The 112,738-nt window shown below is 44.3% G+C and overlaps 2 protein-coding genes across 6 annotated transcripts; both read right to left on the bottom strand.

Annotated features, from left to right (window-relative positions):
- Nucleotides 1-12,159: 12,159 nt before the first annotated feature.
- ERN2 (endoplasmic reticulum to nucleus signaling 2) lies at nt 12,160-86,812 on the bottom strand. 5 transcript variants are annotated; one of them, XM_030211324.1, is made up of 22 exons: nt 86,672-86,812; nt 71,713-71,824; nt 67,689-67,722; nt 64,306-64,378; nt 63,969-64,041; nt 63,328-63,465; nt 60,700-60,801; nt 54,386-54,647; nt 47,414-47,492; nt 44,945-45,095; nt 43,707-43,825; nt 39,678-39,860; nt 35,268-35,532; nt 35,005-35,095; nt 34,740-34,929; nt 32,102-32,201; nt 30,362-30,561; nt 27,489-27,636; nt 19,349-19,476; nt 16,301-16,424; nt 15,411-15,478; nt 12,160-13,291 (listed from the first exon to the last, which is right to left on the bottom strand). In XM_030211324.1, the coding sequence occupies exons 1-22, from the start codon at nt 86,747-86,749 to the stop codon at nt 13,127-13,129; spliced, it is 2,883 nt and encodes a 960-aa protein (XP_030067184.1). In that variant the 5' UTR covers nt 86,750-86,812; the 3' UTR covers nt 12,160-13,126. The 5 variants fall into 5 exon arrangements, with proteins under 5 accessions (XP_030067184.1, XP_030067185.1, XP_030067186.1 ...); XM_030211325.1 differs by having other exon boundaries at nt 63,343-63,465; XM_030211326.1 differs by having other exon boundaries at nt 67,689-67,741; nt 71,756-71,824.
- Nucleotides 86,813-93,516: 6,704 nt separating this feature from the next.
- UBFD1 (ubiquitin family domain containing 1) lies at nt 93,517-112,451 on the bottom strand. The gene is made up of 7 exons (XM_030212128.1): nt 112,279-112,451; nt 111,779-112,042; nt 107,362-107,570; nt 107,111-107,176; nt 105,134-105,239; nt 104,479-104,561; nt 93,517-101,036 (listed from the first exon to the last, which is right to left on the bottom strand). Exons 1-7 carry the CDS (start codon nt 112,292-112,294, stop codon nt 100,926-100,928), a joined length of 855 nt encoding a protein of 284 aa, XP_030067988.1. The 5' UTR covers nt 112,295-112,451; the 3' UTR covers nt 93,517-100,925.
- Between the last annotated feature and the right edge of the window lie 287 nt (nt 112,452-112,738).

Here is a 112,738-nt window from a genome sequence, read left to right as displayed (position 1 = left end):
GGGGGAAAAGATCTCCTGACCGTCCAGCAAGAGAGTCTTATTTCAACTCCCTCCAAATGAAACTACATTGAGAGAAGCTCTCGGCCCTCTTCCTGTGGATTGCAATAGAATCGGGTTGAGGGTTCTATTCCAGAAATTCTTATACCAAAAAAGATGGGAGGAGTACATCCAATTCTCAATCTGCGAGACAAAAAAAATTGCACATACCTATTTCCCTGCACATTGTTATTCTCCACTGTCAATACAAGGTCTTACCCCTTGGTTTTGGCTGCCCAAGTCTTCACAAAGTGTCTGATAGTGGTAGCGGCAACATTTCGCATGCGAGGCATTCACATCTTCCCCTATCTAGACCACTGGTTGATCACAAACCCGAGAAGTTGTAGAAGCCTGATGGCAGACAGAATGGAAGTGCATGCTGACTCCTGGGAGTCTGCCTTGATTAAATGCTCCAAATCACATCTTCAACTGGTTTAGACCTTGGAGTTCATAGGGGCTCTCCTTGTACTGCTCAGGGCTGAGCCTTCCTCAGCCAAGAGCAAACATGCTGACTAACCACTCAAGTGTTCAAATCCACCCAAGTATCTGCTTGTCAGATGCTCCGCCTACTCAGTCACATGGCTTCAATAGTTCATGTAACACTGGCTTGACTCCACTTCCAAATTTCTCAGTGGATGCTCTCCTTTCAGTGGTCCCAAGCCACAGGCTTAATCTCAGCTCAAGTTTGAATCACCTCACAGTTATGTCACACTCGACAGTGGTGGATGGTGTCAGAATCTTACCTGGGGGTCTTAATGTTTCAGCCCCTTCCACATCATGAAGTCTTCACCACAGATGCTTTCATTGTAGAGTGGAGTGTTCATTTGACGATCTCAACACACAAGGTTCTTGAGCCCCATGGGAGAAACAGCAACATATCTATTTCCTAGAATTGCGAGCATTCTCAGAGGACAAGCAGGCTGCTTGTTCTCACATGTGGGTCGACGTCCGTGTCGGTCCAGGAATCTGCATTTTGCAAGCAAATTATTTAAAAAGTTTTGCCAGAGTTTTCTGGCGCGCATGCACGTACTGATTTCCCACCCATCGCGTGAGCACTTCTCTTCAGTTTTTCTTTCTCCGTGTTGAGGTGCAGCAGCGTTCATTTCTGCTCCTCTTCAGGCCCAGGAAGAGTCTTCACTGATTTGCGAGTTCAGTCGCTTCTATTTCTTTAATTTTTTTCTTTTAAGATTAAAAAAAAAAGGTTCCCATAGTTTCCTTTTAGTTTTTTCACCTATTTTAAGTTTTCTTTTTTTTGTGGTGGCCGGCCTTCAGGCCGCGTGGTCAGGTTCTTCCCATTTCTCTTTTGTGCCTTTTTCTGTTTTTAGGCACAATCACGTCTTTTGATTTCTCCGAAGCCATTTTTCCTCCCATGTCATCGAAGACCCAGCGGCTTCAAACGTTGTACTCAGTGCAACCGGACTATCTCAGGTACCGATATCCACGCCTGGTGTATTCAGTGCCTTGGGCCCGATCATAGCCCAGCTGCTTGTAGTCTTTGTCTTCATATGAAGAAACGGACCCAAACATCTCGAGAGGCCCAATGAGAAAAACCTTTTGGGGCCCAGTCCGGTCCTTTGACGTCGACATTGGTACCGAGGTCGGCGGCGTCAACATCGAAGGGAGCATCGACGTCGGGGAGAGAGGTAATGGCTGCTAGGAGACCAACTCGTGCTGGAAGCAGTGAGGCGTCGAGTGGGTATCCACTTGCCTCGAGGCCTCACTCAGATCAATCACAAGGTCCCTCAGTTCTGTTCCAGGCTTCAGGCCCACGACAGATGTCTTTCTCCTACATTGGGGACAGGCCTTCTGTATGCGTATCCTCCCTTACCTCTAGTAGGGAAGACTTTGCTGAAACTCAAGCAAGACTGCGGAACCATGATCCTGATTGCACCCTTCTGGCCGCATCAGATTTGGTTCCCTCTTCTACTGCAGTTGTCCTCCGAGGAACTGTGGAGATTGAAATGTTTTCCAACCCTCATCACCCAGAACGAGGGGTCGCTTCTACAGCCCAACCTCAAGTCTCTGGCTTTCACGGCTTGAATGTTGAGAGCTTAGAATTCGCCTCCTTGGGTCTTTCAGAGGGTGTCTCCCGAGTCTTGCTTGCTTCCAGGAAAGATTCCACGAAGAGGTGTTACTCTTTCAAATGGAGGAAGTTTGCCGTCTGGTGTGACAGCAAGGCCCTAGATCCTCTTTCTTGTCCTACACAGACCCTGCTTGAATACCTTCTACACTTGTCAGAGTCTGGTCTCAAGACCAACTCCGTAAGGGTTCATCTTAGTGTGATTAGTGCTTATCATCGCCGTGTAGAGGGTAAGCCTGTCTCTGGACAGCCTTTAGTTGTTCGCTTCATCAGAGGTTTGCTTTTGTCAAAGCCCCCGGTCAAGTCTCCACCAGTGTCATGGGATCTCAACGTCGTTCTCACCCAGCTGATGAAAGCTCCTTTTGAGCTACTGACTTCCTGCCATCTGAAGTACTTGACCTGGAAGGTCGTTTTCTTGGTGGCTGTTACTTCAGCTCGTAGAGTCAGTGAGCTTCAGGCCTTGGTAGTGCATGCACCTTATATCAAGTTCCATCACAACAGAGTAGTCCTCCGCACGCACCCTAAGTTCTTGCCGAAGGTGGTGCAGAATCTGTTCGGGGTTTAGGATCCAACTCCACCCCCCTAGACGCATTTTTATTCTGTTCCAGGCTGCACTCTGTTAGTTGTTTATAGTTTCAGGTCAATCTATGTTATGTCCTCACGAGGCCCACTTTACCAATGTTCATTGTTTTTTGAGTGAGCCTGGGTGCTCCCACATGTGAGAACAAGCAGCCTGCTTGTCCTCGGAGAAAGCGAAGATACTTACCTGTAGCAGGTATTCTCCGAGGACAGCAGGCTGATTGTTCTCACAAACCCGCCCACCTCCCCTTTGGAGTTATTTATTTCTCTATATGCTCTTTGATTTAACTGAAGAGAAGTGCTCACGCCATGGGCGGGAAATCAGTCTGCGCATCCACGTTGTGTGCTGCACAAGTGCCAGAAGACTCTGGCAAAACCTTTTTAATATTTTGCTTGCAAAATGCCAATTCCTGAGCCGACGTGGATGTCGACCCACATGTGAGAACAATCAGCCTGCTGTCCTTGGAGAATACCTGCTACAGGTAAGTATCTTCGCTTTTGTGCAGACAACCAGGTTGTAATGTATTGTCTGAATAAACATGTGGGAATAGATTCATATCACCTGTCACCATGCTATACAGATATGGACTTGGGAAGCTTCATGAAACATCTACTTAGCCAGCAAACAGATTGCTGTGTCAGACAAATTGAGCAGAGTCCTGCAACCTCATGAATGGTCACTCTGTCGTTTGTAGAATATTCTAAAAGTGGGGAACCCCAGTAAAAATTTCTCTGATATTGTTTGCAATAATCTCCCCCTCACTCTTCGATGTGGTCTATCTTTTAAAACTAACCTAAAACGATGGCTTTTTACGTAAGCCTTTGGGCAGACAGTTTGATTGAACTTTCCAGCTAGACCTATTTCCTAGTTCTCCTTTTCCCTCTTTTTGTGGGATTGTATTGCTTTCCTATCTTCAACTGTAGTGCCTCCTGCTGTTATTTTAGCCTTTACACAGCTCTGTTCCACTGCAGTGGCTAGAGCAGTCTAGCAAGCAAATAAATAAATAAATAAATATAGGGCAAGCTTGAGCATATGAGAGGCCAAATCCACTCCGTTTTGTCCATTAATTTTTTTTTTCTCACTGCTCCAGGCTCCACCTCTTCACTGACATGGCCAGAACAGCCAGTAGGTGGAAAGAAGCACCAAGCCTGGCGTGCTGAACCCAATACAAAATTACCCCTCCCTAGACATCATTTTGAAATGTTGGCACCTATGGCTATTGTCTACCCAACCTCACTAATCCACTCTACCTATGTAAATGTAGACCTAAAAATCAGAGCCAGTTTATTGAGAGGAGAGTGTGTGTATGCAATAGTGCATATTGGAGAAGGTCCAGCTGCATCTACCCAAACAGATCCATTCAGCATCCTTTCTCTACACTAACAGCCTGAAGAGCCATCAGCAGTCTTCAGACCTCTGCAGCGGAGCTATACAGGGAAGGGGAGGGGCTTGAGAAAATGATGGGTGGAGCTTATGTAAAGGGGCAGAATTAGGGAGTGAAAACAGGTGCAGGGAAAGTAGGGTAACAAGGCTGATGGAGGAGGAGTTGGAGAGTGCATAGGTGGGTAGCAAGAAATAGGGTGATTGGTGAAGGGTAAGAAGAGGGAAGAGGGCAGGGGCACAGGTGAAATGCAAGTATCTGGAAAACCTCCCTCCACACAGCTCCATGACTGGACAGAAGGCAAGAAAGAAAAGGAAAGGAATGAGGAGAGTGGAAGGGTGGGGAATGCAAGATGGAGGTACAGCAGGAGGGAAGAACAGGGGAAAGAAACCTTCATGGCCTATTTCTCCCCCTTCCCCCCCCCCCCCAAACAACATACTCATCTCTCTCATGCATACACACACATTCTCCGAGGACAAGCAGGCTGCTTGTTCTCACGACTGGGTGACGTCCGCGGCAGCCCCCACCAACCGGAAAAAAGCTTCGCGGGACGGTCGGCACGCAGGGCACGCCCACCGCGCATGCGCGGCCGTCTTCCCGCCCGTGCGCGACCGCTCCCGCCAGTTCCTTTTTTTCCGCGCCTGGAGAGAGTCGTGCCTGTGCCGCTCTCTCTGTTTCAGCCCCGGAGAAACCGTCGCGTTTACGCGAACCTCTTTATTTTCTTTTATATTTAATTAATCGCCACGCGCTCCACTTTTCTTTTCTAAAAAAAAAAAAAAAAGGAGCACGCGCTCCCATTTTCCCTCGCTTCCAGCGGGGACGTTGCGTTGCGGCCTGGTGGCCGCACGGTCGTTTTTCATTTTCGAGGTGTGATTTCTGCCACCATCGACGACTTTAATTTCGCCGACGCGATTTTTCCGTCGATGTCCTCGAAGGTCCCGAGTGGATTTAAAAAGTGTGGTCGGTGCGGCCGGCCCATCTCGCAGACCGACACCCACGCTTGGTGCCTCCAGTGCCTCGGGCCGGAGCACAATTTCAAGTCGTGTCCCCTGTGTCTCGGTCTCCGGAAACGGACTCAGGTTGCGAGGCAAGTTCAACGAGACCGTATTTTTGGAACTTGCGCCGGCCCCTCGACGTCGACCTCGACGGCATCGGTATCGACGCCCGGTCCTTCGGTACCGGTATCGATGCCCGAGACATCGGCACCGATGGCATCGACCCCAGGAGAACAGGTCCCGTCGGCCCGCCGGTCCTCCGGTGAGGGTAGAGGTGAGAGGCCGCGTGGGCAGTCGGCCCCGGTCACTCCCTCAGCCCGTGGCCCACGGGACCGAACCCTGTCGGACCCGGTTCCTCGAGACCGAGGGGGATCGTCATCCTCCTCCTCCATGCCTCCCGGCGCCGGTGACGGGCATCGGAAGAAGGATAAGAAGCGCCGTCACCGGTCGCCCTCGGTGCACATCGGAGAGGAGTCGACGCCGAAGCGTCTCCATCGAGAGGAGAGATCCCCGTCGGTGATAGAGGTGCTGACGCAACAGGGTCCCGGCACCTCGGTGCAGTCTCCTGGCTCCCACCAGATTCGGGCACCGACACCCCTACCGGCCCCACCGCCTTTCTCGGCAGCGGGCCTGGACAAGTGCCTCAGAGCCATCCATCCGGGGATCCTGGAAGGGCTGATGCGCCAGGCTGTGCCGGCACCGGGGGTGCTTGCGCCCTCGGCGCCGATGACTGTGGCGCCGGCGAGCTCTAGCCCGGCGCGGGGGCCGTCGACACCGCCGCCGCTTGCGGTGCCGGTCTCGACTGCCACGCAGGTGGAGTCGACGTCGATGGAGGGAGCTCCGTCCCCGCCGGCGCGGGAGTCCACCACTCGACGACACCGAGACCCTGGTGCCTCGACGTCGAGCCGGGCCCGGTTCAGGACTCGGCTACATGAGCTTATGTCCGACACCGAGGATGAGGACTCTTGGGGGGAAGGGGAGGACCCTAGATATTTCTCCTCAGAGGAGTCTACGGGCCTTCCCTCGGACCCCACGCCTTCACCGGAGAGGAAACTCTCACCTCCCGAGAGTCTCTCCTTTGCCTCCTTTGTGCGGGATATGTCTATTAGCATTCCCTTCCCCGTGGTCTCTGTGGAAGAGCCGAGGGCCGAGATGCTCGAGGTCCTCGACTATCCATCACCACCTAGAGAGTCCTCCACGGTGCCGCTGCACAATGTCCTTAAGGAGACGCTGCTTCGGAACTGGGTGCGACCATTAACTAACCCCACCATTCCCAAGAAAGCAGAGTCCCAGTACAGGATCCACTCTGACCCAGAGCTAATGTGGCCACAATTGCCCCATGACTCAGCGGTCGTGGATTCTGCTCTCAAGAGGGCACGGAGTTCGAGGGATACCGCCTCGGCGCCCCCGGGGCGGGAGTCTCGCACTCTGGACTCGTTTGGGAGGAAGGCCTACCAATCCTCCATGCTCGTGACCCGCATCCAATCATACCTGCTCTATATGAGCATCCACATGCGGACCTATGTGCAACAACTGGCGGACCTGGTCGAGAAGCTCCCGCCGGAGCAGTCCAGGCCTTATCAGGAGGTGGTCAGGCAGCTGAAGGCGTGCAGAAAGTTCCTGTCCAGGGGTATCTATGACACCTGTGACGTGGCATCTCGTGCTGCGGCCCAAGGTATAGTGATGCGCAGGCTCTCATGGCTGCGTGCCTCTGACCTGGACAACCGCACCCAGCAGAGACTGGCCGACGTCCCTTGCCGGGGGGATAACATTTTTGGCGAGAAGGTCGAGCAGATGGTGGACCAACTGCATCAGCGGGAAACCGCTCTCGACAAGCTCTCCCACCGGGCGCCTTCAGCATCCACCTCCACAGGTGGACGTTTTTCCCGGGCCCGGCAGGCTGCACCCTATTCTTTTGCGAAGCGTAGGTACAACCAGCCGGCCCGAAGGCCTTGTCAGGCACAGGGACAGCCCCAGCGCGCTCGTTCTCGTCAACAGCGTGCGCCTAAGCAGCCCCCTGCGCCTCCACAGCAAAAGCCGGGGACGGGCTTTTGACTGGATCCACGGGAACATAGCCGCCCTACAAGTGTCCGTACCGGACGATCTGCCGGTCGGAGGGAGGTTAAAATTTTTTCACTAAAGGTGGCCTCTCATAACCTCCGACCAGTGGGTTCTCCAAATAGTGCGGTGCGGATACGCCCTGAATTTGGCCTCCCTGCCTCCAAATTGTCCTCCGGGAACTCAGTCTTTCAGCTCCCATCACAAGCAGGTACTTGCAGAGGAACTCTCCGCCCTTCTCAGCGCCAATGCGGTCGAGCCCGTACCACCCGGGCAGGAAGGGCAGGGATTCTATTCCAGGTACTTCCTTGTGGAAAAGAAAACAGGGGGGATGCGTCCCATCCTAGACCTGAGAGGCCTGAACAAATTCCTGGTCAAAGAAAAGTTCAGGATGCTTTCCTTGGGCACCCTTCTGCCAATGATTTAGAAAAACGATTGGCTATGTTCCCTGGATTTAAAGGACGCATATACTCACATCCCGATACTGCCAGCTCACAGATAGTATCTCAGATTCCGCCTGGGCGCACGGCACTTTCAGTATTGTGTGCTGCCCTTTGGGCTCGCCTCTGCCCCACGAGTGTTTACAAAGTGCCTCGTGGTGGTGGCGGCGGCGTATCTACGCAAGCTGGGAGTGCACGTGTTCCCATATCTCGACGATTGGCTGGTCAAGGGCACCTCGGAGGCAGGAGCCCTCCGGTCCATGCAGTGCACTATTCAACTTCTGGAGCTGCTGGGGTTTGTGATAAATTACCCAAAGTCCCATCTCCGGCCAACTCAGTCTCTGGAATTCATAGGAGCGCTGCTGAATACCCAGACGGCTCAGGCCTACCTTCCCGAAGCGAGGGCCACCAATCTCTTGGCCCTGGCTTCGCAGACCAGAGCGTCTCAGCAGATCACAGCTCGGCAGATGTTGAGACTTCTGGGTCATATGGCCTCCACAGTTCATGTGACTCCCATGGCTCGTCTTCACATAAGATCTGCTCAATGGACCCTAGCTTCCCAGTGGTTTCAAGCCACCGGGAATCTAGAAGATGTCATCCGCCTCTCCACCAGTTGCCGCACTTCACTGCTCTGGTGGACCATCCGGACCAATTTGACCCTGGGACGTCCATTCCAAATTCCGCAGCCCACGAAAGTGCTGACGACGGATGCATCTCGCCTGGGGTGGGGAGCCCATGTCGATGGGCTTCACACCCAGGGTCTGTGGTCCCTCCAGGAAAAGGATCTGCAGATCAACCTCCTGGAGCTCCGAGCGATCTGGAACGCACTGAAGGCTTTCAGAGATCGGCTGTCCTGCCAAATTATCCAAATTCGGACAGACAATCAGGTTGCAATGTATTACGTCAACAAGCAGGGGGGCACCGGATCTCGCCCCCTGTGTCAGGAGGCCGTCGGGATGTGGCGTTGGGCGTGTCGGTTCGGCATGCTCCTCCAAGCCACGTACCTGGCAGGCGTAAACAACAGTCTGGCCGACAGACTGAGCAGAGTATTGCAACCGCACGAGTGGTCGCTCCATGCCAGAGTGGTACGCAAGATCTTCCGAGCGTGGGGCACCCCCTCGGTGGACCTTTTCGCCTCTCAGACCAACCACAAGCTGCCTCTGTTCTGTTCCAGACTTCAGGCACACGGCAGGCTAGCGTCGGACGCCTTTCTCCTTCATTGGGGGACCGGCCTCCTGTATGCTTATCCTCCCATACCTTTGGTGGGGAAGACCTTACTGAAGCTCAAGCAAGACCGCGGCACCATGATTCTGATAGCGCCCTTTTGGCCCCGTCAGATCTGGTTCCCTCTTCTTCTGGAGTTGTCCTCCGAAGAACCGTGGAGATTGGAGTGTTTGCCGACTCTCATTTCGCAGAACGACGGAGCGTTGCTGCATCCCAACCTTCAGTCCCTGGCTCTCACGGCCTGGATGTTGAGGTCTGTCTGAGGGTGTCTCCCGTGTCTTGCTTGCCTCTAGGAAGGATTCCACTAAAAAGAGTTACTTTTTCAAGTGGAGGAGGTTTGTCGTTTGGTGTGAGAGCAAGGCCCTAGAACCTCGTTCTTGCCCTGCACAGAACCTGCTTGAATACCTTCTGCACTTATCAGAGTCTGGCCTCAAGACCAACTCAGTAAGGAATCACCTTAGTGCGATTAGTGCTTACCATTATCGTGTGGAAGGTAAAGCCATCTCTGGAGAGCCTTTAGTCGTTCGATTCATGAGAGGCTTGCTTTTGTCAAAGCCCCCTATCAAGCCTCCTACAGTGTCATGGGATCTCAACGTCGTCCTCACCCAGCTGATGAAACCTCCTTTTGAGCCACTGAATACCTGCCATCTGAAGTACTTGACCTGGAAGGTCATTTTCTTGGTGGCAGTTACTTCAGCTCGTAAGGTCAGTGAGCTTCAAGCCCTGGTAGCTCATGCTCCGTATACCAAATTTCATCACAACAGAGTAGTGCTCCGCACCCACCCAAAGTTCCTGCCGAAGGTGGTGTCGGAGTTCCATCTTAACCAGTCAGTTGTCTTGCCAACATTCTTCCCCAGGCCGCATACCCGCCCTGCTGAACGTCAGTTGCACACATTGGACTGCAAGAGAGCATTGGCCTTCTACTTGGAGCGGACACAGCCCCACAGACAGTCCGCCCAATTGTTTGTTTCTTTCGACCCTAACAGGCTAGGGGTCGCTGTCGGGAAACGCACCATCTCCAATTGGCTAGCGGATTGCATTTCCTTCACTTACGCCCAGGCTGGGCTGACTCTTGAGGGTCATGTCACGGCTCATAGTGTCAGAGCCATGGCAGCGTCGGTGGCCCACTTGAAGTCAGCCACTATTGAAGAGATCTGCAAGGCTGCGACGTGGTCATCTGTCCACACATTCACATCACATTACTGCCTCCAGCAGGATACCCGACGTGACAGTCGGTTCGGGCAGTCGGTGCTGCAGAATCTGTTTGGGGTGTAAATCCAACTCCACCCTCCAGGACCCGAATTTATTCTGGTCAGGCTGCACTCTCAGTTAGTTGTTCTTCGTAGGTCAATTTCTGTTGTACACTCGCCGTTGCGAGGTTCAATTGACCTGGGTTCTTGTTTTGAGTGAGCCTGAAAGCTAGGGATACCCCAGTCGTGAGAACAAGCAGCCTGCTTGTCCTCGGAGAAAGTGAATGATACATACCTGTAGCAGGTGTTCTCCGAGGACAGCAGGCTGATTGTTCTCACCTACCCTCCCTCCTCCCCTTTGGAGTTGTGTGTTTCATCTTTTGCTAGTCATTCAACTGGCGGGAGCGGTCGCGCACGGGCGGGAAGACGGCCGCGCATGCGCGGTGGGCGTGCCCTGCGTGCCGACCGTCCCGCAAAGCTTTTTTCCGGTTGGTGGGGGCTGCCGCGGACGTCACCCAGTCGTGAGAACAATCAGCCTGCTGTCCTCGGAGAACACCTGCTACAGGTATGTATCATTCACTGTGTCACCCCATGCCTTAACATCCCACTTTAAACTCAGTACTTGTAGATAACTCTATACATCCTACCACGAAAACACATGACCACATATCTACTCTCCCTACCAACCCACACCTCTGCTATCTTGTGATGCTTTACTATGGCTGTTTCACCTGAGTCCCCCACACAGATCGAAGAGAAAAGAAAGAAGCCATTATATCACCAAATGTACACTTTCAACTTGTTCTGCTTTGTCCAAAGTAGTAAGAACTATTGCGTTGTGTACCTTTTCCCTTCCTTAGCCTAAGAGAGCAGAGATGCCCCCCTTCCCTACTATGTGGGGCAGTGCCACCAACGTTTTTGTCTTTTCTGTGCTGTCCATGTGGTAGAAAAGCAAAAAGGGTAGTGGCTTTTGTGCAGGTTGCTCTTCTTTCAATATAGCTTTGCGAGAGCCACAGGCTGCCACCCCCTGAACCAAGTCTTGTCAGAGGTCAGCACAAGGTCTGTGTTTTGGGTAGCACGAAAAATGTGTACAATTGCCAAGAAATGACTTCATAGGCAACAGCATCAACCAGTAACTAATGGCTCAATATTCATCCACCAGAGTCTGGGTTGTAGCAGCAGGTTAAAAAAAGTCCAGGCATTCAGCACTGCAATCTGGCCAGAACAACTGCATAACTTAGGATCATGTATCACCGCTACCCAACTCATTTCTGCCTAAGTTCCACCCTGTGTAAAAATCGGTAGAAGCGTAACTATAAAGACAATGCAATCATTCTGAGTACAAACTTCCTGCTGGTTTGGTTATTATTATTATTACTTGCACAATTTAATAGAATTTGTGTACTTATTTTATTAAGTTGGGAAATTTTTAAAATTATTTTTGTGAATTTTTCCTTAATCTACTGGATATTACTAGTTCTCCACTACAGTGACATCAAGCAGACAAAAAGAAACATGAAGAAACGAAAATACCTCAGAAACTATACCGTCTGTAACGGGTCAGTCCAGGAATGTCTGATATAATCATAGGTCGATGAAAAACCCCTTCAAGCTTATTTAAATTCAAACAGGACCTGCCTTTGTTTCAAAAGAAAGGGTTACTGGAATATTTGACATCAGAGGCTGCTGCGTGATGATGTTTTGAATTCTCACTGGACTGGTCTTTGTGAACGGGAAAAGATTGAAGCCTAGCGGGGAAGAGGAGCACGATTCTTCTGGACGATGTGGAAATTGACTTATACTAGACAGTCCTTGATTGACAATATGCCATAGTATGCATTACACCAACGGTCTCCAATGTTTCTCATACCTCACACTAACGCTATCTGCTTGTCTCACCTAGAATGTAAACCGCACTGAACCTTGGAAAGGGGATATTAGCGGTATACAAAAATGGAATTGATCTGAATACTGTGGTGTTACTATCTGGATAGTCAGGACAGGACAGTCAGCAGTTTCCAAGTAGTACGGCTGGAAAAGAACTGGATAGACCCAGCAAAGGCAGTTCTTAGGACAGAACACTGTCATCCGGATACGTGCCTTTAAATATTGGGTCTATAAGCATTTAAAGGTATAAACTCAGTACTTTAAAGAAGGAAGGCAGATATCACAGCATACTTTAAAGCTTTTTATTTGCCTCCCAAATTGCTGTAGGATTTTCTGTTTTACATTGGCGTGGCCAAGCTCCATAATGCAGAAGTTCAAAACAAACCCTGAGAAAGTCCTAACCACCCACCCAATATCCTTACACAAAAGGTTCTGTTTTCAAGTTCAGTATAAAAAGCAGTAACAGGCTAAGTACAATCAAGTCATCATGATGTAAAAATATTAAAAACTTCAAAGCAATATAAATAGCTATAGTCACAGATTCAAAGTAAAGTATCATTTCACCTAGCTTGCAGTATGGCTCAGGGTCTTGTAATGTGGCCCTGACCTACAGAAATGAGGCTGACCAGCCGACATGGCGGTTTCTTGCAGCCCCAGTTCAGAAGCATGCGTGGTACTTGCTCCTGACTCTGTGCAGGTGGTACGCATGGAAAAGTCACTCTTGGGACCCCGGGTAGGTGGTACTCATGGAACATCATTTCTCGGCCCCGGGTAGGTAGTATTCATAAAACGGACCCTGGGTCAGTGGTATGCATGGAGGACTCGCTCTTGGGACCCGGGTCAGTAGTACACATGGAAGAGTTGCTCCTGAGCCCCAGGTCAGTAGTACACATGGAAGAGTTGCTCCTGGGCCCCAGGTCAGTAGTACACATGGAAGAGTTGCTCCTGGGCTCCAGGTCAGTAGTACGCATGGAAGAGTTGCTCCTGAGCCCCAGGTCAGTAGTACACATGGAAGAGTTGCTCCTGAGCCCCAGGTCAGTAGTACACATGGAAGAGTTGCTTCTGAGCCCCAGGTCAGTAGTACCACATGGAAGAGTTGCTCCTCAGCCCTGAAGAGTTGCTCCTGGGTCCCAGGTCAGTAGTACACATGGAAGAGTTGCTCCTGGGCCCCAGGTCAGTAGTACACATGGAAGAGTTGCTCCTCAGCCCTGAAGAGTTGCTCCTCAGCCCTGAAGAGTTGCTCCTGGGCCCCAGGTCAGTAGTACGCATGAAAGAGTCGCTCTTCTGCACAAAGACTCATCACTTTATATGTGTGAAGGAGTAAATGAGGGAAGCGGGAGGTAAAATACTGGACAAAGTCATCAGGCAGTTCTCCGAGGGTCTCCTGGACATCAACAGGAAGCTCATGGTAATGGTGTTTCTTTAGAAAAGATGAATAGAGAGTAAGTAAACACATTTGCCCCTCTCTCACTTGGTTGCTTTTGCTTCTGTTAAATGCATTAAGCTGTAGAATCAGTTTTATTTATTATTACAAACTACCAGGCCTGGAGGTGGCAGTTCTTGTCAGATCTGGTACTCACTGTTTTTTTAGGAAACCACCCAAAACATGCAAAATAAATACAAATTCAACAAAGGAACACCATTGTGTAATACCCTCCTTAATCAAAATATTTTCCTAAATGTACATGAAATTCTATTTTAGCATAACAACTTGGCTGATGCAGGAGAGGCTTTGGCCTGCTTTACAGTGCTTTGAGGTGCCCAACCGGGCAGTACCAGTGAATATTGTCTCTGACTGCCCATGTTTAAAGTGGCCAGGTCAGGGGCTGTACAAGGAGGGGGGGGGGGGCACTGGGGAGGAACAGGCAGTATTCAGTGTCTGCTCAAAAGCTGTCCTAACTTGACCGGGCTACCTATGCGGATACTGGAACAGAAAATCAGCTGGGAACCACATCACTTTTTTTTTTTTTTTTAATCTTGTCCTCCTCCCTCCTTCCATACAACACATTGCTCTCCATGGGTCTTTGGAGCTCTATCGGCACTTAGAGGGCACCATTCACCCTTGACAGAGGTCATCAGGACTAATCATCTGATTCCCACCTGAAGAAGAGGAAGGATTAGTGCTTAAATTTGGAACCAAGGACCTGTGATGCTAAATGCCAAACGGAGTCCAGAGTGCATCAAAATTGTACCTCAGTGTCAAGAGCAAAGAGGTCACTAGCACCACAAGTTAGAAGACTTTATTATATAAAGAACATTACAACCACTAAAAGAGAAACCCCTACAAATCAGGGGGCAAAATACAATTGTTCTTATTGCGCTAAACATCCCCAAATACAGAACAAGGTAACAATCTGAAGATATAAGAAGCAAGTTAGAATGACTCATCTTCCTTGGTATCAGAGGGGGTTTAACACTTGTCCACCTGCTCTTGGAGTTGAATTCTATAAGTCTTCTAATTTCCTAAGGTCTTCCTACACTTTTTCACATGCGTACTGTGAAAAATTGCTGGAAGACCTTAGAAAATTAGAAGACTAGGTATCCAAATGGCAGATCTAATGTAATGTAGACAAATGCAAAGTGATGCACATTGGGAAGAATAAACCACATCATAGTTAATGTTAGGGTCCACCTTAGGAGTCGGCACTCAAGAAAAACATCTAGGTGTCATTGTAGACAATATGCTGAAATCTTCTGCCCAGTGTGCAGCAATGGCCAAAAAGATGTTAGAAATTATTTGGGAAAGGATGTCTCTGTATTGCTGCAGCGTGTGACCTCACCTTAAGTATTGTGTTCAATTCAGGGTGCCGTATCTCAATTACAAAAAGGTTCAAAAAAGAGTTACCAAAATGATAAAGGGGATGGAATTCCTCTAATTTGAGGAGAGGCTAAAGAGGGTAGCTATGATTGAGGTCTACAAAATCCTGAGTTGTGTAGAACGAGTAGAAGTAAATCGATTTTTACCCTTTCAAAATGTACAACGACTAGGGTACACTCAAGGAAGTTACATAGAAATACTTTTAAAACAAATAGAAGGAAATTTTTTTTCACTCAGCAAATAGTTAAGCTCTGGAACTCTTTGCTGGAGGATGTGGTAACAGTGGTTAGCATATCTGGGTTTGGATGAATTCTTGGAGGAAAAGTCCATAGTCTGCTATTGAGACAAACATGGGGAAGCCGCTGCTTACCCTGGGATTGGTAGCACGGAATGCTGCTACTATTTGGGTTTCTGCCAGGTACTTGTGACCTGGATTGGTGGAAGCTACTTTAGCAACACATGCAAACATTAGCTGAATCTTATGCCAGTGAGTGGCCAAGAGAGAGAGAGAATCGTGGGTCAGTAACCTGAGTCCTTCCCGGACACCAAATTCATTGCAGAAAATTTAGAACAAAACATCACCAAAACGTGAACCCTCAACCCCCACCCCCCAGTTCAAATAATACAGACACAAATCTTAGTCATTAGTTGCTGACCCTTTTCTGTTAATAAGTTGCTTTCAGTAGAAATGTTGACCTAGAAGAAGGTAGCAAGTACTCACCTTATTCCTCATTGCCCTCAGGAGGTCCCGCACTGAATTCCCTTTGTATGAACGGAACTTTCTCAGGTCTAGGACAGAGAACAAATTTTCTGGTAGCCGTGTTAGTCCACTTTTAAAGGTAATCAATAGAAATAAGGGAACTTTAAAACAATACAGGAACGTAAGACCTTTGAAGTCAGAATGATTAAATATTTTGACACCCACCAGACAGGACTTAACAAAGATCTGGGTTTTCTAGCTCATTATAAACCATAACATTGTACTGCTTTGTCACTCTCCTATCTCCATGCATATCTCCCTGTCCCTCATCCACCCGACTCTTCCTGTCTCTCACCTATCCACCCCCATCCTGTTACTGTCACTGGAATGCTTTGATGTTTCACTTCTATATACTGTCATCTACCAACATTTGCTTATTTCCGATCTGACGAAGAAGGGCAACCTTCGAAAGCTAATCAAGAAATGTATTAAGTTATGTCCTATAAAAAAAGGTATCATCTTATTTTCTTTTCCATGTTTTATTTCTATTGAGTACAGTACTATAACCTCAAGCGGGACCCAGGTAGCTGTGTTGATCTTGGGATAAGGCCAGCCTCCAGCCGGAGCATCAAGGGCACCGTGAGGTAAAGCCGGCCTCCAGTTGAAGCACCGTGGGTAACCCTGGGGTAAGACCGGCCTCCATCAGAAGCAACGTAGGCTAGTCTAGCTCCACAAGAAATGCTCTGAACACAGAAGCTTTCTGGGTACATGTTGCATTTCAATCAATCACCAGTGCAAAGACACAAAAGGCAGATAACTTTCAACTTTCAGGGTTGTAATATAAGGAGGTTCTGATAACCGTCTCTCTGAATCTCATTTACCCATCCTCTACGTGCCCAGTCTGGGGTTACCTGTTTGCAGAGGGACGGATATGTGCAGCCTCCAGTTAACTCTCACAATGCTGCGGCCTTCAAATTCCAGGGCAGTCACAAGGGGGCTCGAAAGGGGCTCCTTCTCGATTCGGTCACTGACATCCTGAAAGGAAAAAAAAAATCTTCCACTTTGCTCCTTGCTTTCAAAGCTTGTATTCCAGTCTGCAGCCAAGCGGATCAGACCCACAGGCAGCTGCTGCTTGCAACAGATTACAGCAGGCACTGGAGTGTCTCCAGAATGGTTCTGGTCCTGCAGCAGCAGCAGCAGTATCTTTTAAAAAGAAAATGTATTCTTTGCAGGGCTTCCCGTTGCCCAGCAGGACCCCAGTCCTCACAAAGGTTTCTAGGGTACCTCAGTGCTACGGGCTAGCAGGCCTCTGGTGAATTTACTTATTGAAATCGCTGCTGTACGGCTGGCGCTGCAAATAGCTTTGAGGGTGAAGGTGAGGAGAGACTGCGGGGGAGAGAGGAGAATCAAGGGGTGAAGGGATGTGGGGTGGAGAACCCTTCCTCTCCCCTCATGCTATTAGCACCTCTTTAAGGGTCTTTTTTTGAAGCTGCATTAGACACTAATCTAATATAATAAAACGCACCCTCAACGTTCTGAGGACAACGTTCTGTGAAGCTTGAAGCCATGAAGCCATCTGACGTCACTCCCAGGCTGAAGGGTTCGCGCCGGATTCGTGGTGTGAAGCCTTCAAGCCAGCCAGCCGTCTTTGCCCCGCCCTCGCCTCAAACCAAACAAATCCGGAAGCGAAGCGTCAGGGAAGGAGGCGGCGCTCCTGACGTCTAGCCTTCCCTTCGCTGTGTTCCGCCTTCAAAAGAAGGCGGGAGACAGCGAAGGGAAAGCAAGACGTCGGGAGCGCCGCCTCCTTCCCTGACGTTTCGCTGCACGAACCGCCACGGAGGTAAAGTTAAAACGAAGAAGAAAAAAAAAAGGGATGCATGGATGCGAAGGGGGGGGGGCATGGATGCGAAGGGGGGGGATGCATGGATCGAAGGGGGGGACATGGATGCGAAGGGGGGGGGAGAAGAGGGCGGGCCAGGCTGGGGACATGGGAGAGAGAGGAGCATGGATGCGAGGGGGGGGGTCATGGAAGGGAGAGAGGGGACTTGCTGGAAAAGGATGAATGGAGGCGGCAGGGGACAGAGGAGCATGGATGGGCATGGATTGGGAGGGCAGGACTAAGGGAGAGAGGGAAATTGCTGGATAGGGATGAATAGAGGGGACAGATGGGCATGGATGGATATGGATTGCAGGGCAGGCCTCAGGTAGAGAGGGCAATTGCTGGATAGGGAAAAATGGAGGGGCCAGGTGACAGATGAGCATGGATTGGAAGGGCAGGACTCAGGGAGAGGGAAATTGCTGGATAGGGATGAATGGAGGGGACAGATGGCCATGGATGGATATGGATTGCAGGGCAGGCCTCAGGCAGAGAGGGAAAATGCTGGATAGAGAAAAATGGAGGGGCCAGGTGACAGAGGAGCATGGATGGGCATGGATTGGAAGGGCAGGACTCAGGGAGAGGGGAATTGCTGGATAGGGATGAATGGAGGGGACAGATGGGCATGGATGGATATGGATTGCAGGGCAGGCCTCAGGCAGAGAGGGGAAATGCTGGATAGGGAAAAATGGAGGGGCCAGGTGACAGAGGAGCATGGATGGGCATGGATTGGAAGAGCAGGACTCAGGGAGAGGGGAATTGCTGGATAGGGATGAATGGAGGGGACAGATGGGCATGGATGGATATGGATTGCAGGGCAGGCCTCAGGCAGAGAGGGGAAATGCTGGATAGGGATGAATGGAGGGGCCAGGTGACAGAGGAGCATGGATGGGCATGGATTGGAAGGGCAGGACTCAGGGAGAGGGGAATTGCTGGATAGGGATGAATGGAGGGGACAGATGGGCATGGATGGATATGGATTGCAGGGCAGGCCTCAGGCAGAGAGGGGAAATGCTGGATAGGGAAAAATGGAGGGGCCAGGTGACAGAGGAGCATGGATGGGCATGGATTGGAAGAGCAGGACTCAGGGAGAGGGGAATTGCTGGATAGGGATGAATGGAGGGGTCAGATGGGCATGGATGGATATGGATTGCAGGGCAGGCCTCAGGCAGAGAGGGGAAATGCTGGATAGGGATGAATGGAGGGGGCAGGTGACAGAGAAACATGGATGGCCATGGATTGGGAGGGCAGGGCTCAGGGAGAGAGGGGAATTGCTGGAAAAGGATGAATGGAGGGGGCAGGGGACAGATGGCCATGGATTGGGAGGGCACGGCTCACACTCTCTCTCTCATATACAATGTCTTTCTGACTCTCACTCTCACACACTCTGTCTCACACTGTATCACATTCACTCTCTATGTGCCACACAGTCACTCACACACTCGCTTGGTCTCATACACACACTCTCTCTCACACTGTGTCTCACATACACACTTGCACACACTCTCATTCTCACACACACACTCTCTCACAAACACACTCACACCCAGACTCACTCTCTCTCTCACACACTCACACTTTCACTCTGACTCTCAAACAGTCACTCTCACATACACTCTCCCAAACATACACACTCTCCAAGGAAAACCTTGCTAGCGCCCGTTTCATTTGTGTCAGAAACGGGCCTTTTTTACTAGTGCGTGAATAATGCAGCAATGGACTATAGCAGGACACATAGCGAAATATATGTGGCGTTAAATGTGCACTAACATTTTTTTTTGAGGGGGCAGAGAGGGGGTGTTCTTGTGCTAACCGATTAGTGCATCAACATTACTGCAGACTGACTGGATAGCGCACGGATAATGCAGGAGCCCTGTCTACAAAACTAGGAGATGGTACGTGCTCCTGCGGTAATTTTTAAAATGGTCACATGATGGCCAACTAACGCACAAAATACAAAAGGCTGTGGTAAAAATGGCCTTAGTGCATGGGAAAGCCCAGCTTAAGGGCTCACTGAGGCCTGTTTTTACCACTGCTTTGTAGAAGTCCTAAATCCGGCCCCAATAATGAGAACATTTCAAACCTGAAAAAACTGCAGCTGCTTTGGCTGCCTCCAGAAGAAAGGATGCTTGAGTATGGTTTGTGCCGTTGGGCGCTGCAGGGGTGCATTGGTGATCATCGCCTCTAGCACATCTCTGGCCACCACATTTCCTAGGTAAAGAAAGACCCAGTGTTACTGACGGCCCTGCCATCCTGGCCCTCCCTCTCTCCCATGCCCCATTCTCCAGGTCACAAGACAGGCTATTGGGGGGGGGGGGGGGGGAGAAAGAGACGACTGAAGCAAGTGAATCTAGCTCAGGTCCTTTGTCCTAGGTCAAGGCAGGCTACTTTCTGTACCTAAATGTATTTAAATTTGTACCTGAGGCAAAGGACAGTTAAGTGATTTGCCTAGCGGTGGATTTGAACCTGGCTTTCCTGTGGCTCTAAACACTAGGCTTCGTCTCCATTCCTGTGACGGACTGAAAGGGGAGATGATGAGTTGGCTGTGAACAAGAGTGGGAGCCTGAAAACTGGGACTGACATCAGGAGGGATAAGATGAGGTGGAAGGGTGTGAAATAAAAAGAGCAGGAAGAGGGGAAGAACTGACACTGCACAGAAGAGATGAAGAAAAGTGACATGAAAGAAAGAACTGATGGAGAGGAGAAGAAGGAAGAGACGAATGAGAATAAGACAACATATTTTTAGATTTAATTTCATGAATACCATCTGCAAGCCCAAAAGCTATTGCAGCAGTGTACAATCAGGTGAAAGCTGAGGACGCCAATTTAGCAAAGGGACGTCATCTTGCAAATCTATTACAATATTTTGAAGGTATAAACATGACAGGTGACCCAGACAATGTAGCATATCTGGATTTTCAGAAGCCATTTAATAAAATCCCTCATGACAGACTCTTCAGGAAATTAAAAAGTGAAGTGACAGGAGGTAATGTCCCACTATGGATTGGTAACTGGTTAAAAAAAAATAATTGGAAATGGAGATTAGGACTCAATGGAAGAGGAATCTCTACTGGGACCAGTGGTGTTTAATGTTTACTTAAAGGACCTTGAAAATGGAGCAGGTGACACAAAAATAGGAGTTAAACGAGTATATTTTAAGTAATTGCAGCAACTCCTTGTGAGACTGGGGGATTGAGCATCTAAATGGCAAACTGAGTTTAATCTGGTTAAGTGCAAAATCGTGCAGAAAGGGAAAATAATCAACTATAGGTACACATTGTGGGAAATTATAGGCCAGTAATGGAGATGCTACTGAAGAAAAGGATAAATCAACTTTCTACAATCCAGAGGAAGATTATGCCCAAATGAATCTGATTCATGTATTTGAACCAGGTCAAGGGAATGACCTGGACGTGGTCTGTTTGGATTTCAGCAAAGCCGTTGTTATGGATCCTCATCAGAGGCTCATGAATAAACGCAGAAGCCTGGTAGTGGGTCCAAGATGGTGAACTGGATTAGAAATGGGTTTATATATTTATTTGGCAACCCACCCCACCCCATGACCTGAGTGGGGTGGGTTGCCAATACCGTCCAAAGCTACGGAGGGTTAAGTGTCTTGCCCAAAGCCAAAGGAGCTGCTGTAGGATTTGAACCTGAGCCTTCCCAGCCTGCTCCTCAAAGCATTAAGCTATTCTGCACCTATCTATTTGTTTATATAAGAACAGCCAATGGTCCGTCTAGCCCAGTATTCTGCTTCCAACAGTGGCCAACCCAGGTCACAAGTACCTGACAGAAACCTTATTAGTAGCAACATTCTATGCTACCAATCCCGGGGCAGGCAGTGGCTTCCCCCATGTCCATCTCAATACTATGGACTTTTCCTCCAGGAACTTGTCCAAACCTTTTGTAAACTCAGATACGCTAACCACTGTTACCACATTCTCCTGCAGCAAGTTCCAGAGCTTAACTATTCTTTGACTGAAAAAATATTTTCCCCTCTTTGTTTTAAAAGTATTTCCATGTAAATTTCATTGAGTGTCTCCTGGTCTTTGTACTTCTTAAAAGAGTGAAAAAAATGGATTCACTTTTATCCCTTCTACACCATTCTGGATTTTATAGACCTCAATCATATCCCCCTCCCCCCCTCAGCTGTTTCTTTTCCAAGCTGGAGAGGGAAAGGGGAAATGGGACTTGATATACAGCCTTTCTGAGGTTTTTGCAACTACATTCAAAGCTATTTACATATATTCAGGTACTTATTTTGTACCAGGGGCAATGGAGGGTTAAGTGACTTGCCCAGAGTCACAAGGAGCTGCAGTGGGAATTGAACCCAGTTCCCCAGGATCAAAGTCCACTGCACTAACCACTAGGCTACTTCTCCACTCCCAACCTCTTTAGCCTTCCCTCATATGGGAGGAGTTCCAGCCCCTTTATTATTTTGGTCTCTCCTTTTTTTAACCTTTTCTAATTCCGCTATGAGGCATATTTTCAAAGCACTTAGCCTTCCAAAGTTCCATAGAAACCTATGGAACTTTGGAAGGCTAAGTGCTTTGAAAATATATCTCTTTTGAGATACAGTGAACAGAATTGAATGCAATACTCAAAGTTAGGTTGAACCATAGAGAGATACAGAGGCATTATAATATTCTTGGTCTTACTTTGCACCCCTTTCCTAATAATTCCTAGCATCCTGTTAGCTTTTTTGGCCGCCGCCTCACACTGGGCAGAAGATTTCAGTGTATTATCTACAATGACACCTAGATCTTTTTCTTGAGTGCTGACTTCTAAAGTGGACCCTAGCACCAGGTAACTATGATTCGGATTACTCTTCACAATGTGCATCATTTTGCATTTATCCACATTAAATTTCATCTGCCACTTGGATGCCCAGTCTTCCAGTTTCCTAAGGTCTTCCTGCAATTTTTCACAATCCACATGCGTTTTGACAACTTTGAATAGTTTTGTGTCATCTGCAAATTTAATCACCTCACTCATCATTCCATAAGTACATAAGTATTGCCACACTGGAACAAACCAAAGGTCCATCAAGCCCAGCATCCTGTTTCCAACAGTGGTCAATCCAGGTCACAAATACCTGGCAAGATCCTGAAAAAGTTCAATATATTTTATGCTCTTATCCCAGAAATAAGCAATGGATTTTCCGCAAGACAATTTAATAATGGTCTATGGACTTTTTCTTTAGGAAGCCGCCCAGACCTTTCTTAAACCCCACTAAGCTAACTGCCTTCACCACATTCTCTGGCAACAAATTCCAGAGTGAAGAAAAGATTTCTCCGATTCGTATTAAATTTACGACTTCCAGATCATTTATAATATATATATATATATATATATATATATATATAAATAATGAGGTTTAAGTTCAACAGGCCTGCTGGCTGTAATCAGCTGAATCTAATGATCAATTAAATTTACTTAATTAGTTGATTGAGTCAGTTACTTTTTCACTTGGGTGATACGGATGTTGGATAACTGTTCCTTCAAAAAAATGAAGTAATAATGTTTAAAGATGAGAAACCTGCTGAGGCAGGAAATCCTTCCCCGTCTGGGTACTGAAACACAGTCCCAGAAACTTCAGGGTCTGGGTGGGGGTGAGATGACTCTTGCTGTAATTTACCACCTAACCCAGCGCAGAAATGTCAGGACTGTCTGTGCACTGCGAAGTCTCTCTTGATCAGAAGACGCCTGAATTAGCCAATTGTCCAGGTAAGGATGTACCTGGATCCCTTGCTGTCCAAGAAAGGCTGTCACCACCACCATAACTTTTGAAAATGTGCAAGTTGTAGTGGCCTTGAATTGAAAATGATCTCCCAGGATTGCAAACTGGAGAAATTTCCTGTGAGGAGGCCATATGAGGTGAGAAACTCGCCTGGCTGGACTGAGGCTATGATAGAACGAACAGTCTCTAGGCGGAGTGCAGCACTCAGACTTGTTCACCCCTCTGAGATCTAGAGCCAGGTGAAAAGAGTCTTCTTTCTTTGGGACGACATATAGATGCAATGTTGACCCATGTCACTCTCTGCCGGAGGAACAGGCTGAATGATCCCCAGTCGCCTTAAAGAGACTAAGGTCGTTAGCACTGCCCAACTCTTTGCAGAGCTGCCTCAAGGGCACAGCATGAAAAGATCTGCAAGTAGATTTGAAAATTCTACTTTGTAGCCATGGAGAATGAAATTGAGGACTCACTGATCTGCAGTAATGGTGGTCTACTCCTTGTAAAAGCGGGAGACGCCAACCTATGTCTACGTACAAGGAATGAACCTCAACCCCGTCACTGTGAGAGCTGCAAAGAGGTAGAGGTTCTTAAGGAAGCAGAAAAGGGCTTCTTGCCTCCTCAAAAGGAAGACTAAGTCTTAGGAAAGCGAGGTTCCATAAGCCTTCCCTGGTTTATACCGCCGCGCTTCTCAAAACTGAGACTTAGCCACCTGGAGATGAGACTTAGGGTTATCCTCAGGTAGCCGTTGGACCTTGAAATCTCCCAGGTCTTTAACAATCTTCTCCAAATCCACACCAAAGAGTAGTTTCCCCCAACGAGATTTGGATGCCACATCAGTGGCCCAATGTCTCAACTATATCAAGAATTGTGCCGAAATGGCCAAGGCCCTACCCTTAGCTGATGCTAGGAGAATATCATAAAGAGTGTCTGAAAAATAGGACAACCCTGCCTCTGGGGTAGGAAATCTGGAGGAGAGTCCAACGTGGAGAATTGTTGAATCCGTGATAAAGAAGCCCTGGCTACAAAAGAAAAAGAAATTGCTGTCTGAGAATTTAATGCATCTAGTTGAAAGGAAAGCTTCAAGGAAGCCTCAAGCTTGCAGTTACGCATATCCTGTAATGCAGTGCTGCCTTCAATAGTGGCACGTTTAGAGGGGCATTTTCGAAAGAAACGTCCAAGTTGGGATTTGGACATCTTAGTAAAACGTCGAACTCCATGGGCGGGGAAAACCGTATTTTAGAAAAAAGATGGACATCCATCTTTCGTTTTGAAAATACCAAGGACATCCTTGGATTTGGACGTCCTTAGAGATGGACGTTTTTGACTTTCGGCGATTTTCGAAACCAAAGACATCCATGTCAAAAATGTCCAAATGCAAGCCATTTGGACGTGGGAGGAGCCAGCATTTGTAGTGCACTGGTCCCCCAACTGGGCACCCTAGGGGGCACTGCAGTTGGCGTCATAAATTACTCCCAGGTACATAGCTCTCTTACAGTGTGTGCTGAGCCCCCCAACCCCCCCCCCCCCAAACCCACTACCCCCAACTGTACACCACTACCATAGCCCTTACGGGTGAAGGGGGAGCTCTTAGATGTGGGTACAGTGGGTTTGTGGTGGGTTTTGGAGGGCTTGCTGTTTCCTCCACAAACGTTACAGGTAGGGAGGTATGGGCCTGGGTCCGCCTGTCTGAAGTGCACTGCACCCACTAAAACTGCTCCAGGGACTTGAATGCGCTGTCATGGACCTGAGTATGACATCTGAGGCTGGGAGGGGGTTAGTGACCACTGGGGGAGTAACGGGAGGTCATCGCCGATTCCCTCCAGTGGTCATCTGGTCATTTTGGGCAACTTTTTGTGCCTTCTTCATAAAAAGAACATGTCCAAGTTTTACTTTAGGACGTCCCTGCTTTTTTTGATTATGGCTCAAAGATGTCCAAGTGTTAGGCATGCCCAACTCCCGCCTTCACCACACCTCCAACACGCCCCCTTGAAATTTGGACGTCCTTGCGATGGACTGCAGTTGGAGACGTCCAAAATCGGGTTTCGATTATACCGATTTGGACGTCTCTGGGAGATGGACGTCCATGTTCCGATTTATGTCAAAAGATGGACGTCCATCTCTTTCGAAAATGAGCCTGTCTAGGGCATCCACCTTAGGCAGAGCAAACTGCTATAAATCAAACAGCAGAAAGAGATATAATATGGACATAACGCGAGCCACCCAGAGGTTAGAATCAGGGGTCTCCCACTGAGCTGCAATAAACTCCTGCATAGCCTCATGAATATGGAAAGATACAGGAGGTCTCTTAGTACCTGACGTAACAGATGGAGCAGGACCAGAAATGTTAAGCCTCCTTAGATTTTGTGATCAACAGAGGCAACTCCGCTCTGAAAAACAGCCTAGCTACAGTAGGATCACACCCCCATAATGTCTAAGTCAGGGCTTATCAGCAGAACTAGGATAGTCAGAATACACATATAAAACCTCCTCTGATTCCTGAGGAGAAACGTTCTCCAAATCCTGTGAAATGGAACGTTTTCGTTTCTTAGGAAGCTGTTCATCAAAAGCAACATGAGGGGAAGAAGGAGAGACAGCTTGATCCAACTTTAATAAAAAGGCCTGATGTAATAAAAGAACAAATTCAGGCAAAAACAGCAGGGCAGACACTTCTAGCCCTGCAAAACCACATCCTGGCACACGGTAGCAGGCGAGGAACCCACTGACAAAATGGCCGCCGAAGCCTCGCATAGCGCAGAAGTTATTGGCGCTGAGCCCGCCCAAACCAGAGATGGAGTACTGATGGCTAAAGTAGGCCAAAGCAACTGAAAAAAAGAAGGGGAGACAGATAGAGAAGTAGAAAGTGGTAACAGGGAAGTAGGGAGGGACCTAGACAACTAGGTTTATACCTGAGGTATGGGAAATTCTCAACCCCAAACTCAACTGAACCTGCAAGCAGGATAGGAGACCACACAGAAGTCACCACAGCACAGAGGAGCTGCTATCCTGCCTGCTGGAGATAGAGAATACTGGCTTGGTTGCTAAGCGCAGGAGCTTATGAGGCACAACTCATTAGAGTTCTCTATCTCCACTTGCTGGCGAATGGACACAACCCATTTGTCTGGACTGATCCTTGGAACGTAATGGAAATAATTATTGAAAAAAAGTTTTGTTTTATTTGTTTTTTTAACTTATCTTCATTAAATATAACTCCAAAAGCAACTCCATCAAATAAAGCTTCACCAACACAATCATGTTTCGAGCCTAAGCTCTGCATCAGGGTTTACAATCTTCAATTATTTTTGTTTATACATCAAAGTTTGCTGGGATAAATTTGAGAAAAATAGAAGAATGCAAACTTAGATGCATGAATAAGCTCACATTAGAACGTTCAAACGTAGATATGATGCTCATAATGTCAGAATAATACAATGAAACGTTTTAATAGGCAGCTGATTAGGGTGGTTTGTTGGTGTTTATCGGCTAAAATGTAAATTCAGAAATCTCTATATCAAACGCTTGACCTTCAACCTCCACCCACTCAAAATTAGCAAAGGTGGAATAATTAGTCCACTCATTTCTTCATTCGTTTTTTTCCCCACTTACAACCTAAGTGAAGTACAGTATCACATTGATAAAATCCTAAAACAAACTTTAAAACGAAATATAAAATCCAAATAACATCAGAAAAAATACTAGCTGTCTCCAAATTAACCATTTGAATATTCATTCAATAAAAGCTTGTTTAAAAAGGTCTCTTCAAATGTTTTCTAAAAATGGTGAGATCTTGAGAAAATCTCAAAGCAGACAGTAAACTTATTCATAAGAACGTAAGAGTAGCCATACTGGGTCAGACCAATGGTCCATCTAGCCCACAGCAGGGAACTTGCAGTCGAAGGTCATGTCCCTTGTGTCTGCATAATGTATTGTACCCAAAGGAGGCACAGTAAGTAATTTTGTTCCATCTGACCTCAATGCACTTGCAGAATTAATCTGTAGGGCTTAAATAAAAAGGCAATTATTTCCCATTAAAAAAAGAAAAACTCCTTATATAAAATCCGAAATTGTACAGGTAACCAGAAGAGCTTTTCCTGTGATACGTCCTGTCCGCTGGAATAACTTACCAAGGGAAATTAGGCAACGGGAATTATTTAGATTAGTGTCAACTGGAAAGTCATGACTTTCTGATCAAGCATTGATTATATCTTAACTGATTTATGTCACATAGTTGGAGCTTACTGACGGGGGCTGACAGAGTGAATTTTGTTTTTATTGATGGCTTTAGTCTGGTGGCTACTATTCATATTTCACTATGTTGCTTTTATTACAAGGAATTTGATGGTAGGATATGTTGGGGTATGTGCTTATCTAAACTGGTCAATAAATGTAAGTTGCAGTAATTTTTGTGGAAAATGTTGAGTATGCTATTGCACTGCATTACTGAAAACATCAACCGATACCCAGTGACCATCGAGACAGGGTAACGCACCGTGACCGTCTTCTAGCAGATACTGCAAACTGTAGGTCCCTGCTAAGATGTTGACTTGTCTTCTTAAGCTGTCACCGAAAGGATGTTGCCCTTTGGATAGAACATAATAAAACACACACCCCGCAGAAAAAATATCCATAGGGTAGCTCTGAAAGAAACCACAGAGATTAGTTACACTTCCGTATCAGACAACGGATTCCTCAAATTAAGATAAATCGTACAACACACAGCTTCTTGTACAAAAAGTCCTTTTTGTCGAGTAAGCAAAGCGCCAACGAGCTGGAAGTTACAGATGGCTATACACAGCTCTGCTTGTACACCCAGCTCTGGGACAATGAAAAAGGCTGGAGAAACAGAGTGATCATATAGCTGCAACTCAAAGAGACCTGGTTGCATCCTACTGCATGCACAGAGCAGATGTGCTTCTGATTTCCCAACTGATCTCTCCTAGAAAGAGCTCTCTCTCTCCTCAAGCTACAGTCTGCATGTGCATCATCCCACAAGCAACAGGACACACCCAGGACTAAATCGGGACAGGAAGCTTTATGGTCACCCCAGAGATTGAAGAAGAAATAATTCTTTACAAAATTCTTTGGACAATTCATGAAAACAAGGGCTGAGTAATCCCTTACAGGAACTCATCACCGCTGTCTCTTATTACTTGCCAGAAACTGTACATACACAGTGATCAAATAGCATCTTCGCATGTCTGCAACACATCTGTGCTCTTCCTGTGTATGCTTATGTCACTTCCTGTTCACCTAAACACATGCTTGAGGTATAAAAGACTGAAAAAGCATTTATGCAATCGACACAGTGTCTAGAAGTGAACAGAAAGACGTCTGTTTAGCAGAGGTTACATTGGACTCCCCAGTCAAAGGCTGAGCATTGGTCTAGGAATCCTGCTCTAAGGTCCAAAGAACAAAGATCCCTGAGGACAGACAAGTTCAGTGCTGGGTCAACAATTTCTGCTCATAAGCACAGGACTTGTATGAGGAGCAAACTTTTACTAAACATGACTTCTTTCATAGATTCCTGCTTAGGGGTTACCATACGTACGGTTTTAACCGGACATGTCCTCTTTTTGAGGACACAGCTGGGCAAGCGGGCGGATTTTGCCAGCCTGCCTGTTTGTCCGGATTTGCGGACGAACAGGCAGGCTGCTGGGCAGACGGGCATCCTGTCCTCCCCTCCTTCCTTTACCTTAGTGTGGTACCCTGGTGGTCTTGCAAGGTCACTGCTTGAACTCTTGGCAGCCATTTTGAATTGGCGCAAAGAGAAAGACAGTCTGCAGACTCGCCAGGCAGGAAAGAGGGGGCTCTTTCCTGCCCCAAAGAGGTCACTAGACCACCAGGGCACCACACTAAGATAAAGGAGGGGAGGGATAGTGAATGGTCATTTGGGTGGAGGGAGGCTGGAAAATTGGGGAGGGGATCTACATGGGGGGGGGGGGGGGGGAGAGAGGGAATCTGGCTTTCTTTTTTTTTGGGGGGGGGGGGGTCAAAGTGACAGGGGGCAACAGAGTGCGGGGCATGTGTCTCCTTTTTTCTTAGGACAAATATGGTAACCCTATTCCTGCGTAACATGGCTGGTCCACGACAAGCCCTGGCAAGAGTGTGAGTATGGGTCAGATTGTTCTTTGGGGAGGGGGAGTGCAAAATCAAAATTCTCTGCTTAGGCCACAGAAGGAAAAAAGACAGAGCAAACTAAAATTTTCATTTTCTTTGTGTTTAGAGAAATTCTTCCACTTCTAATTCTAAACACATAATTCATAATGAATTAAGTAACCCCCCCCCCCCTAAAAGAGGTAATGTCAGATTGCTTACATGTAACGGGGGCTCTTTGTAGACTTCAGACTAACAGACACTGAAGGTGACACCACAGCATCTATTACGTTACTATGTAACTTAGAACGAAAGACGCTTAGCTCGATGATAGACTGAGGATGGGAGAACAGTGCGGGAAAACTGACACATGCCTAGCGTGCTCACTTTGGTCTACCCTTACTTTATGCATATTATTTTCCCAATCAAGATTTTAAGTTAGCTCCTAAAACCTCCTTATTTAGGCAGGTTTTTGAGACCCCGATTGAATTTTCTCCCCACCTCTCCAGCCTTGGAGGCTCATGTTGGAGCATTGTTTCCCTTTTCTCTTAAACGCCTCCCTTGTGGCGTGCTGCAACTCTCTCGGTCTCCTTTCCTATTTGATATGAAACTCTTTTCCTTGCTGCATTCTCTCCTGCTATTAATATTTTGTAAATTGCTAAGATGGTATGTTCCCTGTAGCGGTATAGCAAATAAAGATGAACTTGGGAAGGGGCTGCTAAATCAACTCAGTACTGTAGGTTTATTGACTGATGTGTTTGTCCCTCCTCAACCCCCTCCAGACCTTTCCATTTTTAACTATGCCACAGTGTGTTGGTGGTGAACAGATTCCTAGTGGGCAACAGGAGAAAGATCAAAAGTACTTTTTACGCCTGGGCTGTGAATCAATTTTCATAGCTAAAGTACTGGCATGCTCTCTTTGAAACTCTCTGCAGGTATAAGGGATCTGGGCATCTCTGCAACTGGTTTTTGTCCAGGTAAAAGTTTACATGTACATAAACACACCTGGGAATGTTTCCTTTCAATGTAGCTAGAAGAACACATGATATTCCACAATCGCAGACTTCATGTTATTCAAAGTGGGAAATTCTCAGTCTATTTATACAGAGAAAACTCTTTTTAACCACAAAAAATCGACATCTTATTCTCTTATTTACTAAATGATTCCCCCATAGACAGAAAACGGGAGAAACTTTTAGTAAAGAGCATCTGTCGAGTGAACAGGAAAGTGGTTGTACGGGTTTGCAGGAGGAAGGGTTCAAAGCTCACCGGGTTGTTCTTGGGGTCTCCAAGTAGCACTTCAGGGGCAATCCAGCCCTCCGTGCCAGGAATCCCAGATCGCATACTGAAACTGTGCCGTCCATCTTGCAGTTTCTTGCACAGTCCGAAGTCAGAGATAACTGCTCTTACTGTTCCACAAGAGTTTGGTAATGAGATCAAAATGTTGCATGGTTTTATATCCCGATGCACTGAAAAGGAAATGTGTAGGATAATCAAGACCAGACTGAGAACACTCCCTGTATATAAGAACTCTGTTATGGAATGCCTAGAACCCACCTGGGGTTAACCCTGCGGCCACCTGGAGGGGTCTGTCCCCAGCACTGTGCACGTGCTCTCTACGGACACCCTCCTCCCACCGACTGGGTCCCGCTTGCCTCTGGGCTAGTCTCCCACTCTCAAGTTATTCCCAGGTGTTTTCTAGGACACTGGGGCCACACTCCCAGGGGTCCCACAGTTCCTAGAAAGCACCTACAGACCTAAACCACAAACCACCAGGTTTCTTAGTCCAGTCCAGGTTTATTAACAAAGTGGAACAGTGAACAAGGAAAAAAAAATAAAGGTGAAATCAGCAAGCAATATCATAACTGAATAAGGAATCAATATTAAACCTATCTAAACACTTTGTCACTACCTGGGTAGCACCTGGGGAGTTTCAGGAAAATAACTGCTCACAGGTATGAACAGGGTCTCAGGACAGAGATGTTCACCTTCTGCAGTCCCTAGCTGAGAATGGGGAAAATCCAGACCAGTACCTCCTGGCTAGATTTTGAACTCCAGGGCCAATCAGAGCCCAGAGCATTAACTTTTGAAAGAATTTGGCCAATAGCAAGGCAGGATACTTTTTCCTCAGGGCTTAAGCTAAAAAGAAAAGAGTATTCTCTGCAACAGCCTTAAAACAGAAAAATACCACCTGCTGGCCAAACAATAATAAACTGCATGAAAAAAAATAATACAGTTCACAGGCTTCAAAACCCCGTTTCCCCACAAGTTCATTTAGTCCTGAACTACACAGGGATGTCAGCTTCTCTCATACAATTTAATGCTGGAGATAAACATGATACAACCCTGAACAGAAGGAAATCTTGCGGGTAATTATTCACTTGGGTTGGCAGCTGGGATGCTTCCTTAGCAGGGTGGCCAGAACAAAGAATATATAAATTGAAAATCAATTGAATTCAATAACTGGACAAATTCTATGGACCAAATAGAGAGAGACAGAGAGACCCTGCAGAAACTTCAGTGTCGCCTTCACCTGACCAGGAAATACGAATGAAACACTGACTCTGTGTGACCCTGGGTAACTGCTTTGATGTCCAAATGCTTGAGTTTACCCAGCTGAAATCTAGTAATACTACTTATTCAGGAAGTTTTACTGGCCATGAGAACTTGTACATGTGATGTCTTTCACCCCTTAAATACGTTTCAGCTACCAGTAACATGCTGCCAAACTCAACAACCTCAAACTGGCTGCATGTATTTTTCTAATCTATGCACATTGAATTGTGTTTGAATACCGGGTCCTGTCAGTGGCATGTGGCACAGTGCTGAGCAGATGGCATGTAGGCAAAACTCTGGTCGGATTCAATCTTTCAGTGTTTATACTGCCCCCGGCGATTACTATAAGCCCTTTTCTTTCTTAGGATTTCTGCACAGTAGGATTTCAGCCTCTTGTATCCGAAGCTGCTCTACAAATGACAACAGAGCGAGAACAAACTGCTTCTTCCTTACCGATATTCAATGAGTGCAGGTGTGCAAGACCAGACATGGTCTGATAAAGCAGGGAGATGGCATCTAATCTAGGACCATCTTCAGGCGGCTTCTCAACATACTGATAATGTGATAAAGAGAGAGAAAAGTAGAATTACAATGAGAAAATACATTTATCTACTTTCATGAAAATATAAACAGAAACTGAGAAAATGACAGCAGATAAAGACCACATGGCCTATCCATCTACTATCCTTTCTTCTCCCTTAGAGATCCTATGTACTCGTTCCAAGCTTGCTTGAATGCAGATACAATCTTCACCTCCACCTCCTCCACCAGGAGGCCATTCAATGCATCTACCACCTTTTCTGTAACATTAGTCCCGAGTCTGTCCTCTTTCACTTTCATCTTAAGCCCTCTCATTCCAGTTTCCTTTCACTTGTTAAAGGAGATTTACCTCTTCAGAATTTATGATATGGAGGTATTTAAATGTCTCTATCATATCTCCCCTCTACTGCCTTTCTTCCAAAGTATACACACACTTTATAACGAAGACCACTGACCATTCTAGTAGCCGCCCTGTGGACTGATTCCATCCTGTTTATATCTTTTTGAAGGTTCAGTCTCCAAGATTGTACACAATATTCCAAATGAGGTCTCACCAGAGTCTTATACAGGGGCATCATTACCTTCGTTTTCCTACTGGCCATTCCTCTCCCTATGCACCCAACCATCCTTCTAGCTTTCACCATTGCCTTTTCTACCTGTTAATATCATCACAAACGATCACACCCAAATCCTGCTCATCTTTCATGCATAAAAGTTCTTCACCCCCTAAACTGTACCGTTTCCTCGGGTTGTTGCAGTCCATATGCATGATCCTGAATTTTTTAGCATTAAATCTTAGCTTTCAAATTCTGGACCACTCCTCAAGCTTCGATAGGTCCTTCCTCATGTACCATCAAGAGATGTCTACCCTATTGCAGAGTTTGGTCTCATGCAGAAAGACACAAACTTTGTCATGCAGCCCTTCAGCAATATCGCTTACAAGGACGTTAAAAAGAACAGGCACAAGAACTGACCCTTCTGGCACATCACTGGTGTTCAGAGAAAACCAGCACTTTCACAAAAGAAAGTACCAAAAACAAAAGGGGTGGAAGTAAAAATGAATAAAATGTATTTGCACAAAAGCTAAAATTAGAGTGTCCAGAAGTCCTTGGAAAATCCACAAAACCCACAGTCTCAACTTATGGAATCATATGTGCTATATCGATGGACCCTACACTGGCTGTGCTTTGGCAAAACAAGCCCTAGAAATAGATCAAAACATAAAAATAAGAATAAATAAATAAACCAACATAAGAATAACACAAAACATGATAGCAGACCGGAACAGAGAAAAGACACAAAGAGTCCATCAAAATGTGAATTTGTATCATACAATGGTGAACTATAACAGTGCAGTGCAATACATGAAACTAAACCAAAACCTCCATATTTAATTTTAAACCACCGGTCCTGCTTCCAACAGTGGCCAATCCAGATCACAAGTACCTGGCACTCTAATGTTATCTTTTGTGCAACTGTACGACTGGTGAATACATTTTATTCATTTTTACATCCTGGGATGTTTTTCGTGGTCATTTCTATCCCTTTTTGTTTTTGGCACACCACTGGTAACATCCTTTTCCTCAGAATGAGCTCCATTTACCAAGACCCTCTGTCGTCTTCCACTCAGCCAGTTCCTAACCCAGTCAGTCACTTTAGGGCCCAAACCAAGGGCATATTACTCATCTATGGAGAACCGTGTCAAAGACTTTGCTAAAATCTAAATACACCACATCTAGCACTCTCCCTTGATCCAACTCTCTGGTCACCCAGTCAAAGACATTAACCAGATTTGTCTGACAAGACCTGCGTCTAATGAAACCACGCGGCTTTGAGTCGTACAATCCATTGCATCACTAGTCTCTGTTTTAGAAGTGTTTCCTGAGGTCAGACTAACCAGACTGCAGTTCCCAACTTCTTCAGTTTCTGTATTAAAAAAAAGTTGCCAATTTTACACACTCACAGCATACACACCTCTTTCTCTCTCTGTTACACAGCCATGTGTCACTAACCTCCTGCAGTGACGGTGCATCTTTTCCTGCTACAGATCCAATCTCTAACCTCCTGCAGTGAGACGGTGCACACACCTCTCCTCTCCTGCTACAGATCCAATCTCTAATCTCCTGCAGTGATGGTGCACACACCTCTCTCCTCTCCTGCTACAGATCCAATCTCTAACCTCCTGCAGTGACAGTGCACACACCTCTCTCCTGCTACAGATCCAATCTCTAATCTCCTGCAGTGATGGTGCACACACCTCTCTCTTCTCCTGCTACAGATCCAATCTCTAACCTCCTGCAGTGACGGTGCACATACCTCTCTCCTCTCCTGCTACAGATCCAATCTCTAATCTCCTGCAGTGATGGTGCACACACCTCTCTCTTCTCCTGCTACAGATCCAATCTCTAATCTCCTGCAGTGATGGTGCACACACCTCTCTCTTTTCCTGCTACAGATCCAATCTCTAATCTCCTGCAGTGATGGTGCACACACCTCTCTCCTCTCCTGCTACAGATCCAATCTCTAATCTCCTCCTACATAGGTCACTTACCTCCTGCAGGGTTGCTGCACAGAGCTCAGTGGCTATATAATAAAACTGTTTGTCCTTCTCAGTGCAGAAATAGCGAATGACGTTAGAGTGTTCATCAGACTCCCGAAGCAGCTCCACCTCCCGATCAACAAAGCTGTAACATTCTGGCAAGATCCTCTTGACTGCAACAGTTCGATCATCAAACCTTCCCCTAGGAGCAGAAAGAGAAAGTGTTATGAAAGTAAACAGTCTTGCAATGTGATAAACCCTAAAGGACCAGTCGCACCTGAAGACAAAGGTGCCTCCGGCTCCGTGACCCAATATATCCCTCGGGTTAAATGAAATCTTCCCCACTACGTGCAACGCTCCATCTGTTTCTGGAAAAAGAGGAAATGCAGAGAAACAGAAGTGTAAGCTTAATAAAATGACCTTTGCACCTACTCCAACCTGGAGGACACTCCAGAGAGTTAATGTATCACACCGCTGCCACTGGCCTTCTCGGACAGGTAGGGGAGGGTCCAGCCTGAGTGAGACGCGGCGGTCACTCACCTCCTGAGCTGGCTGTACAATCCCTATGCTGTATTCCCTGCGACGTCGACCAGCTGTTGCTCTCATTGTGCTGTCGGTCTGAGCTCACAGCATCTTTGCAGGATGTCTGGATTGATTCTTCCATACAATCTATGGGATCTGGTCTGGTATCGTTTAAGGGAGATTGTGGGGGTGAAGCTGAGGTCTGCTGTTGCAAGCGCTGAAGCTTCTCCTCCAGCTGCTCTTCCAGCTGCTGCTGCTGCCTTTGCTGCTGCTCTTGAATTTTCTGGGATAAAACATGAAAGTAATCAGAACATCACGTCGTAGGGTTAGCTATATTATTCAGTTTCACAACAGTTTGCTTATAAGAACAAACTGGGTCAAAGCAAAGGCCCATCATGCTGTTTCTAATGCAGGTCATAAGTACCTAAGCAGGGGTAGAGGATGATACAATGACAACCCACCAGGGAGATAAAGTTCAAAGCAAAATTATTAGAACAGCAAAACGAAAAGACCTGACATGGGCTGTGTTTCGGCAGATGCAGCCACCTGTGAATTGTCCACAGTGTCCTTCTGTTTAAAACCACAGTGCTGTGGAGACTGCTGCTGCTTCACTGGCTTTTGCTTCTGCTCCAGGCATTACTCTGAGTTCTGTATAGTGACTTTGAGGCGGGGGGAACACAGCCCGTGTTGGGTCTTCTCGTCTTGGTGCTCTGATAAAGCTGCTTTGAACTTTATCTTCCTGGTGGATTGTCATTGTGTAATCCTTCACTCCTGCTTTGATTCCTTTCCATATCCACTGTACCTTATATTCTTAATTGTTTCTTCCTTTATCTGTCTGCCTAATTCTATTATATCATCCATGTTCTCTATGTAAAACCAATTGTTATCTTTCACTCTGGAATGGCGAATGCCATAACGGAACACTGTAAGCCACATTGAGCCTGCAAATAGGTGGGAAAATGTGGGATACAAATGCAACAAATAAATAAATAAATATTCGCAGAGGGTGTCTTCCTGCTTCTGCTGTGGTCATACGTACCTGCCAGGATCCCAAGGACAGATCGATTCCTTACTGCTCATACTGAGAGATACACTGTCAATACCATCCCAGGAACTACATATTTTGATTGAGTACAAAATTATCACTAAACATTCAACATATTCTTCTATCATTTTATGATTTTTTTTTTAGGGAGGGATCATCAGAATGTCCTGCAACAAACACTGCTACAAAACATTCATAAAGCAGTTTAGTGCAAAGCATCATCAATCCACAAGATTTTCTCTTTTTTTCCTTTCCTGCACACGATGCAGTTTAAGCCATTCTTTTCAAAGTTCTACAGTGCAGAAGTAGAATATAGCATCAGTTGTATATGACTTAAGAGGCAGCAACTTTCAGGGAAGAGAGAGAACCTCCGCCGACTTGGCCAGGTTTCCAGTTCTTCGTCAGGGAAGAGGTTCAAACATAGTTGAGCACACGATTCTCTCATTTTCTTTTCACATGGAACGAGGGGGCATAGGATGAAGGTGAAAAGGGGATGTTTCAGAAGTAACCTGAGAAAATACTTCTTCACGGAAAGGGTGGTGAATTTGTGGAATGGACTCCTGGTGGAGGCGAGGATTGCATCTAAATTCAAGAATGCACGGGACAAGAACAGAAAATCTCTAAGGGAGAAAGGAGACATTGTAGAGCTTATTAGGTGATGTGGCTCGGCAAACTGGCCTCTATTTGCTGTGATTTTCTATGTTCAGGGCTGGTCTTAGGGCGAGACGACCGAGGCGACTGCATAAGGCCTCGTGCTCAAGGGGGCCCCACGCGGCGCGCCTCCACCCCGACTGCCCGAGTTCCAGTCCCCCTCCCTCTGAATTTTAAAAGGTACCTCTTCAGGTTACAGGTAGCAGCAGGCGGCAGCAGTGAAAAGCGTGCGAGCTGCTCGGCGCTTCAGGAGCCTTCCCTTCCCTCTCTCTGCTCTGGTCCTGCCCTCGTGGAAACAGGAAATGAGGGAGAGATGAGAGTGGAGAGGTACTGAGGAGCTGCAGAGTGAATGAACTTATAAGTCAATAAGAGGAGTTTGAACTGTATGCGGAAACGGATAGGAAGCCAGTGAAGTGACTTGAGGAGAGGGCTAATATGAGCATAACGACACTGGCGGAATATTAGTCGTGCAGCAGAATTTTGAACAGACTGAAGAGGAGAGAGATGGCTAAGTGGGAGACCTGTGAGAAGCAAGTTGCAATAGTCTAAGCAAGAGGTGATAAGAGTGCGGATGAGGGTTCTGGTAGTGTAATCAAAAAAGGAAAGGATGAATTTTGGTGATGATATAGAGAAAGAAACGACAGGTTTTAGCAGTCTGCTCAATATGTGCAGAGAAGGAGAGGGAGGAGTCAAAGATGACCCCAAGGTTACGAGCTGATGAGACAGGAAGGATGAGTGTGTTATCCACAGAAATAGAGAATGGGGAAAGAGGAGAGGTTGGTTAAGGGGGAAAAATAAGAAGCTCGGACATGCTTAGTTTCAGATGGCGCCGACAAATCCAGGCAGGATGATACTTTGGCTTGGATTCCTGCTGAGATTTCTGGTGTGGAGAGGTATATCTGGGAGTCGTCAGCATAAAGATGATACTGAAAACCATGGGATGAGATCAGAGTACCAAGGGAAGAAGTATAGATGGAGAAAAGAAAAGGTCCCAGGACAGATCCCTGAGGTACACCAACTGACAGTGGGATAGAAGTAGAAGAGGATCCACTAGAGTATACGCTAAAGGTACGCTGAGAGAGATAAGAAGAAAACCAGGAAAGAACAGAGCCCTGAAATCCAAGTGAGGACAGTGTATCAAGGAGTAGGCTGTGATCAACAGTGTCAAAAGCAGCAGATAGATCGAGAAGGATGAGGATAGAATAGAGACCTTTGGATCTGGCCAGGAACAGATCATTGGAGACTTTAGCAAGCGCTGTTTCAGTTGAATGAAGGGGGTGAAAGCCAGATTGAAGTGGATCAAGAATAGCTTGAGATGAAAGAAAGTCAAGGCAACGGCGGTGAACAGCACGTTCAAGTATCTTGGATAGGAAAGGGAGGAGGGAGATGGGGCGATAGTTGGAAGGACAGGTAGGGTCCAATGAAGGTTTTTTAAGGAGTGATGTGTCTATGGCATGTTTGAAGGCATCAGGAACAGTTGCAGTGGAAAGTGAAAGATTGAGGATATGACAGATAAAAGGAGAGATAGTGTTAAGTAGATGGGTGGGAATAGGATCAGAGGAACAGGTAGTTAGTTTTGAGGAGGAAAGAAGATGTGTAGTTTCCTCTTCAGTGATTTCAGAAAATGAAGAAAAGGAGGCAGGGGTTGGAGGGTTGAGAGAATGGACTAAGGTGGAGGTGACCTGGTTGAGAATTCAAGTTTAATCTTGTGAACCTTATCATGAAAGTACTCAGCCAGAGTCTGGAGGGAAAGTGAAGGAGGGAGTTGGAGCTGAAGGCACTTTGAGGAGAGAGTTCAGTGTGGCAAAGAGACGTTGAGGGTTTGAGCCAAGAGAATTTGTCAACTGGATGTAATAGTCCTGTTTGGCAAGTAAAAGAGCAGACTGGAAGGAGGTCATCAAGAATTTGAAGTGTATGAAGTCAGCATGGGCACGGGATTTCAGCCAAAGGCGTTTGGCAGAGCGGGCACAGGAACGTAGGTAGCAGATTCTAGAGGTCAGCCAAGGCTGGGGTTTGGTACATTTTACGGAATGGGGAATGGGAGGAGCGAGAGTATCCAGAGCAGAGGAGAGAATAGTATTATAGGAAGAGACAACCTCACTGACAGACTTGGATAACATAGTGGTAGAGAAGAGATTTGAAACATTGGAGGACAGAGTAGAAGGGTCAATAGCCTGAAGATTCCTAAATGTGTTGGTTAAGATTGGTCGGGACTGGGGAGGAGGGTCTTTAAGTGTGAAAGTTATCAGATGATGGTCAGAGAGGGGAAGAGCTGAGGCACAGAAACTGGAGAGTGAGCAGTTTGAGAAGAGGATAAGATCAAGACAGTGGCCATTCTGGTGAGTGGGGGCAGTGGAGCACAGTTGAAGATTTAAAGAGGCTGTTAAAGCAAGAAACTGAGAAGCAGAAAAGTCAGAGGGATCATTAAGGAAAAAGGATAATACTTTTGTCAATAGTGGATGGATGTAGCACCAGTGTTAAACATGCAGGTGCCCATGACAGAAATTTAAGTGGGGGATCCAAAGACCAGTAGCAAGCTATTCCTACTTTGGGTCCCTTATGGCAAGAGGGTCCAGGCCGTGCCCCTCTATTGTGGGTTGGGCTAGAAAAGGATAACTCTTGCCCCTATGATGGTAAATTTCGGGAGGTTTTCTCTCTGTACAGCCATATGTTGGGGTTGAGGAACTGTTTCTGCTCTCTCGTTTCAGGGGTTGAGGGAGGCACATTCTTACCTTTAGATATGTTATGGCAAACAGGACCCAGGCTCCTACAAGCACTGTAATGAGGCCTGTGGTGATTATGTCCCATCGTGCTGGCTCTGGGGGATCAGCACTGCTCTCTGGACCCTTAGGATCAAATCCACTCAAGTGGTCCCTTTGCTGAGGCTGATCTTCCAATCCATTAGGTGTAAAATACTTTAAAGAAAAACAAAAAAAGCTTATTACACTAGCGGAGGAAAACTCATTAGCATATGTATATGACTGGAAACTGCCGAACCCACAGGCTAAAAGGTGTTCCTTTCCTGGGAGAATAAAGAAAGAAAATAAGGAGATACTTTTTTATTGGACTAACTTAATACGATTCTTGGCTAGCCTTCAGAGGCCAAAACCTCTTTTCTCTGGTCAAGACAAGTATGAGCAAAAAATGACAATATCAGAATATAAAAGTGAAGCACAAAGCATTCCAATGACAGTCTCAAAGGGAAAGGAAGAGGTAGGGAGGGGGTAGAAAACAGGAAGAGATGGAATGGTGATTAGAAGATAAAATAACATCAGAACTGTATGACAATGACAAATCAACGCAAACCTAACCCTTAGCTTACCCTACTCACTTCCACCATACTAATCATAAATATAGCCCAGGCCATACCTGTTTGCTTGTAATAAGTGATACTCTTAAACCAATCTGAATTACTGTAATCGTCTGCCTTGTTGTAACCATACTCTTCAATCAAACTGAAACACTGTAATTGTATGCTGTAGGAGTATTTGCTGTGATCTCGCCTACCCTGTGTGCATATGAGAGCACCTTTACAGACAAAATGGACGCTGCAACCTTTCACCTATATGTCTGACTACCAACTGTGCAGAAGTCAGCATTCCAGCTTGTAATAGATTTACTGAAGCCTGCACCACCTCCAAGGTCACTCTGCATCGGGGGAGAATGCATGTCCTTGAGGGAGAGAGAGAGAGAGCTTACGAGATAAGACGGACAAAGGAAGCTTCATACAGATGCTGGGAGTACATGGTGGGATTATTTCTGATTGGCTCCCAGAAAACTGATTGATCTGAGAAGCGGGAACGGAAAGAGACTAGTTCCTGAGAGAAGAAGAAGAGAGAAGAACAGAAGAACAGAAGAGGAGAACACTTGCATTTCTGCAAGCACCTGATTTACCTGAGAGACTTACTGATAATACCTGGCAAAGCTTCTCCCCAGGTTACAGCTGTCTACAGGATCTATACTGAGTCTGTATCATCTGTGGCTGATCAAGACAAGTGCATCACCTGAGCTTGTGGGACCTCGCTGAGACCTTCGGCTGAGGCATTGGAAGGAATCTGATCTGGAAACCGGGACGGTGAGATCATAGTTTACTTCCTTCAGGCTGGGTTAGATAATTAGTCTGTGCTCGGACCCATCAGATGTGTGACGTCAGGATTTATGATCTCTAGTTGCTGTTAGCCTAGTATAAGATTTGTGTGGTAATCATTAGGATCTTGGTATTGTGTTTATCTGTCATTACAGATTAGCCAATAGGATAATCATAGTTATTCTCTATATTTTTGGGTATCATTGTGTGTGCAATCAGGAATTGCTGATGCTATAAGCTGATAAGAGTTTTCTATATTTTTGTATATAACGCTGTATAAATAAACTAATATATTCCATTGGTCTGTCCGTTATTTTCCATGCAGCTAATGTTGGGCAGAGGCCACGCCCCCTAGACATAAGCGAGTACATAGGTAGGAATTGGCCTCTTACAAAAACATATATATAATCCCCTACAATGCCCTGTTGTATGTAAGCCACATTGGACCTACCATTAGGCGGGAAAATGTGGGATAAAAATGCAATAAATAAATACATTTATAGTGCGGTAGAAAACCCAGATCCATTTTAGATCCTTTCCGAGCATGGTCTCCAAACAGATTCATTCTGCACACACAAAGATAGTAAGCCCTGGTACATGAAGTATGATCTCAGTCTCCCAAATTTACTGTTAATTCTCAACAAAGAACTTGCATCGTGCCAAAGAAACGTCCTTCTGGAACTCATGAAGATTTAATATACAGGAAACTTATCAAGGTGAACTTGAAAATTCCTTTTAATCAAGCCTGTACCACCCAGTATGATGGAGAATATTTCTGTATCTTCCTGGCACATTTTCTTGGTTTCTGACTGCAGTGCTTGGTACTTGAGGAACTTCTCTCTCTCGCCATACAATCCACAGAATAGTCACATGGCAATCGCACCTCCATTATCAATGCGTTTTTGTGTTTTCTCCCTTACCACAAGGTCCAGTTTTCTCACATCAAACCTTTTATCAGTTGGAATTGGAATGTCCCAGGTGATCAGCATCTCTTAAGAGTCACGAGCTCAATGTTTGTCTGGTACAGCAATGTTGCAATATTTCAAAGTTTCCAAAGGATGAGACATGCTACCTTTTGTGTCTTTCCATAAATAAACCTCTCATCAGAACTCTATAGCCATCTACAAGATATATAACCATTTCTAGCTCTTCCTTACAGAATCCACATATGTTTTTTTTTTTTTTTCACATTTGTACCCCACGCTTTCCCGCTCATGGCAGGCTCAATGCGGCAGGCAATGGAGGGTTAAGTGACTTGCCCAGAGTCACAAGGAGCTGCCTGTGCCAGGAATTGAACTCAGTTCCTCAGTTCCCCAGGACCAAAGTCTACCACCCTAACCACTAGGTCACTCCTCCTCTTACAAGTTTTTTCTGTACTCGCTGTGAATCATTTTGTCTGTAATCCTTTGTCCTGTAACTATCAATCTCATCCCTTGGTGTCAGTTTATTGCTGTGCAACCATTCACATTTCTAGGTTTCATTGACATATGGTTCTTGGAGTAACACTTTCTATTTCCACTTGTTGGGAAGAAAGGCCAGTGCAGGGCAGAATTCTATGGTCTGTTCCAAAAATGGAAAAGACTTGTCAGGATCAAGTATGCATTTTTTATAGAGAAATTAGGAATTTGAAGCTGAATCTGTCCAGCCACGATCAAGGCACACACCATAGATGTCTTCCCAATTCTTATAAATTACCTTGTGGGTATGGAGGAGTTTTCTTGTTTACACAAAGCTGTACTAAACTATGGGAATTGAGAGCTGATTAATGGCTTTTATCTTATTCTGTGATCAGTATTGAATTTAACCTCATTAAACACTCTTTGCTGGTCTTTTAGTGATTTGTGCTGCATTGTTGCTCCTTTCTCCACTCCTACGTATTTAAATACACATTCCTGTTCAAGATCCTTCGTTACAGAGAGATGCTTTTAGTTTTGTTCAATTTTTTTCTGAGGAACATTGCCTTAGCACATTTGTCCAAGTAAAAAGTCATCTGGAAAGCTTGTTACTACATAGAGTTGTTCCTCCAGGTGTTGGCTGATGAAACTATAGACCTTCAGATTATGTATAAACAGTATGATGTTATTTCTGGATCTTTATACAACAAAAATGGGGAGAAATGTTAAGGTATAGCAAAACTATCTATATTGATACCAAAGCAAGTACAAAAAAAACAAAAATCTTTAAAATATGTTGCGACTCTCTAAGTATGAATCTGTGTGTTTAATTTCAGTTTCTTTTTGTTTTATCTTTTACCATTAATATATATGTTAGTATTGAGAGAGCATCAGAGGCAAATCTTCTTAATTATGTTCACAGGACACAGTCTCATTACAATTCCAGACCTTCACGTGACACTCAATCACTTGCTCTCATAAACCATAAAACACCAATGTCCAAAAACAAGGTGTAAAAAAAAACAAAATTATTTCTGTGCCAATTCACTATGTTAAAAACTCAATCAAAATCACATCCAGCAAAATCAGAAAGCAGAGCCATTTTACTGAACACCCACATCAAGAAAATCGAAATTCACTTCTACAGCATGTGACTGGATGGCTACTTGCAGTATACAAGAATCTATATTGTACTGTACTTCTGCATCTTCTCCCTGTCCAGTCCTTTCTCTTGTTGCCCGTTACCGTGTGCTACATCAGCCACATCTCTTCTTACTTACATCAAAGAGTGTCCTACTGGTAGTTCTCCTGGGGATGATCACTTCTGTATCCTTCCTCAGGCTCTCGGGAAATGTCCTCAGCATGGTTGTGTGAACCACAGGAGGTACTTCATGGTGACCTGGGAGCATTCAACAGGAGGCTTTGGTTACAAGATCTGCTCTCAACGGCACAACAACTTTTAAACCTATTTGGCAGGAGATTTGGGGACACTGGGCCATGGAGGACTGGCTGATTCTTATGCAGAACACACAAACTGGTAAGTCTGAACAAAACTGAGGAACATCACTGCAAGGATAGCTGAATTCAGCAGGGAAGGAGACTCCTGTTTGCAAAGGTTCCTAACCCCAGTCCTTGTTTGATGGCAAACCAGACTATGTAAAATAAGCTCCTCCCTAAATATAAAAAAAAGAGTCAATCCCAAAATAAGAAAGACATATCAGATACCTAGAGAACTACACAATCCTGTAAAACTTTATTTAAAAGGGGAAAAAAAAGAAAAATTCAGTATAGGCTGTAACCACAGCAGAGCTTAATTTCAGTGAGTTTAGCCGAAAATGGCTCACTTGAAAGCTCTATACCTCATTAATACTCCCATGCCTAAATATGTGAATTCGGTACATTATGAACATCCTGAAAATTAGACCAGTACCTGCTGGATATGGCTCGAGGCCTTCTGCCTGCATTTAGGAACTGCTACAGCAAACTTGAGAAAGGTGACCTTCCAGCCCCCTCTGCTCCTCATACTGGAGTGTGGGGTCTCTCCTGCTGTTCTAACTACACTGCACCTCCAGTTCAACCTAAAAGTGTCCATGAACTGGGGCCACAGCAAGGAAGAGAGGTGGGCATAGGAGAGCTATATTTTATTTAAGAATGTTGTCTCCAAGGAGGCTCTAAGCAGCTTTATATAATTAACGGAGAGAAGCTGTAATTGAAACATAGAAACACGAAGGCAGATAAAGACCATATGGGCCTGTCCAGTCTGCCTATCCATGCCAAAACAGAAACATTAAGAGGAGACCAAAACTTAACAAGTAAACATCCAAAATAAAATCACATTGATTTATTAATATTCTCTTGCATAATCAGCCTAGTAAAACAACCATCCATACAAAGAAAATCACACCTTCCAAAATCTAATCTAAAGCTCCACTTCTTTTTAAGAGACTCCCCGATAATTAGACAGAGTATGAAAGTATCTTCTCTCTGTAAGACACTGAAAATATAAGGAAAGACTAACCTACGAGCAGCCACTGGTTCTGAAAGGAGATGATGCTCCCCTGGGGGTACCTGACGTCAGTGCTGGGTGTTACCTCACACTCACTGCTCTCTTTCAGCGTCACATCCTCTGTCGTAGGGCCTTCTGTACGAGTCAGCATGAGGCCCTGGGGCTGGGGAAAGGACGTGGCTTTGTATGAGTTACAAGACAACCTGGAGACATACCGTATTTTTCGGACTATAAGACGCACCGGACCATAAGACACACCTAGGTTTTAGAGGAGGGAAATAGGAAAAAATTTTTTTTTTCCTTTTTCCCTCCTCTAAAACCTAGGTGCTCCGGTGCGTCTTGTCCGAGTTCGGGATCGCCCTCCCCTACTCACGTCACGCGATGTTCCCTGGTGGTCTAGTGACGTCGGGGCAGGAAAGAGCCCCCTCTTTCCTGCCCAGAGCGCTGCTCTCCGTCCTCCTGTATGCTGCCTGACGGTCTCGGCGAGATTCAAAATGGCCGCCGAGACATTTTGAATCTCGCCGAGACCGTCAGGCAGCATACAGGAGGACGGAGAGCAGCGCGCTGGGCAGGAAAGAGGGGGCTCTTTCCTGCCCCGACGTCACTAGACCACCAGGGAACATCGCGTGACGTGAGTAGGGGAGGGCGATCCCGAACTCGGAACTCGCTACCTTCGGACTATAAGACGCACCCCCCATTTTCCTCCCAAATTTGGGAGGAAAAAAGTGCGTCTTACAGTCCGAAAAATACGGTAATTTAGCTTAGGTTTTATATACTGTACAATAGGAAAGTGAATGGGGGGGGGGGGGGGGGGGGGCGGTTATTCATGGACAGCAGGATAAGGCAGCCACACACTCGTGATACGATCCAATGGTGCCACAGACAGATTAGGTTTCCCAGAGCACAGACAAGCCAGGAAAAGGCTTTTCTGAGCAGGTTCTGTTAACTGTCCACTACAGTGCCCGCTTGATTCTGCTCCAGTACGTTCCAGGGCCATAAGAAAGTTCATCCTAGAGGGGAAGGCAGGTGGGTTTGTGTGGCTAACTTACCCTGCTCTCCACAGAGAACTGCTGTTATAGGTAAGTAACCTCACTTTCTTCATGGATAAGCAGGATGAGGCAGCCACACACTGGTGACTTCCTAGCAATGGGCTGTGACGGCATGTTATGTGTGTTCACTCTTTATAGCCCAGACGGAGTACTGTAGCGAGACAAAGCTGTAAAGTCCAAGGTTAGGTATGGACAGCTCTGTAAGTTTCAAAGAGAAGATAATGGAAGGTAGTGGCAATGTACGATATGCCTGGTCCTGGACCACGTAAGCAAGATCCTGGGTAGTGTGTCATGGCAATTGTGAACAAGGGGTAAATAACCTTGAAAAGTGGTATTCAGAAGACAGCCTAAGTCAGGTATAAATGATCCTAAATTCAAAAGGACTCAGGCTAGTGTGCAAAAGCAGGTAGAGGAGCTAGAATGGCACACCCAGAGCAGAGTCGCTGCTGTTCTTGTGACAAAAGTCAGTAAGCAAGGCCATGTTAGCCAAAGAACATAACTATTGCTATACTGGGATAGACCGAAGGTCTACCAAACTCAGCATCCTGTTTCCAACAGTGGCCAATCCAGGTCACAAATACCTTGCAAGACCTCAAAACAGTACAATATATTTTATGCTGCTTATCCTACAAATAAGCAGTGGATTTTCCCCAAGTCATTTTAATAATGGCTTATGGACTTTTCTTGTAGGAAGCTAGTCAAACCTTTTTTTAAACCCTGCTAAGTTAACTGCTTTTACTACATTCTCTGGCAACAAATTCCAGAGTTTAATTACACATTGAGTGAAGAAATATTTTCACTGATTTGTTTTAAATTTACTACTTTGTAGCTTCATTGCGTGCCCCCTAGTCCTACTATTTTTGGTAAGAGTAAACAAATGATTCACATCTACCTGTTCCACTCCACTCATTATTTTATAGACCTCTATCATATCTCCTCTCTGCTGTCTCTTCTCCAAGCTGAAGAGCCCTAACCGCTTTAGCCTTTCCTCATAGGGAAGTCGTCCCATCCCCTTTATCATTTTCGCTGCCCTTCTCTGTACCTTTTCTAATTCCGCTATATCTTTTTTGAGATGTGGTGACCAGAATTGTGCACAATATTTGAGTTCCTGTCGCCAGTATAGCTATTCTTATGAGTTTATTTTTAGCAATTAAAAAAAATGAAAACGATTAAGTATTAGAGAACAGTTAAAAAAAAAAAAAAAAAGCACGAGGATCTGTTTATCAGGCAGGGCGGATAGAACGGACTGGAGCAGAAACGGCCAGACAGACACTGTGGTGGAGGGTCAACTGCACATGCTCTGAACGGCTTTTCTGAGCTCTGGAAGACCTAATCCATCCATGGCACCATCAGATGACACCATGACTCACCCTGCTTGTCCATGGAGAACCACCATATTCAGTTGATAATACCGTGGGAGGTAAAAACTTACCACAACTGCCACACCCTGGTGGACGAGAGATTTGGAGGCATAGAAGCTTGATGCATGCTTCCCCACATATAGTGCTGGCCTGCGAGACAAACAGAAATAGTTGGAGTAAGGGTAATGGGATTTGATATACTACCTTTCTGTGATACAATCAAAGTGGTTTTACATTTTTATTATATCCAGGTACTAAGTGTGTACAGGAAATAGTGTGTTTCAAAAAGAAATGACACTATAAGTCTGTTACTAATTGTTTGGCTACAGCTAGAACAAAATCTCATCAGCACCCTTCCTCCTCCTCATCCCGCCGCCACCCATCCTCTCCCTCCTCATCCCACCAACACCCTTCCTCCCCCTCCTCATCCCATCTGCATCCTTCCTTCCGCCTCCTCATCCCACCAGCCTTGACAGTTCTGGAAGAGGCCATTAACTACCTGCTCTAGTTATCACTGAGAATTAGAAAAGATTCAGCTATGCGGTTCACCATCTCAAATCTCAGGTAGCACAGAGCAGAGTCCAGGGGATCTGTAGAATATGTCCAATCCTGTCTTATAGCTACGTCATGCAAGGTTCCACGTTAGGAGTTACGGACCAAGAAAGGGATCTGGGTGTCGTTGTCGATAACACACTGAAACCTTCTGCTCAGTGTGCTGCTGCGGCTAGGAAAGCAAATAGAATGTTGGGTATTATTAGGAAAGGTATGGAAAACAGGTGTGAGGATGTTATAATGCCGTTGTATCGCTCCATCTCAAATCTCAGGTAGCACAAAGCAGAGTCCAGGGGATCTGTAGAAAATGTCCAATCCTGTCTTATAGCTACGTCATGCAAGGTTCCACGTTAGGAGTTACGGACCAAGAAAGGGATCTGGGTGTCGTCGTCGATAACACACTGAAACCTTCTGCTCAGTGTGCTGCTGCGGCTAGGAAAGCAAATAGAATGTTGGGTATTATTAGGAAAGGTATGGAAAACAGGTGTGAGGATGTTATAATGCCGTTGTATCGCTCCATGGTGCGACTGCACCTTGAGTATTGTGTTCAATTCTGGTCGCCGCATCTCAAGAAAGATATAGTAGAATTGGAAAAGGTTCAGCGAAGGGCGACTAAAATGATAGCGGGGATGGGACGACTTCCCTATAAAGAAAGACTAAGGAGGCTAGGGCTATTCAGCATGGAGAAGAGACGGCTGAGGGGAGACATGATAGAGGTATATAAAATAATGAGTGGAGTGGAACAGGTGGATGTGAAGCGTCTGTTCACGCTTTCCAAAAATACTAGGACTAGGGGGCATGCGATTAAACTACAGTGTAGTAAATTTAAAACAAATCGGAGAAAATTTTTCTTCACCCAACGTGTAAGTAAACTCTGGAATTCATTGCCGGAAAATGTGAAGGCGGTTAGCTTAGCAGAGTTTAAAAAGGGGTTGGACGGTTTCCTAAAGGACAAGTCCATAAACCGCTACTAAACGGACTTGGAAAAATCCAAAATCCCAGGAATAACATGTATAGAATGTTTGTACGTTTGGGAAGCTTGCCAGGTGCCCTTGGCCTGGATTGGCCGCTGTCGTGGACAAGATGCTGGGCTCGATGGACCCTTGGTCTTTTCCCAGTATGGCATTACTTATGTTATGTACTTATGTCTAAGATGGCAACAGACTTAGAAGGGTATAATGGTACTCAACAAAAGTTTAAGGAAATTCTGCAAAAGAATTTTGTTTGGACAACACCATGAACTGGTTATAACTACAGTGCAAGAAGGAAACAAATCTGAACTTCTTGCTGGAAGTCACCTTCTGGGAATTTGTGTGAAAGTTACACTCCATTCACCAGGTCAAAATAACATGAGCACATAAAGAAGGATGTCACTTATTTACACTAATTACATTTTTAACCCAGAGTCCAATATTCAAAAAAAGCTCAGCCCTATTTTCAGCCAAACTTCGGGCTATAAGTTTTCAGCTGAAAATTCAACTTTAGGAGCTTAAAACTTATGCTTATAAATTCAGGCCTGCCATTCATTTGTCTAGATCTATGAGCTTAGTGCTGAAAATTGGGGCTAAGTTCCTATTTTCCCCACCCTCAATCTGCTCCTCATGCTACCCACTTTTCATTGCCCTAAATTTAGGATTTTACTGAAATTGTAGTATAAATTTATGCACTCAACCCTAGTAAATTTTCAGAGGCCAATTTATGACTCAAAGTTAGGAACATAAATCCTTTTAATATCAGGCCCACGTTTCATAGATAAACATCAAATCACAAAGTAAAAATACAAATTAAATGTGAAGCGGTCCCTAGGGCTCTACAAACCATTTACTGATGTAAATATGTCAATTGGTGCCGAAACCCCCGCGCCAAGTGCTATTCTATATACAGCGCTGTTTAGAGAATAAGCTTATTACCGGGATCGGCCCCTAACTTTAGACGTGAAGACACCTTTACTCTATAACAGTGTGTATACGTTGCACGAATGCCCCTTATCCACCCATGATCTTCCCATGGCTGCAGATAAAATTTACACACGGATCCCTGCGACTTTAAAAATATGCGTGTAAATTTCAATTAATGGCAATTAGTGCCAATAATTGATTATTGGTGCTAATTGGCTCATTATCTAACTATATAAATGAGAGGTGACCGACTCACCCGCAAATGCGCAGTAGAGACTTCCCTCTCTGTCCCGCCCCCGCGTCAAGATGTGATGATGTCAGAGGATGGAACAGAGAAGGAAAGGAACAGCTGACGAGAGGACTCACAGGAGGTAACGAAAGCAGAGTTGATGGACACGGGGGCAGGGGAGGGGGGAGAAGAGGGTTGCTGGTCATGGGTGGATGGCGGGGAGGGAAGGGGAGAGAGAACGGTTGCGGATGCAGCGATGGGAGGCGAACTGACCACAGGACTCATGGGAGGTAACGAAAGCAGCTGAAGGCAAGGCTTAGGTAAGTAAGTTAGTAGGACACGGTGATGGCGGAAAGAGGGGGGGGGGGGGTTAAATGACGGCGGAGGGGACGGCAGGGCAGAGGAGGTCACAATCGAGGTACACTTAGGGGATGGGTGGACATGCATGGCAGCCGGAGGATGGAGGGCAGGAGAGAAAGGACAGTTGATGGACATGAGTGGATGAAGCGGATGGGAGGGGGGAGAGGAGGGTTGCTGGACATAGGCGAATGGAAGAGAGGGCAGGGGACACAGGACAGTTGCTGGACATGGGGGGAGGGCAGGGGACAGAGGAGGGTTTCTGGACATGCGTGGATGGAGGGGAGGGCAGGGGACAGAGGAGGTTTGCTGGACATGGGTGGATGGAGGGGAGGCCAGGGGAGAGAAGAGGGTTGCTGGATATGGATGGATGGAGGGGAGGGGAGGTCAGGGGAGAGAAGAGGGTTGCTAGACATTGATGGATGGAGGGGAGGGGAGGGAAGGGAGAGAGAATTGTTGAGCATGGATGGAGGGGAGAGAAGGGAAGGCAGGAAGGAGAGACAGAAGACATTCTGGACATGGATGGAGGGGAGGGAACACAGAGGAAGGAGATGCACATGGATGGATGGGAAGGGAGAGAGAAGAAATGCTGGACATACAGCTGTTCCACTACATTTTTAAAAAACAAAAATCTCGCCCGTTTTAACGGGCTTAACTGCTAGTTCAATTATATTGCACTAACATAAGAACTGACACACTGGGTCAGACCAGGGTCCTTCTAGCCCAGTATCCTGCTTCCACAGTGGCCAATCCAGGTCAGAAGTACCTGCTAGAATCCCAAACAGTAACAACATTCCATGCTACCAATCTCAGAAACAAGCAGTGGCTTCCCAGAGTATCTCAATAGCAGCCTATGGACTTTGCCTCCAGGAACTTGTCCAAACCTTTTTTAAATCCAGATATGCTAACCACTGTTAATACAATATCTGGCAGCGAGTTCCAGAACTTGATGCTTTGGGTGAAAAAAATTTCCTCCTATTTGTTTGAAGAGTATTTCCATATAATTTAATTGTTCCCAAATTTGTGCCTGCAATTTATAGAATTTCGGGGATAGCGCCACACCACCTCCCTCTCTTCCTACCCTCAATAGATTATAGCCCAGCTTAACTAGATCCTAGTTATGACTCCATGACTGCCACTAATCCAAGTCAGCATCTGGATCCAGAACTTTTTCATACCATGGCTACTAGTATACACAGCTTTCCAAATGTTGTCCTTTTGCCCCCATTTCTATAGAGAGTGTTAAATATATTACTTACCTAAGGCTATTTTCAACCATCCCCAATGACCCTTGTTTAAAATCTCTTCACTTAGGTTAGCTAGTCTGTTGCAGAAGACACGTCACCCTTCTTTCAGAAGTGGATACCATGTGTGCTCAGCAGCCTTCGGAAAATCATCCCATGGTCCAGGAAAGCCAAATACTCTCAGTTACACTATCTGCAAAGCCAAGTTTTCATCTCCAGGATACAAACCTTTCTTTTTTGGCCTTTGCCTTCAAAAGGGAGGATCCACAGGACCACCACCTCTGCTTCTATATGTTTGACCCTCCGTCAACATCACCAATGTTTTTTGGATAAAATTCAAAATTCTGCTAATTGTTCAGGCTGCCCCGGACGAGCCCCCATATTGTTACTATTTTAGTCACCCCTTACTTGGCCTCACTTCTAACCCCTTGTTCTTCTTGTTGCTCTTTTAGCCCATCTGCAACTTTAAGGCTCTACATCCTACCTCTTCCCTGGGGGGTCTCAAGACATTCTGCTTTCTACTCTTTAACACCAGTGCTATGGAATCTTCTCCCATCATCTATCATCACTCTCTAGTTTCAAAATGGCATTGAACACCTCTTTAACAAAGCTTTTGATGGAGGAGGGGCATTTGAAGGACACTTTCTGCTTTCTCTCTACACTTTCCTATTTAATAAAACGTCTTTCCTTTCTAGACTATGTAATTTTAATTTGTAAACCGCTTTGATTTTATTCTAAGAAAGGTGATGCATCAAAACTAATAAACATGACGTAACAAAGATGTGTAGGGACAAAGCATGTAGTACTACAGTGAAGCACTACTCTACATTGTGAACTTGACTTTTTACAGACTTAGGCCACGTCAGTTTCCATGCAGAGGCTTGTTCTTGTAATAGGCCTCAAGCACACTGCTGACATATCAAGGCCAACAGAGTCAAAACAACTCTGGAAGATACTTTTGTTTACTGTGCTGGGGACCTTCATGGACAAGAAGAAAACATCTATGGCGCCAAGAGCCGGCTCCTTGTGCCCCCAAAGACACAACATTGGCTGATGCAGCCTTTGGTCATCATGACTCTTCCATTTCTGAGGAAAAGGTATAAAAAGGATACAAAATAAACAGCAGGGGGTAATCTGGCTGTTATCTGAAAGCTCCAGCCAGCCGAGCCGGCCACAGGACAAGGACTTGTTAAAGATGTGGCTTCCCTCTGTCTGCACACTCACCTGCCTGGGTAGAGTGACCATCTAGTGACCAGGCAGATGAGTTCTCTGCTGCTGCCTTGCCTAATCGTGAGGTGAAACCCACTTGCCAGCCTCTGTCTTCAGTCCCTGACTTCCTACGGGTCCAGTGTTGAACTGCTTTCTCCTTAGTCTTTGGGGTGTCAGGTGTCCTATAAATTCCAGGACCATGGGCTAGTGTGCATTATCTTTGCCTTGACAGGGTACATGAAGTCATTGATCTACCATCCTTGTGGGTAATTCTGTATAAGTACAGCATTGTCTCCGATTACATTTGCTATTTTTTGCCATTATCTCTAATAAAACAGCTTTTCTATTTTTAAAATACCTAAGCCTTATGTCCTTCCCTCTCAGTGTTTATAATTTGGACTGTATGAGTGGGAAGTTTGTGATCTAATCCCAGAGTGCTAAACTTACCCTTGTCATATTTGTACTTTCCTCTCTTTACCTGCTCTTTCACGAGGCACGGTTAATTGTGATTAGTCCCCACAGATATTCCCGCCTGAATTCAGGGTAAAGTTAAACTGGACTAAGCTATTATTTAGCAGATCTCAGCTTCATGACAACTTTGTTTGGCCAGTAGTGAATTACCAGCATTGATGAAGCAAAATGCAACTGCAGGCCAGGACACCCACAGCAACCTCTCTTTTTTGGCTACATAATTTAATTTGGTCAGTTGGTGGAAATTTCAGCCATCACAGTCTGTCTGGCTAACTCCAAAGTTTGAATATGAACCTGCATGTTTTTACAATTGAAATGCTAAATGAACTCCATTTCCTTTAAACAAATGACATTTTATTTACAGTGACCAGTTGAATTGCTTGTTTGGGGCTATCTGATCATTTTTAACCAGTTATTGCCACAGAAAATCAGCAGTTACTGCCTAAGTGAAGGCTGGCTATTTGGGGGCCTTCTGAGACAGACAGCAGTTGGCCAATTAAATGTGGATATTTAGCACTTAACCAGCCAGGGTAACCGCATAAAACACAGGAACCCACAGCGGCTTAAGTTCTGAATATCGACTTAACCTGCTTCGCATAAACCAGATTATTCAGTGCCAAAGCCTGGACATGACCCGGTGAACTGCCAAATGCCCTCAGCCACTGGCTATCTACCCCTATGAGCCTTAAAAACGTTGCCATTATAAAATAGATTCTCTCTTCAATAGTAAATGCGTTTGTGATTCTACAACCAGACTGCTCTGAAAACTCATTTACTCCTAACCATCCAAGAACAGGGAAATCCTAGTGTACCTAAATGTAGCTAATCATGAGCTAGTACTGAGAAAGAGCTGATCTAAAGCCCAAATCCCTCCTCTTCCCCTTAACATTCTCAGACTACTTTCAAAGCATCAGCCCTTGTCGCCTGGAGCCACATTCTCCCCTTATTACAGGAACCTGTTTAGGGAGAGGTTCTGTGGGCTGTCTCTACCCAGTACCTTTCTTCCTTCTCCTCATTCCCTAGTCTACCAGCACAGAAAGACGGTCAAGACAGTTGGGGGTTGGCCATCTTGAGCAGACTCACAAGAGCTGTGCTTTCATGCTGGAGAGATCCTTCACAGATTGATAATTCCACTTCATCATCCGAATATCTTGTGAGTTGAAGGTCAGGTATCGCAGGGTTTCCATGGCCATATTTAGGTGGGGAATCCTGCGTAGACTGTCCTGATGCCACATGAAAATATCCACCACAGGTGAGCCATAGTTCTGCATCCAAAGAACCTCGCCACTCCCTCTGTCTGCTGTTACAACCAGCCCATCACCGTTCGAAGCAAAGTGCACCATTTCTACATAAAACATAAAATTACAATGTCTTTGCCAATCCAGAAAAAAAGAGAAACAGCAACCCCACTGCCTCCTGCCAATCCAAGCACCAGAGGAGAAACAGAGCAACACTAACGCAGACAGAGAAAACTGATATTGTGTCAGTGTCTCACTTCATTAAGATGATTTAGAGAAATACATAAAGCAAACAACACCAGTTATGCTGCACTGAAAAGCATATTTTACTATTCGGCCAAATACAAATAATGAAAAATATTATTTGACCGAATACGAACAATGGACATTGAGCTTTAACATAACAAATAATAAAAGAAGCAATTGTTTATTTCAGTAGCCCCGGATTTTTCATAATCAAATTTCAATCACTGTTTGGCTGAATCGAATACAAAAATTCGGTACAGACCTAGTTATTTCTGCATTTCTATATTACCCTAAATCAGGCTGCTTCAAAATAAAAGCACATGTCCCTGACCAAAGTAGCCTACAAACTAATTAGACACCTGAGGCAATGGGGGGAAAGTGAGCCTTGCCCAAAGACAGAAGCAGAATGTGAACCCATTAGTTTGGTAATGCTGTATGAATGATACATAACAAGTGAAAAATCTTAACAAAAGGGAAAGGAGGGTTCATAAGCCTAGAATAAGATCAGAGAAACAGAGTTTTAATCAGCAGTGGTATGAAGTCAATTTGCTTCCGGAATGAATCAGCAGCCATAGGTACAGCTGTGGGATGCTTGGGAAATTGAGCTGAATGGGAAAAAAGAGACAGTGGCTTACCTGTAACAGAAGTTCTCCTAGGACAGCAGAATAGCAGGTCCACGTAACTGGGCAATAGCATTTAATGTAGCTCAGGCCAGACATATGTAAAACAAGCTCTGAGAGCTTTCTAGGGATCACACCGTGCTTGTACGAGATTTTCTACATTCATGTCATTGTGCAGCGCAATCTCAGTTCCACACTAAGGAAAGCCAACACCTGTTACAGGTAAGAAATATTGCTTTCTCGTAAGTGGTAATCCCTTACAGGGCTGACTAACAAAACAAGGGAAAAACACAACACAGCAAGTCTTTGAGAAAACGGGTTTTTGCTAGCAACCTGCTTCTTCGGAATTTAATTTAAAATGATTTTAGGGTGAGAATACTAAAAGGAAACTTTAAGACAATCCAGGAATGTAAGAATTTTGAAGTCAAAATGATTAAACATTTTGACACCCACCAGACAGCCCATTATAAACCATAAAATTCTACTGCTTTGTCACTCTCTTATTACAATGCATATCTCCCTGTCTGTCTCTCATCCACCCAGCTCCTTGTTTCTCACCTTACCCAACCCACCCTCTTCCTGTGAGACCATCATTGAAATGCCTTCGTGTTTCACTTATATATACTGATGTTTGCCAACATTTGCTTATTTCTGATCTGAAGATGAAGGGTTACCTTTGAAAGCTAATCGAAAAATATATTTAGTCCAATAAAAAGGTATCTTATTTTCTTTTCTATGTTTTGTTTCATTTCTATTGATTACCACATCACTCTACTCAAGATGGAAGATACCGCATACAGCCGCATGAAAAAGCAAATGAACAAACTACTGAAAAAGAAAGATCAATCTTTATTTTCTGATAATCTAAAGAAGAACGGCATCATTCCCAAAGGACTAAAGATCAAAAATCTTTTGGTTACAGCTTACAATTCTGACTATGCAGACAAACTCTGCAAACGCACAAGTCAGAAACTAAGAAATGAACTTATACATCAACTCCACAAGAAGAGATGAAATCATAAGGAAAATGGAGGAACTACATCCCTACCCTATGAGCCAACTAAAGGAAGACCTGCAGAATATCAAAAAAAAATATGCAAAAAAAAAAAAAAAAAAAAAAGATGTCTTCTCTCCTGCAGAACCACAGAGAGAAAAACAACTCATCTTGGAGCAGAGAAAGTGCTGCAAAACCAGCAACTTGGATACAGTTTTCAATCCAACTGAGGTAAGTGAGAATCGAGAATCAGAATCCAAAACAAACTAGGAGATCAGGAAAGTCATCAGATGCCCTGCAGGCAACCCCCCCACTGACCACACTATTGGAAATGCAATTCATATTGGGATAGTAAACCTCTGGTACTATCAATTATCACAATCTCTGTACTCTCCAAAGAACTTTCATTTTGTCCGTCCAGCAAGATAGATGAAATTCAACTATACTCAGACCTGGAACAATTCTTTAGAAAACTCCACTTGAAGGTACATTTCCACAAAAAAGAAACTCCCACAGATTAGAATACAACTTTAAACAAAAGAACACATATTTCACCCAACATGATGGACAAAACAATAAATCAGACAACTACATAGAGGTATATAAAATAATGAGTGGAGTGGAACAGGTGGATGTGAAGTGTCTGTTCATGCTTTCCAAAAATACTAGGACTAGGGGTTATGCGATGAAACTACAGTGTAGTAAATTTAAAACAAATAGGAGAAAATGTTTCTTCACCCAACGCGTAATTAAACTCTGGAATTTGTTGCCTGAGAACGTAGTGAAGGCGGTTAGCTTGGCAGAGTTTAAAAAGGGGTTGGACGGTTTCTTAAAAGGACAAGTCCATAGACTGCTACTAAATGGACTTGGGAAAAATCCACAATTTCGGGAATAACTTGTATAAAATGTTTGTACGTTTGGGTAGCTTGCCAGGTGCCCTTGACCTGGATTGGCCGCTGTCAGGGACAGGATGCTGGGCTCGATGGACCTTTGGTCTTTTCCCAGTATGGCATTACTTATGTACATAGAAAGTTTCAAGAATAGGGTAAAATCACAACTTTCCAGCAAACAAAAGAAAATTCGGTACAACCTTTCTCTACTAGAAAGAGCGGCCATAAAAACCCTACAAAACAACCAAAGCATTGTCATCAAACTTGCAGACAAAGAAGGCTCTGTAGTGATTATGGACACACAAAAATACATCGAAGACAGACACAGACAGCTCTGAGACAACACATACTAGAGGAAGCTAACTGAGGAACCCACGCAAGATTATACAAAACAGTTGAAAAGTCTTATCAAAACACTTTAAAACAAATACAGCCACATTAAAAAAAACTCATACCAAACCATCTTTCTGTGGGCACAATCTACATGCTACCCAAAATCTATAAACCTAGAAACCCTGGCAGATCAATCATATCTGGTATTGGCACACTTACATAGGAAATAGTTGGACTTATAGAGGGGATTGTTAAACCTTTCGTGCACAAGACAAACAGCTTCATACACCACAGACATGGCATTCATTCCAGAGTACTGACAGAACTGAAAAATGAACTTACAGAACTATTGTTAGTAATATGTAATTTATCTTTTTAAAATCAAACATGGTACAGAAGATTGGAGGGTGGCCAATGTAACGCAGATATTTTTAAAAGGTTCCAGAGGTGATCCAGGAAATTATAGACTGGTGAGTCTGACGTCAGTACCGAGCAAAATGGTAGAGACTATTATAAAGAACAAAATTACAGAACATATTCAAAAGCATGGATTAATGAGACAAAGTCAACATGGATTTAGTGAAGGGAAATCTTACCTCACCAATCTACTACGTTTCTTTGAAACGGTGAACAAACATGTGGATAAAAGTGAGCCGGTTGATATTGTGTATCTGGATTTTCAAAAGGCGTTTGACAAAGCACCTCATGAAAGACTCCAGAGGAAATTAGAGAGTCATGTTAAAACTGTGATTATAAAACAAACACGAAACATTATGATCAATTAAATAAAAGGAATATAAAAATGTAAAACATAAAAAAAAACATATAAATGTGGAAATTAACATAAGAAATTATGGCCATACAAGGAACATATTAAGGGACATATCTGATATATTTGTTTTATAATCAGTTTTAACTTAATCATAATTGTTTCTGTGCATATGTTTTATAATTAAAGATTTATTGTTTATATTTTATCACTACATATCCACATTTTGTATATGAACTTTGCTTTTATGTACTCAAGCTGTGAATCTCATTTCAATTTTAAAGACTCCTGAGGCAGGCGTTGTTTGCTGAACACGGTGCTGTGCTGAGTCCATCTACTATTAAAGAACCTTTGCTTATTTTTTTTGTTTTGTTACATTTGTACCCCGCGCTTTCCCACTCATGGCAGGCTCAATGCGGCTTACATGGGGCAATGGAGGGTTAAGCGACTTGCCCAGAGTCACAAGGAGCTGCCTGAAGTGGGAATCAAATTCAGTTCCCCAGGATCAAAGTCCACCACCCTAACCACTAGGCCACTCTTAGCTTATTAATCTTCTTGGCTCTTTTGGAAGTGTCCTGTTGATCACGCTACTTCTTGGTTTCTACATTTTCCCGCGTAGCAGATCCAGTTTCTCCACTTCGGTGGCTACTTCTTGGTTTGCTCCAGGATGAGAGATCACATCTGCAGAAATGCTCGGGAAGTAGGATGGTAGCTGCCTCAATCTCCTTGCTCCCACCACCATGTGCTTATGAGGACAGAAGCCAATGTTACTCAACATCAAAGTCCCTCAGTGCTGGTACATGTGCAGAAGAATCTTTTGCATATATCAAACATGACTTTGACAATGGTCTGTCCCGATGGCCTCTACTGATGCTCAGCCTCGAAGGGGACCAATGTTTCCTCAATGTCAATGTATCCCCAGCATGCAATGCTGCTCCAAGGTCCTTGCAAGGAATCAATACCAGTGATATCAACACACTTGATTGGACTCGGATGAAACAGATTCTTTCCTTCCACTTTCCTGGCCACGGGGACCTCTAGGTTTCATCTTTGGACAGGCGGCACAAAATGTCTGTCTTTTGGCGTGATTTAATAATCTATGCTTACTGTTAACCTTTTTTTTTTACTTTAAAATTTTTGTTATTGACAAACTTAACAATGTAACAGAATTGTTCATGTACAAATTATTTTATCTCCCCTTTCCTACCCCCTACCCCCTCTCCCCCACCCACTTCCCTCAGCTCCATTACAACTACCTCATTTGGGTGAAGTCCTGGTACTGTTAACCTTTTATTGTTAGTCAATTTTGTTTACTGCTTTTAAGCCACAGTTAATCCGAGCCAGTTTGGGATAATGTGGGGGATAAATATCATAAATAAATAAATACGGATACTGTATTAGGGTTCAAGAGACTCCAGGTACAAGTTATGTTTCCAACACTATACTGGTACAGTTCCTGCACTTCTTGAAGTTACTGGGGTTCTTTGTATCCTGGATATTGGGAGAAAAATAGCCAACATAAAATAAGTTCCGTGTAATAAACTTCATCTTATGTTGTGCAATGTATCAATTTTGGTGCAGGTCACAGCATGCCAAAAATTAAAGAAACTTTATGTTTTAACGGTTTTTATTTGATGACAAATCAAGATATACAAATCAATCTCAATACACTGATTGCAGTACAATATTACAGCACATAAGATAGTAACACCACAAATATAGAACACCACTTACAGTCAACAAACTTTTAACATTTTTACCCCCTCTCCCTCCTATTTTGAGTGAAAATTAAAGAAACTTTAAAAAGAGTCAAAAAGGGACGACTAAAGAGAAGGAAACTTGAAACTGAGATGACCCATCATAAAAACAAGAGCTTCAAAAAAGGTACTCATGATCCTAAAACAATCATGGAGATAAAAATTCAAGCCTGGTGAGCTTTGTGGAAAAATGTTTGACGTGGGAAGTCCCTTACATATAAGATGAGCTGCTTTAGAAAGCTCTGAGAATTTTGTTTACATACGTCTGGTCTAGGATCCATCAGATGATGTCACCCACTCGTGTGAGCTGTACATCTTGCTTGTCCTCAGAGAAAGAAAAGATACTACAGTGTGGAAGAAGATGAAAGACAGAGGTGGAAAATGCAGCTGTATCCAGTAAAGTAATACAATAACATGCAGCACACAAAATTACAGAGGGAGGACGGCAAGAAGGGACAGGATCACTGAGACAGACGGTGCTTCTGGCTACCAGAGCAGAAGGTGCAGAGTCACCAGCCTGACAAAGAGACCAGAAAGGGCAGGTACTCACGGTAACCGTGTGTTTCATCATACAGTGGAGCAGAATAATCATGATATGTGGCGTTCCAGCGTAGCTCACGAGACTTGGTGTCAAACATCATGATCATGTACTCTGCAAACAGAGGGAAAGCACGTGAGATCTGCGACTGTTTCATGACACTGCTCATTGACAGCTGCGTGGATATGCTGATTTCTTCCGAAGCCATATGCATCCTTCTGTGTCTTCCCCATAAAAGCACATGTGTGCATGTCTACACTTCAGTCAGCATCTCTTCTTCACTAAGGAAAGGAAGATTTACCAAAAACTCAAACACATTAACAGCACCTTAACCCCTATACAGTGGCGCTCCCTCAGGGTTCTTCACCCTTTTCATACCTCCCTTCCCCAGTCCCAGTGCTGCAAACTGTTCCGGTGCAGTACACACCCGTGTTGCACTTACGTGTCCGCGCAATACACACCCGTGTTGCACTTACGTGTCCACGCAATACACACCCGTGTTGCACTTACGTGTCCGTGCAATACACACCCGTGTTGCACTTACGTGTCCGCGCAATACACACCCGTGTTGCACTTACGTGTCCGCACAATACACATCCGTGTTGCACTTACGTGTCCGCACAACACACACCCGTGTTGCACTTACGTGTCCGCACAATACACACCCGTGTTGCACTTGTGTCCGCACAATACACACCCGTGTTGCACTTACGTGTCCGCACAATACACACCCGTGTTGCACTTACGTGTCTGCACAATACACACCCGTGTTGCACTTACGTGTCCGCACAATACACACCCGTGTTGCACTTACGTGTCCGCGCAATACACACCCGTGTTGCACTTACGTGTCCGCACCATACACACCCGTGTTGCACTTACGTGTCCGCACAATACACACCCGTGTTGCACTTACGTGTCCGCACAATACACACCCGTGTTGCACTTACGTGTCCGCACAATACACACCCGTGTTGCACTTACGTGTCCGCACAACACACACCCGTGTTGCACTTACGTGTCCGCGCAATACACACCCGTGTTGCACTTACGTGTCCGCACAATACACACCCGTGTTGCACTTACGTGTCCGCACAATACACACCCGTGTTGCACTTACGTGTCCGCGCAATACACACCCGTGTTGCACTTACGTGTCCGCGCAATACACACCCGTGTTGCACTTACGTGTCCGCGCAATACACACCCGTGTTGCACTTACGTGTCCGCGCAATACACACCCGTGTTGCACTTACTTGTCCGCACAATACACATCCGTGTTGCACTTACGTGTCCGCACAACACACACCCGTGTTGCACTTACGTGTCCGCACAATACACACCCGTGTTGCACTTGTGTCCGCACAATTCACACCCGTGTTGCACTTACGTGTCCGCGCAATACACACCCGTGTTGCACTTACGTGTCTGCACAATACACACCCGTGTTGCACTTACGTGTCCGCACCATACACACCCGTGTTGCACTTACGTGTCCGCGCAATACACACCCGTGTTGCACTTACGTGTCCGCACAATACACACCCGTGTTGCACTTACTGTGTCCGCACAATACACACCCGTGTTGCACTTACGTGTCCGCGCAATACACACCCGTGTTGCACTTACTTGTCCGCACAATACACATCCGTGTTGCACTTATTGTCCGCACACACACACCCGTGTTGCACTTACGTGTCCGCACATACACACCCGTGTTGCACTTGTGTCCGCACAATACACACCCGTGTTGCACTTACGTGTCCGCACAATACACACCCGTGTTGCACTTGTGTCCGCACAATACACACCCGTGTTGCACTTGTGTCCGCACAATACACACCCGTGTTGCACTTACGTGTCCGCACAATACACACCCCTGTTGCACTTACTGTCCGCACAATACACACCCGTGTTGCACTTGTGTCCGCACAATACACACCCGTGTTGCACTTGTGTCCGCAACAACACCCGTTTGCACTTACGTGTCCGCACAATACACACCCGTGTTGCACTTGTGTCCGCACAATACACACCCGTGTTGCACTTACGTGTCCGCACAATACACACCCGTGTTGCACTTACGTGTCCGCACAATACACACCCGCGTTGCACTTACGTGTCCGCACAATACACACCCGTGTTGCACTTGTGTCCGCACAATACACACCCGCGTTGCACTTACGTGTCCGCACAATACACACCCGTGTTGCACTTACGTGTCCGCACAATACACACCCGTGTTGCACTTACGTGTCCGCACAATACACACCCGTGTTGCACTTACGTGTCCGCACAATACACACCCGTGTTGCACTTACGTGTCTGCACAATACACACCCGTGTTGCACTTACGTGTCCGCACAATACACACCCGTGTTGCACTTGTGTCCGCACAATACACACCCGTGTTGCACTTACGTGTCCGCACAATACACACCCGTGTTGCACTTACGTGTCTGCACAATACACACCCGTGTTGCACTTACGTGTCCGCACAATACACACCCGTGTTGCACTTGTGTCCGCACAATACACACCCGTGTTGCACTTACGTGTCCGCACAATACACACCCGTGTTGCACTTGTGTCCGCACAATACACACCCGTGTTGCACTTACGTGTCCGCACAATACACACCCGTGTTGCACTTACGTGTCCGCGCAATATAGAGGAGTGGAGCTGAAGGGCACAGACTATTCCTGGATTCGGTAGACAGAGTTGTTTGTTTCTCTCCAGATTCTGGATCCACAACAAACCAGGTATCTTGTTTCTTTCCTGAAAGAATATCTCTGCTTACATAAACACACAGGGGCATCCATGGTATCCCATAAATATACACATCACATCCCATACTACATCTGTCACACACATAACCCACACCACATATACAGTGCAAGACTAACCACAGACACCTCAAAACATCCTCTGGTAATCAGATATACTCAGGGGCATCCACAACATCCCATAAATATACACATCATATCCTATCCTATACTACACCTGTCACACACATAACCCTCTACTTCCACACCACATATGCAGTGCAAAACTAACCACAGTCACCTGGTAACCAGATTTCTAGTGCCAGAGAACTTCAAGCCACCTTTAGCACATGCAACGTTACTGGGACAGGATTCAACTTTCAAATACTAGAACTATACTATTATTCTCTACAGAGAGATGTGTGATGCGAGACACCTTGATGTAAGTGATTACACTGTCCTATGCTGACAGGATAACATACACTGTTCACATGCAAACTCATACAGGATTCATACCTGTGTACAGGATTCCATCGGAACTGCGGCACGGAGAGGACTGAACTAATTCTGGGATGGTGAACGGAAGTTTCTACAGAACAATAGGAAGACAGCATTTCAAAGGCTATTTTTCTTAGAAAGTTCAAGGCAGGTCAATCGGGCCCCCAGGCTACTGGTCCTGACCCACATCCTACCAAGCTCTTAGAGTTGCCCAAGTTGAGGGGTCCTTTGCGAGAGACCCAGAGCTCACCAAGAAGGAAACAGGAGGAGCTCTGTACCAGACAGATGAGAAACAAAAGTTTCACTGGAAACACCTTGCCTGCCAGATAAATCTACTTCATTTCCTGTTACTCACCATTAATCCTTCTTTGTTCTTCCCACCCAATATATACAGGCTGCCATCAGTGGGATCAGGGAGGAAAGATGGCCTAGAAAGATAAGACATCAAATTCACAGCAAGAAAAGCTGTGTAACATCCAGAGTAGTAGCAGCATTACTTGAAAATACTAGGATTTTATCCTGGGGGTTAAAACAACAGGTGCAGATAAAGAAGGAATGATTGTTTGAAGGGTAAACGATACTACAAAGAAAAGCTACAAGAATGGTATGGGATTTGCGTTACAAGACGTATGAGGAGAAACAGGGGTGATATGATACAGACGGTCAAATATTTGAAAGGTATTAATCTGCAAACGAACCTTTTCCGGAGATGGGAAGGCTGTAGAACTAGAGGGCATGAAATGAGAAATGTCAGGAAGTATTTTTTCACGGGGAGAGTGGTGGATACTTGGAATGCCCTTCCGCGGGAGGTGGTGGAGATGAAAACGGTAACGGAATTCAAATATGCGTGGGATAAACATAAAGGAATCCTGTTCAGAAGGAATGGATCCTCAGAAGTTTAGCGGAGATTGGGTGGCAGAGCCGGTGGTTGGGAGGCGGGGCTAGTGGTTGGGAGGTGGGGCTACTGCTGGGCAGGCTTCTACGGTCTGTGCCCTGAAATGGCAGATACAAATCAAGGTCAGGTATACACATAAAGTAGCACATATGAGTTTATCTTGTTGAGCAGACTGGATGGACCGTGCAGGTCTTTCTCTGCTGTCATCTACTACTCTAAGGAATTAATAGGCAGCACATTTCAAACTACCTGGAGGAAGTAATTTTTCAACATACAACTAGGCTGTGGAATTTGTTGCCAGAAGATCCAAAATGGTTCATTTTTGGGATTCTGCTGCTCGGAGGTCACTGGTGCTTCTTTTCTGGATGTACGTGGACAATGTGGAATTGCTTATACCTTGGGAGGGAGTGGATGACATTTCTGAGGCTCTGACCCATTGTTTAGATGTAGTGTCTGGGCTTCCTGCCAGTTTGTTGGCCTTTAGCTTACAGTATTCAGACAGTACTGTGTAAGAGGGAACTATTAGGGGTTAAGTAGCAGGGAATGTGGTGACGTTTTGGGACTCTGCCAGGTACTTGTGTCCTGGACTGGCCACTGTTGGAAACAGGATGCTGGGCTGACCCACAATGGCAAGCTTATGTTCTTTCATACGGATCAGCAGCATGCCTAAATGAGGCAAGGGCATGCATGACTTGCAGTTCTGTGTAACACAGAAGTATTATGGGTTGGTAGGGTGTCTCTTTCTGATATGGGACTGTTGAAAGGTCTAGTCATTAAATATCCATGCAGCAAACGTCTAGGATTTTCACACAAAGGATGGCTGAACACAAAAGCAATTTACTACATCAGCAAGTTAAATTTCTCCCGATTCGTTATTAGGTTAATTTGTCTTATTCTTTTAACTCGTTACAGTCCTGGGTTATTGGTCAAATTTCCATTCTGGACAGAGGTGCTAACAGGGATCTGCTGTTATGTCGCACAGAACAAGGATGGATATATGTAAATAAAACACAATAAAACCCACAGCCCTTAATGCCCAGATTGATTGGCATTATTTTTTTTCTGTGGAATAAGGTGCATTGTTTTTATTGGATTGATATTTTACAACTAAACAGAAGAAAAAGTCAGTGTTTTGCAGTAAGTAATTTGAAGATCAAGAGCCAAGTAATTATTCTTAACACTGCACATCAATGTTAAATTTGGGTTCTGATGGCATAAAAAGCAAAGCTGGTATCTTAATTTAGATTCAAAACATGACCAATAGGATTTATAGTCTATTTTGAAAAACATTTTTTCAACCATGTTGATTGATTTGTATTTTTGAATCTAATTGCTCCTGAATATTCACCTGGCAGTGGTGGACATTTCGCTGACTGCTGCTGGCTTTATTCCTGGATATTCAATGCCGAACCTTGTCTGGGCTTCAGCATCAATATTCAGAACCTAAGCGGCCACGGGTTGCCGTATGAAGATAGGACTGTGTTTTATGTGATTACCCTGACCAAGTGCTGAATATCAACCCTTAACTAGCCAAGTGCCTAACTCCGTCCCCAGAATGCCCCCAAAATAGCTGGTTTTCACTTAAGCACTATTCACTAATTTCCAGTGACGATAACCAATTACCTACCACTGAAAATTTGCAGATATTCCCAAATCAGTCAAATTGTTTTGAATAATCAACTAGCACAGAACCAGTGCTCGATACCTTAGAAATATCAGTACAATTTTTTCAATACTTCAAATGAATGAAGAAGCAGATGCTGTGATGTAAATGGGAGCACATTAAGTCTTGCGGGATTTGTTTTGGTTTGGATACAAAATATTTTTGATTTCTTAGATTCTGCCTGTAAGCTATCAAAGCAGTGTACATTCAGGTACAGAAGGCATTTTTGTGTCCCTGGAGGACTACAATTAAGTTTGTACCTAAGGCAACGGAGGGAGGGTTAAGTGACTTGCCCAAGGAGCCGCAGTGGAATTTGAACTGGGTTCCTCTGGTTCTCAGTGGGTTGCTTTAACCATTAGGCTGCTCCATTCCATTAGAATTAGTGCAGAATTTGAAGAATGAAACCAACCACGGCTTGTTTTGAGTGACACTGTACACTAATGCAGTCAAACATCAGTGAAGCAGTGGTCATTTTCAGGTACATTGGTTAATTTTGGACACTATCCTCACAAATGAACAGACTTAGAAGATAACAAGAAAACGTTTCCAAATAAATTTCATTTTTTATTTACATGTATACACTTTCATTAACTGGTATCTACTTTGGATCACATTTTAAATGGAGATTTATGACCAGCTGATTTTTCAAACTGAATTGTCCAGCAAATGCCGAGGTCTTTTTCCTCCAGTTTCATAGTTTTGATTATTGGTTGTACTGGTATCTTTTTTCTGTACTTTCACTCACTACAGTTAACATAGAATTCCGCTACATTACTCTTGTCTGGCTGTGGGATAAAGGATCACATCACATCAGTGCTGTTTTCACAGTTCTCTGGCTGCCTGTGCTTCCACCCTGACTAGAGCATCCAAGAGCGTCTCCATCACCCAAGCATCTCCTCAGCTGTCTCGACTATGTTCCAAGCCCTCTCCACTTTAAGGATCCTTGCCGTACCAATATGGATTATCCATTGGGGGGGGGGGGGTGACAAGATAACATCCATGGTCCTTACCAGATCCTCAAACTTCAGGCAAAAGTACACAGATGCTGCTATTGCTGAGGATTTTGAGAGTCAGAATCCCATCCCTGTCCCTGTCCCCCCCCCCCCCCCCCCCCCGTAAAGACCCACTACTGCATGTTGCAGTCTAAAAAAGAGAGAAAGGAGCAGAGAATCCAACTTACTCAGCCAAATACACAGGAACCTGGATAACAGGATCTGAAAGAGGGAGAGAAGTCTGTAATAATACACAGAAATAAAGGCTGGTTACTGTAACCAAGTTACACACACAAGGTTTGCCATAGTACTATTTTAGTAATTAATTTAATTAGCTTGTAATCCAGTGTTAGTCCTACAGCTGCCCTCTGAGGTTTACATACTGTATGAAGGAAAACCATCATTATCACCCCTCTGTGTAACAGTCCCACAAACTGACATGAAATCCTCTGCATGGGGGGGGGGAATCAAGGAAGAAGGGAGCCCCTCCCAGATCGTCTGAGAGAGACCCATAACCACCAGGGTCTTTGGGAGCCCTGTCTTGAACCTCTTGCACTGCATATAAATAAGTCAAAGAATATATTATTTATTTATGCATTTGTACCCTACATTTTCTAATACATCTTTGTTTCAATGTGGCTTAAACTTAGATTTTGTGTTGCTTTCTTGATAGGAAGACTAACAGAAGGTTCTATCTGTGTATAGCAGACCGAGGTAATGATCGGAGTGCTATATTTATTTATTTATTGCATTTGTAGCCCACATTTTCCCACCTATTTGCAGGCTCAATGTGGCTTACATAGTACCGTGATGGCGATCGCCAATTCCGGTATGACAAATACAGAGTGATATTGTGGTAAAGTTCAAGTGTGACAGACAGATTATTAAAAAACTAATTGCCCTTGTACATTCCTCTGCTGAAGCAGCTCTGAGCGAATGCCTGTCCCCTGCAGGGAGAACAATCAGACATTACCAAGAAGGCGGCAGAGACCCAATGGACCTCATTATCCACTTGGCTGCCTGAGAACCTGGGTTCGATTCCCACTGCAGCTCCTTGTGACTCTGGTTAAGTCACTTACATAAGTACATAAGTACATAAGTAATGCCACACTGGGAAAAGACCAAGGGTCCATCGAGCCCAGCATCCTGTCCACGACAGCAGCCAATCCAGGCCAAGAGTACCTGGCGAGCTTCCCAAATGTACAAACATTCTATACATGTTATTCCTGGAATTGTGGATTTTTCCTAAGTCCATTTAGTAGTGATTTATGGACTTGTCCTTTAGGAAACCGTCTAACCCCTTTTTAAACTCTGCTAAGCTAACCGCCTTCACCACGTTTTCCGGCAACGAATTCCAGAGTTTAATTATGCGTTGGGTGAAGAAAATTTTTCTCCGATTTGTTTTAAATGTACTACACTGTAGTTTCATCGCATGCCCCCTAGTCCTAGTATTTTTGGAAAGCGTGAACAGATGCTTCACATTCACCTGTTCCACTCCACTCATTATTTTATATACCTCTATCATGTCTCCCCTCAGCCGTCTCTTCTCCAAGCTGAAAAGCCCTAGCCTCCTTAGTCTTTCTTCATAGGGAAGTCGTCCCATCCCCGCTATCATTTTAGTCGCCCTTCGCTGCACCTTTTCCAATTCCACTATATCTTTCTTGTGATGTGGCGACCAGAATTGAACACAATACTCAAGGTGCGGTCGCACCATGGATAACAACGGCATTATAACATCCTCACACCTGTTATCCATACCTTTCCTAATAATACCCAACATTCTATTCGCTTTCCGAGTCGCAGCAGCACACTGAGCAGAAGGTTTCAGTGTATTATCGACGACGACACCCAGATCCCTTTCTTGGTCCGTAACTCCTAATATGGAACCTTGCATGACGTAGCTATAATTTGGGTTCTTTTTTCCCACATGCATCACCTTGCACTTGCTCACATTAAACGTCATCTGCCATTTAGCCGCCCAGTCTCCCAGTCTCGTAAGGTCGTTCTGTAATTTTTCACAATCCTGTCGCGAGTTAACGACTTTGAATAACTTTGTGTCATCAGCAAATTTAATTACCTCGCTAGTTACTCTCATCTCTAAATCATTTATAAATATATTAAAAAGCAGCGGTCCTAGCACATGTGGCAGTTAAATGAGTGTCCTCATATGATTTAATGCAGATAAATGAGTGAGCTTGTATTATTCAGTGCAGTAAGTTTGTAATTTATAGGTGTTTTTTATGGCTTATATTAGTAAAAAAGGCCCGTTTCTGACACAAATGAAACGGGCGCTAGCAAGGTTTTCCTCGGACTGTGTATGTTTCAGAGAGTGTGTGTGAGAGTGACTGTGAGAGAGAGAGAGAGAGAGTGTGTGAATGTGCGAGTGTGTGTGTGTGACAGAGAGAGAGAGTGAGTCTGGGTGCATGTGTGTCTGTGAGAGAGAGTGTGTGTGTGAGAATGAGAGTGTGTGCAAGTGCGTATGTGAGACACAGTGTGAGACAGAGAGAGAGAGTGTGTTTCACACAGATACAGTGTGTGCGAGAGAGAGAGTGTGTGTGAGACACAGACTCTCTGTGAGACTGAGTGTATGAGACCAAGAGAGTGTGTGAGTGACTGTGACACATAGAGAGCGAATGTGATACAGTGTGAGACAGAGTGTGTGAGAGACAGTGTGTAAGAGTGAGAGAGAGAAAGAAAGACATTGACTGTGAGAGAGAGAGAGAGAGTGTGTGTGACAGATACCTCCTCCCCCTCTCTGGTGTCAGGCCCCCCTCCCTCCCTCTCTCTGGTGTCAACCCCCCCCCCCCCTCCCTCTCTCTCTGGTGTCTGAGCGTTACTGTGCAGGACACTGAGCTCTGGCTGTGCTTCAAGGAACTGACCAATCCTATTTAATAGAATGCACCTCCAACATTCTGAAGCCGAGAAACCTCGTGTGGTTGGTCACTTCTGCTTGTGACGAACCCGGAAGTACGTGATGTCAATTCAGGAGATGGATACAGAGAGCAGGAATGCCTCAGCCATGCAGTCAGCTTCAGAATGTTGGAGGTGTGTTTTATTATACAGGATATGTTTTCCTTTGTAACCCGCTTAGATCTAGTGACTAGTGTGGGATATAAGCTTGATAAATAAATAAGTGCTTCTACCAATCAAACTGCCAAATGGCACTGCACAAGGATCCCCTTTTACTTTGCTTCCTCATGCCAATTCTTTTTTATTTTTTAACGTGTCTGTCGCTGGGATCCCTTAAATGGGTACTCAAAGGCCACCTTCCAGAACCAGTGCAAGGGACCAAGGCACAGGCAGCCAAAGCCCCCCTTGAATGAAAGGGGGGAAGGGACAGGGACACACACCCATGAGCAGCACCCCCAGGCTAATGGAGCGGCACACCGGTCCTAACGTCTTCCTCAACTGGAGCTATCGAAAGCAATATATTAAAAAAGATACTCTTAACTCCATCCCCCACAAAAGAAGGGATCCCACAATACTACCTGACCAGAACCAAGTTGCACAGGATCTCTCATCTACCACCTGCTAGAAACTGAGAAAATACTGGCTGGCAGAGGACTGCACAGGATACTTAGGGTGATAAGCCTGTAGTTCTCAGTCTCCACCTGCTGGCAGGACATAATATATGCAGGTATCTGGACTGATCAGGAGGAATGATGAAGAATCCATGTTTAACAGTTTTATGAACTCTGGAGTGTGTAAGAACCATAATCTTCCAGGGAAGGGTCTTATGTGGGTAATTAGGGTTTCAATGGAAAGGGAAGAGTAAGGCTTGAGGGCTTGAGCCAGATAGTAGGGTAATAAAAAGGAAACTTTACTATGTACTAAATAGTTTTGGATAGGTGAATTACAATTATTGTTGATTTTATATTGAGATGGAAAAAAAATTAATGTTTCTTGACAGAAATGTTGTTATAGTTTTGCCTTCTGGGGTAATAAATTGAACCAAAAAGTGTGAAATATCTACCCCACCCAATGCATCAAAAAACCTTCTGCCCATCCTTGCAGTCATATATGCAACCCACACCTCAGACTTCTACCTTCTGGGACCCTGTCCTCACATGACCCATGCATTGCACAGTTCTCCTGCCCTTTACGTCCCTGCCCTCACAGACTATTTCTGCCCACCTACTCTCATGTTGCGAGGTTTTCTCCGCAGTATTCCTATAGCAACCTACTAAAAGAAGGAAAAGAGTTCTTGCATACCATCCTTTAATGTCCATCTGATATCTCCTGTTCTTTTACTCACTGCATGAAGGTTCCCATCTAGTGTAGAGATGAAGAGCAGAGTCTCCGTCACTGTGTGCTCAGCACCACACTGAAAAACAGCATGTGAATCTTTACTGCTCAATGCCAACTGGGACAGGCAGCTAGCCACAGAACCACAAACAATCCTCAGTTCATAACAGCCACAGAAACAAGAATAGCTCAGCCTACGTTAACAAAAGAGCCATAAGCTAGCTTAGCTCATGGAATAGGGTCATGAATAGAAAACTCCTAGGACAGCCATCAATGGTGAAACCCAAGAACCAAAGCAGTACGCACAAATAACCCTTGCTCGGAGAGTCACGCTTGTCAGCAGTTCTTCTGGACTTATTCCTCCCCCACCCCCACCCCAATAGAGGAATATCTCCAGCTGGGGTAGTTTTGTGCACACCATGACAGTAATTAACCTTACTCCTACCCAGAATATATGGTATGCGACCTCAGCCTTTCAATTTTACTGCTGGTGCACATCTTGATACGTGTCATGCCTCAAAGAGTGCTTCCTTCTAGAGGTCAACCAAATTTCAGTTTTGGTTGGTTTTGGCACCGAAGCTGGACCACAATCCAGGTTCAGGTTTCGGCCAATAATGCCTGTGAATTTTCAGCTGAAACCAGAAACTCACTCCTCCCTCCCCATCCCACCCCCCTACCCTCCACCCCTTGGCCTAACCTAGGAGGCCTGGTGGTCTATTGGCATCTTCGACGGCAAGAGTGAACCCCACTTGTCCCTGCCCCCGGTCGCTGCTCCATTGTAATGGCTGCCATGGGCAGTCCCGGCAGCCATTTTGCAATGCTGATTCTAATTGCAAAATGGATGCTGGGACTTCCCACATAAGTCTCACGAGGCTGCCATGGGAAGTCTCAACAGCCATTGCGATGGAGCAGCGGCAAAGGGCAGGAATGTGTGGGGTTTGCTCCTGTCCCCAATAACGTTACTAAACCATCAGGTCTTCCCTAAGGTAGGCCTGGGGAGGAGTTTCATGGTTTTGGTTTCTGCCGAAACCGAGCACCAATTTCAGTCACAGATTCGGTTTTAGAAGAAACCTAAGACACTGGGTTTGGTTGGCCTCTACTTCCTTCTGCAATTCATAAGTTATCATCTGTATAGGCAGCTTATCAATATGTGCTTGGAAGTTCTTTTATCAGGCCAGTGTCATCCAAAACAATGGTCTCCTTCTATATCTTTCTGTCACATGTTCTTGGTCTTTGATTGCAATTCTTGGTACATGAAGATCTTCTGTCTCTTCACAAGGTAAAATAATCACTCAGCACTGACACTTCCATTATTAATGTTATTCTTGCGTTTCTCTCCCTTACCATTATGTCCAGTTTTCTTCACAATTTTCTAACCGTCACCATGCATGAGACATATTACCTTATTTACCTTCATACTTCAACACTTCCCCCCGTCTACTAAGCCACGTGGCAATGCCGACACAGTCCAATGGTCGGCATTAGCATGTGGCTTAGTAACCAAGGGGGTTTGTGTGTGTTTTGTTCTGTTGATGCTGTTAAGCAGGTCTGGCGCCTTTGATACTCTCTCTCTCTATAGAATCTATTTTTATGAGCTCCAGTCCTCCTCCAGCTCTCAGGATATATAATCTCAGCATAAATTGATTCTTATACAGTTAATGTGGATGTGGAGAAGTTTTCTTGTTTGTTCATCTGGTTTTTCGGGATATTTAAAAGCCCAGTCTACAAGTCCAAAGCTGTACAAGAGTACAGGAATTGTAAGCCGATTGATAGCTTATACAGTATTGTGTGATACATCAATTTTAATCTCCTATAATATTTCTCACTGATCTTTTTTCTCAGTAATTTATGGTGGACTGTTGCTTCTTCCTCTATTCATACATGTTTATATACACTTCCCTGTTTTATTGGGGGGGGGGGGGGGGGGGGGGATTAATAGCACAGTTATAGAGAATTTCAGCTTCCTCAATTTTTATCTCAATTAAGATTGTTTTAGCACATTTGTCCAAACCAAAAATTAAATAAATATAAAATCTATTCATTGCACACCGCAATAGCGCACTCAAAATTGCACTTATCTTAAACAGGAGTACATCTCCACTGCAAAATCAGTGTCCAAATCAACACGATGCAGTATCCCAACAGGTGGTTGTATCTTTAGTGCCAAAACGTATCTATTACCCACAGACCTGAAAACAATTGAGGAAATAACTAACTTTCGCAAATCTCTGAAGACATATTTCTTCAACAAGGCCTTCAAAGAGAACCCATAACCCTAACAAGCCACCTCACCGATCCTTCCAGCTATGACAATCCACCCTCTAAACTTACCTACCCTATCACTTCCTTCTTCTTCCCCTTACTTAATCTTTACACATCACTAATTGTATCCGATATCCTGGAATGACAGCATCATAACCAAACTATGTAAGTCACATTGAGCCTGCAAATAGGTGGGAAAATGTGGGATACAAATGCAATAAATAAATAAATAAACAGATCATAACTCTGCCAGCTTTCATGGTGTTCTCATTTTCAGTTGTAACACTATCAGCCACAACCCTACTCTCTGCAAACATCCGGCTAGATCTCTCTGCCCTATTCTCAGGAGCTCTGCTCTCACCTGGGCAGTGTCCTCTTTCAGACTTCTCATAAATCTGATAAACGTACAGTCTCTTAAAAGTAAATAAACATTAATTCACAATCTGCCTTCCTTTCATCAGCTTGATCTGCTACCAAGGATTAAATCATAGATGAACGAGAGGGAGTCTTGCTACCAACACCAGCCTGTCCTAATAAATTCTCTTATTTCATTGCCAATCATGATGTTAGGTTTCATATTAGGAGTCACCACCGGGGAAAAAGTCCTAGGGGCCCTGTTTACTAAGACGCACTGGCGTTTTTAGTTGCACGCTAATGCTAAGAGACACACATATATATTCCTATGGGTGTCCATAGTGTCAGCTCATGCTAAAAACGTTAGTGCGCCTACAGCCCAGCTTAGTAAAAAGGGTCCTAGGTGTCATCATGGACAATATGATTTACTCCAGCAGCCAAGAAAACAGAGAATATTAGCAATTATTAGAAAAGGAAAGGAGAATAAAACTGAGAATGTTATAATGCCTTTGTATCGCTCCACAGTGTGACCACACTTCAAATATTGTGTGTAATTCTGGTCACTACATCTAAAAAAAAGTAAATAAATAACAATATGGAATTAGAAAAGGTACAGAGAAGGGTGACCAAAATGTTCAAGGGGATGAAATGACTCGTATGAGGGAAGGCTAAAGAAGTTCTGGAGAAGAGGCAGCTAAGGGGAAAATATAGCAGACATGTCCTGAGTGGAGTAGAAAGGGTAATCGTAAGTCAACTATTTAGTCTTTCAAAAAGTAAAAAGACTAAGGGACACGTCATTAAGTTATATCTGGTAAAATATAAATAGGAGCACTACTACTACTACTACTACTACTATTTAACATTTCTAAAGCGCTACTAGGGTTACGCAGCGCTGTACAGTTATCAAAGAAGGACAGTCCCTGCTCAAAGGAGCTTACAATCTAATGGACAGTATGTGCGGACAGACAAATTGGGAGAAGATACTTTTTTTCTCTCAATGCCAGGATGAGATAGAAGCAGTTAGTGTAGCTGGGTTTTAAATAAGGTTTGGATAGATTCCACCCTACACTGCCTTGGGTGAATCTCTTCATAAAAGTGGTTAATAAATCCCAATAAACAAATACATCGTTATTACGGTAGACATGGGAAAAGTCACTGCTTATCTCTGGGATTGGTAGCATGAAATCTCACTTAGAGAATGACACGGTGACAATGTTTGTCCCCATCCCTGCCACGTCCCCGTGGGTTCTGTCTCTGTCCCTGCCATCTCTGCTCCATCCACATGGGCTTTGTCCTCATTTGCAGAAGCTTCAAACAGTTATGATTTTATATTTAAATCATTTTATTCAAGTATAAAAAGGAACAATATGCTGTGCAACTATTGTGTATAAATTACAAATAGAAAACAATAATAACAGTGAGCAGCTGTAATAACCCTCCTCACCACTACCCTCTACCCTTCCAACCCCAACAACAGATGATTTCTACTACCCCAAGGAATCCTAATCCGTCCCTGTTAAATGTCCAGGGGTACAAAATACAACCCGTTCTGTATGCCCTAGAGGGGAGAAATATGCCCTATGTAACACTTATGATTTTTTTAATCTGTGGCTGAATAAGAAGTCATCAACAGTCTCAGGATTCAGTCTAGCTCTCCTATCTTCCACAGACTTTCCTGCAGTAGAAGATGTGCTGGTAGCAGGATGTACAGGATCCCCCATGCAAATTTTGCTAGTTGTGGCCAGCATGTTTGCTTGTTTTTCCAAAAAATCTATATAATGTCTGCATCAATCAAACATAAATAGATAACAGTCCAGTTCATTAACAGGCATCAAAGTAGAAAGTGACATGGGGACAAAGTTTGTCCCCGTCCTCGTAGGCTCTGTCCCTGTCCCCATGGGATCTGTCCCTGCAAGCTCTGCGGTTACTGTGGGTCCCCTTCCCCATGTCATTCTCTTATCTCACTACTTTTTGGGATTCTGTCAGGTACTTGTGAACTGGATTGGCCACTATTAAAAGAGGATACAGGGCTGGATGGATCATTGGTCTCACCCAGTATGGCTAGTCTTACGATCTTTTGTCTAAAGACCCTAATCCATGTGCTAGTAAGCTCCTGCAGTGAGACCTCTTTATAATGCAAACACTTTAACAACATTTCTCTCCTCTTCAGTACTGGTTACCAGTTTCCAAGAGAAGAGAGGAAAGGAGGAACCAAACAAGGTCAAGTCTACAAAGGAAGAATCACATGCAAAGACTTGAGAGAGAGGAGAAGGAAGTACCACACATGATCTGCTTCCCCTCACCTTTTCCTTGTTGTAAGATGGAACATTAACTAGTGCAGGCTGGGAAATCAGAAACGAAATGTTTGGTCTTCATGAGCAGAGTGACCTGTAAAGTGAGAAAGGAACTTTCTTTGTGTTCTGACCTGTACAATAAGGGGGAGGGGTATTGCCTGCCAAGCAGGATTAAACCCTCTAAAATCACGTTTCACACTTGCATTACCACTTTTGCTGCCAAACTGCTGCTAATGTTGGAAACATTTACTTGTTTTCTGGTTGTTGGCGGCACAAGAGAATAAATGCAGCAATTTGTTATCGTACTTCCTGAACACATTATGCCAACACCTCTCCGCCACTGTTTAAACAAGACTTGGAAGGCACCACCTATGCAAATATTTCTTTAGCAAGCAGCAGTGCCACACCCGAGGCACATCAGGTTGTTCTGCAAGGGAGGGGGGCCGTAATAAGTGCCAAAAGAAAACCTGAGGCTGCTCCTTTCTTACTGGAAGACTGGAATGAACTATCTGGGCATCAGCGTTTCAGTTCCCTGGTGAGCCAGCAAACAGGAAATCCCAGAAGCTGCCTGGCACTAGTGGAAAGGACGCCATGTACATAAGTACATAAGTAGTGCCATACTGGGAAAGACCAAAGGTCCATCTAGCCCAGCATCCTGTCACCGACAGTGGCCAATCCAGGTCAAGGGCACCTGGCACGCTCCCCAAACGTAAAAACATTCCAGACAAGTTATACCTAAAAATGCGGAATTTTTCCAAGTCCATTTAATAGCGGTCTATGGACTTGTCCTTTAGGAATCTATCTAACCCCAATGTGGCCGCGCAGGCTTCTGCTTCTGTGAGTCTGACGTCCTGCACGTACGTGCAGGACGTCAGACTCACAGAAACAGAAGCCTACGCAGCCTTCTACATGGAATGTTGCTAGTGGAATAGCAACATTCCATGTAGAATCTCCAATAGTAGCAACATTAGTACATAAGTACATAAGTACATAAGTAGTGCCATACTGGGAAAGACCAAAGGTCCATCTAGCCCAGCATCCTGTCACCGACAGTGGCCAATCCAGGTCAAGGGCACCTGGCACGCTCCCCAAACGTAAAAACATTCCAGACAAGTTATACCTAAAAATGCGGAATTTTTCCAAGTCCATTTAATAGCGGTCTATGGACTTGTCCTTTAGGAATCTATCTAACCCCTTTTTAAACTCCGTCAAGCTAACCGCCCGTACCACGTTCTCCGGCAACGAATTCCAGAGTCTAATTACACGTTGGGTGAAGAAAAATTTTCTCCGATTCGTTTTAAATTTACCACACTGTAGCTTCAACTCATGCCCTCTAGTCCTAGTATTTTTGGATAGCGTGAACAGTCGCTTCACATCCACCCGATCCATTCCACTCATTATTTTATACACTTCTATCATATCTCCCCTCAGCCGTCTCTTCTCCAAGCTGAAAAGCCCTAGCCTTCTCAGCCTCTCTTCATAGGAAAGTCGTCCCATCCCCACTATCATTTTCGTCGCCCTTCGCTGTACCTTTTCCAATTCTGTGCCTCCAGGGGAAAGAAATCATCCCATGAAAGCAAAGTCTACAGGAAAACCGACAGAGGTCCTAAGACACCTCCATTCCTTTCAAGGAAAGTATAGCAAACTCGATTTGTTTTCATTTCTTCGGGACCATACCCTGGCTCCCATTTCTATTCAAACAGAATACAGTGCAATCCGCTTAAGAGCAAGGGTCTGGGACCAAAGAAATACATGCAGTTAACCGGAGCGTGCACTTAACCGTTGTGACCCAAAGAAGCTTGACATCTGATAAACATATGTACAGAACTGTTTATTATTATGCGTACAGTATACAGTCTCCGTTAACTGACATTAGGCTTACTTGAAGTAATCAGTTATAGTCCTCTGTACACTCTTGGGTCTGTGAGTTCCATAGACTACGTCTGCCAGACGGTAAAAACTGTCATAGCACTGACATCCAATGGCCTCCAGATAGGCCCGCACAGTGTTGAGACTCTCCAGCGCTCTTGCAAAAGTGACAGGAGGAGGTTGTTGAATTTCGTCAGCATGTGCCTTGCTGCTCATTTCATCATCTGTTTCATCATCAGCCGTTGTTGCCTGCGTGTAGGTGCATATCTCCACATCAGTAATGTTATCAGCTGTTTGTAGATCGTAATCAACAGCTATGTAGCGATGAAACTCCTCTTCAGTAACACCGGCTGGGATGTCAATAACCTGTTCATCTGACACGTTTGCAACAGCTGCATCTGTTTCGTCCCTCTCCACATCCTTAACAAAGCTTGCCTGCTTGTAGCAGTTCACAATGGTTGCCTGTGTAACGTGATTCCAGGCTTCTTTCTGCATATGTAGGGAATCAAACAGCACGTTTATCCTTGCCAGTCTGGTCATCCATAACACTCATCAGATGACGTAGCACAAGAACCCAATAATGCTTGAAATTGGCTATTATGCCCTGATCCATAGGCTGGATCAGAGAGGTAGTGTTTGGTGGCAGGAAGACCACCTTGACGTTAGACAGCCTGCCATCATCCCTGTGTGCAGCACAATTATCACAAAGCAACAAAATCTGACGCTTTTGTGCCCGCATTCTAGTGTCTATTTCTTTAGCCACTGCTTCCAAATTTCCCCAGTCATCTATGAATTTGCATTAGCCTCGTATGACACAGGAAGTCGCTTAACTTTCTTGAAGCAATGGGGCTGTTTGTTCTTTCCAATGACGAGGGGTTCCAACTTCTCACTCCCATCCATATTGCAGCAAAGGAGGATCATCAGTCGGTCCTTCGACGTTTTACCTCCAGTAGTTTCGGCATGTTTGAATGCAAGCATTCCATCAGGAATCGCTCGCCAGTAGAGAAAGTTTTCGTCAGCATTGAAAATGTCACGAGGTGCAAACTCGTTCAAGATGGTAGGAAGAACTGAAACAACCCAATTTTCAGCACCAAAGTCATCAGCGTCTTGTTTCTCACCATGCTGTTTCTTGAATTTTATGTTGTTCTTCTCCTTCCATCTTTCCAACCATCCAACAGTGGCTTTGAATTCAGTTAGTCCAAGACATTCACTAGCTGGTTAGCTTTCTCCATAAGCAGTGGACTGCTCCTGACTCGAGAAAACCACCGAAGAAGAGCATCTTCTACCTCCTCAGCTTTTCCCGCCCATTTTCATTTCTGTTGTGGATTTGTATTGTTTTGCCAGTCTTCCAGAAGCTGGTCTTTCTGCTTCAAGACATGTGAAATTTGACTGGGATTGACACCATATTCTTTAGCAATAGATGCTTGACTGTTTGTTTTCTAACTTTTTTAAGAACTTCTATTCGTTCAGCCAGTGTTAAAGTCTTACATTTCCGCTGCGACGACGACCCCAGTGTACATTCTAACAACATTCTTTCACTTATTCTGCCTGTGGCAGCTAAAGGGGTGGTACATTTGAAATCTCGTTGGTTGTCACAGGCCAATCAGCTTCCATATTCCGTGTGCGCACTTATGCGGAGTCTTCCCTGCAAAGAAGCTGTCTTAAATCATGCATATAAGCGAATCTTGCACTTATCAGTGGTGTGCTAAACCGAAGTTTGTCCCCATAGTAACTGATGGCAGCAAAAACGGGACCGAAGTACGGCATGAAGTTAAACAGAGCATGCGCTTATCTGACATGCATTTAAATGGAGTGCACTGTATTAGGCATCACTCCATGGTCACCACAACTCAAAGATATGGCAGAATTAGAAAAGGTACAGCCAACATGATTAAGGGGATAGAACAAATGTCATACAAGGACAATCTAAAGAGGTTAAGCTGTCTCTTGGTAAAGAGACAGCTGAGGCAGTAGCATAGCCAGACTTCTAATTCCGGGTGGGCCTGAGCCCAAATGTTTCTCTACACCCCCGTCCCCTCAGTGCCCCCCAATTCAAAATTTAACTATCTTAGCTGGCAGACATCCCAAAGCCCCGCCAGCTGAAGTCCTCCTCTGATGGCCAAAACGCGTACCATGCAAAAGCCACGCATGCGCAAAAACAGAGTATATCAAATTCACAAACCGTAATCCCCCCCCCCCCCCAATAAGCATGTGCAATGTAAGGCGTGTGGCATGCCAGCAGCAGCCCAAGGACATTGCTGCCGACTGCTGAGCTTGGTAGGAATTCTGGCTGCCAGAAGAAGAGGTCTTCAGATAGCAGGGCTTGGGGATCCCTGGACAACCACAGCAAAGGTGGCCAGAGCCCAAAGTGTGTCCCCCTGTGGCTATACCACTGGACCAAGAGGAGAAGGGACAGAGGTCTATAAAAACACGAGCGCAGACTGCAATGCTGCATCCAGCAAGAAGTTGGATCCTTGATTACTGAGTTTACTCAGTAATACTTTGTCATGCCTATTTTGAAGGTATTTTTGCAACCAGATTGCTGTTGTTTAACATAGGGGTTTGGTTGGCAGGGGGGGGAGGATTTATTACCCACACAATCTAAAAGTACTTGGCAGTGAACAAGCTGACATACATAATAAAATCCCGAAAACAAAAATATACATCACATATGTTCAACGTCTGAGTACAGAAAATATATTCATCAAACTAGACCTGTGCAATTCTCCATTCCAACGACCTCACTGCCCTTAATCGTTCCGATTACTCTCAAGCTAACCTCCAAAGGCCTGTTGAAATAGGTACGTTTTCAAATCTCGTTTGAAGTCTGCACAGTTTTGTAATGCTCTTATTACTGGTGGCAATTCATTAGGACCCACGATTTCTATATTCAAGTTTAATAATTTTAAAAGATGGAATTTGCAGCAAATTGGAATTAGCTGTTTCAATATTCGCAATAATGTAGCAATGATGGGGGAAACCAAGTTATTTACCACTTTGAACACGAAGAACAACATTTTCAATCTAATTCTCTGTTCTTTTGGAAGACAGTGCAATTCTTTTAATATTGGCGTGATATGACAAAACCGTGAAAAACCTAGGACACTACTTGCAGCTGCATTTTGAACAATTTATAAGGCTTTTAATGATTTCTTATTCAGTCCTATCAATAAACCATTACAATAATCAAAGCACTGCATCACTAAACTTTGATCAATCAATCTAGAATTGGAAGGACTAAGGAGATCCCAATAGTCTCTTCTCACCATTTTCTGTTAGAACAAATACCTACCTAATAATTGTGGCTTCATAGATAAAGAATCAAAGCGAAACCTTAGGTTCAAATTTAAATTAATAATAGGGACTGTTAGATCTGCAATCACAAAATCTCTAGGTACATCCTCATACGAATAATTAGTCAGCAAAAGTATTTGTATTTAAATGATTACCAGGTAACCACTAACTCACTGCATTTAAACAAAGTCTTAACACTGAAAACGCAATCCCCCATGGATTTATCAACATCAATCAGAAATGAAATATCATCAGCAAACGATCTAAATTTCACACCTAGACAATTCAACAATCTACAAAGGGTTTGTAGGAATATGTTGAACGTCATCGCTGATAAGGAGGACCCTTGGGGAACTTCTGAAATGCAATTCAACTACAGAGAATTTAACCTGATCTCTTAAAACAATAAAATTTTCCCTGATAGGAATGATGAAAACCATATTAACACCAACTCACTCAAACCTATGGATTTTATTGGGTCAAATGCTGTAGAAATATTCAAATTCACTAACAAAAATGGTTTACCTTTATCAAAACCCTCCTTAACTCTATCAACAACTGAAATCTGCATTGTCTCTGTACCACAGAGTGAATGGAAACCAAATTGACGTCTGTTATAAAATGTAGACCAATACACAAATATAAAAACAAAGAAATAATTTATTCAAACCAAGATAAAAGCAGTACCCGACGTGGCCACGTTTCGCCCTCAGGCTGCGTCAGGGGTAAAACTACAAATAAAAACATAAAAATAGTGATAACATCATCTCAAGTTATGTACACACACACACACACATATATATATATATATATAAAGTCATAACAGCAAATGATAAAATAAAATACAATAAATGCATTACACATTCAAAAGTAAAATGGAGGAGGAGATAAGACAAGATACTTTCCAAATATATAAAAGTGCACATGTAGCAAGTAGACTGTTGCCTTTTTTGTTTTTCTTCTTTTGAAAACCAAATTGATACATATCTAAAATATTCTGATGTTCCAGAAAATCTAATAATTGCTCATAAACTAGCTTTTCAACAAGTGTTGCAAGAAAAGACAATGACGATATTAGCCTATAGTTAGCCACCATGTTTGGATCTAAAGAAGAATTCTTCAACAATAGCAACAACTGCAATTTTTAACGAATTGGATGAACAACCCAATTGAAACAAAAGAGTAATATTAGTAAACACTTTATCAACCATTTGTATATTTGTATACTTTGTTGTTAATTTGCCTCTGGATGATCATTTGTTTTTTTTTTCATCTGTGCAGTTTATAAAATAATTAAAAAATGCTATATATATATATATATATATATATATATATATATATATATGTGAAGAGCACAGTGGAGTACTTAAGTGTTACCATAATGTGACAGATCGAAGGTCCATCAAGCCCAGCATCCTGTTTCCAACTAGCTAAACCCAGCCTGCACATGACAGAGGGCTGTTGCTAACAACCAAAAAGCTCTCAGTTTTATAAAGTAGTGGAAACTCAAAAGAAAAAAACCTTTCTTCCCGAGGGAAATATTTTGAAACCTAATACAATCAGTGGTCCTAAGCCATACAGACTACTGCAACGGAATCTATGCGGGATGTAAAGAACAACTCGCAAAAAAACTCCAGACTGCCCAAAACACAGCTGCCAGGCTGATATTTGGTAAAACACGCTTCAAAAGTGCCAAACCTCTCCGAGAAAAGCTACACTGGCTCCCAATCAAAGAACGAATCATCTTCAAAATCTGCACCTTGGTCCACAAAATTATCTATGGTGTAGTCCCAGGATACATGACCGACCTCATAGATCTACCAACCAGAAACAGAATTGGATCATCACGATCATACCTAAACCTACATTACCCAAATTGCAAAGGACTGAAACACAAAACAACTTATGCATCCAGCTTCTCCTACCTAAGCGCACAACTATGGAATGGACTCCCAAAAGCTGTGAAAACAATCCATGACCATCTAAACTTCAGGAAATCACTAAAAACCACCCTCTTCAAAACGGCTTACCTCACCGATGCAACGTAATTCCCCACACCCAGCAACAAAACATAACCGATGATCGTACTGGATAATATACAGTCTTCATCCCTTCCATCATCACAGTGCCTCATACACACCTACCTCACTTTGACCACAATATAACCTGTGTTTGTTATCAACCGACTGGCGAATGCCTTTACGGTACTATGTAAGCCACATTGAGCCTGCAAATAGGTGGGAAAATGTGAGGTACAAATGTAACAAATAAATAAATCCTTGAGGTAGATCATACAAGCAAACAGCCTGGACCTGGAAACACCGAGGTGTTTCTGATAGTTCTGGCTGTATACAAGGAAAGTAAAACTAGAAGTCCCGGGATCCAGCATGTTCCAAGTCATACTGCAGTCTGTGCTCTCCATTGTAAATGAAAATCTCTGTCCTACACAGGTCACAGTCTTTGAACAATGAACTAATTCCAGGTCTAGAGACCCCTGGCTGCTTCTAATACAATAGAAGCTTTTGCAAAATGTGCTTTGTTTGCATGGACAGAAAATAATTACAATTTTATTTATGCTTTTATCCCACAATTTTCGAAAAACGAGTTTTGGTTCAATGTGGCTTATATTTAACAGTTGTTAGAGATTACATCAATTCAATTACATTTACAAAGTTGTAGGATGCTGTGTTTTATAGAGGATGGCAAGATAACTATTAGTGAACTTCTTGAGAAGATATGTCTTAGTTCTTTTCTTAAATGAAAAGATGTTACAGTGTTGTGTATTGTTGTATATAAACAAAAATTCAGACTCATGGTAAGTAAGTCATTACGGAGATTTTTCTAGTAGGCAGAAGTCAGCATCCAAGAAAAAGTTCTAGGTGCCATTGTAGTCAATACACTGAAATCTTCTGCCTAGTGTGTGGCAGCAGCCAAAAAAGCAAACAGGATGCAAGGAACTATTAGGAATGGGATGGTAAGTGAAACGAAGAATATTATAATGCCTCTGTATCGCTCCATGGTACGACATTCAGTTCTGGTTGCCGTATCTCATAAAAGAAATAGCAGAATTAGAAAAGGTTCAAAGAAGAATGACCAAAATGATAAAGGGGATGAAATTTCTCTCATATGAAGAAAGGCTAAAGAGGTTAGGGCTTTTCAGCTTGGAAAAGAGACGGCTAAGGGGGGATATGATTGATGTCCACAAAATCCTGAGTGGTGTAGAACGAATAGAAGTGAATCGATTTTTTACTCTTTCAAAAAGTATAAAGACCAGGGGACACTCAATGAAGTTACATGGAAATGCTTTTAGAATAAATAGGCCATATATTAATTCACTCAAGAATAGTTAAGCTACGGAACTTGTTCTTGTTGCTGGAGGATGTGATAACAGTGGTTAGCGTATCTGGGTTTAAAAAAGGTTTGGAGAAGCTCCTGGAGGAAAAGTCCATAGTCTGCAATTGAGACAGACATGGGGAAGCCACTGCTTTCCCCGGGATCGGTAGCATGGAATGTTTCTACTATTTGTGTTTCAGCCAGTACTTGTGACTTGGATTGACCACTGTTGTATGCAGGATACTGGGCAAGATGGACCATTGGTCTGAGCCAGTATGGCTATTCTTATGTTCCTATGTACATTCTAATCCTTAGTACTTACATCCACCTTTTGGCTGTATTTATTGTATCACAAACACGGCAAGCATTAGAAATTAGGGATGCTAATTGTGTTTGCAGGATACACAGTCACTTTTCCTGGCAACTGCTAAAAGGATTCTGTATATTTATGTTTAATGCTAACTTGTTATACTGCTTTTCCTATACAGAAGAGTTTACATAAAAATCAACAAGTCATCAGAAAAGAACAATATATAACTTCAAAGTTAAGTAGGGAAGTAGATAGGAAATGAAGAGAACCAAGAGGAGTGGAGGGGGGAGGGGGATAGTAACATAGGTAATTTACAAAGCATCTCCCTTATGCATGTGGGGGTAACAGGGTGAGCCTCATACCCACATGGGGGGGGGGAAGCATTTATCTTACTGATGGAGGGGTTAACTAGGCATATCCCTAACTCAAAGTGGAGAGTGAAAGAATGGGGTGTATCTTTTGCATTGAGGGGTGTAATAGGGGGCATCTCCTAGCTGGAAGGATGGGGCAGGGAGAAAACAGAGGACATGTATGACTCATGATGGGGGTAAAGGGACGCAGGTAACAGGATCCATCTCTCATCCTGAATGGTGTGACAGGGTAGGGGGCCAGGGGGGCACGCATCTTGTTTTGTGGTAGGGGGGTTATCAATAGAAATCAACCAAAATAAAACATGGAAAAGAAAATAAGATGATACCTTTTTTATTGGACATAACTTAATACATTTCTTGATTAGCTTTCGAAGGTTGCCCTTCTTCCTCAGATCGGAAATAAGCAAATGTGCTGGCTGACAGTGTTTATAAGTGAAAACATTCAAGCATTACTATGACAGTCTGACAGGGTGGGAGGAGGGGGGTGGGTAGGAAGTATGCATGGGGACATCAAAGCATATCATTGATATTCTAACAGGATGGGTGTGATAGGGGGGGAAATTAACAGAATGCCTGTCTTGTTTTGGGAGGGTGTGGGTGGGGGGGGGGGGGGGAGGGTGGAAGACACAGGTCTTGCTGGGGGGGGGGGGGGAATTAATGTGATGCATCTCTTGTCCTGAGAAGATATAACAGGGTGGGTGGGGTTGAGACGGGTCTTGCTGGGGGGGGGGGGTTAATTGGATGCATCTCTTGTCCTGACAAGATATAAGGGGGGGGGGGATTAGTGAAATGCATCTGTTGTCTGGGGAGGGGGTAGCAATGACCAGTTCGCCCCTTACCTGCAGCAGCAGCAGGAAGCCGATGTGCAACACAGTCGCTCTCCCCAGAACTGGCAGCGCTGCCGCCTCGGGCCACATCCTGATTCCGGCCTCAGCTCCGACTTCTCGGCTGCTGTCACCATCGCTACCTGCACACTTCCGCCTCAGCCGGATCTGCTGCTGCGCCTGCGCCGTCCGTGCCAATCAGAGACCAGGTGCTGTGCAATTGGCCAATGGCAGCGAGCCCGGAAATGCGCGCGTGTTGTGAGACGCCACGTGGAAGATCCCTGCTGTTCGCTCCGAGCAGGCGCAGGCTGTGGCTCCCTCTGGACTGTCCAGGAGGAGGAGGCGCGTGAGTCGCTTTAGACTCCCTCGCGCTCTTCGTTAGCAGGACGGTAACTGTGAAAGTCCTGCAAACCTGCTCTGTCCTAATGCGGGCCGGGGGAGGGTAGAGCTGATGGAGACTAAGCTGAGCAGGACTTTCAAAAGGAGAGGTCCAAACACCTAGATAGAGAAACCAATGGGGGGGAGGAGGGAGGGAGGAAACACCCTGGTGAAGAGGAGTAGAACAGTTAGGAATCTTTTAATAGACCCGACACAGGGCCGTGTTTCGGCGTTTCTATGCCTGCGACGGGGGTCCATTGTACTGGAGTCCTCTTGCACAAAACAACAAATGTGTAGTAGTTCTTAAAGCAATACTGCAAAAATGCAATCACAGAATTTAACCGTGGTTTTGCTGAAAATCACCGTGTTTGAAACCACGCTTACATTTTCTGATTGTGTTTTTCTGCTGTTTAGTTATTGGGAATTTATTTATCACCTTTATGAAGAGATTCACCCAAGGCGGTGTACAGCAGGTACAGTTTAACGTAAGACTTACAATTTTGTTAACTGCATCACAATAGTAAAATAACCAAGAAATAAACATAAACACAATAAATGAGGTAAACTTTGAAAACAAAGTACATTGAAACCTAATAATAAGTGAAACAGTATAAAAAATACACACAATAACAGTACTAGAATTCAAACACCAGAGATATAATACAATGTTAGCATATTAGGCATACATATAATAGGCATGCATTAGAAATGCTAAATAGTAGTAGTAGTAATATTAAACTAACAGAGATATGATGCTAAAGACTTTATATAATACGGCTTACCGTATAGCTATTCTTTTAAGAATAGTGACACTTTTGTGTTTTCCGCAAGAGAAATCTTGACTGCCCCAACTTGACATATCGTCCTTTAGATTGTAAGCTCCTTCGAGCAGGGACTGTCCTTCTTTGTTAAACTGGTCAGCGCTGGGTAAACCTAGTAGCGCTCTAGAAATGTTAAGTAGTAGTAGAACTCACTACAATTGAACCCTGATGCAGGTGTAAAAACGCTGAAACATAGCCCATGTTGGGTCTATGTAATAAACAGTGACATAGCTACGGGGACTGGGGCCCCTAGTTAGGCTGGTGGGGGTCCCCAACCCCAGCCAGCTGAAGCGTTTGTCCCGCGCTGGTCTTGCTGTATTGCCTACACTGCTCGTCAGGCACGCTGTGCACACTCGTTTTAGTGAAACTGAGCATGCGCGACTGAGGTTAGGGCTCTTCAGCTTGGAAAAGGGACAGATGAGGGGGAGATATGATTGATGTCTACAAAATCCTGAATGGTGTAGAACGAGAAGTGAATCAATTTTTACTCGTTACAAAAGTACAAAGACTAGGGGACACTCGAGAAAGTTACATGGAAATACTTTTAAAACAAGTAGGGGAAATATTTTTTTTCATTCAACGAATAGTTAAGCTCTGGAACTCTTTTCCGAAGGATGTGGTAACAGCGGTTAGTGTATCTGGGTTTAAAAAGGGTTTGGACAAATTCCTGGAGGAAAAGTCAATAGTGTGCTATTGAGACAGACATGGGAAGCAACTGCTTGCCCTGGGATTTGTAAAGCTTTCTGAAATACACACCACCAACTGGCTCACCTTTTATTGACATGTTTATTCACACCTTTAAAGAAATAAAGCAAACCGGTGAGCAAGACTTCCCTTGGCTTAATCCATATTTGTCTGCGTTCCATTCTTTTGCCTGGCGTTGACATCAAGCTTACTTATCTGTAAGTAAACCATTTCTGGTACAGGTAGATCTTCTTGCGGAAAAACCGAAGCACCAATTATCCCTGTTTATACTTTCCTTTTCTCCCCTCTCCAGTAGCTGTCTAAGGTTTTCTCTCCTCATCCTTTTCCTCTGCTTAATTTTATTTATTAGGATTTATTTACTGCCCTTTTGAAGGAATTCACTCAAGGCGGTGTACAGTATGTTCTCTTTTCCTTCGCACTCACACAAAACTGGCTCCCTCCACATTTCCCACATCTCTTTATTCAGTTACCCTTCCTTGCCCTTGGCCGTGGTTCTTTTACACATATCCTCCATCATCTCTTTGCCATTCTGCAAAGCTCCCTACACATCACCAAGTGTGGCTTTCTTTCTGTGGCTCCTTACTATCTTGTTTCCCCTCCCATCCCCACCTCTCTCTTACCTGGTTCTTATTTAACACAAGAACAACAGAATCTCTCTGGAGACGGTGCCTTCAAAAGGATATAAACAAGATAGAGATGATACTGAGGGTGGCTATAAAACTGGTGACCACAAAGCATATGGGGGATAGAATTTGTAAAATTTGCTCTTCGTCATAACCTATGTGGGCTGTACTAATTCTTTAGTAAAGAAATTACAGACTGTTCAAAATCTAGCTATAAGGGTGATATATTTATTGAAAGTGGATGATTCAGTCAAACCATATTTCTACTGAATTCATTGGTTACCTGTTATGGCAAGGGTCCATTTTAAGCTATGTCCTTTACTTTTTCAATCTCTGTACAACATTGCACCCTCTTCTTTGGCTAGTTTTGTCCTACTTTTGGAAAGGTAACAAATCAGGGTCCATCTGTAAATAAGTTCTTCAGACAGTTATCTTTGTCTTATCAGGCTCCTTCTGTTTGGAATACTCTTCCTTCTTTAGTGCTCTTAAGGACAGAATTGGAGCTTTTGAAAGTAACTGAGCTTGTTTTATGATATGTAAATTTGTTGTCCACACCAGTACATTGTTCTGGTATTCTTTGGCTGTAAGCCACAGTGAACTGTAAAGGGGTTTTTGTGGAATAGAAGACTGACTTGTAATGTTAATATACATTAAGAGTGCTTGAGACTGAAGAAAATTGGATCTAGAAAATATTCCTAACGAACTATACGAATGGTCACACAATGGCCTAACCACTGTAATACAGAATCAAAGTGGAAGAGTGATGGAGTGCGGAACAACACTACCACAGAGCAATACTAGAACCTATCTCCACTAGCTGTAGAAGATGAAGCACCCCTCCCCCATCAAACCAGTGCTAGGAAACTAAAGCTAAAACACACATTATATACAGTACTGTATGTTCTATATAACAAAACATATGGAATTATAATACATGGCCATAGGCGCCCGGTATAAGAGGCTTGGACAGGCTAAGCCTCCCCTGAGTGCTCTGAGAGGTTTAAATTGTTGATTTGCCTCCATGCTCACAGCAGGAGCTGCAGTGAAAGCCCTCTAGCCTTGTGTAACCAATTGTAGAAATTGGTTTATGGTTTGTTTACCTTACTGCTGGGAGGGGAGAGGGTTGGCTGGGTTGCCAGGGAGATATTTAAGGAGGATGACTTCCTGACCTGCACTGAGAACAGATAGCAGCAGAATCAGACAACAAAGGTAGAAAAGATCATTTTATTTTAATTATAGTGTTTGGAATATGTCCACTGAGAATCATGTGCTCAACATTAAAAGTTTATATTTATTTACTTATTTATGGCATTTTATCCCACATTAAACATGAATTAGGGTGTTTTGTGGCTCTACATGAGAATTGTGATGATATGATCCCTTGTTTCATATTGTTGACAGTCTGCATTTTCCGTATGGGTGGTATATTGGTGTATTAGGGTCTGCCCAGTGTAATATTTATGGTACAGTAAGGTTCTGAGTGTGTTTTTGCACAAAGTTGTGCATAGTGTTTTGCAGTTGAGCAACCACTTTATTCTTTGACATATGATACATATCTAATATCTAAATTTAATAAAATGTATTGTGTCTTTTATTTTTATTTTTCTGTGTTAGACAATTATGGATTTAAGCTCCACCCCTAACCACACCCCCTCAAACAGTTGGACCACCGACTGCCTATGTACATGGCATTATCCAGCATAAACAACTTGAGTTTTAAAGTGCAGATTTATTTCATCCTTCATTACTAAAGCCTGTTTGTTTAATAAGTCTCAGCCTTGCATCCAGACAAAAGAATGTTGACAAGAATGGCCAATGTACCAGAATAACAATAACAGAGATCATGGCCAGACTAGCTGAGGACTCTTAGGTCTCCCATGCAGCTGGAGACACACTGTGGCTGGCAAAATTGCACATGGTCTCACTAGCACAATACTGAAGGTGTCACCTTGACAAAGAACCAGGGTTTCATAAACAATCTTGTGGCCCTTGAAGCCAAAACATTTGGGGGTAAACAAAGTTGTATGTGCATCATCCCCAAGGCCAGAATTCATGTCATTAGCTCTACTGCAGCTCCTGATTACTGTAATTAAAAGAGGGCTCAGATGACACAAAGGGCTGCTATGTTGACATTCCATCCAAGGTTTGCATCTGAATGACGATCTGAGGAACATTTTAGCACCTGCTGGACCTCTGCATCAGGTTGTACATTTACCATGTATTCTGGTGTAGTGCTGTGGGTCTAGATTAGTTGACAGAATTAGAACTCCGTCTAGGGTAATGTGCGTTTACTCTGAGCTGTTTTTACGCTGACTTCTTGCATCCTTGCTACTACTGTAAATAAAGCACTCTAACAATACTCAGTTGTGGAGTTCTGTTATTTGGGCATTGTGAGCTCATATTTAGAGATACGAGGGAACATTTCCTTCTGACACTGCATTGCCTAATGGTGGAACGTGGCAAGAGTCCAGTTCCTTTAGTAGTTTATATTAAGTGTCAGGTTCCCCAATAAAGGTCCCTATCAACAAATGTTTTTGTACAAGTCTACACAAGACTGCAGAAATACCCATAAAAAGCAGTCAGAGTCGGGGGGGGGGGGGGGAGGGAAGACAGGAAACGTGGAGGCGTATTTTCAAAGCACTTAAGACTTACAAAGGAATTTTGTAAGTCTAAGTGCTTTGAAAATGAGGCTTAAAGGGTACCACTGCATCAGCTCTTTAAAAATGTCTCCTGAACAGGCTTTTCCTTCAACCCAGACACCTATAGTGTCTACAAACAGTTGGTCTATTCCTCTGCATCCTTTCACTTTTTCCAAAGGAAAAAAAGATTGTTAATGGACGAATTTCTTTCACTACATAATTTCCATCCAATATTTTTTTTAATGTATCCAGTGGGGACGTTGAGAGAATTACACGAAGTTAAGCATAAATTCAACACTGGATTTGTTCTGTACCTAAATATTATTTGCCTTGAATTACTGAGAAAAGGCATGAACTAAACCCAAATCCCCTTTAGATTTTGCATAGATCCAGGACCACCATCACCACCAGGCAGTTGCACGCAAAACAGTCCTGCATACTCGTACCCACAGCGAGGGCAAGCAGTTTTCAAACTGTCCATTTATTTAGGTACATGACATCTGGAATTTGTCAGTGGATTATGAACCTTCTCACCTTGGAGAGAGATTCAATCCTCCAAGCTCTACGATATTTCTCCAGTCGTGAGGCAGCTCCCCCCATCTTCCCCCACAATAGACACTAGCATCAAATGCTGAGCTGGGGAGGCACTAAAGAAGCCACTCTGATTATCCCCTTGTGCTTCCCCAGCAGAGTTCACGGTAAAATCAGTGACCATGAGAACTGGAAAAGCAGGACATTTCAGCATCAAGTGTCCATCCTCACAACCACTATATTGAATTAGGCTCTGGTCCTTCAAGGCCAGGCTTAAAGATCTAAACACATATACCTGAAGGAATGACATGACAGAATAGGAGAGAGACATTTAAACACCTCCACGGTATAAATGCAAAGGAGGTAGGTCTCTTAATTTGAAAGGAAATTCTGGAACAAAGGATTAGGATGAAAGTGACAAGAGGGTAACTTCAGGAGTAAACCTAAGGAAATCTTTCCTTACAGAAAGGTGGTGGACATATGGACCAACCTTGCAGTCGAGGTGATAGAGACCAGGGCAGTCCCTGAGGCACTACATAGAGATGAGCAATGTGGTTCCTTCTCTCATGCTGTGTTTCTGTGATGATCAGGGTGATAGGAAGCAACATCTGTGCCCCAACTGCCTGGGCTTGAAGGCTATTGCTGTGACCCAAATGCATTTATTACATTAAAAGGACAATTCAAAAACTGTCAATATCAATAACTTTAGCAATAAATTGAGTCAAAATGCAAGAAAAGAATAGTAAGTAGTGTAAGGAGATAGGCATGACAAACTGCTTTTAATAAATAAAATCAAGGTTTTTGAGTACCAGCGGAATTATCAAATACACTTTTTGCAAGGGCAAACATCACTTTTTGAGAGAAACATCTTAATTCCCCGAGAGAAACATCTTAATTCCCCTTTTTACTAGATTTAGCCTGTGCAGAGGAAGGCAATGATTTTAAATATGCTTTTGGTTTTTGGAAGGACAATAAACTGCTTACCAAAGGGGTCCTTTTACTAAGGTGCACTAATCAATTAGTCTGCATTAAGTGCTATGTAGCCCATCGGTACACAGTGGCCTGTGCCACATTTAATGCACGCTAAATCCATTCGTGCAACTTAGCAAAAGGACGCTCAAGTAATTAAGTCTGTATTTCACCAAAAACACCCACACGAGATCTTAAATATCAAAACTTTAATTGGTAAAGTCTAGTCATACAGAATAAACACTGGATAACCAGTGACAGTCACACTAAAAAAATATCCAGCAGTGAAAATCTAGAACTAAAAATGTTTCACTTTTTCTCCCAAACAGGCAACAGGTACAAAAAGCATATCCTATGGATACAGAGATTCACATTCCATTTGTATATAATGTTCAGTGGCAATTAATATACCATAGTATAGAGCTAAGCTTTAAAAACTGAAGTATGGAGGAAGAGAGCCAGCAGGAGCGATCGAGTTAACCGACTCCCAGACGTCCTCTGTGGATAACTGTCATTTTTGAGTCAGTCAGCAGCTTCTGCCACTCCAAGCAAAGACGAAAGGAAGAAACTCAGGGTTGATCACTAAGCAGTTCTCAAGGAAAGAACATTAAAACCACACACTCAAGATTACTCAGGCCTCGCACTTCAGGCAGACATAAGGAATCCTGGTCAGAGAAAAGTGTATATGAGGAATTCTCAGTTCCTTCACACGATATTGCCTAGTCACTATAGTATCAGTAAAATTGGCATCTTGGAGTCAGAGCCTTACAGCCCTCTGAAAATAACTTGGAATAGAGTGGACCATACATAATATCAAATACCTCAAACTTACACCTTCTTTACAGCTGACTTACAAAATTGCTTCTACCTCTTTGGCCTCAAATTATTTTTAGTGCTTGCTTCCAACACAAATGAGATCAGAGCAACCAGCATTAGCCCTGTAAACCAAACAGGATGTGTGTGTAACAATGTTAATGGCTAGACAGTTTTCCTTTTTCTTTCCTCAACCATCCCAAAACTTCCATGAGAGCCCCTTGTGAATTGGATGAAGCAGCGCAAATAGTGAAAGGGATCTGCAATGAAACAGTTCTCATTCTGAATGCTTAGCATAATTTAAGATTTTTTTTAGCATTTATATGGCCTTCAAACCTGGGCGCTTTAGAAGAAATACCCAGACAGCTTACAATCTGAGGCAGTATGAGGAAAGTGAATGTCCCAAGCTCACTACCAGTGTCAGATGAAGAATTGAAGCCAGGTGCCATTTCTAAATCCACCTGTTTAAACTCCTTTCCTTGTCAGCAATTATGTTAAACTGGTTCCTCTAATCCACTCTGCTTTTAAGCAGGCAACATCTGAGAAATTAGAGAGGAAAGGACATGTTACAGTACTTGGTTAGTTAAAAAAGTGCTGCTCACAGTTTCATTTGCAATCAGACCCAAGATATGTGGAAAAGGTTAAATCCTGTCCCTCTGTATCCACTGCAGCCACTTATGCTCTGTTTCTTTTCTTTTTGATTTGGGGGGGGGGGGGGGGGGGGGGAGTTACGACCAGCTATTTCTTGTGTAAAGAGAATAGCATTTATACAAAAGTTGCACAAACCTTTTTTCCTTCAGTGCAAAGATGTGCATGTACCATGAGTAAGCAACAGCAGGGCAGCTTTCAAAATGCCGACTGATATGATGCCTATGCTCTAATCTTTCTGAAATGTCAGCTGAATGGGTCTGAACCCCAGCAAGAGAAAGAAGCACAGCTAAACCGTCAGGGGCTGAAGGACATGAAAAATGGGAGCTGCAAGGAGACAACCACTAGGGCTGTTCTGTATCTGGGACAGGGAGTGGGGGTGGATGCCCAGCTCTGTCAGAACACCAGGAATGTTTTAGGAAATCAGTTTACCTTTTGTGTGCTGGGGTTACAGAATTTTGTTATATTTAAAAGAAATGAAGCACTACCACATTGGATCCCAGCCAGTCAGGTTTTCATACTAACCCAAAGGAATATACATTAGATAGATCTGCATGAAAGAGAGGCATATTCATCATACATCCTAAAAACCTCTGGCACAGATTTGGCAAGCATTACATTAGTGTCAGCCGTTGAGAGCAAAGGATTGTGCCTTATGCTTTAACACAGGTGTAACCACAAGCCAGTTAGTAGTATATCAAGATTAAAGAACCTATCAACCAATTCTCAGATCAAATCAATAAGGAACAGGAAAGAATGACTGTGCCAGTAGGGTTTCAGGAGAGCCGGATACATTTGCTACAGTGGAGACAGAACATGCAAACGCATCTCAAAAGCACGGCTGGCTTGCGGCACTTGAGGACTGGCGTTGCCTATGCTGCTCTCGTAAGTCTCTAAAGATCATCGGGCCTGCATGGCACCCAAGACAGGGAAAAAGGAAATGGCATGCTAGCTAAAAGCCAGGCTACCTTTAAGCACCTCAGCAGCTCACTGGCTGCCAGTTCCTCACTACTGCTGCTCTGGTGAACAAGTGTGAGGCCAGAGCTCTGCACAAAGAGTAGTTCACACTGGTAGAAGTTGTGAAAGGAAGAGTGCAACTAACCGCCAATAGCCTCCTACAACTTGCACAGCTGGGGGGAGGGTTAACAAGATTTGGCGCTTATCCTGTCTGTGATGCAGTATAGGCACCAACATTTCAAAATGATTGGGAGGTGCAAACACAGTAACGATTAGCCCTCCCTGGACACAGCAAAGCAGCTTGCTCAACACCCAGAAAAATGGGTCCTATGCTTACAAATTCCTCAAACACTAAACAGACAAATCTAGGGCCTCAACAACTGTCAGCAGCCAACTCAGACAAGACAAAGAGGAAAGGAATCTAGCAGCCAGGTGCAGCTTTCAAGTTTATTTTTAAAATCTCACAAGTTTGCTTTTAGTACCTCTTGAAAGCAACCCTTAATATCATTTTCTTTTTACTAAAAGTTATCCAGAAATGTAGTGCGACCTGTGTGCAGTTCCTGTGAAGTGACATTACCTGCCTGTTCCACACGTGGATGTTAGCAGGGCTGTAGAGGCCAGGGCTAGACAAGAAACACTGAAAAGTTGTTCTGCAGCTTCCTGAAGCTTTGTGCAGACGTCTGCTTGCTCCAGCATGAAACTGGTGAGCACATGCTGTAATGGCACCGAACAGATACATTGGGGGGGGGGGGGGGGGGGGGAGCAAGGGCAAAAGGGCCCTAATTTCACCACTGCACATCTGAAAGCTGGAGTATTTAAGAAAAGATACTTCAAATAGCAGAGGTGACAAGTTTGATTTCTCTCTTCCGGTTTTTATTTCATTCTTGAGACGTGGTTATGCCCATCACTGTGACTCTAAATCACGGACAATAGCACCAATACCCGAAGGGCATGAGAAGAGGGGAAGCACAGGAGGAGGTATTCAGATAGCTAACAGCATCACACCCACTGCACCACCACCCCCAATCAGACAAAAGTCCCAAACTGAGTAAGGAGGAAGCACCGGGCAGGCTGGTCTCTAGATCTGAGCATCTCTTAGGGCCTCATTTACCAAGACTCTTCTCCCAGTCTCTCTCTACTGGGAAAAAAAGGGTTTTACATAGAAAAGCAATATTGATCTGGGAAACCTGAAACGGGTTTAATTCTGAAATAAAGGACTCAATATTCTGAAACATTTATCGCACTGGCACCTAATGCTATCAGGGCAAGTACTTTGGTTTAAAAATTTGGGCCGTCAAAATGCAAACTTTTAGTCAACCCTTCAATGTCTGGCCAAATGTTTTTTGTCTCTAGGACAAGGAGAAGCCGGGCAGTCCCGGGGTGGGACCAACCTCACACACAATCTGTTTCGGGGTGATTGCATAAACCACAGTCAGTCAATGTTAAATTAACAATTATCCATCTTAAAAAGTGGTCCTAAACAAACAGACTTAGAGATGAGCAGAGAAGTCATCTGCTTTCCTTTTTATGGCAGCCGTACCCCTGAATATCAACCCCACTAGATATGGGGGTAGACTGACATTTCATAACCCTGTAATTATAATACCAAGTACTAAATCAAACATTAACATGTGTGAAGGGTGTCGCTCGTGACTAATTTGATTTTAAAAGTTGTGCCTTATATACCTTCAGATGTATCAGAACAGTAGCAACGACAACCTGCCACTTTGACAGTGGAATTGTAGTGAAGCACATTTTTCAATAACTGCAGATTATATGGCTCCTCTGAAGTGCACAAGACAAATATGAACCTTGTTTTGCTATAAATTAACAGAAGTAACATGGGGGTATTCTGACTTGGCAGCAGCAGAGCCCAGCAGATCTCTTGCCCTCTGCCCCCTCCCTCCCCAAAACATCAGATTCTTGATTTTGTATAGCTAAGACCCCTTTAACACGACTTCATTAAAGAGGTTTTCTACTATGTCATCAATATTTTATGATGTACATTTTATGTATTTGAGTGTTTTTATGGAAACTGTTTACATGTATACTGATTTGCGGTACACAAGTTCATTCAATGAAACAAATCGAATATGATCCAGATAGAGTAATGAAGAAAACATCCCATCTGTGCAGCCCAGTGAAAAGTGATGCCTCTAAGAAGAGCAGGTCCCACACCACTAACAGCTGAGGGAAGATAAGCACCAGAGTAATCAGGCATTACTGCAAAGGCTGTTGATATTCAGAAGACTTTGGATTAGAATGGGAGGAGATGGATCTTAGCCCTAATTTGATCCAGGGGAAGAAAGAGGACTGATGGGAAGCTGATGTGGTGTTGAAATGGCTGGTAAAAGGCACTTTCCCTTTGATTATGGTTAGGGTGGATTTTGGAAGGACTTCTTCATGAAATGTTGACGGCTTTCATATAAGTAACGAGCAAGTGCTTTGCCCAAATTTATTAACCCAGAGCATGGATGTGAGGAGTTCTTTGGATACCAAGCTATGTTCAAACCATATCAACTCTCTGTGCCCTGGTGAAAGCAACTAAAATCAAAAAAAAGTTATGGCTCAGTTGAAGGCTCTCTCTGGATTAAGGCCAACTGAGCTTTCTAATGGGGCTCAAACTGGAGTTGGCACCATTGTCCTTTACAGCTGATGAATCACAGAGCAACAGAATTCCTAGTTCTGTCAGCTGCTTTTGACAGTGGGGATGGGGATGGAGAGAACACAATACTGCTTTTTTTTTTTTTTGCTGGGTAGTTGCAGAGGGTTTGATAGAAAAGATTGTTAATTTAACTTCATGGATGTGGTGAGTCCCATTTTATTTAAAGTCTATCTTCATGACCGAGTCCAGAATAATGTAAACATGAGCTCCACTCAGACTGACTTGGAGGAAGCCACGATAGTTCTCACAACCGAACCCCTCTGTACAGTCGGTAGGGCTTGAGGCACGAAGGTATACATTTATACCAATGATATCCAGATTCTGATCCTGCAGGGTAGCACATGTCAAGAGACCATGAAGATTATGGGTAGATGTACAAAAATGGTCAAAGTGGGTTGCCATGTACAGGATGAAACCGAATAAGGAAGACAAGAGAGATACGAGTAGGTTGCAATTCATAACAAGAGTCTTGCGTTAAATTCAGGATACAAGAATAGATTCTGAATTGGTACCAGAGATTAGAAGTTTGGTGTTCCCTTGTACTTGAACGATTGGCTAATATGCTGAAGAAGGTATCCGAGCCCCTCCCTCAGTCCTTTAGCAACAGTGACACAAGTGATGAGGCAGCTCTGCCTAGATTATAGAAATTCTATTCACATAGGATTTCTTAAAGATCTGGGTAAACTCCAGCTTATGCAAAACACAGTTGCCAAAACATATGACCCCCTCATCCCCTGACAGCTATGCAGTTAGGCCCAGTTTGCCAAAAATTTAAATTGTGTTAATGTAGCTGGGGAGCCAAGGTAAAACATGATGTACCATCTTGAGCTCTCCAATCAAGCCAAGAGAATAAACTTGTCCTCAGGCTGAAGGTCATTTTTAGTTTAGAAACAAACTACAGAGCTTTCTTGGATTCTCCTTCCAATCAGCCTTTTAAAATGTCTTTCTGAACAGCTAAGTCCCCCCTCCACCTCTCCTAGAGCATCTGGGAGAGGTGCAGGGGGAGTGAGCAGGATAGATATAAAATTTTATTTCTGTAGAGCTTAATGGAGTTTTTTTTGTTGTTTGTTTTATAACCATTTGAAAAGTGCCTTACAAAATGTGTACATTTTTAAAACACTCATTTTTCCCAGTTTATTGCTGGCCATGATTAAGCAGAACTTTCACAGCCATTCCTGGGCTATGCACCCTAATTGCAGCATAGCTAGACTGTAGCATCAAATTCAGTCTGTGTCTGCCGATTACTGTGTAGTGAAGTTTTCAGAAAAAAAATAATTTCCATAAATTTTTTCCACAACTAAGACGGTCAACAGGAAGTTTGGAAACTCGCTACCAAAGGGGAGAACCTTGTTTGATTCCTCAGCCCAGGATCTGTTTTTAATGGCTCGCAGGGACGACATGCTCATGACCTGGGGGTGGAAGGAGAAGCAGCATCATCTCTGCCATAGATCAATATTTATGTCTAGCAGCCAGCTCCTGGGTGTCTGATTATCCGCTTCTGGAAAGAACCTCTCTTTAGCCCCTGGTCTATACTGGGTCTGGTATGAGAAAGTTATAAAGGTAGCTGTGAATGAAATTCACCACAACACAGTAGAGGCAAATTGATAGAGGTGGAAGCCTAAAAAGAAAGTGGGGGGAGGGATGATTAGAGCATAGATTTGCATTTTTAAACTGGACTTGTCAGTTTTACTCTAATACACATTTCCCCTTCCCTATAAATACGGCATCAGATTCCTATTATGGGACTGAATGTTCCTTTCGGACAAGCAGAGAAAGACCAGATCACAGCTACAGTAAGAGCGGAAGAAAGGAATTCATAGAGGAGCTGAAGCGCCTGAACCTATCCAAAGGAAACAAGGGCCATTCCAAGCAGAGTCTTATTCACTCGTTTAACTATTCTGCTCCTGCTGCACTAACGAAGGAGAAATACTGTTATTGTGCTCTGCAGATACAGAAAGCGTTTCCATCCATCGGATGAGACAAACTGAAGGCCCAGAGCAGGTTCAAAGAAAGACATAATATTCATTGCTGGACAAGAGTACTGACCAGAGGCCATCCAGACCCAGCAGAGAGGGTCTCTAGTCTACAAGTCTGCATATGATTTTACATTTATTAAAAAGGATAAAAGACCTTCAGAACATTGTCACAAGCTGAATGACATTTTACTGTTTGCAATTAAAGAACTATGAAAATATTTGTACTTTATTCAAATTAATTTAAAAAAATTATAGTTTTATGTTCTTTTGAAAAAAAAAATGGAAGCTGATGTTTTTGGCAGGCTCTGAGTTGTGGAAATCTTTCCTGTATTGGGTTTTAAGTATTTCCATTGCATTCACTTTTAAGTATGGCTGAAGCAAGCTGCAGACAAGGGGATCCTGCAATGTAAAGTTAGAGAGTAAATGAGCAATGCTGTCACCTCTGGCTGCCCTCCAACAGTCTCCGTCCAGAAGTCCCTGGGCTCCCCCCCATCCGTGTCCTATTGTTTGGCATCTGTCTCCTGTGCCAGAGGTGACGACGACTTCAAAAATATTGCCATTTCCCCAAAACTGTATCCTTGATTGCATCCACGTATTGTGTCGGCACCCAGTATACCCAGTAATAAGAAGCTTCGGTCGGACCCAACTGAAAGGCCTGTGGATAAGAAGCAGAAAATAAAAGACTATGAACCATCTGAGTCCAACAATATCAGAATGACAAGTACTAGAGAACTATCACAGACCTCACATTTCCATGCATCTCGGGAAGAGCAGAACAGAGCAAAGCTTTCTTTTATAGTGCGTTCCTGTTTTTCTAAACAATTCCACAATTGGTTTTGTTAAAATGTCTGAGCAGGAGACACACTCTACACCACTCAGCTGTCCCCTAAAGCAGGGGTTCTCACTCCAGTCCATGAACATGCATAAGATAGTTCTACATACAAAGGAGACAGAGCATGTAAATCTCATACACATTCATTGTGGGTATTCTGAAAACCTGACTGGTTGGGTGTACGCCGAGAACCCCTGGTCTACAGGAAACAAAGCGAGTCCAGAGCCCCTGGAGCCCAGAGAAGTGCAGGAGAAATTTCAACTTGAATGAATTCCAAAAGTTTGCAGAAGTTGAAGGACACATTTAGCTAATGCTTTTCCAGTGCTAGCTCAAAGGCAAGTTGCCCTACTCACTGTTGGCAGCTGCTTCTCAGTTCTCCATCTTGCTTTCTTTTTATTCTGTACATTTTTTTCTATCCTTCCCCTTTTTCCACATCATCTCTTCATTTCACACTGCTTCTCCCCTCATTTTTGTCTTCTCTATCCTACCTCTCATTCTTTCATTTACCTCTCATCCCCCCCATTTCTGTTCTGCAGCCCTCTATCCCCCACTCACCCTTCAGTTTTCCTACTTCTGCATACTCTACTGGGCTTCCAAATTAATTCTCCTCTACTTTAATCCTGCTCTATTCTCATTCCTGATATCCATTTCTTGACCTCTGCCCCCTTACTGTCTTTCCTATTCTCTTCTCCCTCCCTTCTGCATGCAGGCTGAGATTTTTCCCAGGGATGTGTGGCTGTGAAGTGAGAACATACATCTCTTCCACTACAAGCAATAACAGATGCTCTTCCTGTAATTCTCAGCTGGGAAAAAGAAATGTCATGTTAAGGGAAGCCACAGACATTTTCTTCACCCTCCCTCCCAACATCCAAGGCATTAAGGACACAAACATGATTTACAACCTGCCCCTGTCATGAGATTCAGTATTTTCAAGCATTGCTAAGAGATGCCTGCACTACAAAAGGGAATCCCTTCAACCCCATCACAAATTTAATTATGATTTAAAAAATAAATAAAAAAATTGCCTACTACTGTGTTACTGCAGTGGGCTGAGAATCAGAGTTCAAATCCCACTTCTCCCAGTGATGCTCTTTCTGACTTTGGAAAAGTCACTTCACCCTCTACTGACTCAGGCAAACTTATGTACACGTTTACTGTTGTGTGTTAAGATTTTGTGCACGTTTATTTATGCAAACCCCATTATTCTCACTGCAGCCTATTTACTAACACTTGTACTGTCTACTGATCTCAAATTAAACACATTACTATGCCCCAATGCAAATTTGCCAATGCAGAAAGCTAGCACAGGTGGAAGTGCGTGGTTCACATGACGTCTCTGTGCAGTCTCACAGGCACGTAATGCAGGAAAGGGCTTTGCACAGACCTCACAGACACCAGTGCACAGTATATTAAAATGAATGGTAATTAGGCTATTAGCTATTCGGTCCAATGCAGAGAAGTATGCAAAAAACCTTAAGGTAAGCACAACAAATACCAGGTCTGAAGTGGTGTTGACGACTTACCTCATTCGGCTGTAGTAGCGTTTGCAAGAAATTAGTGCCAGGTTTTTTTTTTTTTTTTTTTTGCTATGAGGTTAAGTACCAGCAACTTTTTTAAGCCAGCGATGGTTGTGTGCACAGGTCTGAGCAGGGGAACCCCCCTCCCCCCAAACTCCTATCTGCGCATTGAACAGAGATTCATTTTTCAATGGGGCACAGTTGAGCCCCAAGGTCTCAATAAAGAAAGAGTGGCTGCTTTAAGATAAGGGAGTAGCCCTATTTCACACAGCTGGTGGATCAGTATAAAAGGCTGATGTTCAGAGAGCATGTGCCTCTGCTCGGATTACACGGAGGGACCAGCAGCGATTTAACCTCCTAGCGAGCCAACAACTGAATCTTGACAGAACAGGTAAGGTAATGAATATACAATAGCCATTCATACGATTTTGAACTTAATATGTTGGTCTTTTGAATTTAGAGACTGGAATATATAAATCCCCTGAAGACGCCGTAATGGTGAAACGTGGTCTCACGTTGGGAAAGACATCTCACCTTCAAAATTGTTTTTAATCACAAATGAGCACTTACACTGGTGGAAGAGAGTCACGGCTGCAGACAACATAGCACCACTAGGGACTTGCCTTGAACAAACATTATTTCAGGTAAGTGGATAGACAAGATTTATATCTTTAATGTTTGTATAAATAGATTAAGAACTGAAGTGATACGACTATGCACTAAGGAGGATAGGCAGGCCCAGTGCGGTGATATGTTTGAAGTGGGTGCGCTGTCAGCAGTTACGTGACCAATGGTATAAGGCACAGCCATACATACTGAACTACAATATAAAAATAAAAAAATAGAATACTGAAAGCTTCTTGATATGATACATTAGGAATTCTGCAATAGGGTAGACACCCCTGATAGTGTGGATAATACAAGGAAGGACTTAGTGAAGCTACAGGAATGGTCTGGAATTTGGCAGCTAAAATGTAATACTAAAAATGCTGGGTCATGTATTTGGGCTATAAGAACCCAAGGGGGGCATGAAAGAGGAGCGATCGTATGCGATGATCTTAAGGTAGCCAAATCAGTAAAAAAGGCAATGGCAAAAGCTGGGATGCTTGGGTGCATAGAGAGAGGAATGGCCAGTAGGAAAAAGGAGGCGAGACATCATTTAAAATATTGTTCACACTTCTGGAGATGAACCCTCAGAAAGATAAACAGGATGGAGTCAGTCCAGAGGGCGGCTACTAAAATAGTCAGCGATCATCAAAGTGTATAGGGACCAACATAAAGATCTCCATACATATTCTTTGAAAGAAAGGCGGGGCAGGGGTGGGATATGATATAGGCATTTAAATACCTATGCAGCATAAATTCCCAGGAGGTGAGTCTCTTTATAAAGAAAGCTCTGGAACGAGGGGACACAGGATAAAGGTGAAAGGGGACAGACTCAGAAGTAACACTTCATGGAAAAGGGTGGTGAATTTGTGGAACGGCCTCCCGATGGAAGCAGTGGAGACAAAAACTGTATCTGAATTCAAGAGCGTTTGGGACAAGTACACAGGATCTGTGAGGGAGTGATAGGGAGGGTAGATAGCCTATTCAGTCTGTCCATCAATGTCACGTGATCATTATCTGCCTATATTTTTCTCTGTTTCTATCCTTGTTCTAGCAGGAAGGGATGAAAAAGCAGAGTACCTTAAAATATACAAAATACTTCTACAAAGTTCCTCCTCCTTTTACTCCAAGGAGATTCTTACCATCATGTGATAGTCATCAAATCCTTCAATTGGTTCGGTGATCACATTTTTAATTGACCCCATTGGTATTTTTTCTGTTCTTTCTATTGCAAAAGAAAACAGAGCATAACATAATACTGAGATAACAGCCAATCTGAGATTCATTGAGGTAACACTATAAAAGCAACAAATCTTTACTGTACAAGCCTTTGCTGTTAGACCAGTGCTTCCCAAATTTCTATCCAACATGACCCCATTTTTACAGTGTTTGCTTGGAGTTGGAAAAGCTTGTTGAAAATACTTAAGACATTGATTATAACACTAAATATAAGTACTCTCTAAGAATAATAATGAAGCCATATATATAAAGATGTAAAAAAATACAAATATTGAAATGGAATTTCTATATAAAAAAAATTGGACTGAAGATCTAGTATAGCTCATCAATTATGAGCAACACACTGATGCATTCATTTTGTTAGTCCAATATAAAAACACAGAATTCTCTTCTAAAATTTGTGATATTTAGAGACTGCCACTGCTGGTCAAAGCTCATGGTGAAGGTGCAGAGAAAGGGAGAACAGCCCTGTTCTGGGACCCCCATCTGAGGTCCCAACATACAGTTTGGGAGCCACTGTGTTAGACAGACCTGAATCTGATGTGCAAACATGTTTACCTTTCGTGCCAATCCAGAGCTGATCCTGTTCTAGTTTAAATGTTAATCTCACTTTCCCGCCTGTCTTGTTGTACATACCAGACAATGGTACTGTAGGCAATCGCTCCTGACAAAACAAATGAAACACAAGCAGCCATTGCAACAATATGCAATCAACTTTTACTGGCACTATCAATTCGAGTGAGAGATCAAGGGCACTGAAGCTCCCCTAATGCTCCAGTATTGCCTTAAGATATTTGCTTGTTATACTATCATGCTTTATCATTATGTTTACCTAAGATTTTTTGCAATACTAAATGTCTATTTTCTTATATATTTCCACTATTCATGATAATATTGTAAGCCACATTGAGCCTGCAAAGAGGTGGGAAAATGTGGGATACAAATGCAATAAAATAATGCAAATCTGTTGGCCTTAAAACGCTGTTGCTTACGGACCCCCATCTGTCTTATGTGGCATTTAAAATGTGTCTCTGTCCTGCAGTTTAACATAGGCTTAACTTCCTCTCAGATCATGCTTCTACTCCTAAGCATGGATCTTGGAACTAATGGATTTAGCTTATGCCTTTTTTAGTTGTAACAAGGCAAGTTGCACTCAAGTACAGAAGGTACTTTCCTATCCCACAGGGCTCACAATCTAAGTTTGTACCTAAGCCCATGCCTAAGATCACAAGAAACATCAATGGGCTTTTAACCCTGGCTTCCATTGCTCTAATCATTAGGCTATGCCTCTAATCATAAAATTTAGTTTCACTAATAGGCAAGAAGGGAATCAGCTACAACCAAGTATTCTCAACATAATAGCCATACTGGGTCAGACCAATGGTCCATCTATCGCAGTGTCCTGCTTCTAATAGTTGCCAATCCAGGTCACAAGTACCTGGCAGAAACCCAAATAGTAGCAACATTCCATGCTACCAATCCCAGGGCAAGCAGTGGATTCCCCATGTCCGTTTCAATAACAGACTATGGACTTTTCTTCCAGGAACTTGTCCAAACCTTTTTTAAACCCAGATACGCTAATCGCTTAACACATCCTCTGGCATAAAAGTTCCAGAGCTTAGCTATTGGGCAAGTGAAAAAAATATTTCCTCCCATTTGTTTTAAAAGCATTTCAATGTAATTTTATTAAGTGTCCCCTAAGTCTCTGTACTTTTTGAAAGACATCAATTCACTTTTACCCATTCTACTCCACTCAGGATTTTGTAGACCTCAATCATATCTCTCCCCCCCCCCCCCCCCCCCTTCAGCTCTCTTTTCCATGCTGAACAGTCGTAACCTCTTTAGCCTTTCCTCATACGAGAGGGAGTTCCATCCCCTTTATCATTTTGGTTGCTCTTCTTTGAGCCTTTTCTAATTCTTCTATATATTTTTTTAGATACGGCGACCAGAATGGAATACAATATTCAAGGTGAGGTCACACCATGGAGCGATAGAGGCATTATAATATTCTTGGTCTTATTTTGCATCCCTTTCCTAATAAAGTCCTAGCCAAGTTTGGCAGCTTGTCCTTTGTTTCTAAGACTTTAATCTCTTCCTTTGCAAGTAATGCATCAAAACAATGTGGTGCTCCCTTTTGCACCAGACTCAGATGACTCCTCAGTTTCCACACCACTGCGCCATTAAATTGAAACTGATTTTTTATTATTTTCAAATTAAGTTGATAAACACTAGAGAAGGTGCTAAATTGTAGCTGCTGGAACTACCCTACTGCTAGACAGATCTGGATGGGCTGGAGTGAGCTTTAATGGCAACTCTGGTAGTTGAGTAAAATTAGTACTGGGCTAACTTCTACAGTCTGAGGCCAGAAAATAGCAAGGACAGATCAAGATAAAGTATAACGCATAATATCAAATGTTATGAGTTTATCTTGTTGAGCAGATTGGATGGACTGTGTAGGTCTTTATTTGCTGTCATCTACTACGTTATACACAGCAGCTACTTTGCAAATTCTCAACTTTTGTGGCATCTACTCACCTGCACACCTTTTAAAGCTGGCATTACATCTTCTGGTTTTCCTTTATCTAAAACTTTTCTGTGTTGCTATGGAATAGAAGTATAATATTGTAAGATTCCAGTTAATATTTCCTACAGTGAAGGGAAAAAAAATCATATAAACAGAAGACGTACTGAAGGGGACCAGGAGGGGACCATAACCACTTGATTTTGTCAGCCCCAACGGACAGATGTCCTGTGCACAGAACGAACTACTGAAAATCCATACAAACCTTTTGCCTACACAATGGTTCCTTTGTGCTCTCCTCAGCTTTCACTTCCTGCTGAATGTTCTCTTTAGGTGTAGTTACTGCTAACACATCATTTATTGTCGAGCCCACCACCATTATCTTTGCCCCATTTGTCACTTTGATGTCCCTTAAGGTTTTTTCCTCTGGCAGAAGACCTTTGTACATCACTTTCTGCATTGCAGGTGGAAGACCTAGAAAAAAAAACCCCACATTTTACCACTACACTAATTTCTATTGCGCTACTAGACAAACACGTAAGAGCCAGTAATGCTAGACAGAGCTTACAATCTATCCAAAACAAACAGCACAAATAAGAAATTTGGGGTATACTAAACTGGTGAATAAGGTTTTTTTTTTTTTTTGTTACATTTGCACCCCGTGCTTTCCCACTCATGGCAGGCTCAATGCGGGTTACATGGAGCAATGGAGGGTTAAGTGACTTGCCCAGAGTCACAAAGAGCTGCCTGTGCCTGAAGTGGGTATCGAACTCAGTTCCCCAGGACCAAAGTCCACCACCCTAACCACCAGGCCATGGCCTTTTAGCCTGGGTATGAATAGAGTCAGACAAAGCATGGCGTACCGACTCAGGAAGTCTAATCCAGGTACGCGAAGCAAAATGGAAGGACCGGAGTCTGAAGTTGGCAGTGGAGAAGGGTACAGATAAGAGTGACTTACCTGATGAACAGAGTTCCCAATCATAAAAGCCTCAGACAAAAAGGATGAACCCATGTCCAAGTCGGCTAACTCCTGACCCCCAGAAGAACCAACATCTACCGAATCATCCAGGAGCTTCTCGGCCCAACGAAAACATGCCCGAGCTACCAGACCCCCACAAACCGAGGCCTGCAGGGCTAGAGCCGACAAAACAAAACTACGCTTGAGAAAAGATCCCAACTTCCTATCCTGAGGATCACGGAGGGCCGTTCCTCCATCAACCGGGATAGCCGTAGCTATAATTACTGCCGTCACTACTGCATCTACCGTGGGAGCCTTAAAGGAATCCCTATCGTCCTGAGGGAGGGGATAAAGCCTCGCCATTGCCTTTGCCACCTTACACGGCAAATCCCATTCCTGACAAATCATCTCCCGGAGATCCTTGTTCATAGGGAAGGATCACGCCTGACGCTGAATGCCCTTCACCAACGGATCCTGGACAGTTTCCCCCAAAGCCACCTCAGGACCAAACTGAAGGGTGGACGACACCTGATCTATGAGTTCTGACAGCTCATCTCTATGGAAAATCCGCACTACTGAAGGATCCTCTCCAGGAATCCAACAATCCTGCTCCTGAGAGCCGTCAATTCCATCTGACTCCCCCAGATCACTAAGCGCAGCTTCTGCAGCTACAGGAGAAAAAACATTGCCTGTCCTCTGACCACTCTAACCGTGGTCTCTCAGCCAAGACGGAAATAGCCCCCTCTTCCAATTGGGGGGGGGAGGGGGGGGTCCCGATCTCCAAGCCTGATACCGCGTCCAGACAAAATCTGGAGGAAAGCCCACCATTCCTGGACCGTCATTAGGCCCTTTTGTGCCAAAAACGGAGGCCGCAGGCCCAAAACCAGCCGGCTCCACGGGCCGCGTCAGACTCAAGATGGCGGCTGTTCCCGCCGAAACTGTTCCCGCTGACAGCGGCCCTGCCTACGCTCCCGCTGACCCGGAGACTCCCGACACCATCGATCCCTCCGCGGTCAAGTCGGGGGGTGCCGCAGCCACCTTTATAGGTGCACTGCAAAGCTACACTGAGCGCCTGGCGCCTCTACCCCTCGCCACGAGCACGCGCGACTTCGGAGGAGCTGGGCCGCCATAAACCACGAGGGAAGGGAAAAGCTGTTCCGCAAACGCGCCAAACCAAAAACTCACTCACACTGCAAAAGCACTGGAGAAAGCGCTGCTCTCTCGTTCCAGCAAGGAATCAAAACCCCCGTTCGGTCCGCTGAAAATAAAGAAATAAATGCCCTTAAAGGCACAGTACTCCAACTCTGGCAGCTGGAAATTGTAAGGCACTCAAGGCTACAATACTGAGAAAGCAGCCGAGGCACAAAGCTGCCAAGCAAAACGAAATAGAATAACTGACCTTAAAGGCACAGTACTCTAATTCTGGCATCTGGAAATTGTAAGGCACTCAAGGCTACAATACTGAGAAAGCAGCCGAGGCACAAAGCTGCCAAGCAAAACGAAATAGAATAACTGACCTTAAAGGCACAGTACTCTAATTCTGGCATCTGGAAATTGTAAGGCACTCAAGGCTACAATACTGAGAAAGCAGCCGAGGCACAAAGCTGCCAAGCAAACAGAAATAGAGAGCAGCACAGGGGGAGGGACCCAAACATAGGTGTAACACCCCAGGGGGAAAAACCGGGCCCCACCAGACCCAGGGCCCCAAAGCACTTTTTTTTTTTTTTTTTTTTTACACACACACGTACAGGGTACTGCAACAGAATAAAGTTTGGAAAGAAAAAATCCTACGACCCAATGACAAACTACCTCACCAGATTATTGGAGACTGCACAGGCTGTCAACTGCTACCTCTGCTGAGACTGAGAAAATACTGGCTAGTGGAGGTTCTGCACAGGTTATATATACAGGCTTCAAAAGCTTAGTGTTTTCTCAGTCTCCCTCTGCTGGTAGGAGGACATAACCACGCGTCTTGACCGGTCTGGAGGGTCGCTGAGGAAGGTTTTTTTTTTTTTTTGTTACATTTGCACCCCGTGCTTTCCCACTCATGGCAGGCTCAATGCGGCTTACATGGAGCAATGGAGGATTAAGTGACTTGCCCAGAGTCACAAAGAGCTGCCTGTGCCTGAAGTGGGTATCGAACTCAGTTCCCCAGGACCAAAGTCCACCACCCTAACCACCAGGCCATGGCCTTTTAGCCTGGGTATGAATAGAGTCAGACAAAGCATGGCGTACCGACTCAGGAAGTCTAATCCAGGTACGCGAAGCAAAATGGAAGGACCGGAGTCTGAAGTTGGCAGTGGAGAAGGGTACAGATAAGAGTGACTTACCTGATGAACAGAGTTCCCAGGGAGGGGTATAGTGAAAGAAGAGTGAAGCGATACTAAGGAGCCACAGAATAAGTACAATTGTAAGTCAGTAAGAGGAGTTTGTACTGTATAGGGAAATGGATAAGCAGCCAAAAAACTGACTTGAGAAGAAGAGTTATGCGAGTATAGTGACACTGGTGGAAGATTGGTTATGCAGCAGAACCCTTGAACAGATTGAAGGGGAGAGATATGCATCCAAATGCACTGCCTCCACTGCATGCAAATCTCTCATGAATATTCATTATGGGGTGCCTCCAGGACCGGGTATTCATTATGGGTAACCTGAAAACCTTACTGGCTGGGGTGCCTCCAGGACTGGGTTTGGGAACCACTGGTTTAGTGAAAGACCTGCAAGGAGTAGGTTGCAGTAGACTAAGCAGTAAGTGATAAGGAGAGTGTGGATAAAGGTTTTGGTGGTGTACTCAAAAAGGCAATAGCCAAACCCTAGGGAGCTAAGCTGATTTAAGACTCAACAAGCATGGTTGTCTATCAGTCTTATTAATGACCATCTAGAGATCATTTTCCAGGACAAATTGCGAGATGAAGGACCCGATGAAGACATACACTGGAAACATGTTTTCTTTAACCTTATAACTGTCTGCAATTATCAGATCCATAAGCTGCTTTTATGACTATGGCTATGAAAGGCAGTATAGCCAGTTCGATTAATAAAAAAAAAAAAAAAAACCCACGTAGGTTACTCACTATAGAATTTAATGGACTTTGTACCCTTGTGAGAATGTCCTTAGTTGTTACATAGGCAAAGACAGGAAGGACTTAGAAAAAGCAGGGCCTTGTTTGCTATTGCTTTTCTCTATTCTGTGTGTATAGGAAAAGACATGTAGTGGCATGCTGTTTATATAAATTGTATCACTGTTTTTCTCTGCCTCGGCCTACCACCAAAAAGCAATCAGTGTATTGGACCCCAATCTACCAGAGAACACCTGCTGCTGTACTATACCCATAATGATTATGGCTGCCCCTCACAAAGTCATCTTCTTGGAGATCTAACTAGTGCAAAGTTCCTGCCAAGGATGTGTCCTGGAGAAAACAGTTGTCTCTCATTTGCTTTCATAGGAATATAAAACAAATTAACAGTTTTGGACCTTTTAAAGAAAAAAAATTCACTTTTAACCATGGGGAACATTTGAGCCAAGACATACAAGATGAACTTTGAAGGTGAGTGGGGAGAAGAGGGCATGGGTTTGACCTGTAAGCTGAAGCAGTAAAAAGGGAGCTAGTTTTGAGCAGAACAAAGAAGTGGCAGGTGCTATACCAGGGGTGGTGGGTTTGACTCACAGGCACGAGTCAGGTGTGGTGACCTTCATCCGAGGGTAAGTGTGAAGGAGCCTCACCTGTCAGCGTGTGGATCTTCTGCTTCAGGTTAGCTCCAGTGCTGTCCAGAGGAAGTTTAACGTCGTATTTATTCTTATTCCAGATAATCTTAAGTTCCACCATTTCTCTGTCGGCCTCGGAGCCGCCACCGCCGTTGCTGACCGAGCTCTGGCCACAGGCCTGGTCTGGGTCCTCGGCCACTGCCAAACCACCTCCGTCCCCACTTTCCGAGCAACTGAGCTCCGCAGCCTCCGGGATTTTCGCCATCTCAGGCTCCACCATTTCTACAGTCAAAGAAAGGAGAAGAAATGACACAAGTTCCCCGCTCGCCGGGTCTGAGCTTTTAAGGACAACACTTAAGAGCCAAGAAGCGGAAACCAGGAAGGAGGGACTGGGGTGGGGGAGGGTTGAAGGAGCAGAATAACCCGAGGGAAGGGGGGGGGAGGTTGAGACCCGGGTATTAAGGCTCAGTCAACGGATCATCCCGACTTTCCCCCAGTCCCGTCTCCCTGGTACCTACCGTCCGGCGCCGCCATGATGATTGTGTACAACTGTGCAGTCGCCGCTGGGCCCCTGCCGGCTCCCGTAGCCGCCGCCGGAAACAGGAAGCCACGTGTCAGAGAGGAGGAGCACGTGATCCGAACGCGCCTGCTGGGACGGAGTAGCAGCACTAGCGCGAGGTCAGGTCACACCTCCTCCTGCTGGTCGACACCTGTTTGGGCTCCACCCAAAACGGCAACTTAATTTCAGCTGAGAATGCAACCGCCCCTAATTGAAAGCTCCCATTAGTCATTAATCATGGTCACATTTTACATCAGGGCTCAACAAACTGCGCGTAAAAGCTTCCTTTACAGAGCGGGGCATATTATATGAAAATAGCAGGTAATGAGACTATTAGCAGATTCCAGGAAGGCTCATGTGACCATAGTAGTACCTGCAGCTGTTTAAAGCCAGAGGGGGAAGTGATGACTTTGCATAAG

This window comes from Microcaecilia unicolor, chromosome 8 (genome assembly GCF_901765095.1).
Source record: "Microcaecilia unicolor chromosome 8, aMicUni1.1, whole genome shotgun sequence".
Taxonomy (NCBI): Eukaryota; Metazoa; Chordata; class Amphibia; order Gymnophiona; family Siphonopidae; genus Microcaecilia; species Microcaecilia unicolor.
This window is presented reverse-complemented; position numbering and strand designations above follow the sequence as displayed.

Bases quoted from the DNA above. Each gene is read 5' to 3' on its own strand.
- ERN2 (XM_030211324.1), bottom strand. From the start codon at position 86,749: ATGTGGCCCGAGGCGGCAGCGCTGCCAGTTCTGGGGAGAGCGACTGTG. The intron at 35,533-39,677 runs GTAAGAATGTGC...GTTTTATCCCAG, and splicing joins TTGCCATAACATATCTAAAG to AAAATTCAAGAGCAGCAGCA. The intron at 34,930-35,004 runs GTGCGACTGGTC...TTCTGCTCCTAG, and splicing joins GGAGGCACCTTTGTCTTCAG to GGGAAGGTTTGATGATCGAA.
- UBFD1 (XM_030212128.1), bottom strand. The intron at 105,240-107,110 runs GTGAGTAGATGC...TTGTTTTGTCAG, and splicing joins CAGCTTTAAAAGGTGTGCAG to GAGCGATTGCCTACAGTACC. The intron at 104,562-105,133 runs GTAAACATGTTT...CTTTTGCAATAG, and splicing joins GCTCTGGATTGGCACGAAAG to AAAGAACAGAAAAAATACCA.